This window comes from Notothenia rossii (assembly GCF_949606895.1).
Source record: "Notothenia rossii genome assembly, chromosome: 4".
In the NCBI taxonomy this organism is placed as follows: domain Eukaryota; kingdom Metazoa; phylum Chordata; class Actinopteri; order Perciformes; family Nototheniidae; genus Notothenia; species Notothenia rossii.
Window position 1 is genome coordinate 10,370,101 of NC_136902.1, and position 133,539 is coordinate 10,503,639.

The 133,539-nt window shown below is 40.1% G+C and overlaps 5 protein-coding genes across 5 annotated transcripts in view; 1 reads left to right on the forward strand and 4 right to left on the reverse strand.

Moving 5' to 3' along the window:
- The window catches only part of LOC307038149 (G-protein coupled receptor 182-like), a 16,641-nt gene extending 5,932 nt beyond the window's left edge, over positions 1–10,709 (reverse strand). The window contains exon 1 of the mRNA XM_079679449.1: positions 10,524–10,709. The gene's annotated coding sequence lies outside the window, so the exon portion shown is untranslated. The remainder of the gene's footprint in view (positions 1–10,523) is intronic.
- A 3,285-nt stretch (positions 10,710–13,994) lies between these two features.
- Positions 13,995–27,136, reverse strand: pip4k2ca (phosphatidylinositol-5-phosphate 4-kinase, type II, gamma a). The gene is made up of 10 exons (XM_079679447.1): positions 26,712–27,136; positions 25,564–25,661; positions 25,264–25,360; positions 24,839–24,988; positions 19,772–19,918; positions 19,271–19,309; positions 19,055–19,168; positions 17,994–18,255; positions 16,811–16,914; positions 13,995–15,943 (listed from the first exon to the last, which is right to left on the reverse strand). The coding sequence occupies exons 1-10, from the start codon at positions 26,868–26,870 to the stop codon at positions 15,863–15,865; spliced, it is 1,251 nt and encodes a 416-aa protein (XP_079535573.1). The 5' UTR covers positions 26,871–27,136; the 3' UTR covers positions 13,995–15,862.
- A 5,258-nt stretch (positions 27,137–32,394) lies between these two features.
- igfbp6b (insulin-like growth factor binding protein 6b) lies at positions 32,395–39,001 on the reverse strand. Its single transcript, XM_079679453.1, has 4 exons — positions 35,954–39,001; positions 35,116–35,150; positions 34,243–34,362; positions 32,395–33,941 (listed from the first exon to the last, which is right to left on the reverse strand). The coding sequence occupies exons 1-4, from the start codon at positions 36,288–36,290 to the stop codon at positions 33,828–33,830; spliced, it is 606 nt and encodes a 201-aa protein (XP_079535579.1). The 5' UTR covers positions 36,291–39,001; the 3' UTR covers positions 32,395–33,827.
- A 494-nt stretch (positions 39,002–39,495) lies between these two features.
- Positions 39,496–98,767, forward strand: spryd3 (SPRY domain containing 3). The gene is made up of 11 exons (XM_079679448.1): positions 39,496–39,633; positions 40,998–41,125; positions 42,580–42,655; positions 46,664–46,788; positions 47,391–47,526; positions 47,653–47,841; positions 65,511–65,660; positions 79,560–79,617; positions 88,264–88,383; positions 90,955–91,088; positions 94,702–98,767. Exons 2-11 carry the CDS (start codon positions 40,998–41,000, stop codon positions 94,834–94,836), a joined length of 1,251 nt encoding a protein of 416 aa, XP_079535574.1. The 5' UTR covers positions 39,496–39,633; the 3' UTR covers positions 94,837–98,767.
- On the reverse strand, positions 98,357–120,250 carry lima1a (LIM domain and actin binding 1a). The gene is made up of 11 exons (XM_079679444.1): positions 120,095–120,250; positions 117,875–118,067; positions 116,253–116,298; positions 112,879–113,292; positions 104,624–104,690; positions 102,774–102,868; positions 102,259–102,324; positions 102,063–102,114; positions 101,102–101,151; positions 100,759–100,892; positions 98,357–100,074 (listed from the first exon to the last, which is right to left on the reverse strand). Exons 2-11 carry the CDS (start codon positions 117,997–117,999, stop codon positions 99,012–99,014), a joined length of 2,112 nt encoding a protein of 703 aa, XP_079535570.1. The 5' UTR covers positions 118,000–118,067; positions 120,095–120,250; the 3' UTR covers positions 98,357–99,011.
- Between the last annotated feature and the right edge of the window lie 13,289 nt (positions 120,251–133,539).

Here is a 133,539-nt window from a genome sequence, read left to right on the forward strand (position 1 = left end):
AATGCTGTGATCACATACTGCAGCGAACTATACCCAGGATCAACAAGTGACAAAGAGATAGTACGGGATTCTGGTGTTCTTCAGCATTTCAAACCTGGAGATCTGATATTGGCTGACAAGGGATTCTTAATCCAGAACAGTCACTGACACACAGCGAAGCACAGGCTAAAAAGCTTATCGCACAAAATAGGATTCACGTCGAGAGAGCAAAGGCTCGTTTGAAAGAATTTAGGATCCTAAAGTTCATTCCATCTCACCTGAGGCCCTTCGCAGATAAACTGGTGCAGGTATGTTGCGCACTAGTGAACTTCCAACGTCCTCTCATAAAAGAGGAGGCAGAAAAATGGTGTCTTTTCACATGTAAACACATATGTTTCATACACATCTTTTCAACTCTGTAATCCCCCCTCCCCCCCTCTCAATCAACTTCCTCTTGACTGACTTTTCTGTTTATTTTACTATATTTATTTGTTTGCCTGTCCTTGTTTGTCTGCCCTCCCTCATATTGTAAAGCATCTTTGAGTTGTAGAAAAGCGCCATTTTGAGTTCATCATTACGTGTGTGTGTGTGTGTGTGTGTGTGTGTGTGTGTGTGTGTGTGTGTGTGTGTGTGTGTGTGTGTGTGTGTGTGTGTGTGTGTGTGTGTGTGTGTGTGTGTGTGTGTGTGTGTGTGTGTGTGTGTGTGTGTGTGTGTGTGTGTTTAAAATAGCCCAATTGCTTTTAAAATAAATAAACATTGAATGTGTTTAATTGAATAGAAAAGGGGTTTAACGTTAGTGGCAGGTTGTGTGTGAGAGAGAATAAACAAGACAGCCCAATATTTAAAAAAATTGTTATTCTTTTTTCCCGCATATTTAGCAACTTTCCGCATATTTCGCAACTTCCCGCAATTTCACCTCATAAAATCACATAAAAACCCCGCATGTTTAATCGCATAAAGGATTTTAGCCCGCGTTTTTCTGGAGGGTCTAGATAATATCTGCAAATATAAATCTTTAAACTGTCTTTTTACCTTGAAAAGTCTGGCCTCTCGGGGTATAGGCTCATGTTTGTTTTCTGTCTTTCTCTATGAAAAACGTTACTCCAAAGAATGGTTTGTGATTTGGGATTCAGAGGCAGGCTTGAATCAAGAAACCACAATAGTTTTCTGCATGGAATGCCTTTTTTTATTACGAAATATTATTTTGTAAATATGTTATTCTCTGTAGTCAGAAACCTAACACTCTAACAACCACAACAGTGCAAAGCTGAGTAAATGTAAATTCAAAACTATTCACAATTTCTTAAAATGACTATATTTGAAAATGATAGATTTATGATCTTTTTCTTCGAACATATGAATGACTCAAAGAAGGATCGCAGCAGCTACAAGAAAGATCTTCAAAGGGGAACCATAACATCCTGAAACTGAGTTTTCTCTAAAAAAATATATTTAATTTTAACAGCAGTGCTCTCTGAACTCAGAACAAGTAAATTAATATGCCTTTTTGTTTTTCTGTCTTTTTCAGAAAATAACCACAACAGTGACAAAGGTGATTATTCCGACAGTGCCAGCTTTGGAAGCATGTGGGCCTTGAAAAAGTCCTCAAGAGCCAACAGGTTAGGCTGCCAATTGTCATCTCGGGCTATCGGAATGATGACACTGTCTTTCGTAGTCCAGACCACAAAGTAGCAAGTCTCTCTTCTCTTGCAGTGAGGTGAAGCTGACCTTGCACTTGGTGCCAGTAAGGATGTTCCTCACGCAGGCTGAATGTTTCTCCTTCCTTACTGACACAGAAGCCCTTGATTTGCAATGCTTCACTAATTGTCATTTCCCTGGCTCCGTAGGGAGACTTTACCTCCAGCACAGCGGAAGACCCTACCAGACCATCTGGAGATGCCCCCAACAATCCTGATTGGGAGAGCCACAAATCCGACTCATGGACCTGCATCTGGGTTGCAGTGGTGAATGCCCTGACGTCCTCACATTCATTCATAGTCCCCCACTGTACAGACAAAACACCATCAAGGGCCTGTTGTTGCCCTAGCACCCTGGCAATAAGTCACACGCTTTGACCTCAGGACAGCTCCAAAGTTGCTGGCAGTCAACCTTCCTTCCCTGAACAAATGCCAGTTTGGGCTGGTTCGCTGACCAGTGGTAGCCACCTGAATTGCCCGCCGTTGCTCCTCAGACAATGCCATGCTTGCCACAATTGCCTCAGGTCCCTGTTGCCCAACAGATTTGAGAATTTCAGGAACAGTAAGTGTTTCCTCTTCTGGCTCGGGGGGAGAGAAGCCAAGAAATTCCTGAGAACCTGCCCCGAGTCTGTCCCTCAGCCAGTCACGATCTTCGGAGGTGGGCTATTATTGGTCGGAGGAAATAGCTCCTCCACTGAATGTGTATGTTTAGCTGCCTTTGACTTCTTCCACTGACAGGGGGTCTCAGTGCAGCTGAAATTGTGGATGGCAAAGATGGCTAATGCAGCCGCATGACTGCATTTCCAGTCTCCACGTGGGAAGTCACATTTTGTGGAGAGAATTCCCTCTTCTCCTGTAGATACCTGTGGTGGTGGGATTGTTTTATTATTTAAAATATATCTACATTTGTAATGGCTTCCCAATTATCCCTTTAATTGTTTATAGCCTACTGTATGTCTATTTCATGGATATTTGTGTTTTCTGGTGTGTAATAATTGTAATAAAGATTTCATGTGACACATAAAATAGATTTGTTGATGGGAATTAATGTCACTAATGTGAATAAATGAACTCTAGGTTAACGGTACTTTTGCTATCACTACTCACCGACACTCTATAAACCCTGTCCCTCATGCTAGCCCTGACAACACCGGTAAGCACACCTTCATCTAGGCTGCACTGTTTTACGTGTCCTGACTTGTAGTGGTTCTCTCCTCTATCTACACTCTTCTTGTCATCTTTGTAAAATGATATCAGACTGGTAATTGACACAGCCATGACTTCTAGTGAAATTCAGTGTGGCTCAAATGAAAAGCTTTGTTAAAATATGCAAGCGCGCGAAAGTCAGTTGAAACGATCTTAAGTTGGCGTGACGTTGAAGTCGTGTGACCCTGCTGCTGTGCTTTTTTGTAGTTCGTTTATAGCATAACGTTAGCATTTTGCTTCTGGCGACTGATTTATGATTCAAAAATTATAAAAGTAGGGTTGACATGTGGATATTATCCGGCTGAACAAAACGTGATCCGTCTCTTAAATATGTGTCAACCACAGACCTTATTTCGAGCTATTTTCCAAAATCCTATGGAGAAATTGCATTGCGTTTTTGACGAAGGAACCGGAAGGAGTTTACTTCCGGGTTTTACGACGCGTCACTGCGGTTCTCTATTTGTTGTTTGTTGTCTATTCTTCTTCTCTGTCTTCTGGTTGTTGCCTCTTTTGAATGACGAATACACACTACCGCCGCCTCCTGGTAAGGAGAGTTATTGCCACTCACGCATGCGCAGTTCCTACGTGCTCGGCTGAAGTCTTTGCGGTGTGTTCCAGTGCAACACATGGGCCCTTTCTCATTTCTCTAACTCCCCTCCTCGAGACTTAGTCCCGGCCACAGGAGATGAGAGCGGAGGAGCCGAGGAGGGGAACCGAGGAGAGAGGAGGGGAAGCAGCAGGCGGTTAGAGAAATGAGAACTCCTCTCCTCTGAGCGGTCATTTTAAAGAGACGTCCATTAATGATGACAGTAGGCACAGCAGCCCTCTGTCTGATGGACAGATGTGTCCATGACCACTTATATATTTACTTTGATTCATTCACAGTGAGACAGGCTACAGATGCGGACACACACACACACATATATATATATATATATATATATATATATATATATATATTTATATAAATATATATACAATTTCAGAATCAAACAGAGCACTCTCATAATAACGTAACACTATCAGAGACTGGATATATCCCCCCCCCCCCCTCCCTCTCTGGTCGCTACAATGTGGAAAATAAATTACGGGCCAAAAGTTTTATTTACAAGTATTAAAAGTAAGAAGAGGACACCAAGCCAACTGAAACCTGTCTGTCCGCTGCATCTACGCACACACTGTACCACACACACCCACACACTGTACCACACACACGCACCTTCAGCTAACAGCCGTTGTGTATTTTATTATGTGAAGCACTAAATGGTTTTAGAAAAATATCGACTCCTTGTTTGTAGATATCTACTAAACTAAAGCAAATAAAGAGAGTAGGCCTGTTATACTGAGTGATATATATTATACACACTGCTCTGCTTTCTGCACGGACCTCACAGCTGTTCTCACTGTAAACATCGCGTCGCGAGGAGAGCAGTTAATAAAATAATATCCAGGGGATGCATGTCATTGGCTGAGATAAGTCCGGCCTTGCGTCACGACTCTTTGAAACATCTCTGTTCCCGGAAATGCATCCACGAAGAAGCCGTGGAGGACCGTGGAGGACCCATCAGTGTATCCTCGGTTATAGCTCCTCCAGAGAGCCTCCTCGACGCTCGATCCTCGGTCCTCGAAGTGCATTTAGAGAAATGAGATGTACTTCAACATGGTGCGCTGAAATTCATTTTCCGGGTCACTACCGGAGGACCGAGGAGTCGAGGAGAGGGATTTGATGAAATGAGAAAGGGCCATGGCCAACACGCAGGAGAACACGCCGACGCAACAGTCGGCGTCGGCTTCGGCGAGTTCTCTGGTGACTGCTTGCTGTGTCAGGGCCAGGGCCGTTTCTAGCTTTTTGGGGGCCCTATGCAAGATGCTGTTTGGGGCCCCTAGTTTTTACAGTTTTTTTTTAACTACAATGGGGGGGATTCCGAAGCCTTTAAGATGATCTGTGGAGATGCATCAATCTGTTACACTTTAATAGGAAAACAGGCTAATTTCACGAAAACCAAGCAATTGAATATTACAAAAAATGATATTAAAAAGGTAAACAATAAGGCTCCTCTATGTCAATAAATGCAAGAGATGCAGCATTTTCTCAACATTGTTTAATTTACATTTTTCTTCTTCCTCAGACGTCACTCATTGGCTGACAGACCAACAATGATTTGGACTGTATTACCCCAAAAATGCAAGCCACAGCTTTGCTATCATTGCAGTTTAGTAGTGTTTATATCCTACATTGGATGTGTAAGCATATCATGCTTCACCGAACACAGGAGGGGGCTCGGCTGTCTACAAATAAAGACGGCTCATTTTAATTCTCCCCAAATATATTGAAGCTGAACCTGAACTTTGAATTCTCTGCACCCATCAGAATGTTGGCGATCTTATTAAAATTGTGAATGCAGAATTAGAAATACTATGTAACTGGTTTGCAGTTAATAAATTATCCCTTAATGTGGCCAAAACAAATGACATGTCATTCAATGCAAAGTCTGAGAGTAGAAATGAATGCATTATACAGATTTGCAATACCGAGACAGAAAAAGTTTGTGCATGTACATTTTTAGGACTGCTTGTTGACGAAAAACTCAATTGGAAGCAGCATATAAATTATGTACAGACTAAACTGTCAAAAACAATAGGTATTTTGTATCACACTAAGAACATTCTTGAAGAAAAATACTCTTTATAACAGTCTATTTCTCCCTTACCTTTACAACTGCTCCGAAATATGGGGAAACACATACTCAAAAAATCTACAAAAAATAATAACATCCCAAAATAAAGTATTACGAATAGTCTGTGGTGTTGGTGAATATGAACACACAACTCCCATATCTAAAAAAACACAATATATTAAAATGTGTTGACATAGTACAGCTTAAAACAGTACTGATTATGCACAACATTTTCCATAACAAAATGCCTAATAACATTCAAAAGCAGTTCCAAACCACAGCGTGAACATATGAATGTAAAAAAAGTCACTTGAAAATAAGTGTTCACAATGTTTATATGCAATTATGCATATATTATTATTAATTTGCCAAGTACATGTGTACATATGTATATATTTATATATAGTATTTTCATTTCCAAAAAAAGATAGTTGAAACTGCTATTGACATGTGCAGAAAATGACCCTATATCTAGTTTTCGTATATATATATATATATATATATATATATATATATATATATATATATTAGGGCTGTCAGTCGATTAAAATATTTAATCGCATGATTGTCCATAGTTAATTGCACATTTTTGATCTGTTCTAAATGTACCTTAGAGGAATATTTTTCAAGTTTTTAATACTCTTATCAACATAGGAGTGGATAAATATGCTTTATGCTAATGTTTATTATCATTTGAACAATGACAAATATTCTCATGAATATTAAACACAACAACCTCTGAACAATACAAATATTCGCCTCAATTCAACCTGGAACCTCTCTCATACAATAATACAACACAAATTGTGTGTGCGTGTGTGCGTGTGTGTGTGAGATGGATCGTTGGAGCTATGTGCAACTCAAGGCATATGCTCGAACGGGAGCTGCCTGGCGCTGCAATCATGTTGCGCGCACTATCCGTGCTGATGAGTGTGCTGACTTTTCGTACAATGTCCCGCTGTCTGGCTACCTGCATGAAGTGAAGTGCTCGGCGCAGTTGTCGGCAAAATGTCGCTCCTCTGTTTTCATTTAAACAGCTCCTTGTATCCGTTAGCGCAGCTAGCTAGCACCAGATGCTAACAACAACAATACACGTAAGGTCTCTCTCTCGCTCGCTCGCGCCACACATACACACACCCTCCCGGTCCTCCCGATGGCTAGTCAGGGCCTGCCGGTGAGCGTGGAAGTGTGGTCTGCCACAAGCGGGCGGCAGGAGCGGGGCTGTCATCATCAGCTTGTAGATGGTATTTTAAACTTGATGCGCTCGGAAACTACGGGGCGGCCGAGGACAAAAAATACACTTGTTAATCACGTTAAAATAATTAGTGGCGTTAATTTATTTTTGCGTTTACGCGTTATTAACGCGTTAACATGACAGCCCTAATATATATATATATATATATATATGCATTTATTGTTTTCCTGCCCTAACTTTTATTTAATTTTTTCTCCTGTTTTCTTTATTTCTTTGTACTCCTTCATTTCCATACATTTTTGACGCAATAATGCCGATGTTGTATTAGGATAATGCACGGGAGGGCTACTACTAGGGAGCTTCTACTAATTTTGTTCATATTTGTGTGTATGAATTATACTTTTTTTTTTTTTGGATGAAAAAAAAAAAGAAACAATTCTCTCAGCTTGGGGGCCCCCAAGTGGCCGCGGGGGCCTTATGCATCTGCATAGTCTATATGAAGAAACGGCCCTGGTCCGGGCCTTTAGAGTTTTACTCCCTACAGGGTGTACTTTGAGGGTTTTTGACTCTGTAGACCGTTTACATGCATGTACATGGCGGCTGGTGGAAAATATTTTTGGTGGGGCTATGGAAATGGGGACCAAACCATACTAGGGCGGTCCGGGGGGATTTCCTCCAAGGAAAAATTGAGGCTTAAAAATATGAGATAATCCATAATCTTCAGTGTGGTTAGCTATGAATCTTCCAAAACTGTGCAACAGTACAGTAGGCCCACACAAACTGCAGAACACTGGTGCTTTGGGAACACTCAAATGATTTCATTGTGTGTGTGTGATTTCTGGAAAGAGGTCAAAGTCATAAACAGCTGTAAGACTCCCTTACCGTCTTCCATTGAAGGAGTGTGTGGGTCAGACAACATTGCTGAACTGTGGCGACAACACTATCATGAGTTGTTCAACTGTGTTAAGAGTGATGCATTTGTGGTTGAAAAGGTTGACTCCCCTGAAAATGTTACAGTTAGATCAGAGGAAGTCTACAACACTATAATGAATCTAGGAAATAACAAAGCTTGTGGCCCTGATCTCATCTCAGCTGAACACTTGAAACATGCCAGTCTTAAGCTTGCTCCTCTTCTTGCTCTGTGTCTTACTGGTTTCCTTAATCATGGTGTCTTACCAGATTCCATGTTATCTGTGCTACTTGTGCTAGTCATCAAGGATAAAGCTGGGAAGATTAATGGCATTGATAATTACAGACCCATTGCTTTAGCTAGCATTCTCTCCAAAGTGTTGGAGAAAATTCTGTTGGATAGGCTGGAAAGGTATATTACCACAGCTGACAACCAGTTTGGTTTTAAAAGAAAACATGGCACAGATATGTGTATCTTTGCTTTGAAAGACATTATAGCAAAATATAGAAGCCATAATTCCACCATGTTTCTGTCTTTTATTGATGCTTCCAAGGCATTTGACAGACTGCATAATTTCAAATTATTTGACAACATGTGCCAGAGAGGGGTACCCAAGTACATAATAAGGATCTTAGCCTTTTGGTATGCACATCAGACTATGCAGGTGAAGTGGGGCAATACTGTGTCTGAACATGTTTATGTTGGTAATGGGGTCAAGCAAGGTGGGATTTTATCTCCTTTGTTGTTTAATCTGTACATGGATGATCTGTCTAGGAAACTGAACTTGTGTAAAACTGGATGTGTCATCGGTGCTACTGTTGTCAACCACCTTATGTATGCTGATGGTTTAATCATCTTCTCCCCATGCAGTGCTGGGTCACAACAGCTTCTGAGGACTTGTTCCCAGTATGGCATTGATTTTAATATTAAGTATAACGCCAAGAAGAGTAGCATCATGATTGTGCGAAGTAAAGAGGATAAAAAGGCTGTATTTCCTAATTTTATTCTCAGTAGCAACATTCTTCTTGTGTGCAGTGAGATGAAGTACCTTGGTCATTATATTTCTGATGATCTCACAGATGACAAAGAAATCCATAGACAACGCTGCAAACTGTATGCCCAGGCAAACATATTAAGGCGGAAATTTCACAAGTGCTCTGTAGATGTCAAGGTATTACTTTTTAAAGCTTTCTGTACACGACTCACCTGTGGAGTAACTACAAGACTAAAAGCATACACAAACTAAAAGTTGCATACAATGATGCTTTACGGTTGCTGCTGAGGGTACCAAGATGGCACAGTGCCAGCCAGCTGTTTGTTAACTTGGGGGTACCTACTTGTCAAGCCCTCAATGTAAAAATTCATGTGTCGCCTAGAAGACTCGGACAATCATGTCATCTCGATTTTAATTAACCCTGTGAAGAGTTCTACTCGGTTCTCTTCCATGATTTGGAGACATTGGCGCAATAGCCTATACAGACAGTGAGCATGTCTGGCTAGCTGTGATTGGTCTGATTTTATGTTTTTTATCTGTTTGTTTTTATCTTTTTTGTGTTTATCTTTTTATCTTATTTATTGATGTGTGTATTGTCTTTTCATATGTGATATGGACCTTGAGTCTGAAATAAAAATAAAGATTGAATGTGTGTGTGTGTGTGTGTGTGTGTGTGTGTGTGTCATAATTGCCAACCCTCCCGTTTTTTGACAAAATCAGATTTACTCACGACTGTTTCCACTCTGACTTTAATACAGCTACACCATTGTTTGGTTTCCATGGTAGCGCGTCTCTTTAGCAGCGCGCGCAACTCAACGTCTGAGAGGGTGAGGAAGATGAAAACTGAGCAACAATCGACAACTCACTCACTCCTTTCCTGTAAAATACAGGTCCAGCCCACACATATGCTCCATGGTGCTACAGGCATTGCCCTTACAACTAAAATAAGCTTGCAAATGTTAATCTACAGCTCCGGGGATCCACTAGCACCGGAGTCTACACCTGCAGTCGCAGCCATCCTCATCAACTATACTGTAGCGTCACCTTGGATACGAGTCTAAACAACTCACAGACACACAGGGCAGGGCTCTGACAGGGCGCCCTTTGAGCATCAGATCTGACGACGATGATTGGCTGAAATTATGTTTCGGCGGCATAGTATACAGATAGCAACAGTCAGCTTGTTGGCTGCTGCTGCTCTGGCTGAGGGCTCCTTTCTACCGCCCGCACGAGAGAGGGTAATGATACACGCTGCGGCCAGGCAGGAAACATGAGACTTATCAGTAACTTTAGACATCGTAAAACAATTTTAAACGAGATTTTATTGTAGATTATACATTTTACTGATACCAACTATATAATAATGACCTTGTTCATTAAAAATAAAAATATATATTTTTTTGAAATATATTTTTGTATTTATTTTTAAGGACAATCAAACATGTGGGAAGAGGGGGGCGGCGCCCCTAGCGCCCCTATGGGCCGGCCGCCACTGATGAAAACCTTCATAACACACAAGGGGACGGGTAATAACCGGAAAAGGATGACATGTCTCCTTTAAAGATTAGAATACTGCATATATTTAGCAACACTGTTGTACTCACAAAGGACATATCAAGAAATGTTTTATTACTGTAGTGTACATGCATTTTTTCTCTCTAAGAAAAACATGACGCCTACATTACCCATAATGCCACTAACAGTCTGATGTCTAGATGGTAACCCTCGACTTGCAAAACTCTTGCAAGATGTGTCTTGAATAGCTAAAGTTAGACTTTGACCTAGAGTGGATAGGCTTTCCCTTTTATTTAGAAATGTATGGTGGAAACAGGTTGTTACATCACAAAAATATATATTACTGTACCTTGTTGTGAAGAGGCGCGTTGTGTAGATGAAGAGGGTTAGGGTGAGGGTCCCTCCTGAGGCCTCGCTGTGTTTCTGAGTGAAGCCACCAGATGACTCATTCCAGCTCTGATGTTAACAGATATCTGAGCAATCAAGCAGCCAGGAGCTTCTACCATCCCATTTCTCATTAACATACTCACACACACGACAGGACATCCTCAGTTGGTAGTGGGGAGCGGTGTAGAAATCCAGGAACGCCCACACAGGTTTTATGCATTTCAAAATGTACATTCAACACTCAGCCAAATAGGACATAGAAACTTGGGTGTTGCCATTTTCTGCTGTTTCTCGTCACTATTTAATTGAAGTCCTTTATTTATTGTACAGGTACAACTGAATTCAAAAGTGATCCTGTCAGTGCATAACAAGAGTATTACTCAACCTTTTACTTCCCTACATTAATTTGAAAGCTTAAGCTATATTTAAAATCAGGATTTTCCATTCTAAACTGTTCAGATGGTTTGATTTAAATAACAATTTGAATCCCATAAGATCAAATTGGTATTACATGACACAGCCATCCTTGGATTAATAAACAAAGAAAGCAGTTTTGAAGAAGACTAGAACGTTAGGTCGGTGGTTATCCACAATGTACCCATAACTCAGGTCTGCTTCAATATGTACTTTGGTGTTCATATTGATAGTACTCTTAGCTGGAGATCCATGTTGAAAATCTCTGCTTTTATCTCAATAGTGGAGATATTTCTTCACGTAGAGCTTAAGGTCTGTGGAGTTGAGCAGAAGTAGAATGAAAATATTTATGATTACACATATACACAGTTTGCTCTGTGCAATGGCAAGCAATTGTTGTTCCCCTGTCATTCCTCAAATATTTGATGCAGCTATATGCTTAAATTTTCCCTCCAGTCATTATGGCTGTCATACATCCCTTTGTTTACTTCAGGAGCATAGTGACATCACTATGTAACACTTGCGTTTCTATTGGCTAGCGCTCCAACCCATTGTACGTGACAATGGGTTGGGGGGCAGGACATATTTCAGCAGTTGACAAATCCCAGCAGAGCCAGTCAGCTAACCAATAAGAGCAGAGCTTTTTGAACATTAAACCTGAAGACATGTCAAAGTAGAGGCACAAAATACAAATATGACTCCTGAAAATGAGCATTAGGGCCCCTGTAAAAGCCGTAGAAAAGGTTAATTTTACCGTGCATTTCAAAAGGCACATTGGTGAATCCGAGAAGTGTTTTTACTTTGGTCTATGCTATGATCCATTCTCATTGAATTGGTTCCAAAAGTTATCTAAAACGGAAACAGCTCATTTACTTCAGGGTAAGACAGCCGTGCCTATTTTGAGTTTTTTCGTATTTAATTTGCATTAACCTATTCAGATATTTCTCAATGTATTACCTTGCTTGATCCCGTTTGTGAATATGGGCGGCCGGGAGGGATGGCGCAGCAGACACGGTTAAAATAGACACCAGTAAGCAGAGAACAATACCAGGAAGCCCCCTCTTGAGCCGTGGACACGGTGAGTGAAGGCCAGAGTGTAGAATAGGTGGGAGGCCTGGGGCACATCTCTGAGGGAGGGAGGGAGGGAGGGAGGGAACACACACACACACACACACACACACACACACACACACACACACACACACACACACACACACACACACACACACACACACACACACACACACACACACACACACACACACACACACACACACACACACACACACACACACACACACACACACACACACACACACACTTTTCTACAACTCAAAGATGCTTTACAGTATGAGGGAGGGCAGACAAACAAATAAATATAGTATTTGTTTGAGAGTTAAACTCATCTTAAATTGCACAATTAACAATATAAATCTATCTAACTTCCTCTAATGAAATGTGGCATTAAGCAGAGGTCAGCAGCTGTCCTCGCCAAGGTCACGTCAGAGGTCAGCAGCGTTGTACGGAGCGAAAGCAGGAACATTTGTGTTGGCTGTGATTCAGGCTGTTTATCTGCTGCGCTCAGCAGTTTGCAGCTCGATGACCTCCTTCTGTCTCGCTGCTCGTCCTGCCTCGACCCTATTGTCTAAATGCGTTCCTTCTCTCCACTCTGATGAAACAGGAAGGAACCGGTCAGCGAAACCACATCTCAAAAGTGAGACTGAAGAAAGTCCCTGACCTCTAGCATGTTACCTAAGATTTCATTAAAACAACTTTAATTCAATATACGTTTAGTTAACATGATATTCTGACCGGCAAACTACACAAATAATACCTTACACTGCAGGGACAACATGTACAGTGATGCATGCAGCTGGGAGCCTGTTGACCTCTGACCCCACAGATACCAAGTGTATCCTAGTTCAGCATGATAGCGTAATATTTGCCTATAAGTACGAAAACACAAAGTAACACAGGCTAATGGGAACGTTTTTAGCAGTGGTGGATATAATGAAGTACATTTACTATTTTGTACTTTACCTGAGTATTTTAAGCTGACATCTTTGGTTACGGTACAGATTAAGATTATTTGTTAACACAAAACTCAAATGAATTTAGAAATAAACATTGTCATATTGGAAGTGCATTTATCTAGCTGCAGTATCCGAAGTAATTAAGGTTAGCTCCACATGTATGCATCATAATACTGTAATTTAATGTGATTCTGAAATGGGCCATTAAGCATATATTTTGATGCCAATACGTTAAGCAAGATTTTGAAGCAGGACTTTTACTTCTAAAATACTTTTTTTATAATTTAGTTATGCTACATTTGCTTGAGTATAAGATCTGCGTATTTCTTACATTACTGGTTATTAATTGTGCAGGTTTTAGGTGTAAAAATATATATAATATGATAAATTTAAATGTTTGACCTGTTGATAGCGATAAGCTGTAATTCAGTATTGTTGGGAAGGGATTTTTTTTGTGTAATAGGAAACATATTATAGTTACATAGTTAAAAATGTAATAATCACTATTTTTAATTCAACAAATGAATGTTAATATAATTAGATAACTTTTCTCAAGGTTTTAAACTGGGAATTAAAAGCTGTACAATCCTTAAAACATGATAAATTACATAAAGTACATACAGTTAAACCAGGCAGTTTAGCTCAGACTCAGCACGTTTTTCAATATAACTTGAAAAAGGATCAGAGCAGTGCCACAGAACAAATGTTATAATCTACTCATAAGCTTTTTATGGGATATATTTACTTATAACTCTTTGGTAATGAACATTTTGATTAGTAACTTATTTAATAACAATTATTTTACAATAGTTTAAACAGATAATTGCAGTTAAATAATATTTCTTTAAACTAGCTACTTCCCAAAAACGCAGTTCAGGCGAATACGCAATAGTTGTAGAGAAATGTCAAATAAAACCAGCACAAACATTGACCATCTGGTGGCGTAAAGGGGAACAAAGTGCAATGAGAGGAAATGAGTCAATACATTTCAGAAATTCCTTGTAAAATATATTTTGGTCCAAAACACGAATTTTTCAATACATGTGAAATCATCGAGGAGATGAGGCATCAGAGAGCTGCGCAGCCTGGCCAGTGATTCAGAAATAATCCATCATACCACCGTGCTAAGGCTAACTGCAGAAGCTATAATGTAGTGTTAATGTCCACAGTGTTTTACACAGTACTCTAGTTATCACTAAATGTCAAATGTTACAATACACAGAGTGGATCCTATTCCCATCTTTGTCTAAATCCATTACAATGATTCACATTTGCCACAACACCACGTTCATAAAGGAGTCCGTACAGAATGATGGGCTCATTTCAGGAAGTGTTTCGATGTCGACACATGAAAGTATTTTTATTTAAAAAAGGCTAATCCTAAACCCCCCGCAGGCCCTTAACAGGCTCCTGTAGCTAAGAGGCACTGTCCAACATGTTTACAAGTCAAATGATTTAATGTGCTCTCTATTAAATACCACACATTCAATTTACAAGGCTGTTCTGTACATTTTCTTTTAAATTGAGTAAATATGTTGAGGAAAATCATACATGATCCATTTTAATTGCGATTCTGCTCTGTCACAACAGAGTTAATTTAATTGTATTCAAGGTGCAAATCCTGTTAGGATAAAGCTTTGATCCCACACATTTGGCACTCTAAACATTCAAATGGCCCGCATCAATAGATAAATAATATTATGCTCCAACTGTAGAATATAGACTACCATTATGGTTTTAACACCGATCATCGTGTCATTATTATTCTAGGATTAAAAGGAATAGTTTCACTTTTTAGGCAAAGTTAGCCGGTTTGCTTCGCTTAGCATAAAGACAGGAAACAGCTAGCAGGGCTGTTTAAAGAAAACAAACCCTGACAAACAGCTCCTTGCACTTATAGACGTGTTGTTTCTAATTTGTTTGAACAAAATGACATGTTGTGCGCATGCATTGGCTTCTTTAGAGGTGCTGGATGGAGGATGTCGTTACCTTTCTACAGAGCCAGGCTAGCCTTTCCCTCCGTTTCCAGTCTTTATGCTAAGCTAAGCTAAACTAAGCTAAGCTAAGCTAAGCTAAGCTAAGCATAGCATCTGCTCATCCTTGAATAGCTTCACATTAAAAAGGTCCCTTGTGGAGTTTTCTTTCAAAACTTTTGTTTACGTCATGTGAAAAACACATTCCTAAATGCAAATGTGTAATACTTTTCCCTCCTCATAAAAATATTTGTAAAGTCTTTATGTATTTTGAATCCAGCATTGTTAAAATCCATGTTCCCTTTCTAGCAGTCTTTTTAACTGCGTGTTGTGTCACCTATAGGTCAGTGGAGCAGTGGGTTTCATTGGCACTGTGTACAGGGTGCACATTTGTCAAATTGTGACCAACTCATAGAGAAATGACGGTTTGACTGCTAATAGAGGTGAAAAACGACACAAGGAACCTTAAACATGAAAGCAGTTTCAATCTTTGCATTCAACTTTTGGCAAAAAAAGTAAATAGGCTATGATCTTCACATGTCAAACTCTTACTTTAAGTTTATATCAGGCCTGGGTACCCAGAGAGAAGTGACAAAGAAGAAAACTAAATATTTGATCTCGCACTGACGTGGTCTAACACTGATCAACAGCAGTTCATTTCCGTGTACCCTAATGCTCCAGAGTTAAACCGTTAAAGAGTGCTTAATATCTATAACTGCATCTTAAATCTTAAAAATAAATATATGCATCAGAAGTAGTACATTATGTTGCTACAAACGTAAGTAGTCCCGCCTCAGATCCTCAGAAACAACGATCTGTGTGTGCGTACTATTTTCTTTTGGTCGAAGGGTAAAATAGATGGCAGCGTTCGGAGCCGAGTGTTACGCAAAGATGTTGGAGATGAAGTCGCGAAATCTTTTGGCGTACTGCTCGGGGTGGACTGTGGAGATTTCAGCGCCGGCCTGCAAAAAAGAGAGGGAGGATGGAGAGAAAAGGGAAAGTTCATCAACATCATCTGTGAACAGAGTTGCAGTGTTTCCCATACATTGATTTATTTTTGGCCGGCTGCCACAATTAAATATCGTCCGCCACAAATGGATCTCATAAAAAAAAAATATATATTATTTCTTTTTTTGGTGGTACTCTAATGGATAGTGAGGTGGGCTGATGATCGGAAGGTTGCGAGTTCAAATCCTGCCTGGAACACCACTACTAGTGTGCCCTTGAGCAAGGCACTTAGCCCTCAGTTACTCCAGGGAGAATGTCCCTGTGATTGGTCATTGTGAGTCGCTTTGGAATAAGGCGTCTGCTAAATGCCTAAATTGCAAATTATATTTTTGGGAGAATAAACCCCACAGATCCTCAACTCCGGTGTGTTTCACTCATTAACAACGCAACACAGAGCAACAAGAACGTTGGGGGGGGGGGGGGGGGGGGGTTCCCCCACAAATAGAATCAAATTCTGTGGGAAACACTGGAGTTGTGAATAACCCGACAGCATCCCTCTTCCGCCTCACAAATATATGTATCCCTACAAGCAGTATTATTCCACTGTACAGTATTTCATTTCACATTATGTTCTTGTTTATCTGATTCTACCTTACATCCATATAGACTCCTACATGTACTTGGACACTTGCAACATTTAGCTTATTGTATTTTATCCTACATACATTTGACTTCTCCTGCACATTGGTCTTGCAACATAATCTTGCACTATTGTATTTATACTCTGTTTCTTCTTGCCATAACTACACTGTAGCTACAATGCATGTGACCGTAAAACTTTGAACCTTGAACCCTTCTTCCTCCTCTCCCGTGCCACTCACCCCGTGTTTGACAGTTTTTGCTGCATGAGCGGCTTTCTTCTTGGCGTCGTACTGAGTGAGGACGTCGATCAGGCCCATGAAGTACACTTCCCTCTGAGGGGCTCCTGAGATGAAAGGCAGAGAACAATCAGGGAGTTTACATTGGCTGTATCGACAGTACTGACAGAAAACACTCATCCAGATGAAAGCTCCCGGGTAAGAAATCAATATCAAAGCCTATAAAGATATATCCTTATTATTTTCCAGATAGGAGATGATTTTGGAATTACAGATTCAGGGTTTGGACACACTGCATCTAAGGAATTATTTGCTGGTTGTTTTCTTTATTCATCGTTTAAACTTCATGTCTCTACAATATTTGAAAATTGTGAAAAAAAGGCGACATCTTAAAATATACATATTCCTATGAAACTAAGAAAATATCTCTTTAACCGGCCAACATCTAAAATGTTTTCCATTTAAAGAGATGTCAAACAGAGAAAAGGCCGGAAAGCTGGAGGCAGAAAAATCTCTCCGACTAATATTTCTTATCTCTACAGCAGGGGTGTCAAACTCAATTTCATCGCGGGCCACATTAGCATTATGGTTGCACTCAAAGGGCCGGTTGTAACTATATAAATATAGATATATAAATACCTATATATATATAAAATAATTTATTATATTACATTATTGCCTCAGAATTGGATTATTATCGGATAGGGTAATAACTAACTACATTTGAAAGCAGAAGTCCAGGGCAAATCTCTTCGGTACGCATTTCAAAAAAACGAGATGCATTGTGGGACATGTAGTTTATGGGCAACTTGCTTCTGTAAAGTGGCATGTAACCATATAATAAACGTATTATATTCTTTGAAAGCTCTAGCGGGCCACATTAAATGAAGTCGCGGGCCGGATTTGGCCCCCGGGCCTTGAGTTTCACACCCCTGCTCTACAGCATGTTAACCTACATAAACATGAAAAAACAGTTTTTTAAAAAACAGATTTAAAATATGGGAAAAATAAAGCACTTTTATTGGACTAGTATTGAGTTTCAGGAGATACTTTGAGAAGAAATAATAAATAAATCAAATAATGATTTAGGAAAGAGGAAATGTCTAAACAGTGCATCCTACCTAAAACATTACAATGTAATCTCAGTCTTAAATAATGGTAGTGTGTGGCCTGAGCCTTTGTTCACCTGGGCAGTTCCCGATGGCGTACACGTCCACGTAGGGGTCGAACTCCCCGGGCCCCAGAGGTTTGTAGCAGGACATGTACCCAGCGATGCCCTCTGGAGAGGTGCCATAGGACCCCACCCCGGCCCCCGCCAGGCCGTTCTCTGCGTCTGGATCTTCCTCGTTGGACACCTCCTCGCCCTCCTCTTCATCACGTTCAGCTCGACCCACATCGTGGATCCCGAGCAGCAGGCTGTAGTCCATGATCTTCAGCCGCACCAGGAACTGAAGAGGGATATTTGTTAAGAAGCTTACAGAGAAAATGTATTTACTGTGAGGGAAAGACGCACGGTAAAATAGCGCTGAACTGTTAACCAGATCTAAATTAATCCACAGAAGACTCATTCAAAACATTTGGACCGGTTGTTTCTAGAGGGAAAATCCCCCTAACCCAACCTACCAAAACTGAAATGTCTTTAGTTTTTATATGTTGCTGAAACAAAAACAACAATTTGCAGGAACATTTGTATTTATATATCAACTTGCACGACAGGAACATCTGGGATATTGAATGAAATGCCTTGTACATGCACAACAGGAACATCTGGGATATTGAATGAAATGCCTTGTACATGCACTACAGGAACATCTGGGATATTGAATGAAATGCCTTGTACATGCACTACAGGAACATCTGGGATATTGAATGAAATGCCTTGTACATGCACAACCCTCCTCTGCTAGATCCTACTGCTCTTGATGTTTGTAAGTTTTCAGTTGATGTCGTTTTGATGCACAACAAAGACAAATTCCCAGTGCCCTGAGACTTAGATTTTCTTGTTTATATTCTGTGATGTTTACATTTGAGATGCGGCATCCAGTTACATTTTAGCATTTTGTCGAAGAAAATAAATACTTAAAGAATGATCAAAAAAGTAGCAATTTGAATGGCCTATGTTTATGTTTTGAGATCTAAATGAATCCCACACGCTGCCAAAATGGCATCACAGCCTTGACGTGCTGATGATGCCTCTGTGTGGCAGAGCGGTGCAACAACAGAGAGGTGTCTCATTGAATCACCTACCTCCACATCTCTGTTGAGTTTCTCCATGAACTTCTCCTTCTGCTCATCGGTCACATACACCTTCTGCATGTTGTTCCTGAAGTCCATGTCCTTGAAGGTCGGGAGCTCTTTTCCCTTTAGGAATAAAAAACATCTTTAGCAGGAGTTAGGGACGTAAGGAGGAGACAGCTGGCCCCATTAGGGTATACAAGTGAATTATTAGGATTGCTATTTTACCCTTTCTTTGTCACTTGCTTCACGAGCCACCAGAGAGCCCTGAAAAAACACGTTAAAAAAATATTGAGATTCAGAAACATTAAAAAAAGCAAAAAACGACATTACTTGCAGAAAGTAAAACAGATACTTAAGGGTAATCAGTGGAGCTGCTTTCAGTATAGTTATCATACAACACATTGCTTGTCTAATTATCAAAAATAAATGGATATGCACGTTCTTTTATTGAGAAATAAATAGAATTTTAAAATGAAAGAAACGATTGTAACATTTTAGAGTGCATTAATATACTGATACCCTTTTAGAAAAGTTACCTGAAGTCATTTTTCTTCTGTTTATCGTGCTAATGGCAAATTGAGGAGCAGTACAAAGCCACTTCTGTGCAAAAGGTCTAACTTAGCAAAACATGTGCATCTCAGGGCCATTTCAGAGAAAACCGTATTTATTGACTATAATGTATAACTTCATCATTTCTTTGAGCAGTGCTGAGTAGCTCCTCCTCACCTTCAGGTCGTACTTCCTGTGCACCAGCAGTCTGTGGCTGAACATGTTCCTCATGACGATCAGGTACGTCTCCTCGCTGTCCACGCTCACACGGTACATCCCGAGGAACTGAGGCAGCAGCGTGCTGCCGTGACACTTCACTATGTGCTGCAGGGAGGGAACAAAGGGTATTCGCATGGCAGCTCGAAAAGTGGAACACGTTTCTAATTTAGACATCAAAATAGCAGAAGAAACATTAACATATTAAAGGCTAAACAGCATGTGTATGAGAGCTTATGGACACCATTTACTGATCATGTTAAAGGGCACATGTCATGCTTGTCCGGTTATTACCCGTCCCCTTGTGTGTTATGAAGGTTTTTATGCATGTAAACGGTCTGCAGAGTCAAAACCCTCAAAGTACACCCTGTAGCGAGTAAAACTCTAACACAGAAAATACCTCCCCAAAACGCCTCGTTGGTGAAACGTCATTGTCCATTGTTTGCTTCCTGGGTGCCGTGTCGTAGGAACACCCAGTAGCCACGCCCAGAACTATGACGCGATACGGTCATGCGGTACCCGGAACCAAATGGGCCAATCCGTGGAGCCGTTACGTTAAGCCCCCGCTGATTGGTCCAAATTGACCAATCCACACACACACTCAGTGCAAGCAGCTATGCTGATTTCTCCTCCCTGGCTGAAGGCTGATAACTTTCCTTCACTGCAAACATCGCTGCAACAACCCGCTGCTGTAGATACACTCTTTACAACATCAGGAGGATACGTCCCCTCCTGTCCCAGAGAGCAACGCAGGTTCTGGTCCAGTCTCTCGTCATCTCACGCCTAGACTACTGCAACTCCCTCCTGGCTGGTCTACCTGCATGTGCCCTCCGACCTCTGCAGCTCATCCAGAATGCAGCGGCTCGTCTGGTCTTCAACCTTCCCAAATTCTCCCACACCACACCACTCCTCCGCTCCCTTCACTGGCTTCCAGTAACTGCTAGAATCCACTTCAAGACACTGGTACTTGCGTACCATGCTGTGAATGGATCTGGCCATTCCTACATCCAGGACATGGTTAAACCGTACACCCCAGCACGTGCACTCCGCTCTGCATCAGCCAAACAACTCGCTGCACCCGCACTGCGAGGGGGACCCAAGTTCCCATCAGCAGAAACACGTGGGTTTGCTATCCTGGCTCCAAAATGGTGGAATGAGCTCCCCATTGACATCAGGACAGCAGAAAGCTTACACATCTTCTGGCGCAGACTGAAAACTCATCTCTTTCGACTCCACTTCGAGCAATAGAACTATTAACAAAGCACTTATATACTAATAAAGGACTGGCTTATCTAAAGCCAGTTGAGTAGCACTTGAAACGTTTGGCTCTATGAAACCTGATGTACTTATATGATTCTGTTTTCTTCAAGTTTGTATTTTGTTGGTCGAACGCACTTATTGTAAGTTGCTTTGGATAAAGGCGTCAGCTAAATGCAATGTAATGTAATAACAGACAGTTGGGATCGCGGCAAAATTCTCTCTGCAGACCCATTCTCACAGCGTTTATCAACCTATAAACCTTTTTCTTACTCAATATCAAGCCACACGTATTGTTTTCTGCGACTTTGTGTGTGCTCAGGATGAGTTTGGCTGTGTTTCGCTAAACAAGGAAACCACACCTCCACGGAGCTCAGCGCGATTCACAATGTCCCGACCAATCGGAGCACACTGGGCTCACAGGGAGGGGGGGGGGGGGAGCTGCAGCGAGCCGTTTAGTGGAGAAAGTGAATACTGCTGAATACACACACTTTACAGAGATGCTGTTTGCGAAACCAATGTGAGTTTGGAAAATTGCACAGTATTTTTCTATTCTAGTAGACCTCAACAATGGAATTATGATCAGTGGAAATGGCCATGACATGTGACCTTTAACATTTTGATTTAACTGATGATCGAATGGGAAACGTATTGCAGTATCAATGCCGTTTCAGAGCTTGTAGACTTTTTTTTATAAACGTGTCCTATTTTGAGTCTTTAACAGTTATTATACTTCACTTTGTAATAGATTCCCATTTGTTGTAAAGATGAAACTTAAACTTTTAGCCTTTTTATTTTTTGGTTGTGTTTTTTTTTTCTGCGAGAGAATGCCGCAAACCTGTGTTTTCAAGTGTAACATATTACAGGGTGCAGGAATCCTGAAGTCAGATGGAATCCCTTTTAAGACCTTTTTGAAGACCCTTTCCATACATTTTAAGACCTCATCGCCACTTGGAGTTTTAACCGGTTACCTTGGCGACACACTTTACCTCACATTGACTATATACAGTATTGATTGTCCTTCCTCCTTAGTTTCCAACCATTTGGACGCTAACTTGCATTTTCCCATAACGATGTTGTTTAACAACCGGCGTAAACGGACCTTCGCGCGCTATCAAGCAGTGAGCGTGAGATGTCCTGTTCAGATGACGTCAGATCCAACGGGATGCCATAAATAAACTACACAGAATCACACTACACACCTACGCAATGATTACATTCAGGCAGACTGTAGAATACAACCTCTTTGGACCATTTATATACTTATTGGAAACAAGCTACAAAATGTAATACCTTGGAAAATACTGCTTAATACTTTTTAATAGCCTTCATTTTCGCTAAATTGATTGATTAACTTTTAATACTTTTTAAGACCCCGCGGACACCCTGTATTAATGTATAAGACTGCATTTTATGTTGTTTAGAATTCTAATACAAATATTGTAAAAAATGAAGACAGATTTGCAGCTGAAAGATTACCACAAAACAAGAGTCTTAAAAAGGCCTACAGTCTTACATGTTTCCATATTTAAAAGGTCACTTTAAAAGCAGAGCAATTACTGAGTGTATCCAGGTTAGACTTTGAGCCGTGCTCAGTCAGTTAAAATAGACTTTCTTCACAGTGACCTCATTCAGTGTCCCATGAAACACACTGGGCACTCAGGAGGTTAAAGAGCGAATCCTGGTTTCAGGGATGCAAACTCATCAGGTATGAAAAAGGTGACGAGGATCCGAACCCCCGGAAAATGCATCCAAATAATGACTGAAAGCAAAACATTGACAAAGCCTTTAACACGTCGTGCTTGCCCTAATGCTCGAGTACAATATGTCAATATTAGGTTATTTTGCAGCTGAAAAAACAAACATCTCGAAAAAGAATATTCATCATCTGAATCTACAGCTCTTTAAAACACACAAAACATGTTCCCTAAAAACTAAATGTTGAGTGGAAAAGTGACCCAATAAACAAACGGTCATGATGAAAGAGGGAAACTGTGAAATGCCTCGGATAACAATGAGTTCATTCAATTGCACTCAAAAAAACACTCTGAAAACAGAGCTGCCATTTTTCCTCATCTTCCTCCCCGTTCTATGTAGGCTGCGTAACCACAGGCTACACATTCCTATCAAACTCAAAGCAGCTAAAAGTTTACTCAGTGGTCCGAGTTCTGAAGTCCCCTCCCAACTCGGCCAAACAAGCATGAGCACTGATACCAGACTGGGCCGCAAATGTATAATAAGCCTTTATAGAAACAAACTAAATAGAGGGGAAAGGGTGTCACCTTCCTCGTATCTCTAGTACAAACGTACTCTACTATTTACATGAACATAGATGTGTTGATATGAACATTTGCATATCTTTAGTAAATCAACAACTATAGAACTGTTTGTTCCCCACGCTGCGCAGCGCTGTAACCTTGATGATGAGGGTTCTGTTTTTCCTGCGTTATCATTCAGTTTCCCCTAAGGGAGGTTTACATTTAGGGTCTTGATCAAGGGCAATTCAGCACGACAGATGTTTTCTCTTCTCAGTTTGAGTATGTAGCGGTCTGCCTGCTCACTGCACCACATTTGGGTCGACTTCCCTCACCATGAGGCAGAAAGAAAAAAAAAATCCCCCCAGGAAGTGCTAATTTTAGGAGCTCAAAAAAGGTCCAAACAAAGGTTAAAGAGAACATTCTGTAAGTAGGACGCAGTGTGGGAAGCTTAACACACAGTTCAGTACAGCAGACAGGATGCAAGTGATCCAGGATCTGTGTGTGAAGGTATCAAGTCTGGAAACTGACCCGATGCAAGTGATCCAGGATCTGTGTGTGAAGGTATCAAGTCTGGAAACTGACAGGATGCAAGTGATCCAGGATCTGTGTGTGAAGGTAGCAAGTCTGGAAACTGACAGGATGCAAGTGATCCAGGATCTGTGTGTGAAGGTATCAAGTCTGGAAACTGACAGGATGCAAGTGATCCAGGATCTGTGTGTGAAGGTATCAAGTCTGGAAACTGACAGGATGCAAGTGATCCAGGATCTGTGTGTGAAGGTATCAAGTCTGGAAACTGACAGGATGCAAGTGATCCAGGATCTGTGTGTGAAGGTATCAAGTCTGGAAACTGACAGGATGCAAGTGATCCAGGATCTGTGTGTGAAGGTAGCAAGTCTGGAAACTGACAGGATGCAAGTGATCCAGGATCTGTGTGTGAAGGTATCAAGTCTGGAAACTGACAGGAATAACCTTGAATGAATGAGTGAGGGGCAAACTGAATGAACAGGTAGATGGAAGGAATGATTCAGATTCAAGATGCAGAAGCAACTGAAACTGAAATGACCCAGTTCTTTGACAAATGTTGGTTTTCCAGAATAAAATACAATTATCAATAATAACACAATCTCCCATAACATAAACAATTTAAGAGATTATTCAGCATTTAGAGCCCGACTTGAAAAAGCTAGCAGAGTGCTATTTGAGGGTTTCCTGTAAAAACATTAAGCTGTGGAGAGACTTGTCTCAAATACTGACGAGCATTTACAGAAGTGACTAGCTTCTTGCTGAATACGGTGTAAAGTTCATCTTAACATTTTGCATGTTTTATCAAAACAAGATAATCAAATGAATTGTACACATTGACCTGGACCTACATTAAAACTGTATATTTGTAACACTCATGTTTTACAGTAAGTCCTCAGTAAGAACTAATAAGGCGGGGTACGGCAGTAAGAAAGTATTGAGAGGCACGTTAACAAAATGCTGGGTAGAACAACAACGACCAAGACCTTACCTGGTGGTACTCAGACAGGATGTTGTGCATGTCTGCCACATCCTCGCTGGAGATCTGCTTGATGACCAGCGTCCGGTCGTAGGAGTTGAGGAGCAGACCCTCTCCCTGATCGTCTACACTCCTCACCGGGGGGCTGCGTGTCAACGAAACCTAGAAAAGCACACAGTTAAGAGTAGAAATTAGCCTTTTAGTTTTAACTCAATTTTCTTTTATAATTTTTTTTAATATGTTAAAAAAAGGTTTGTTTGTATAGGATATTTTAGACAAACAAGGCATTTTAAAAGCACTTTACATCAACCATCTAAAAACGGGTGCTATAAAATAAATACATAATAAAGACCATTTAATTAAAAACAGTTAGTAGATACTGTACATCCCTATAGGACAAAGAAGTCTCATCAGATACTGAATATCACTTCACATACCTGATAATCCAGATCCTCAATACCAAACCGCTCCCTAAGATTTCGGAAGACCTGAGGACAGTACTCTTTGAATTTGAAATGTCCTGGGAGATTTTCTCTGCAAAATGAGAAGGCGTAAGAAAGTGAAAAGGGGTGGCTGAACACAAAGGAACAAAAACATTTTTTATAGCAGACAGCACACAGGATTCTTTCATATGTTTATGTTCCTCTGCAGGTTAGCCTATACACATTGTCAGGTACATTTTATTTTAGGTGCAAGTATTCACATTTCAACCAATTCATTATCTGCTTATTTCTTACTTGTTAAAGAGGTGGTTGTTGACTTTGATCTTAGTGTTTGCTTTAAAGTCGTCAGGCAGCAACATGACGGGAACAGGCACCTGGTTAAGATCATTGATCTGAAAGAAAGAAGGTAACAACAATGTTAGCATTTCTTTCATTTTAAACATGTTGCATTGACTGGGATTCATGTCACTAAATGTTAGGCTACAAAACCATCGCCATTCATATGCCTGAGAGGGTAACTATAAACTAGTTCAGATCTTTGAGTACTTGTACTTCAAGTAATAGGATATACATTACTGCACTGAATACTACATTTTTCCTTTAGTACACTAAATCTTTCAGTATGGCCATACAATGATTGTTGGTAGCTGCTACCAGAGTTCACCGTATTTCCATAACATTTTAATAGCTGTGTAGCTATGACCCAATACACTTTTGTTGATGTTTGCTGTGTAACATAAACAGCTGCAGTGCTGTAAAGTAACTAAGTACATTTACTATAGAACTGTACTTGAGTATTTAAATATTTTGTTACATTTGTACTTCGTTCTACCCCAGAACAATTCAGAGGTAAATCGTGTAATTTTACTCCACCACATTTGTTTAACACTTGTAGTTACTTTACAGATTTGGATTAATTATGTGAAATATAAAATCAACATTTAAATCAGACTTTAGTTCCAAATTCACAAGCTACCCTGCCGCATACAAAGTCATTCAAACCTTTACCGGCTCTGATAACACTTTAATGCATCAATAATTATAATCAAAACATATAATATATATTATTTTGAAATGGGCCAATCTGCATAATGAGTACTTTTACTTTTGGTACTTAAAGTTTATTTAGCTGCCAATACTTTTCTACTTTTCTTGAGTACAATTACTGGTAACAGAGAAGTCCTACACTCAGGTACTTCTACTTTTACCGAAGTACAAGAAAAGAGAACTTCTCCCATCCTGAACAGCTGTTTACGAGTCTGTCACTAGATCCTAATGAACCCACCTGTCAATAATTAGTCAAAGCATCTGAGTTTTTAACCACAGATGATCTTCTAGGGTCACAGAATCTCACAGATGTTGGTAAAGTTAGCTAACTGCTAACTAAGCTAAGCTACGTTTACATGGCAGAGATATGTTAGCATTAGCTTCCAGCGACTCACCGAGTGATTGACGCCCCACATGAAGACGCTCAGGACGGGGTCGCTGGCTCGAAAAACCTTCACCTTCTGCTGCACGAAATGTTTCTTTTTCGTTTTAGTCTTCGGAGCCAAGACCACCATGGGACTGGAAATAGCTCCGGAGTTACCGAGGGCAGCCATGACCGCAGACGGGCTCTTCTCGTTCGTCTTCCTGGAAGCTAAACGAGCTAACGGCTCTAGCTAACGGCTCTAGCTAACGTCTCCTCCCCACAAAAAAACCAAAGGTCACCTGTCGAGCTTCGGTTCTTTTACACTGTCTCTATTTTTCAAAACCTGGCGAGCTGAATCATTACTTAACTTCATTAATGGGTGACTATATTATTTCCCAAATCATTGCTGCTGCTGACAGTTCACCTCCGCCCTCTCGAGCCCACCCATGTTATTATCAACCACGTGGTGAGTTTGTGATTGACAGGTGGCAACGACCAGTAGAATCGATATAAGTGCGTCAGGTGACCTAAAGTGGGCGGTTCTGGCAAAGTTGTATGGTGCTTTCAAGTGAGAGAGGTCAGTCTCATTTATCACCTCTTTAATTCTGTTACCTCATCACTTCGTCTAACTTCAGTTGTACTAATCTTTTAATCAAATAAAATGTGTGAAATAACGACAAACATACTCTGTTGCAAGCTAAAGTAGGCTACATAAGTAATATTGGCAAACTGTAATTAAATTAAATGTATTCATTATCTAGAATGTCTAATTCTATAATCAATAAATCAGCCTATATCACACAATTATAATTAGACTAACTTTGGAGTTATTTGTACACTTCATTTTATGTTATTAGGTTGATAACATAAAACTACTTCATATACCGCAGGATAGTGTATTAGTAATACACAATAATATGTTGATTGATTTATAGTTTGTATTAATAAAATATGAATACACAAATAAAGCTCACATATATTATTAAGTATAATTACACAGCAAGTTTTTTCTTCAGATGCTTATTTCAGATGTCTACCACCTGCCCAGGAAAAAAGTTAATACAAACTAATGCTTCAATAAAAACGGAAAATAAATAGGCATATGATATGTCACTTCACTGTGAATACAAAGTTGTGTTGTATATATGAATATTCAAAAGCATAACAGTTTTGCAAAATGAGGGCAATGTGCAGAAATGTGAACACAACATAGTCATACCAATGCTCCAAACACTAATGGACAATGATTAAGTGATAGTGATACAGACATACAGCTTTGTTAGATCAAACCATGCATGGTGGTTATGTGTGTTCAGTGTCCTACTTAGTGGTCAAATTCAAGCAGATGCATTCAACTCTCATTATGGTTACCCAAAATATATTTGTTAACCTCTAGAGGGCAGTAAGATTCTAAAAACAAAGGACAACATCATGATTTGAGGTACCTGTAGACATCTGACAGAAACAGAGCTACTGTACACACTATTTATTATAACCCTGTTTTGTTTAAAATGGGGAATGTCATTCTTGCAATGTGGTTTTCCACTTCCATCAAGTTGTTGGACTTGTGAGAGACAGATATAATACAAAAAAAGCTGTGGCAGAATTTAAGATATCCAGGGCTTTAATCCCTAATATTGGAAAAGAAGAACATTCTTTTTATTCTTTCTTATATTTATAAAAAATAAATAAAACGTTATTTACATTACATGTAAATAATACGTCTTACATACTCAATACAGTGGACAATCACTGCAGGAGCAATTTGGGGTGAAGTGTCTTGCCCAGGGACACAACGACATGCTGACTGCAGTGGTTTGAACCTGTGACCCCCTGATCCGAACACCAACGCACAACTCACTGCGCCATAGGCCTCCATTTAAGTTAAACATTGATGATTAATTGACAATGTGACATAATATACATTTAACAAATACAATATGTGTTTAAACTACAACTGACATGCATAGAGAATAACAGAAGGACACAAAATCAGTAATATACAAAAAAAGGTATTGATTGATTTGATTTACTTTTAATATCAGAGGTGGTCCAAGTCAGATAATGTAATGTTTTCCTGCATACAAGAAAATAGCAAATGTACCTACTGTTATAACTGTCCACAACTAGTTAATACAAGTCAATATACACTTGTATACCGATTAGCTTATGATTTGCAAATCTACTTTCTCAACTTATTGTCTTTGACTTTATCACAAAATGCTGATCGTATATATTTAATATCATGTACCATTTTGAAATGAGCAACTAAGAGGTTAAATGAACCCCAGGTAAAGCAGTGTTTCATGTCTGTGTCATAGTTGGGTGTGTCCAGAAGTGTGCTTTGTTGCACCTGTAACCTCTTGCAACAGTTATGTCACAATTCGGCAGATTGCACTGTTACATAACTGCAGAGAGGTGAAGAGTTAAACCACTATTATGCAATAGTTTCCAGGGAACGGTAACTTACTAATTTTCTTCTTCTATATTCTAGTTTTCTATTTGAATGTATGACAGCATTACCTTGTTATTTTGTTTTCCAAATGTGAGGCCTGTCAGCATTCAATTGTAGTAAACAGTTCATTTTTCCAATATGCTTTGAATGCAGCACGGTTTCCAACATACACCTTCGTACACAAGCTCTATTTTTCCCTTTGGCTAAATCTGACACATTTAAATCTTAATGATGCTTTTCATATGTGTTGTGTCCAATAAATAACAAAATAATAGAAAAGTAAAATATAGGGAACATCCCCAAATGTATTTGATGTTGAAAAAGCAATTTACTCACTGGCATATATTCTGGGATTGTCCAGTCATAAAACATTTCTGGTTAGAGATACACAAAATATTGGAAAGTATATTTAATGTGAAAATACCTTTCCAGTTTTGCATTTTTATTTTAGGGAAAAATGATTTTCACCCAGGGCACTTCAACAATTATTTATTTAGTATTCTGATATCTGTTTGTAAAAAAACCATCACGAGGCACTGGCTGCATCCTGACTCCCCCACAATAGAGGAATGGAAGGATATAGTTAATGAAGTATACATAATGGAAAAAATTACCTTTTCACTTCGCCTACAAATGGACAGATTTATTAAGCTGTGGTCAGTATGGGTCTCCTATGTACAACAGTCACGGCCAGATTTCGTGGACTTAAGTAATTGCTAGATTTGTCTTTTTGTGATGGTGTTATTTACCTTTGTTAGTTTTATTTATTTAGGCTATTTTGATTCTTGAGATCTCACTGTTCTGTATATATGTATAATATGTTATTGCTGCTGTATCGAGAAACCCAGATGCTGATGTCCCAACATACCATGTACATCTATGTTACATCCCTTTGTTCTTTGTTCTTTTTACTTTAATAAAAAAAGAAAATGGAAAAAAAAAAAAAAAAAAAAAAAAAAAAAAGAAAAAGCAATTTACTTGGTGCGTGAGAACAAATGTGTTATAGAAATATTTTTGGATTGATTATCAGTTTTTACTTTTGATCTGTTTTAGCATGAAAACATTTTGTAATATTTGACCAAGAGAATGGAAGCACCCCAACTATCTGCTTGCAAGACATCTTCTTTCAATGTTTCATTTTGGATAAAAAACTGTACGTATCATTATTCACATCATACTTGTCATTTTTAAGTAAGTTATACAGAACGGTGGATGTATTGTGCTTGCATCTCATGCTTAATGCACAGAAAAGAAATCGCCAAAAATAGCTGAGCACCCTACATAGAGAAGTAGGACGTGTGGTGGTGTGATTCTACAAAGGATCATGCTTCCTCCTTCATTTTCTGCAAGGCCTTCATTTCATATCACGCATGGACAAATGGGATATTCTATGCTGTTACCTTGGAAACAGGCATGTATCTGGTCTCTGTGTTGCAGAGCAAGAGAAAATCATCCTTTATGTGCCTAGTAATGGCAGAAAAGCAGCATGACTCTAATGTGCTCTAATGTGTAATTTCAATTTCACTGCATAAGGAATGTGAGCATAAAGCCTCAAACTGAAATACACAGTAAGCTGTCCAAGTGCTTCAGAGGGACCCTTAGTAGTAAAGGCTTCAGAAGTCCCCATATTTGTTAAGACATGATTTAGTGTTGTCTGCCTTCATCATTTGTATCACTTTGTCACCATCCTGACAGAACATTTGATTGTGTTATTGCTTGGAATAATGGAAGGAAGTATTTGGGTTACTGGTGTTCCAAAAGGTCTGCTTCTCCGAGGCCTGGGCAGTGCATTACTGTTTTGATGTGTTGGTTTCATCAAGGTTATATATCTTTTTTTGTCTTTTTTATAATTAGCTGGCAGCTAGCAGTCAGTCAGTCAGTCAGTCAGTCAGTCAGTCAGTCAGTCGGCCCAAAGTGTCCTGTGGGATACATTTCCTGAAATTCAATGGTGATCCCCAGACTTTCCCTCTAATGCTATATCAATAGGCTTCATGTGTGGTTGTGATTGTCAGTGTCAAATATCTGGATAACTCTTGAATTGCAATTTGGTTGTGACTTTGTTGTCCCCCTCACGATCCTTGATTCTATATTAGTGCCAACTATGGGTCAAAATGTTGATTTGTCCAATTCAGAAAATGTCCCACTGACACAATTCAAGTTATTTGAAAATGTACTAAACCCGGCTAAAAGTTGTCAATGTTAAACGGGGCACATGAAAAAACAGCGGACTGATAACAATTCTATACTTTTACCACTCACATGTTAAAACTGACATGAACCCAGGCCAATATAATGCATTGTCAATTATACCAGAGTTAGCGGAGGGTCAACTGCAGTGTAGAAATCTGTTAAAATACCTACAAAACCTTTGAGTTTCCCATCAGCCTCAGCTGAGCTTTTTGTTTATTGCCAACTAGCAAATATAAACATGCTACAGTATAATGAACTTAGATGCTAAACATGTTAGCTTTAAACCTGCTAAACATCACACAGGCTGCATTGTTATTGTTAGCATGTTGCCATGCTGTCGTTTGCATTTACCTCAAAACACTAATGAGTACAGTACCTAAAAGCCATCGTTTATTGACTCTTTTTTGATGATTCTAATTGCTATTGAGGATCAAATCTTTTGTATGATAATAATTATAATATTTTATAATTGTGTTAAATATCCGATTTCCAAATGGAAATATTTCAATCGTTGTATAAAAGTAGCAATGAACAGCACAATACAACAGTGTAAAATACTATGAGGAATCAAATTCATGCGTTCAAACTCTTTCCTCAGTAAAACTACATACTGTAGGTATTCTATGCAAAATGCATCAAAAGTAGAAGTAGGCCTACTCATAATGCAGAGGGATTGCTTTTACAGTTTAAAATACACTGTATTATTACTGTTAGGTTACATTTACATGAACGGCTCAGTTGGATCTATATTTCTTGTTTAAATCATGTTTTGTATGCAAAAAGTTCATCTTTAGAGTTAATAGTAACTGTTAACTGTTGACTGAAATGTTGGGATGCAGACAATAGTAGCCTAAAGTTTAATCACAAGAACCTGACGTCATTGTACTTTCTCTTACTTTCATGACATATCTGGGGTATCCATGTTGTTTATGTTTTTGTGTAACTTAAAGCCAAAAACGTGATAGATATCTTCTTCGTCAACTTCTCATCATTATCAACAGCAGCATTATTCAAATTCATCACAAATACCTTCATCCGATAAAAAGAACACACCCAACAGCCATTGTTATATTAATATATGTTTAATTCTTCTCCATTTTTATTATCATTATGTTTTATTTTCATATTTGCAAATCTTACAGGTCCTTTGTGCATGGACCTTTCATCACGGCACACACATTGGCACAACAAGATTGTTCAGAAATAGATAAATTCTAATCACACTTTAATAGCACACCATTTCATGACTTTTGCAAGGACTTGGGAGAGACATAACAATAACAAATTCGATTTTTTTTTTTCTCTACTGAACTCAGAATTTGTGGTATGATGTGCCAGAAATAAAACATAATAGTAACATGGATATTCTCAACTCTCAAATAAACAAAGCATAAATAAAAGGAAAATTAAAAACATGAGATATAACCATAAGATGTGCAGCAGTTGAATAGAGCTCTGATGAATGATGAGTTTTGCCATAAAGGTGCCTTTCAAGCACAACACTTCCCCTAACATGAAATAAAATAATCTCTGTCTTTAAATAAGAAACTGCTGACAATATAAAAATACATGGCATTGTACTGTAGTTCATTAAATAAACCAACAATTCATATATAAAATATTATATTGACGTGTATAAAAATATGCCTTACAACTTTTTGAAAAGGGTAACAGCCGTAAGCTTTTTGTATGCCACTTCAGAACACACAGTCAACCACAAAAATCCAACATATGTACAAACAATCAACTAATAAGCAGTCAGAATGCCATTTTGACAAATAAAATGAACAAAAGCATCCAGGATCATATTTGTAAGATTATTTTTTCTGACTTGACATATATATACTGTAAGATTCAAGCAGTACTTGATGGAAACACATACTCAAAAATAAATTAATAGAAAAGAAATATTCTGTCAATTAGGTATGTTGATATCAGTGTATCTTTGGAGAGAGGGAGAGAGGACGGTGAGGGAGACACATTTTTCAAACATTTGTGTCGCATCACCTGCGTAACAGTATTTCAGCCCACTGAGATCAGAACAAACACAGGCAGTGTCAGCTATCCTAAACTAAAAAGTAAAATAAAGATCTACCAGAAAGCCAGGACAAGAGCCAGGGAATATAGAGATCATTCGGAGTAATACCGCTTGGATCACTGAGGCAGTTCACAGAGCATTAATGTAAGCATGCAGCATGTCACCAGACGACGCAGAGGACGCTGCTGCAACTGTTGAACATTCAGGCAGATGTTATTGTTGCTGCTGCTGCTGGACTGTGAGTGTGTGTGTCTTGCTTTAGAGAGGACATGAACGTTAACTGGTATGTATTTTCCATAGGAAGTGGTTTATCCCTGCTACCTCCTGTCCAGGCAGTGTCTAGCACATGCTAAAGCCACCCTCTCTCCCTGTGCTCCTGCTCCTCCACCACCTCCTCCTCCTCCTCCTCCTCCTCCACCTTCTCCTCTTCCTCCAGGCTAAGAGCAATTGGACAGACTCATGCCTCACTCCCCATCGCATGGTAAAGTGCCATCTTCGCTGGCACGTGAGGGCACAGGCGTACCGAGTTCATCCACGCACCAGCAGTGGCCACGCTGCATGCCCTTGGAGGAGCGGCACTGTGTGGGGTTAAAAGACAGAGGGATATTTTGAAAGGGGAAGGAGGGGAGTGGGAGAAAAGGTGGTGAGAGAGGAAGAGAGAGAAAATGATATGTCATCATAGCGCAGTACTGAGAGGCTCAGAGGATGAAGTGTCACACATTCACAGCTCCTGTGGTCACAGACAAATCTCTGGATGCACCGAAAAGAAAGCTGCAGTGGGGTGCAGCTCTCAGAAAGACACACAGTTACACAGCAGCAAAGACACATTTCCAGATCACATAAGAGCCAATAAAGTTACAGGTGTGTGTGACAGTCTACCTGCTTTTTCCTGTAGAAGCCACGGGTGTCACAGTTGGGTATATAGATGTCACGGTCAGACTGGAAGATTGTCAGCTCCAGACCCCTCAGGACAAGATTCAGCAGCTTGCGGCAGGGTGCCTGAAAACAGCAACGCAGAGTGTGACTAACATAACCAGAAGCAAAGACATGTTCATCTAAAGAGTGGCCGTGGCAAGCTGCTGTTTCCCCTCAGCTGATTGTGCTGTCAGAAATCCTCTTTGATCACAACAAATGTGGATATGAATCACAAAGGATTTGCCACAGTGTCGCAGCATTACAGCCAGAAGCAGAGAATATGTATATCAGATGTCACATATTGTGTAACATTATATAACCATATTGTTACACAATGCTTTGGCTTTTCAGGTCAGTGGATGGTTTGAAGTGCGTCTTGCTGTCACTTTCGGAAATGAATCTGTGTCCTCTTTATCAATTATGTGATTATTGTGATCCATATTATACATACTATGCATTAGTTCAAATGCTGGAGATCACCCAAATTGCAAAGTGTAAAATGTGAGGCGGCAGCGGCCGACTTGAAACTTTCCTGATTCACATCATGCTCAATTAGTTCTGCCGCATAGCAGCACACACATCATGCACCATAATGCATGGCTTCAGGGCAGTGTGTGTACATGCCACTGCAACACCCTAAACGACAGAGAATCCATGGTAATAACTCTTTATAACACAATGCAGCTCAATATACAGCCCTCTGTATCACATCTGATGTGTTTAACACAATAATGTTTGGTAAAAATGCTTTTGACATCTCAGATTTTTGACCATTTAGGTGAAGCTCCACTGTGAGCTTCACTCGTGAAAGACTGTAAATCAAAAGCAGGAACTTACTTTTTCAATGTCACCACCGTGTGAGGGATGGGGACCTGAGAGCAAACGACACACCGGCATGAGAATGTGACATTACAGCAACGTAGCCGATAACATCAAACCACAACCACATTTTACAATATAAGCTGCCCTTATTGGTGTATATCTTTGTATCACTGAGCAGTCACTGAGAAGGATCTATCTGGAGTGGCCATTCAATGAGAGACCTAATTTCCATCAGTATGCTTCCTTTTCAGATAGTTCATCGCAGTATCTCAGTTTGAACAGTAGATGGAGATCACTGCAATAAAAAGCAGCTTGATTAGGATGTAGGTGACACTGACAGTTTCACATTTGTTCTTAATTCTCTACAGAGAGGCTTACTTGTAGGGCAGATCGTTTCAAATGAATTGAAATGGATTAAATGTATAATATTTTTTATCAATGCAGGGATATTTTCACGTATACACTGTTGCAGCAATCTGAGATTACATTTGAGATCCTTGTTTTATGTGATTTGCCATCATTTCTGATCTTCTACAATCGGAATGACAAATTACATTTGTTCACAGTCTAACAGTAGTAGATGCTTGAGGTCTTCAAATTAATCTGTGGTGCATAAAATGCATCCAGGCTTAAATGTCACACACTATTTGGCCTTTCTTTTTGTTGGTAAGTGACACAGCATCACATGCAATTCACAGCAATACAGGAGACACTCTGTAAAAACATTACTCTGTGGTGGATGTGCACTTGTCCAGCCCACCTGCAGTGTCCACGCAGGTCTGAGTGCATCTCTAGGTGCATGCATGTACGTGTGCATACGTAATTTCATGCACGTGTGTATACAGTATCTTACCTGTGGGGTGGGGCCTCTCAGTGGGACTAGTCCTGCTGTGCTTGGCGCAAATGCCCCTTCCCTGCAACAGAGCCTGGAGGGGGCTGTGCTCCCTTGGTGGGGGAACACAGCGGAGCCCCTTGGCACAGCTCAGGGTGTACACACCACAGGGCTCTCCCTGGGCCAACACTGACGTGCTGCCGGCAACATTATGGTCTCTGGGGGGCCGACCTGCCCCCAGTGGATCCCTGCAGGAGGGACAGACCTTGAAGGGGCCCAAGCGGTTTGCCCCGGTCCATGATCCGCAGTGAGCAATCAGCAACAAAACAACGGTTGTTAAGTAAGAAAGAAAAGGCATTTTGTGTCCAGGTCTCAGGTTCTCCACTCTGTCACTCTCTGTCAGTTAAATGTGGCTGATGCTATTTCTGGATGTATATTTCTCCCTTAGTCTCTCTCCCTTTTCTCTCCCCTTTCCTCAGTCTTCCTCCCCGTTTCTATACAGTAGCTCTCCTTGGTGCTTTGCCGGTTGAGTCCCCTGCAGTGCCAGAGGAGACAAATGGAGATCGAGAGAGAGACAGCAAAGCACCAGCTTTTAAAGATCTGAAAGGCGGTGATAGAGAGTGAGTGAGTGAGAGAGAAAGAGAGGGAGAGAGAGAGAGAGAGAGAGAGAGAGAGAGCACAGTTATGACACCTTCAGGGGCTGGGACTCAGAGAGAGAGAGAGAAAAGGGGAGAGAGAGAGAGGGAGGTGGCAGGGAAGGAGAGAGAGAGAGAGCAAGTGGGGGGTGGATTATGTTCCTTTCAGAAATTATCAAAATCACTCCACCCTTTCCTGTTATACACTAACACATACATCCAACCCGTCTTCTTCCACTCATTCTGAACGTTACAGATGATGAATCAGAAGTAGTGATGTTCTGCTTTTTGCACTTTCTTCCCAGTGTCAGAGACCTTTCTGGAATCATATTTGCCATGGTAACAAATACAAATGTACACGTGCCTCCATCAGCCTCGCCACTGCAATGCCATTTGCTACAATACATGCACAGCTGCGTGGTTTCTCCCGATGTGATTATGTGGAGAATATTTCCTGGAAGAACATGACTGCTCCACCTGAGAAACTCTGTCTTTTTGTCAAATCTGAAACACATCTCAAAGTTCAGAGACTGTTGAAGTAATGAGTCATGTGCAAAATACATCTGTAAAGATTTAAAGTCTTGTAACAGAAAAGTATTTTAGTCACTAACTTTAATATTATCATTGTGTGATTTTTACTTTCCAATGTTAATTTCATGGCTTTCACGTCTTTTCTTAGCTTGGGAAAACTCCTCATTAAGAAGATTTGTTGCAATGTTGTTAGTTAGAATCTATTTGCACCGACAGTATGACCTTCGACTTCTGTGAACTGAGAACATCCTGATGCTGCCTCCATGACTTCCAGGAGGCTCCTTTCAGTATTGCCAAGCTTGTAATGTTCACTCGGATGCTCTCTGTACGACTGACTGGACCACAAAGACAGCTGAATGGTTTGATTCTTGATCCACATTTGATGGATGCAAATGCCACCACAGTCTGATCTCCTAAATGTGCTTCTTCCAAATGTTAGAATATTCCAAAACTGAAGTGTAAGATAAGACTTTATGTTTCATACACTAACTAAAACTGAGCCTCAGCATTATCAAATCCCTGCTGAGTCAGGTATGTAAAGCATTGCCTCTACAGCGCTTTTACATTTTTAAACAAACTTCTACTAACAACCATCAGATATTAACTAACTTCATGGACGATATTACATATTGAAGTTTGAGAACAGCGAAAGTACTTTGCTCAGCAAATGTTTGAATTGGAAGAGAAATCATCTGGATAATTAGGAGAAGGAGGAGGAGGGCTCACTTTTGCAGGAATGCACATTGACCAGCCGGAGTCAAACTCCTAATAATTCCTCCACTCAGTTAGGATTGGCTAACTATTATTTAACCAAAAGCAACTTTGTAGGAATTATTAATGCAAGATTTTGAATGATTTTGTTTAAAAGTCCTCTATATAACCTCTATAAAACGAGAAATTATATTAAAGCAACGCATTTTTGTAGTTGTTGCACTCGAGTACTTACGCTCTATTTATGAAACGGCACATTATGGCACTGCAAGAATGAGTTAAAAATGAAAGTGGTTCAAGGATCTGACCATGACAATCATTGGGTGTGTTCAGGATTCCTCTCTTATCTAAAGTCTCATTATCTCCTGTGTTATTTGACAACTGTATTGCTGCGAAAGGCGCTACGTAGACAGATGAACATCATGGACATTACACCAAATTAGTCATTCACTTGAAACATGAACATCATTTGGGTATTAATCTAAACTATGGGACTTGTTTTTTGTGCTGCGAGCAATTGCCTGCATGGCCCTAGATGATTTGCAGTAGTACAGTAAAGACATGGCAGGGCACACGCAGACATACCCACTGGTCCGTACTTCCCACTGGAATGCAGGGCTACATGAGGCCAATCATCTGCTCTGCCATCAGCAGCCTGTTGTTCTGATTAATCTTGGCAAGGAGGGCAGAAATCACCTGCCGTCTTGTGTTGCCATCAGCGTGCAAGTTAGCCCGTTTCCACATACCCGGAGAATGTTCCAAGACACACGCCAGACCAACGGGGGCTCTCTTTTCCACTCTGCCCTTGGGTGTATTCATTTTTGCTCCTACAACCACACAGTTGTGTCCTTCTCTCTGCCTCCATGGCTCAGGTCTTTCCCAGCCAGCTGCCTCAAAGTCTCTCTGCACCAATTTCAATACAACTACAAGAATCCACTCAAAACATTGTGGTTGAACGCTTCTCTGCCCTGAAGAGTAGTATCTCCATGACTTTCTGGTAATATTTCAGTTTAGGATAATGAAATTAGTACTTAATTGTAATGAAAATGAAATCCTGTGAAACCTGGGTTGAGGGCAAATGAGCTTCTTCCATTAGACAGAAGGTGAGGGTCCAATCCCTCCAAAGAACACAATCAACAATAACTGTATCCTGATATAGCCTACTAGTATTGTGATACAGTTACAAGTATTGTGATATACAGTTACATATATCATGATATATGACTTTGGCAATATCTCTCACCCCTTGGTAAAGGGCCATCTTGACCCTGAGAGGAGCAAACTCCTAGAAAACTGCAAGACTTCCATCTGATACCATAAAACACAATATGGATAAATTAAAACAGATATGAAATATGAAAGCTTTGACCACAGATCTAATCTTGATATTTTGAAAGAAACACTTTTGTACTTATACTTAGAACTTTAACGAGTCTTACCTGTAACAGAGTATTTTCACCCTACGGTATTGCTACTTTTTACCACCACTGCATGAAACAAACTGTAAACAGAAGGTGAAAAAACTCACGTTGCGACTAATTATTATTTTCACAATTGTTTAAGTTGGTTAAGTTTGTCAAATAAGACCCTAAAGTCAAAATATGACACACAAAAAAACAGACACACACGCAGAGAAACAGAGAGACAGGATTGGCTGAAAGATTGTCACCACTTCTCAATCCTCACTGTGATTGGCTGTTCCATTAACGATCGTGACGTCACAGGCAAGCGCCGAACTCCAGTTTCCAAAGTTTTTATGAGGAGCTAAGGATAGCTGATGGACAGAAAAGTGAGTTTCTGTCGTATTTGTCCCCAAGTTAACCGGTAAGTGACTGACATATCGATAATGACACCTATAATAAAGTATTGTTCTACGCTGCACTTTTAGGAACAGTCGTTCTCTTTGCTAAGCAACGAACCTGAGCTAAAGAGCAAAGAAGCTACACAACGTTAGCTGCTAACGCTGCGAATGCTTTTTTAGCTTTACAAGTATTTTAACCCCTTATAACCAACTGAGGAAAGGATTATTATCTTAAGCTATGTAATAAACACAAGACTATACACAGTTTTCATTATAAATGCCTGCCCAACGAGTCATGCTAAGCTAGCTTTATCGTTAGCATGGTTTCTAGCTTGGCAGCTTAGATGTAAACATTGGCACGCCCACCTCCCTCTCGTTGCTGTCAGTTTAAACGTCTTTTGTTTTACGATCGGAAAATCTCTGAACGTTGTTTTAAGTGACACTGGGTAATTGTGTGGACGTTTTTTACGTGTTTTACTGTGTCCTCAATGCATCCCAAAGCAAACTGAAAACTAAAATGTATTCGTATGTTTAATAGTTATTTTGTCTCGTAGTGTTTGGTCATTGTCAATATTTGAAAAAACGCATCTTAAAAAACATATTGATTATGGCAGTTCCGTGTGTGTGTGTTCACCTGGTTTTTCGTGCAAACTGATGTTACATTGGCACATGATTAGAAACTTAAACCACCCGTTCTAATTGTTTTAGTTAGTATTTAACGTTTTGTTTACATAATGGCACTTGCAACAGGTTAACCATTTCAACTACAAGAGCAAGGCAAGGTTTAATAACAACAACAAAAAAGGAAATACATTTGAATTAAATTCATTTGAACAGCTTTTACAGTTTATGCAGTGTTTTAACGTGTAACTCCATATGTAGCTGTATTTGTTTCACACCAGACATATTTAGTTGACTCTAGTACCTATGAGTTGTGTCTTATGAAATGACTTTCAGAGTTCTTTGGGTTACTACAGTATTACTGAACACCCTTAAGCTATAAGTGAAATGGAAACTTTACAACAAGAACGATCAGTGTCCAACTGTCCATGGTAAACCGAAACTCTGTATTTTTACATTGGAGAAAAAGATAAAAAGCCCAGTGTCAAGAGATTTTACATTTGTATCAATGTAAAATTAATACAATTACAACTGTTTATACAATCAATATCCTTCCAACTGTTGATAATTCACCTCTAAGCCCTCATCGGCGCCACATCTTGATACAAAAAGGAGCACATGCTTGGAGAAAATGTGTTAAATGGTACATTTTATTGGCACTGTGATTGCAGTTGAACTTTTAGTTGTATATTTCTCCCATTCTACACAGCCTGCTGAACTTGTGTTCATTTTACCTTATTTTACCCACCATTTTTTCACGATTCAGATGGATGACATCAACGTACTACACCACAGATGCCTCCTGAATCTGAGGCGTCGAATCAGAGGTATCGGGGATGGGCGCCCTGCACAGGAACGCTACATGAGGATACAGAAGGATGGAGAGACACTCAGGTCAGCCTGTTCTCAAACTGAAGTGATAATGACGCTCTGCTTAATCTGTTCCCTTATTGTATAATTGTACTTGTAGGTCATGTGTTTTCATTCATTTAAGAATAAAAAGGACTCAGAAGCTGGTGCTGAAAAGATAATCCTGAATGTTCAGCACGTTTCTAAGCTTCAACTTGTTGCCCTAAAATATTCTAGCTGTAGGGATTCCAAGATAAAAATATTATTTTTATAATATACACAATCCACCTAACAGTATTTGTGCTGCTATGACGGATCAGACCTAAGATCCAGAGCTATTTAGCCTGTGAGGAACTTACACATTAGCTTTGTACCCTTCTTAAAGCTTTTAATGTTTGTATTTAAGATATCAGTATGGTGTTTATTTAACTGACTTACAACTAGTAGAATAGAGAAAAGAGGGACATATATATACACATATATGTTAGCACTTGTTTTGCAATTTCGCATTAATAAACCCAAACAGGTCTACTGGTAACCTCAGAACCAATTTAAATGGTGGCCTGTCTCTAAGTCAGCATAACATAAAACACACAACATTTTCTCAAACATTTTAGTTTTTTTAGTGTAGCAACCACTATCCATAAATAGATCGAATAAGTAAGCTGCTAAATTTGAAGCTAATTTGATTCAAATCAAGTCTGAAGTCCCGTTGGCTATTATGCTGTTTTTAAAAACTTTAAAGTAAAACGTAAATGTATACAGAATAAATCGATGTCTGCTTACCCTCTATGTCTAAATTCCGTCATACAAGTGTTAGTTACCGGTAGTTATAGCACAGATGTTGAGCTGTCCAAACAATCCCATAATAAGCTCCACAGGCTTATCACAAACTTTGGCTCCTACATTCAGTTTGCATCAGGTTTGTCACATACCTACCATACAGTTCTATGGTTATAAAAGGTATTCCTTATTCTAAATATGTTAGCATTTCATTCAGCTGCTAAACACTGAATTGCCCTCGCACATCTCCAGTTTCCCCTTTCTTAACAAAACATCCCTTCAGTTATTATTTAATAGTGGAGGATATCATATCTTATCAAACAGTAGGCTGACTCCTTGGATGTAAGCAGACTCACTTTCATAATAATAATAATAATAATAATAATAATAATAATAATGAAGAGCATGAGATAGGTCTGGCTGTGTGAGACTAATACAACGGGAACAGCAAATAAAAATCATGCGCATGTGGTTTGATCTGTTTTCCTTTAATCCTCTGGCTGAGGAGCAGCCTTTAAAGTGTCTTTTCATTTTAAGTGTTGGGTTCATATTGTAGTCTGATATCTGTTGCTCGTCGTGTGCATCTTATTACTCTGATAGTGTCTCCACTGTATTTCCTTCCAAAGACGAGGTTGTACTTGTGTTTCTGATTATGCACACTGCAGTCGGAACTATGAGAAGTCACCTATTGTTAACCTGTCATTTCTTCTCTTTAGTTACCAAGGGAACTCTGAGGAGGTGGGTTGCTATGTGGCTGGCCATCCTTTATCAAAGGGAAATTGCTATTTTGAGGTAAGGCTCATTTATAGTGGGGCTGTAAGTTAATATCTGGCATTGTTATTGAAACTGAGCTCCGATCGAGTTGCAAGACCTCTCCCAAGATTCATTTGTCCAACTGCTATCTTTAACTTTGTATCTACTTTTTTTTCTTTCTTTATGGTAATCATTAGAACATAAGTTGAATGTTTATCCTTTGCACAATCATTCATTCTGAAATGTTTAGGTGGGGGGATCTGCTATGTGATATGATCTCATTACCACATACCGTCGTCCCTGTGTGTGCTTAAGATTGCTTTACCATCAAGCCAGCAATTGTATCTGCTGGAATCCCATCGCTGACAATTTTCTCAACTTCATATTAAATTCTGAGTGCCCCCCTACAGTCCACGTTCACCAGTGCAAAACCACTACCTCAAGAATGTCCGAGCTGCATTGGAATGAGGGATAGGGTGTGGGTTAGTAATCTTTGAGTGAGATTAGTCTAACACAGTGTTTTCAGCAGACAGGCAGTCTGGCAGCAGGAGAAACTATCGGACATGTATTAAGAAAATCTGGCTGTCGTAACAATTCTCACTCATTCAGGAGAGTAGGGTTGTACAATGTGGAAAAAGCAACTAATGTGACTGATACTGCAATATGAATCACAATGTTAGAGGGATCGATTGTTTTTGTGTCATTACCCTCATTATCATTGAAGGTTGTATTTATTATTTTAGCTTTTTTAAGAGGATCTGAAACAAACAAAGATATATATATATTTTTTGTTTCCCCTTTATTTACAACAGGTTTAAGCGGTTTCACAACAATTGCCATAAAAAACAATTGGTTGGGAGTAGGGCTGAACGATATATCGTGTCATGGCGATAACCGCGAAATGCGCAGGGACGTGCGATTTTATAAAAAAAAAAAAATTCATTTTCTTTTTTTTTTCATTTTCTTTTTTAGGACGTGCCATATTAAGTAGGTACATTAACTCAAACACGTCATGTTACGATTATTTTGCTGCTTGCTACAAAAGGAAAACTTGCGCGGCTCTCATGTCAGGGGTACTTGAGTGAGTGACATGCCGGCTCTGCATGCACAGCAAACCACCAATCAAAATCATTCTTGATCAGATCACAGCAGGTCCCGCCCCGCTAGTTTGCAGACCATCAAAACACCGGTAAAAAATGAGCGAGGCACAGGAGGACAATACCGGCGAGAATGAAGATTTACTTCCAAAAAGAAAAGCAACATCTGCCATCAGGAACTATTTTGGATACAAAAAGGTTCTTCTCTTCTTCTTCACAGATGAACCCCCTTATTTGAGGGTAAGCAACATGCATTATCATGACATGTTAGATCATGGCTTAAAGTATGATGAGTCAACCAGTTAAGATCCAGACGACCGTGACTAAAATCCTTCATCCGGTTAAATATAGTTAAAAAAACGCAATATATATCGCAGGGGAAAAATATATCGCAATATCGTGCAGTCCTAGTTGGGAGTATACAATTCATCAATGTCCTTTTCAGAAATCAGATTAAATATCTTTCTTTTCAAATGTTTGAAGGTTTTGCAGCTTTTGTTGTCCAATAAGGTGCCATATTGTTAAAGTTCAATCACAAAGTGATTAAAGCAGGGTTTAAAATGGGTAGGAGTAAGATGTGTAGCACAGGACTTCTCTGAAGCATCACATTGCTGAGTAATATTAACACATATTTTGAATGGAAGAAATATTGCACCTTCTGCGATTTGAGTATCGCACCTACCCTCATTGGGATCTTGATCACATTTCGATATATTCTGCAGCCCTACAGGAGTATATTTAAAGTGTTTGGGTGGTTTAGCTCAGGAAAGTTGCAAAAGTTTGGTCATAAATAACCTGCTAAAGGGCTGCAGTGTGTTATTTATGAGTTTGTTGATGATGCGCGTCATTGTGCGGACGCACTTCCTCGTCTGGGTTTTGAGGCTTCAGGAGAAACTTTAGAAAATATACATTATCCTGTGAACCTACGTCATTCTGCGGAGCTGCAAATAGAGCCAGACAGCAGCCTGCAGCCTCAGCAGAGATTATTTACTTCTTCCATTCTTCTTTTTTAGATTCTTAACCTTTTGAGACAAGTAGCACCACTTCCGGCATCCGTTGAAACATTTCAGATCTTCTTGAGTAAGGCAGGCTAACAATGTGCTTTGACATTGTTTATCTTCTGGCCTTCATGTTTCCCAGATATGTGCCAGATGTGACATCTCTATCAAATGCAATGCCAATCTCTCTGACCTGAGAATCACTTCGTCTCCTATCTAAAAAGGATATTTGAACGATAACAATATTTATATGGAAACGAGAATCCCATTTGCAACCTGATGGATCGCTCTGACATTTAAAGGATGGGATTTAAGCGTGGTCATCATTACCCTGAGTTTGATGCTATATTATTCTCCACGTTGTGACGCACACGCTGTCAGCTTCCCCGATATCTCGAAGATTTGGGAGCGTTCCTTCTGATAAAGGGCAGGCCTATGTGGAAGTATGCGTCACTGCAATCCTCGTGTTTCACCTCGTTCTGCTTTCACAAGGAATCCATCTTACCTCTGTCTCTTCTGCTGCTCTTTCTCCAGTTATCACAAGCTGTTTTCTCCAAGTTGAGCTGAACATCTGAAGCATTCCACTTGTTTTAATAGATTTATTGGAAAATGTATTTCGACATAACGGCTCATCAATGTGCAAACTCCTGCCCTGTAACATTTTCTCACGCCCTTCACAGACAAAAATGATATTTTAACAGTTTACATGTGGAAGTAATGACCTGCCGAGGCCAAGAATGTAGTATTAGTATTGTCCTTAAAAAGTGCCAGACTGAAAAGGAATTGGGCCTGGAATTGGTAGCCAGAGAAACCCAAGCCGTTTGGTTTAACATGTGCCGTCATGCAGGAGAAGCGATTTGGGGGTCTGAGCTGAAGAGGGAGGTAGAGAATGAGGGAGGCAGATATGTGGGGAAGGGGAGAAAAACATGCAAGGAATGATACAGAGGGGGGAGAAATGACTTGGAGAGGTCAGCGGGAAAAGGAAGGAAATGCAGCGCACTCCCCATGGGGCCGTTCTCCTGTATTCACCGGCATTACCTTTCACCTAATTCTGCTTAGGTATTGTGTGTCATTTTGTTCTGATTGGGTTTAACTAGCTGAGGGGCCGAAGCGGTTGTGAAATGTTCCCCTGCTGCCACAGGGGCTTTGGACTAACGATGGGCCGGTATAAAATGTTCATGCTACCAATTTTGTGGCCTGAAATATCACAGTAAACACACCATGATTGTATTGGAATGAATTAAACATTAAAAAAGGAACATTCAATTATATATTGCACTTTTTTTGGACCATAAATACACTAACAACACCAGAAACCGAAGCAGGTTGTGAAAATATAAAAATATATTGAGGGTGGAAGAGCAAAACTTTTTTTAACCACGGTAAAAATGTTGTTTTTTTAGGCTTAATGCCAACAAATATTGATAGAAGCTAAATATTTTGTTGGACTAAAACTATTGTCCTTAACTTTTCAATACATTTTTCACTTTTGAACTTCACAACACTAATTTGAATAGTTTGGATCACCTTAGTCGGAAAACAATGTTACGTAGCCACCACTCAAATCTAATGGTAAAAGTGGTATGAAACAAATGATGACATTGTTGCCTAATTTAAAGACTTTAAATTTCAAATAGAAGTGATAAATAAAGACAAAAATCAGTGTTGTAGTTTTAATTCAGGATCTAATTAAGGATTTGACTATCAAATGAAAAGTATTGGAGTTACAGTGTTGTCTTTGTGTTTGTGTGTGTGTGTGTGTGTGTGTGTGTGTGTGTGTGTGTGTGTGTGTGTGTGTGTGTGTGTGTGTGTGTGTGTGTGTGTGTGTGTGTGTGTGTGTGTGTGTGTGTGTGTGTGTGTGTGTGTGTGTGTGTGTGTGTGTGTGTGTGTGTGTGTGTGTGTGTGTGTGTGTGTGTGTGTGTGTGTGTGTGTGTGTGTGTGTTTATGTGTAGGTGACAATAGTGGACACAGGGGTGAGGGGGACCATCGCTGTGGGCCTGGTGCCTAAATTCTACAGACTGGACCACCAGCCTGGCTGGCTGCCATACTCTGTAGCTTACCACGCTGACAACGGCAAGTAAGTCAAACCACCAGCCCACAGCCATCCATTAGCTTCAGTTCAGCTTCGGTTTCCTGCATGGATGGAGAAAAGGGATTGTGGCTTTTGCAGGTTCTTCATCCACACATAACTACAGCATTCATCCCCTATATGATTCTCCATAGCTCTTTTCTTTGCATTATAAAAAAAATGAATCACTTAACTATTCGGTCACATATATCTAATCTTGTCCTAATGGCTCTTAACCTTGCTCACCTAATTATTGTTCATAGGGCTTCAACTAACAACTACTCTCATAATAAACTTACTTTGTCTGTAGATTTAGAGCTCAAGGTGACCTCTTTAAATGTTTTGCTTTGTCTGACCAATAGTTCAAAGACAAAGAAAGCAGCAAATCCTCATAATTGAGGAGCTGGAAGCAGTGAGTTTTTACATTGTTGCTTGATAAATGATAAACATTACTGGCATCATAAAGGTGCAGGAGACAACACACGCAGAAAGCTCATACATTAAAGTTATTGCTGTATATTTATACACATAATGATGATTGAATGGTTCTATATTTGCAGTAGCTAGCTTTTTTTATATTGTGAAGATTCATATATTTGTGTTCTTCCTAGGTTATACAATGGAAACCCCGTCGGTCAGCAGTTTGGGCCAAAGTGTGCTCGTGGTGACCGCGTCGGCTGTGGAATACACTCGGAGAACATTGAAGCAGGTTTTACAACAGTCTTTTTCACCAAAAACGGCAAAGAGGTAGGTGTTCTAAAACACGAGGACATTCTGTAATGTTCTGTTTCAAACAGGAACTGTCAGTATGTATTAGCGTCGTGTCTTTCTTTCTCTTCACCCACTGTTACCATGCATCCCTGCCCTCTGCAGGTGGGTTCAGTGGAGGTTCCCGTGTCTGCGGAGGGGCTGTTCCCCGCCGTAGGGATGCACTCCATGGGGGAGGAGGTGAAGGTTGACCTGCAGGCGGAGTGGTTCCTGGAGGTAGACGATAGTATGATGATGGTGGACAGCCATGAAGATGACTGGGGGCGGCTTTTCGATGTCAGGGTTAGCGGCACGGTAAGAAGTAGAAAAGGTCACTTTTGTTTTGTCCCTGTTAAAGCAATACATGTTGTCCGCTATCTCTTGCCTAGCTTAACTCGGAGATTGCAAGTATTACTAAGTATCATGAGTATAAGAGCATATAAGACAATGGCAGACTGTATTTGAATTCCTAATGTGAACTGGCCAAAGACTAGATGCATTTCCAAATAGCAGTGCAAGTACACATTAACATTATCCTTATTGAATCTGTTCATCAATCTTTAACAAAACAGACAATATTTTCAAGATACATTTGTGGTGGGATTGTGTGGCTCTTGTACTTCTGCGTGGTTGTTGCCAGTTCCCCGTGTTTGTTTTGTGCCTTTTTACAAGATCCTTCATCTGCCTATTCCCCAGTAAATCCCTCTTTGTTGACAACTGTACTTAATGCTTAGCAAGAAAGGCTCAGTGATATATATTTTCAGTAACCGTGGACACGTCTTGGGATCTATCAAAGCAGTTTTCAAACCATCTGTTTGCTGCTGTTGCGTCTCACAAGGTGAATAAAAGAATGTAAAGACTTTAGCGTATATAATTAAAGCGTTGCACGGCACTGGCTGAGCTAAACACTGAACTATAAATCCCTATGATTCCTACGAGGCAGTCAGTCCTGGATGGTTTTATCGCACTAGGCACACCCTGAATCAGGTATTGTTCAAGAATGCAATCAGTGCCAAATGTTCAAGTTAACATTTTATATGAGGAAGGTATAACAAATGATATATATTCTTGAAGAAGTGCGTTATTGAAAGTCATGTAGCAATAGGTAATAGCTTAAAAGGCAACAGTAACGCAGCGTACACATGGCGGCGTGCGTTGAAGCTTACCGGTGGGCGTGTCTGAAACTCGACCAACAACCAATCACATGAATCTCCCTCCCCGGACACACAAGCACTCGGTTTGATTGGCTAGACCTTGTACTGGCATATGATTTGATTGGCTGACGATTCCGTCGAAGCTTCAAAAGTTGAAAATTGCTCAACTTTTGAAGTGAGCAATACGAGCGAAGTGAAGGAACCACAATGCAGTTCGGCAAAGCGTGACGTCACCCCATTCAAAGTGAATGGGCTGAAGTGATGGAAGCTTCAACGCACGCCGCCGTGTGGACGGGCCGTGTTACAGAGCGATCAGTACTAGGGCTGCACGATTTTGGGAAAAAATCGAATTGCGATTTTTCTGACAAATATTGCGATTGCGATTCGAATTGCGATATTTGTTTTTAAGCGACCCAACGGAAGTTTATTGTAAAAAGCGGCCATATCTCCGGCTAGGAAGTTCGTATCAACGTACTCCCGTCTCTAGCACCCGCACAGCCCAAGCTACGAGTGAAATAACTAAACTTACATGAAACTTCCGTTGGGTTGCTTTAAAGTCCAGCTTGAGTTTAAGATTCACCCTGTAATAGAAACATGTGATGGAGCATTACTAACCTGACTCAGATGGTTTGTTTCACCAAACCATCTAGGAAAGCTCCATTGGAAGCCATTTGGAAAGGGCAGGCACTTTCAAAAATACTTGGCAGGTGATTGGATCAATCTGTCTATCACTTTCTATCATGGGCTACTTCTGATTGGTTAACAATGGCTGGTACATGTGGAGCACAGCACTTCTGATTGGCGTGGATGAATGACACACAAGAAGAACAAAATAAAAAAAAAGTTAAAAAAATATCGCAGGCTTTGCGATTTGATAATCGCATCATTTCAAATCGCAATTTCGATTTAAAATCGATTAAGCGTTCAGCCCTAATCAGCACTGACTGATGGTGTTCAAACAATACACAGTGAGTTTTACATTTAAATTCATACAGAGAATATTTAGCCCGGGAAAACTAAGAAATGGAACAATTATTTATTTTCACATTTAGGTTTTTATTTCTATTTGCCAAGAAACAATAGAAATGCTAACATATTGTATCGACAAGTAGCCTATTGTTACTTTATTTAAAAGACCAGAATCGTCTCTTAGCCAAAAGACTAGAAGGAAAGCCTATTGTGCATAACAGGCTTTGATAATACATGTGGACACATGATCAGAAAAAAGGAAACTAATTATCGGAGAATTGTTAGATCATGGATGAAATCCCTTACTATTAGCCTGCAGTTTATTTCAGGAACCTTTTAAAATAGAGGAAAATATGTTTTTTTGTACAGAACAAGAGCACAAAGTAATTGCTATCTGCCCGGACACCGTGTAACGCCACTAGATAAAAGTGCTTTAATATTAATACATCTTCAATAGACATCATTAATACATCAGCATTCACCAATATGTACTACGGTCATTTGTACAGTAAGACGACAGAGGATGGAATAAAGTATTTTGTTGTTTGTTCGTCATTGCTGTGAGCACCATATTTCGTCAAGAGATTTGTAAAAATTCATAAGCTGTAGCTGACTAATATCTGGCCTTGTTGGTGGGATAAGAGTGTTATAGTCCTGTGTTCTCAGACTCAGACTAAACTATGATTCAAGTCACCGACGTGAGCTACTCCAATGGAATTCATTGTTGGCAACAACCGTGTCATAAGTGATATCACAAGTGCTGTTTTCCCACCACTTTACAGTAGTGAAACTGTAGCACCTTTGTTCTGTGTGAAGGTGTGAGCTCTCATCAACCCCCCGTCCCACCCTCACCTCTTCCAACTTCAAAACCACAAGACTACAGGTTTCTCATTGACAGAGCAGCGATGAAGGCCAGGCTGTGTGTGGTTTTTAGTGATAAACATGTCTCTCCACGCCGGTACACAATCATCTGCCACACAGCAACATGTGCCATTATCTTTTCCAAAGGCAGATGGAGGTCATTAAGCAGAGGGCTGTCGGTGAGCAGGATGATTCAGCCAGCTGTCTCGCTCTCTTGTCTTTCTGTCTTTCTGTCTGTCTCTCGTGTTTCTCTGGACCGAGGAGTGGCAATGGCACGAAACGTGTCGGAGCAGCCAAGTGCCTGGCAGCCCACCAGGTTGTAAAAATTCAATAAGTGGAGTAACGGGACTCTTAGGAATCTTTTACTCATGTGGTTAGAGGTTTTCACAGCTGGGGTGTCGGCTGCATGGTCCGCTCAGCCGTCCAGCAGTGATTTCTTTCTTCTATTCTTCTACTGTAAGACTTTAAGATCCTTGATGTAGCCATCATTGAGAGAGTTTAAACGTAGAATATGTCACATTTCTGCATTAAGAATGTCTAAAAAAACAACTAAACCTAAGTTATATATTTTGTGAAGTATCCCAAATGCTTCCAACAACTATCAAACCTAGAGAGATACCAAATTCTAATCAAGGTCACAGCCAGTTTAATTTGGTTGTGTGAAATGGATAAAGTGTTGTAAGTGTGGCACAGTTTATTCCTATGAAAGTTTCTCAGTGGAACATAAAGGCAATATGGCTTCCGCGTATGAATTTATAATTGGATTTGTAGGATCTGTAATTTAAATAAGGGCTATTCAAAGTTTGTACTAGCTTCAAAGTCTTCAGCGCTTCCTGCGGTCTTGGGATGTTCCCTTTTTGTGCAAACTTTAGCGTTGTGCTTTATGCCAGTGGTTGTTATATATTGACTTTTTTTCCAGTTTTAAGGCACTTTTTTTTATTTTTTACTCTATATCAACCAGATGAAGGGTTTCAGTCATTGGATGATTGGGTTATCAGAGAACCAATCTGAGCATATTTTGGTGAAAGCGTCAGGCTGACTTTTTGTGCATCCGTTTCATAGTTTGTACTCGTTTTTATCCCCGGGTCCGGTTGGTTTGTAGAGGACAGGATCTAGGGGGATAATTTTGTTCCCTGGAAAAGAAATCCTGAACAATATCTGAGAGAAATATGCGGCATGCTATTTCACTCCCACCTCCATCTTTTGGTGTTGTTTTTTGGTGTTGTTTTGTGTTAAAGATCCCTACTAGACTACTGCAACTCCCTCCTGGCTGGTCTACCTGCATGTGCCATCCGACCTCTGCAGCTCATCCAGAATGCAGCGGCTCGTCTGGTCTTCAACCTTCCTACATTTTCCCACACCACACCGCTCCACCGCTCCCTTCACTGGCTTCCAGTAACTGCTAGAATCCACTTCAAGACACTGGTACTTGCTTACCATGCTGTGAATGGATCTGGCCCTTCCTACATCCAGGACATGGTTAAACCGTACACCCCAGCACGTGCACTCCGCTCTGCATCAGCCAAACAGCTCGCTGCACCCGCACTGCGAGGGGGACCCAAGTTCCCATCAGCAAAAACACGTGGGTTTGCTATCCTGGCTCCAAAATGGTGGAATGAGCTCCCCATTGACATCAGGACAGCAGAAAGCTTACACATCTTCCGGGGGAGACTGAAAAGTCATCGCTTTCGACTCCACTTCGAGCGATACATTACATTACATGTCACTTGTTAGACGCTTTCATCTAAAGCGACTAACATACATTCAGTACTGTGGACAATCCACCCAGGAGCAATTTTAGGTGAAGTGTCTTGCCCAGGGACACAACGACATACTGACTGCAGTGGGACTCAAACTTGCTACCCTCTGTTTTGAAGTCACAGCACACTATCCACTGAGCCACAGCCTCCCCAATAAAATTACTAACAAAGCACTTATATACTAATAAAGGACTGGCTTATCTAAAGCCAGTTGAGTAGCACTTGAAATGTTTTGGCTCTATGAAACCTGATGTACTATTGATTCTGTTTTCTTCAAGTTTGTATCTTCTTGGTCGAATGCACTTATTGTAATTCACTTTTCATTTCATTTAATTTCAAATCTTTATTTATCCAGATGAATCCCATTGAGATCATTGATCTCTTTTTCAAGGGAGAACTGCTCAAGTAGGTTCCACATGAAACATAAACAGAACAACAAAAAGGACATCTTACAGCATCATTACAGGGATTTACAATTTACATAACTATCCACATGAACAGGTACCAACAGCTTCCAATTGAGTAGCATCCAACCGAGCTTTAAAAACATTTAGTGGCCCCAGATTGCTCAGTTTCCATTTCAATTGCGGACTATTCCAAGACATTGGAGCAGCGCATCTAAATGCCATCTTCCCTAAGACAGTCCTAGCAGTTGGCACATTTAATAAAAACACAGCATGCGATCTCAGGCAGTAGCCACTTACTGTACAATTCGCCGTGAGATCAGGGAGCAGATAAGATGGAAGTTTCCCTAACATGGCTTTGTATATAAAAATGTACCAGTGACTGAGCCTCCGTACAGTTAGCGAAGGCAAACCTGCCCTTGCATACAGGGTACAGTGATGGGTTAATGCTTTACAGTTTGTCACAAATCTCAGTGCGCTGTGATACGCAGCATCCAACTTGTTCAGGCAATTGGCAGGTGCATTCATATACATCAGATCACCATAGTCCAGCACAGGTAAAAAGGTCACAGTGACTATCCTTTTCCTGGCCTCAAGCGAGAAACAGGACTTGTTCCTGAGGAAACCTAGCCTAACCCTCAGCTTTTTAAGCAGGTTATTGACATGACGTTTAAAAGTGAGACAATCATCAAGCCAGATACCAAGGTATTTGTAACGGGTAACCACTTCAAGTTTTATTCCTTGCGTAGTTACAATATCTACAACAGGCTCCGGTGTCTTTTTAGCTTTTGAAAAGAGCATTACCTTGGTTTTATCAACATTTAAAAGAAGCTTTAGTTCAGAGAGCTGAGTCTGAATAATGTTAAAAACAGCCTGTAATTTAACAACAGCCTCGTTAATGGAGGGACCTGCACAGTACATCACGGTATCGTCCGCATAAAAATGTAAGGTTGCTCCATCGACATTTTCACCTAAACTATTGATGTAGATGGAGAATATAAGTGGACCTGAAACAGAACCTTGAGGAACACTTTGGATAAAAGCGTCAGAAAATGACATATTATGCGTTTAAGCTGGTGAAAATACTGAAACTAAAATCGCTGTCAAGTTTTCACAAGTATTAAGTGCAGACGCTGATGAAGGGTGTGGGACAGCAGCAACAGTAGCTGCTTCCTGCAATGACAGAGAACCAGAGAACGTGTAGTTTATAGAGCAACAAGAGAAAGAAAAGGAAAGTGTGGCAGAGGAAAAAGAAACTAGAGGAGCAGGGGAAACAAGAGGTTTGTTTTGAAGGCTAGAAACCTTTGAGTAGGAGGATTATTATGAGGTAAGATTATGGTGAGAGCTTTATGTCAGATACAAGGTGGTCTCACTTAATCTTTGTTAGTTTTGACTCTTAATTCATTTCGTTGTGCGGTTTCACCCAGACCTTTCCAAGAGCCACTTTGAACACTCAACTCTGTCCTTGTTTCCTCTCTTTGCTTTTATGTTCGTCTTGTCTCCTCTATTCTCGTTCCCTCTCTTGCCTTGTGTCTTCTATCTGTACCCTTGACTCCTCACCACTACCCTTGACTTCTCTTCTCTGTCCTTGACCCTTTCTTATCTCTCCTTGCCTCCTCTCACCTTTTTACTTTCTTTTTTAAAAGTATTTCCCTAACATTTACACCTCTTTCCTTCTCCCTCCTTGACTTCTCTCCTCTCTGTTTGACCCTTATCCTCTCCTCTCTCCTGGGCTCCTGCCTCGTCTCCTTATCTCCTCTCTCATTTTGACTCCTTTTTCCTTACCTTGATTACTCTCCTCTTTTTTGTCTCCTTTCCTCACATGACTTCTCTACTCTTTTCTTGACTCTCCATGAGTCCTCTCTTTTGACTTTGACAACTCTCCTACATCCCAGACTCCTCTCTTCATGTATACTTGTCTCCTCCTTTACTCTCCTACCACCTTCACATCACCTTTATTTCCTCTCCTCACCACCTTCCTTGACTCATTTCCTCTCTCCTTTTGTCAACTCTATTTCCTCGAATCATCTCCACTTTTTTGGACTCCTCTCACCTTGACTTTTCTCCCCTTGATTACTCTCCTATATCCCTGACTCCTCTTCCCACCTATACTTCACTCCTCCTTAAATCTCCTATCACCTTGACTCATCTCCTATCACCTAAATTCCTCTGCTCACCTCTCTTCTCACCACTTTCCTTGATCCATCTCCTGGGCTGCAGTCGAATTGTCAGTTTCTAGGAACCTTCCTAACCGAGTGAAATGACCCGGAAGTCCCTCAGTGGCAGCCATGATAAGAGCCGTTCAAACTCTCTAAATAGGAAAGGAGCTTTCAAACTTCCTTTAAACCTCCTTTAGCCTAGGAAACATTGGACCTGGAAAGGTGAAAATGCTGCCCCACAATGCCTTGCAGCCGCAGCATTCGCTGTCACACAACAGTCGGCCGTTCACGGAAACAACCGATTATGACCGAGAAATTATATCATGAAAGTTACGGTGCTTATTAAGCTTTTTAAAATGGCAACTTGCCAAAGTGCTTTGTTTTGAACGTTCATCAGTATTATAATCAAAAAGAGAAATATGAACGTTACTTTTTTTACTGAAATGATCAAATAAAGTCAACATTTCACAGTCTTCACTGAGCTGTGTGGGGGTTATTCAACTTTTAAAAGATGTTTGAATGGTGATATACACAGTGATAGATGTTAAGGACTAATGTTTATAATAAATACATTTGTATTTATTTTTAAGATCTTTTCATACAATCATACGTATTGGGATTCATGTGGATTAATACGTGTGGACCGGAGGGAGAGGGTGACGAGCATTAGTTTCACTTTCCTTTTTTATTTAAATTCCAACCTTGGTCATGAAAAATATTTGTTTCTCTGTTGTCCACGTTCATAAAGCATAAAACAACACCATAAGAGCATAAGTGCAACGTATCTAGATGCGTCCGCCATTCTTATTAAACATCCATAGTCCGCTCAATCCGCTGTATAGAAAACTGTATTTTCCCAACAGCAAACGCACACTCATGACGTCCGCTGGCGCATCATAAACACGTCGGATAGTGAAAGTGCAGTCGGATTCTCAAAGCACAAGTCTTTTTGAATTCTCCTATCCACTATTCCTTAACCCCGTGACGTTTCACACAGAGGTCAAGGAATAGACCAGAGGACTAGACGATAGGGGACTTTGGACTATTCGACTGCAGCCCTGCTCTCCTTGTCTCACCTCTCCTCTGTCCTTGTTTCACCTCTACTCTCCTGATCCAAGCAGAGCTCCTATGGACTTCAGTACAAATTGTACTCTTCAAGCCCATAACTGCCAGCTATAATATTTGGCGTGCATGGAAATAGTTTCCCTCCTTCCTCACATGTGCGGCTATGTAACAGATATTTCGAGTCTTCGTGGTTTCCGATGATTTACGGATCTATCTCCCGGTTGCCACGGATAATTTCCACCTTGCTCTGGCTGCTCGCGGTTGCTTCACCTAACATCACCTCGCTAACATTTGGTCAAAACAGGGTAGTCGTTTACACACGTTTCTATGTACGCCGGATAATGATTGTTCCGGTTGATAGCTGTCCTCACTGATTGTTAAAGGGGGGGGGGGGGGGTGGGGTTGCAGAGAAGATGAAGACTTTTCCGACTGGTATGCTTTTGATGAGGCCTTCTAAGAAGTGCAAAGCCGCAGAATGCACAGTGCACAATGGTAAACGTAGCGACTTGTCTGCAGCCTTTGATTTTGGGAACTGCTTACGTTACAGCTGGTGGGGCGGGGGGGCTCTCCTGTTTAGATAGGTGGATATCTGATCCTACATTTCTTCCCTCTATCATCACACCTACTAAGCCAAATATTCCCCTCTCTTGCCTCCATTATACTCAAGTATTTATCTGTTTTATAACGCCCACTTTCTATTTTCTGCCATGACATGCTGCATTTGTTTCATTTCTCCTGGTTGTCCTTGAAACCACTTTTGGTGTTAAAGGAAACATTTTTCCTTTTCAGGGAGGTAACTGTTTTCACTTTGGCCTCCTTCATCCTTTTATTTTGATCATCCTTTATTTCGTTACACTCTTTGCTCCTTTTCAGCTTTTTAATCACTCATCTGAAGGCCATTTGTTCGGGCTAATGAATACTCCTCCCTCAAGGTAATACTTGGGTGGAAAACTGAAGTAAATGGAGTGGATTTTTATTTGATTGCTGTGCCATTGTTGGCTCAGTGTTGCCCATAAAGATTTTTACTGGCTGCTTGATATTTGATAAAAGCAGGTTTGTCATTATGCAAAAATGTAAAACTTAATAGCCTCAATGTATTAACTCTTCTAAATAGGAAAACCACCGACTAAAGGTTTATCTCTGCAATGCTGATATTCAGGGTGAATTTGGGCTCTTTTTAGTTATTGAATACCAATGTATTTTTTACATTTAAAACGTCTCTTTGTTTTCAAATAAGGCTCTAAATGTCCATCATTTCTGATTCCTTAAAATTGACGGCAGTGAATTGATGAACAAATATAATTTACAAATCATATCATTCTTAGTCTTCTTTATGGTTTCATGTATAGACACTTACCTCTTCCTAGCAACAATGGTTTCTGCCTTTATCAGCCTTTACAATGACAAAATTAAAGTGAAAGTCGTGGCTTTTATAACAGCTTTATTACACATGGAGCAGGGTTTCCGCTAGGATTTTTTCTCGCCGGTCAAATGTCCGGACATCATTTATTTTACCGTACAAATTTGAAACTTACCGGTCATGTTTCAATAATAATAATAATAAGAATTGTGTAGCAGAGTTTTCGTTAGCAGTACTATGACCGGATATGCTGTTTTAAACTCAGTTAATGGGGCTCGTTTTTATATTGCTTCAGTTTATAATCGTAACAGATCGAAAAATTCAGACTCATTTTTCAATATATGATTCCACAAACAACAAACAACAAAATTATTACATTCAAACATCAACTACTTGTAGTAGATAAAGTACATTATTCAAAAGTTTACATCAACTTTGAATAATAGCACGGGAGAAACGGATCCTCTCTTTTCCTCTCCCTCTCTCTCTCTCCTGACAGACCGTCAGTTTCTCATGCAGCGCGCTAAACAGTGGGCGGGGCTTCAGGTGATCATGCAGAGCTGCGTGTCTCCATCAGACTCCGCAGCTGATCAGATCTCTGATCTGATTCTCGCGTCCGGTTACACTTAACTCGCGTTTATGTCCATATCGATCAGATCCAGATCTCCTGATCGGCCTTTATAGAGAGCACTGATCAAACTATTAAGAGTGAATATTGGCCGATAATGACCGGCGGCCGATCGATCGGAGCATCCCTAATTATTACCAGATGTTTTGACCAGCAGGTTTTGAATTTAACGGTTTTAAATACATTTTACCAGCTAAAAACCTGTAATTACCGGCTAACGGAAACTCTGGCATGGAGATGTAAAACAGTCACTAGGATAGAGGACTCTGTTTTATTGACGCTGATATGACACCATATTGTCTCTATTTTTGTAATGGAGCGTGCTGTTCAAAGGAAATAAGGTGTGATTTCATAGAATTGTAACATTACAAGGTGTATGCAACAGGTGTGTTTAGGGGTTGGAATGAGTGATGATCTGTCACATCTTATAAAGAATATCATCACATGACTTTCTACTGTAAACGGCAGTTTGGGTCCTGAGCTCTTTTGACAGCTCGAACCAAAAACACTGAGATTTGATTGATCTGTTGGCTTTAGTTTTCAAGGCTATTGTGTAACATCGATAAATTAAATGTTCCTTTATAAGTGATCCTACTTCTTGATTTGTATAAGATTACCTCACAGGACATACATTAAGGGATTTAATACTTTCTCTATCTTTGTCATGACTGTCAGCTGGAGGTGTCTTAGGCAAACACAACATGTTTGATAAAATCCACATGCCACCATACTCCCGCTCAGCTGTTTTCTTGAGTGGAGACATTTGGCCGGCTTTCCACTGCATACGTGCGGCTAGGTGCGTCCAATCCTCTGCCTCCTGTTGTCACGGCAGTCGCTGTGCCCACCACCTTAATCCCCTCAGCTGCGGATGAGTAAGTGGACAGCACCCAAAACTGTGGTTATCAGTTTTCACAAGCGCTCCCACACGGCCCATATCTCACGTTCACTCTCCCCTCTAACATGTTTTTCATGCTGTTCAGGTGCACCACATTCTTTTAAACATGCCTCCACATTGCAGTTTCCTCCGCAGAGCCATTTCTTTAGATGACTTTGAACTGCACCAATCATCGTCAAGTCAAAATCAGCACCCCTCCGTTCCTTGTGTTACCTTTTCCAATTTTCAGAGAAAACTGTTATACCAACGCCCCTCTAATGTTGCCTGCTTCCTTACTTACTTCCTTCCTTCATTCCTTCCTTCCTTCCTCTGGGAACAATAGTCAAGAATCCTAACATGACACCATGACACTGCTCTTGGATAAAAGTTCACCACATTCCCATCAAGCTGTTATGGTTTCTACCTCCCATGCCTAGCCTGGCACCAGTAGTTGACTTTGTTTCTTGAAGCGAGTAGCGTGAGAAAAGAGGAAACTATGAATAACTTAATCCAAGGAAAGTCAATAGAGTAACTGAGTGGAGTCTTTCTGGCTGGTTGGGGTCGATGGACATGACGCACACAAGATGACTGGAGTCGAGCTTGATTTCTGGTCCACCCTACTACTACTATTTCAACACTGTAGGGGTAGACGCATGTTTTGTTCACCATTAGGGTGTATGCACACTCCTACCAATGGTGTCGCACTGTGACAAGACAAGATGCTTTTCAATGCAACCAATGAAGAGAGAGAAGTGCTAGCAAGTAAACCTGAATGTAATCAATGCTGATTATAAAAAAATACAGGAATAATAAATGCATTCAACATGTTAGTAAGAGCTCAGGGATTCGGAATGTGCTTTGGCAAGTGACATTGAATGCAATTATTACTTTTGTTTTTGTGTAAGAAAATACCTTTTTGTGGCACATTTTCCTTCTATTTTATCTTCACAAGGAAAAACTATTACTTTTTTGAACTTGGTGATGTCTCTTAAATCCCACCACTGATCCCTCTTAAATCCCACCACTGATCATTACTGACCTCACCTTAACTTGTGCACTTCCCTTGTTCCTAGAAAGCAGTAACAGACTGACGTACACTGTAAGCTGTTTAGTAAACCCGGTTGTAAATAATCACAGATTGCGAGTGCAGATTTGACCTGTGCCTTCATGTTGTTGGCAGATTGTAACTTTGGCTGAGGTGAACGTTTCTAGTAAGGTGTTTCAGGAAACACTTTCCTCATAGCCTTGAACAGTGCACTTGTTTCAACATACAGTACAAAGCATAATACCTGGACAATTCTATATATCTGTCAATGTTTTTATGCCATCTCATCTCTGGTAGCGTTTACCCCGAAGAGCAAACATTTTTTCCAAAGTTGGCAACCTTCCTGTAAAACAAACTTTTTACGACTTTGCCCAAGTGGCAATCCGCGCTGGCATTGGAGCCGCAAGTTAATTTGGGCAACATCTTCCCAGCAGTGGTAATGGGGATAATAAATGGAGTGTATTAAAAGGTGATGAAAAGCTCCACACGGCCAGTGAGTGATGAGGTGTCAGTGAAGGTCAACAACGTGGCTCCTTGGTTCTCACAGCTTTTGGAAATCTTAGAGGGGACGATTGATTGATTGATTAAACCTGCCTAGTGACTACGCGCATGTCTATTGTTTTAGTAATGTCCATTGTTTTAGCGCGTTGTCGCAGTTGTGTGGTTTTCAAAATGTTATTACCAGTGTGTCATACCAGATATCTGTCAGAACATAAAGTTGCTGTCTCGCACACGCTGATGTTGCTGCAGGTAGCTATGTGGCCGTAAGGCTTGTTGTATGCAGGCGAATTCCATCTTGTCTTCTAACAGTAAATCCTTGTTCACCTGACTCCACCTCACTCACAGTGCTATGGTAATTACAGGTTTGGCTTTGATTTTAGTGTAAGGTTTTGCTGCTAAGTGCGTCCTTGAGCTTCCTACCCATGTTAAACAAGGTCAGTCCCACAACAGAAGTAGTTCTGATAACGCACATCACACACTTGAACAAGAAAGTTGTTAAAACTCGGTAAATGGTGAGTGATTTTGTTTTGAACATTTTCATGTGAACAAAAACATTTTTTCACATTAAAATGAAATCGGTTTTGAGGCAAAGCTAAGGACCTGTCTAATTATTCTTACGGTTTTGATACAAAACTCATAAGAACAAGCTAAGGTTCTTTTCATAGTAATGTAAACAGTGTCACGACATGGTTTGGGTAGTTTGACACCGCTCCGCATCAGCACTATTTGATCCATTCAGTACAAGCCTAACCTGTTTACTGCTAGCCAAGAAAAAGAAGCCGCACTGACAGAATGGCTGTAACCAGCTGTAGTATTTAAATCCATCAGGATATTCATCTTAGTCACCTTATGCACAGAAAAGTGATCGATGGACAAGTCAGATTCAGCTACTGGAGGACATCCAGCAATGATTTAGATCCTCTGAACAAGGACAAGGCCTTTCTGATATATTTTCTTTATTAAAGTGGCACATGTGACCCAGATACTTAATGTCCAGATTTTTATTAAAAATTAAACATATATTTGAAGTATTTATTTTTGCAAAGAAGAAATAGTCAGGACCAAGGACACAAAAAACAATTAGAAATGCACAAAGAATCAAATCCAATGGAAAACATAGACAAAAACGTCAAAATACAAATTCCAATGAAGACAAGATTAAGTGGCGGAGTAATATTGACTCGTCAGCTGCTGCGTGATGTACAATCATATCACAGTTTGCTTGACAAGTGTAACCACATAATACAGAAGAGGTCTCCTAATTTCAGTTTCACCCTTCTTTAAGTTTCCCCATTAGTTGTGACAGGTAATTGGCAGGACCACTCTCTGGGCGTTGCATCTGTTTCCCAGGCAGCAGCTCAACAAAACACGGCTTTGCACACCACCATTACCATTCTCAACACTCTTATTGAATTATAGGAGTGAAGTTATGTCAGTGAGGCATGTTCTGCTCAAGGGTACGACGTCTCTTTTCTTCCCCTGCCCTCTCTCTCCTGCTTCTATTACTCGGCAGCAAGAAGCAAAAAAAAAGGTGGGATTGAATGCTTATTGCAAACGAACTCTTTCCCTCATCTCCCAAAAATAAATGTTGTTGTCCAGGCATTAAAGTGTGGCAGGTTAAGGAGACCCAAGAGTACACATCAAAGGGGAATTTGTAATACAAAAGGTGGACGCAATGTAACTGGCACCCATGTGAACAATTAACCAGCAGAGTACCATAAACACACTTTTGTTTCCAGAAGTGTGAAGATTTCTATTTGCAATAGGACTCGAGGTAGAAAGTAGAACTAGCTTTCTTTATGACCAAGAATCACCATAAGATTAGATGTGCTTCCAGCCTTTCTCAGGGTTTAAAAAAACAAAACGTTTTATCTAGAAAACTATGGAGGCAGGCTTTAGATCAGGGCTATTCAATTGTATTTCGAAGAGGTCCAGTTCATCGATGTATAATAAGAACTGGATACAGCGAGGGAGGCGGGGTCTCGTTCTTTCCTATGAGAGCTGCTCATTGGCACAGGAAGACAAAATGGCCGGACTTTTGAGAGAGCGAGCGAAACGTCACAGATTACCCTTCATGCCTGGCTGTCAGAGCAGAAGAACCCATATGTGCACTCACAGAGCATGCGCCCCTTAAGCCCCGCCCCCCGAGCTCCCACTCTCGGCTCAGTAGAATCAGCGGGCTTTGAGTAGAATGAATGGAGAGAGAAAATAAATCTAGATTCGGCTTTTAGTGCATTTTACAACTTTAAGGACCGAATGATTCTAATAAGGGCTATAAAATAGTTCATACTGGGTAGTTTATTTAGTTACAAAAACAATTATCCACCGATTTACAGACGTCTCTTTCCCCATGTTAGTCAATGGGAAAAGGTTGTTTTCGGCCCGGTGACGTCACGGACTGATACGGAAATTGCAGTACCGCCGTTTGGACACAACGAATATTGGCACAGAGTCCGGTGCACTTCCTGGGGGCTTGGTCCAGTTACTAACATTTCCTCCCTGCAAAGGTCCAAACCTCATCATTTCTAATTGCATCCAATAGCCCACCATTTTGTCCGTCAAATAAAATCAACACCGTATCACCGTATTTCCTTATCTTTTTAATGTTCCAAATATGATACTTTTAACATATAACATTGTGGCACTTGTATGGAAACCAAACAAAACAATAAATACAAATAAAAACAGGACCAAAAAGCGCAAACAGTTTTGAGCAGCCCCTTTTTTCTCTTCACAGCTTTTCTACTTCACCTCGTTTCTTTTTTTAACACAACAATTTAGTAAAATAGAACAGGCACAAAGATTTCCATTAAAATAGAACGGGCACAAATGTAAAAAAAAAAGCTATGGAGGCAGGCTTTAGATTATTGCTGCAGAGGTCTACCACCAATACATCTTTCACCATTTCTGTTGTCAAGGTCCATTTGTGACCATTTCATCAGCAGCCAGGCTGACACCTATAGCTGATGGAATGATGTAACTGTAGACACAGACTTTAGTTTAATAATCCTGAATGGCTAACTGGTCTTGGTGTAATCACCTCATTGTCTGATGGCCTGCACATTATTTTTCGAGGAATTTGGCACGAGTTCGCCGAAAGCAAGCTTCAGTTTAGTGGCTGTTTGATGTGTGTTTCTCTCAAAGGGAGCAAGTGGAGTTTTTGACCACCGGGAGTGTTTTTCTTGACTGAGTCCTCACCTTGTTTTTACAAGAAAAGAGGTACCAAAGTTATTTTAAGGAATTCCTAAAATACTTCTTATATTAGCAATGTTTATTGAAAACCTGGAATTAAGCTTAGGTCAAATATAGGCTGTGGATTTTTTACATGGTTTTGAGTTTAAAAAATGTTCATTACATATAAAACTACTGTAGCTCTTCTGGATAGTTAATAATAATAATAATAATAATAATAATAATAATAGATGTGATTTGTATAGCGCCTTTCCTTATGCTCAAAGACGCTTCACATACAATCATTATTAGTTCATTATGAACACAGTGTAACTTAACAGTGCATTAGTGTTGCCACTTATCCTATTACTATACAGCTACTCTTGAAATATAAATAACTTTTCTCAACAACCAGACTAACTCATTACAAACTCATGATATGAAGCTTTAGAGCGGCCTCAGCTTCATCTCCAAGTTATTTTCACTTTGATGCATCACTAAGCCACAGGGAGAAAAACTAAAAGGGAAATGTTAATAACTTAATTGAGACACTTGACTTTTATTACATTGATGTTGAATAGCTGCTTCCACCAGGTGTGTGCTTTCTGGCTAAAAACATTCTCCTATGCACACGCTTAAACATAAAGGCTTAATAGAGGAGGAATGTCCTCCACCCCCACCATGTCTGTCATAGCCTTTTATATTCGGGATGATCCTGCATTGCACACACAATGAAATGCATGCATTCATATGGCATGGAAACACGGCTCAGCCTAAAGGCTTTGTGGTTGCTTAGCTGCCCACCTATTCACCTGTACCATCCCATCTTCACCTGTTTAGATGCTTAAGATAAAAAAAAAACCTGAAAGTAATTGCATTATCATCAGGTTCTGTACATGCAATCTCTAGTGGCTGTTGGTACTTGCAGGAGAGTCACCGTGGGCGGTTCAGTTTGGGTTTGACTGGGTTTTGAAGTGTCAACCTGTCATGTTGCCCACTCACTTAGGACCCAGTTGCAAAAGCTGGTTGCGTGGTTAAGTCCCTCGTCACGAGAACAACAGTGGGCCAGGGATCCTGCCCAAGCTTGATCTGCTGTGTCTTCAATCTGTTGTCTCCATCTCAACTTTCCCACTTCCCAGAGACTGCCGGCACTTTGGGCCTGGTTGCCTGACTAATCAAATGAAGTAAATAAAGAAACAATTAAATAACAGAGGTACCTGAGGGTAAGAATTGTGACAAACTGTTTTGATTGGCCTGAAAAATTCCTTCAATTATGAAAAAAAAGAAGATGCTTAATAATATTTAGGTTTGTTTCGACTTTTCTTCAGTATCAAACAACTCCAGTGATAGGTGACTGCACATCCATGGGTACACAGCAAACAGAAAAAGCGAATGGCTAATTTAGCATACTTTGCATGGTGTCACTTTGCCAAGATGTTCTCAAATATTAGTTGGCAATAAAAATATTAACTGGGACCATGGCAGTTTTCATTGTCAGAGGATCCATTATGTCAGTAGGGTTTACCCTCTTGGCACCATGAAAATCTGAACCAAATTTTTTATGGCCATCCATCCAAGAGTTGTTGAACAATTTTATCTAGTGCTAGATAAAAAGTGGGGATAACCAGAGTCATAATTGGACCATGCATGTTTGTACAAACTTTAATAGCAATGCATCCCATAGTTCTTGAGATATTCAGTCTGGACCACAGTGGTGGACCAAGACACGCTTGAAAGAGCAGTTCTAATCCTGCCAATTTACTCACCTCCAAAACATCTGGCTGTGTGAAGTGGGAGGTCTACCAGAAGTGGATGCTTGTTGGTTTAATATTGGTCAGAGGCACTTTTTTAAACTTGGAAAGGTTTCATCCAACAATCACAACAACATGCACAACAGTATGTCTACGGTTAAACGAACGTTATGTCGGGAAACATCTTAACATGTTGGTGTTAAATGAGTCTATACAGTTTTATTTCCTGACCTATTAACCCCCATTCTTCTTTGTTTATCCCTCTGTTTATCCCCCCCTCAGCTCTTGGAGTATGTTGGCAAGGGAAAGAGCATCATGGACGTGGGTTTGGCTCAGGCCCGCCAGCCACTCACCACCCGCTGCCACTACTACGAAGTGGAGATTGTTGATGCTGGAGAGAAGTGTTACATTGCCCTGGGCCTGGCGAGAAAGGTGAGCTCTCTAAGAAAAGAACAACTTTATACTATTTCTCACACACACACACACACACACACACACACACACACACACACACACACACACACACACACACACACACACACACACACACACACACACACACACACACACACACACACACACACACACACACACACACACACACACACACACACACACACTCTTACACTCAACGAAGAAGAATGTTTTTTTTCTCTTTCTCAAACCTTTGGCCTATTCCTCCATTCTTTCACATCATTATTCATTAGAAAGTCTAGGACCAAGAACTCAAGTGATGTGGAGTGCAGGAATAATCAGCACATTCACTTTACTCCCCCTTTGGTCTCCATAGTTCAATAAGTCATTGAGCTAACCACATGCATATGACATAAACCTAAATTGAAGTAAGGAGGACCAATAGCTTTTGAAAAGTGTCCCATCAAGCCCTGTCTTGGGAAAGGCTTGGCCTCATGGAGGAGAGCTACTACAGTCGTGTTTGCAGCAAATCTCCAGTGTTTCTTTGTTTTTCAAAGGAAATGTCTGTCATGTCATTATGTATGTGTGCTGATGAGGCGGAAGAAGGTGCATATTGGAGAGTGTCACAAATGTCAATTTGGATTTTAAATTGGGCCTTAGACTGCTGCCATGGTTCGGGCTCAGGTTTATTTTTTGGTCTAAATTATGGCTCAAACACGGACACAGTATATAGAGAAAACAGTGTATGTCTAAATCATTGGAATTTTTTTGTTAAATGAATCCTACTATTCACCTTATGTAACACCGCCCCTCTCCTATTTCTGGTTCAAAACGGTTCAAACCCATAAAGTATATGTTAGTTATTCCGGTTTAGCAATAGCAACATTGTACACAATTCATTTTATTCGAGATCATTCACAGCTAACCTGTCAGTGTGCTATTAAGCTAGCTAAGAATCTATCTAATAATCTGGCTAGCAGATATTGTCTCTCATACAGCTAGCCTCACAGCTCCAAACATCACTGTAAATTCTCAAATATATGTTTTTTTGGGATAAAATAATCCCATATTAGTAATCAAAATAGTGAGTTGCTTGCCTGAAAAACTGATGTAACTTAATAAGGTTGTTCAAAAGCTTACTTACAGATACTTTGGCAAGTAAAGGTTGATAAAGCTCATGCATGCAAATTAGTCGCTTAAAGGGCCCATGTCATGCTTTTCCGGTTATTACCCGTCCCCTTGTGTGTTATGAAGGTTTTTATGCATGTAAACGGTCTGCAGAGTCAAAACCCCTCAAAGTACACCCTGTAGTGAGTAAAACTCTAACACAGAAAAGATCTGTCTGTGATGCCCCAGAACGCCTCGTTGGAGATTTCTCTTTTTCCATTGTTTGCTTCCTGGGTACTGTGACGTGTGAACACCCAAATCAACAACAAATGACTAATCGGCGGAGCACCTCACACACCAGGATCCCTTGGCTAACTAAAAGGGAGTCCCTATTGACTTATATAGAGCTCCCCGAATGCTGGTAATAGACGAGTTGGGAATTGCAGACCCATTCTCACAGCGTTCTAAACCTTTTTCTTACTCAATATCAAGCCACACTCATTGTTTTTACTTCGGCTGTGAGTGTTTGTGTGTGCTCAGGATGAGTTTGTTCTCGCTGTATCGCCGACCCGGAAACCGAGCAGCAACGAGCCTCGCAACTTCCCGACCAATCAGATCACACTGGGCTCAAAGGGAGGGGGGGAGGCAGGAGCTCCAACAAGCCATTTAGGACAGAGAGTCAACACAATTACTATACAGAGATGCTGTATGAGAAACCAATGTGTTTTTGGAAAATTGCACAATTTCAATCTATTCTAGTAGACATCAACAATGGAAATATGATCAGTAGAAATGGCCATGACATGGGACCTTTAAGAAATCTAGACCGCAAAACAAGCGAGTGCCTGTTTTTCCTGGCCAAGGACAGGTTCCTTGAACACAACACGAGCCTAACCTGTCATCACGTGGTGTAGAGCTGAAGGAGAGCATCGGAACACCGCTCCAGCACTTCAAATATTGCAGTACCCAGAAGGAGAAGATTTATCCATAGATCTCCTAATGTTGCTCTCAAAGTGCACCAGATTGATGCTTTTAACTTCAACATTTAAAAAAAAAAATCTTCCCAGGGGAGCACACCCCCGGACACCCCTAGAGAATGTGAGGTTCCCCCCCCTCCCCCCGCTTAAATGATGTCCACATGGATAGGATACTAAATACATCTTGTGTCCATATCTTTCAGTTTTGGTGGTCATGCCACAACCGTGCACGTGCATGCATGCGTGATCTCATGGTGAGATATCTGGATTAAGAGGTTGCTTTTTCTTTGCACAGCATGAAAGAAAGGCGAAATGAATGGGCTGTGATTTGAGCTTTTTTAAGCAGAGGTTGAGTTCAATCATAAGGAAGCGCCCGACAAGCACAAGGTGAATAAGTAAAAATAGCGGTTCTGTCGACAGCTTTATTTTCTTTCCCATAGTCCAGCAGCTCAGCCATTCTCTTTGGATGTAATGGCTCGCTCTCAAGTAGAGGAAACACCTCTAGGAGGAAAATACAATTAGACATTTTACCACCTCTCATTTGTGCCCTTATTTCTTTTTCCAAAGAATGCACATGAGGTTCCCATTTGAGCATCAGCACTGCAGCTCTGCAAGTGACTATTACTAACGGCTTTGAAGAATTTAACAGACAATCTTGAAGAACTGGGCTTGGGAACTGAGTGATTCATATTAAGACGTGCAGAGAGTGAATACAAGAAGAGTTAATATCTCAATATATTTCCATACAAAGCTTCAAGGGTGTTAAGTATAAGCAGCAATTGTTGAAGATTGTGCAAGGCTGTTTTGAAACCCCCTTACTAAGCTTATAAAGGGCAGTATTAAACTTGTACGTCTCTCTGGTGGAAAGGTTCCCTCAAAACCTTTTTTTCATTACATTTGTTAGCTAATATTATTTATTACTATTTCCTCGACAGTATGGTTTCATGATTTGTGAGTTTCTTACTCCCCTGCTTCCCTTCGAAAGTGTTATGGATGTGAAATATTAGCGACTGCCGAAGCCAAGGCCTGTGGAGAGCTGCCAGCGCTGTCTCTCCCAGGGTCAAAGCTCTGCTCTGTTATAATAACAAAAATAAAAGATAAAACTTGTTCAACATCTCTCAAGGTCTCAGAGGCCATTTATATAAAGCAGGAACAGAGGGATGCACAGCTCGCTGGATGACATTAAGATAAAGGACGCCATAGAGAAAGGAGACTCAGCTGGAGATATTTACTTACCCGGTGTTTGTGCTGTACTAACAGGTTTCCAACAGAGCCATGCCATTTTTTATTATTGGTCAAAATCTAAATCTAAGCATCCTTTTTGTGGATAGTCTCACGAGGGCTAACCGAGTGTGCCTGACATATATCATATATCAGTAATACTGGTAGTATAACCATCTTTATAGAGATGTTGTTTACCCAACCAGCTGGAGAAGGGAGTGTAACCCATACTTTACATTAAAAGCCACATTTAAGGTGCATTTTTTCCCTATGCTTTTAAAGAGGATTAAACTGTTTTTGAACATATTTGTGGAAACTTCTGGGTGGGCAATTCCCCTGTCAGCGAAGGAATGACATCTCAGAGCTGGAGTTGCCTGAAGACGAGAGCTTAATTTATATCTATTCCTTTTTCAATTCAACCCACATAACATGGGTTATATAACGTTAGTGATTGCCACATCAAACATATGGGAGACCCTTTATAATAAGCATTATTTGCATAGCACATTTCATACACTAGGTGCAGCTCAAAGTGCTTTCACCACATGGCACACGTCACAAATCAAAACAGAGAGCAAGAAATTCAAAAACAACTTTTTGCACACATGCAGCATAAAAACCATACAACCATTAAAGAAACACAAGGAGGTAAAAAAAGGTATGAAAACAACACATTTAAATAAAAATAATAATAATCAAAAGACATAGGAAACAATAAATAAATACAATGAAATATTAAAAACTATAAAATTAAATAAATTAAAAAAGAAAGTAAATAATAATACAAATACCAATGAAAGGGGATTTTGCTAATAAAAAAAAACAAAGTCTTCAGCTGTTGTTTGACCACTTAGTTTGCCTCTCTATTCTCTACTTTAGACACTTTTAAAAAACCTGCTGACATTAGGGCTCGTCCAGGGACATCAGACGACAGAGAATCAGTGAGATATGAGGGTGCCAAACCCTTCAGACCTTTAAACATGTAACATTGTCTGTGTTCATGAAGAAAGCAAAAGCTAGCTTAGGCAAGGCATGTGTATTTATATAGCACATTTCAACACAAGGCAATTCAAAGTGCTTTACAAAAATGATAGACATTAAAGGTGGGGTAGGTAAGTTTGAGAAACCGGCTCGAGTGCGCTAGAATTTGAAAATACACGACCGGAGAAAATCTGCCACTTCCTTACAGAGCCCCTCCTCCAACACACACGAACGCGCACATGACCAATGAGGGCATGAGATAAATGTGTGCACAGATGGAAGGCTGACAGGCAGGTAGGACATCCAGTTACTTTAGCCGGGCCGGCTCAGATGATTGGTCGTGCTTTTTACAGTACTCAGTTTCCACAGATGACATTTTTTTATGGATTTTGTGTCAAAGCACTGAAGATATTCATTGCTATCGGGATGTTAAGAGCATTCCATGGAATATAACAAAAAGTGTATCTCGAGCCGGTTTCTCAAACTTACCTACCCCACCTTTAATAGCATTAAGAAACATATTATGAAATGATATCTAAAACACTCATTTAAAAGCAAAGGTACATGAATTAAAGTCACAGTGCAGTGTGAGATACACACATCTGAAATGTTTAGCTCTGACTCTCAATCATTGCTAACTTTTTTAGCAGCAATAGTTTTCTATCACCTCCCTTTCTTTCTACTTTCTTTGTTAACTTGTCCTTTAGTTATTTCAAGTGTTTCATGCTAAACGAACCCTTTGGACAATTATAATCTGACCCCATGGTACCTTTTTAGTTCTCGCCGAAACTATTCCTCTTTTTTATTTTTAAATGCACATAGTTAAGTTGACCTTGTCTTTCTAGGCCTTTTTTTGTGTCCTCCGTGAACCAGGGTCTTGAAACCATAACGGATTCCTGTACCCCATGGTACCTTTTTAGTTTTCGCCCAAACTCTTCCTAAGCTTACTGAAATTAGAACAGTGACCTACGATCTTCATTGTCATAACTACACTAGGCACAAGTAACAATATCCATCTGTTATTCATCTCTTCATGGGTCCAGTTGCTTCCACAGTAAATTGACAGACTATTGAAATTCCCAGGAACTCTCCGCCCTCTGTGTCATGCTTTCAATTCAGAGCAACTCAAAGGCTGAGTCACAAAGACAAAGCACACATTCCAGGTAAAACTAGAACGGCACACAGTGAGCGCAGACATCCGCCAGGGCTAATGGTGCGTTCACTTGCTTCTTATATGGCCCCCTTTAGACAGTCATTCCTCGACATCTGTGTTTTGAATGGGCTTAACGTGGAACAAACATGGATGCTACATAGAAAATGTGTTTTTTAGTATTGCCTAAAAGCTTTTAAAGAACATGCTGATTTTCTGTTTGAAAAGATGGGGCGTTTCACTTTCTGATTATTCTGACCCAACATAAATGCAACACAAATCAAAGTCAAGTCAAAGTCAACTTTACTGTCAATCATCTGTGTGTGAGATACAGACAGGGAGATGCTGTTTCTCACAATCCTGATGAATAAAAGTAAAAAATATCAAAAAATACCTCCATGATCAAACATAGACCCATATTTACAAAGTCCCACATTAAGAGGCCACATATCTCTCCATTAATTAATGTAAATTATAATATTTAAAACATTTCTTAGCAAATTTGTCTTTTCCAATTTAAAGCATTTTAATCAAATTTCCTCCATATCCACTTTTGTTGCTTTTACTGGATTACTTACGAAATTAGATCACTACTTTTACAGTTTGCTCAATTTTTTTTCTCTCTCTGCATCTGTGTTTCATTATTAAGACATTAAGCTTGAGTCCAGGAGAGGTGATAAAGCAGCAAATTGAAGGGCTGGGGTAATGACTGTTTACGCAACAGCAGATGGAGGTTTTCATGCTGCTCTGTTTCACGTGGTAAGCCGATAAACCTTAATATAAACATAAATCTCGTCATAGAATGCCCCGCAGGCTGCCAGGTTCTGCCTGTGTGTCTCGTTCTGTTTGTTGTGGTCGCTGACTCAACCTTGTAACTCGCTTATCTTCACTTTATAAATCTTAATGTCACCCTTTGCCAACTCTCATCCGCTATAATCTGCATTTTCCAATAAATGTAACAGGTTTTAATTTGCTGCGTTGCTCCTGTGATGACAGTGTTGTTCCACCACCAGATTATCATAAGAAATAATGAATAGATTGACATGAACGTTGGTAAGTTCATTGTTCCCAGATGAAGTGGCTTTGCTTTCTTTGGTAATGCACGGATTAGCACCACCAGCAGTAAAGAGATTTCAATTATCCAGTAAAATATCTCAACTTAACTAAATGGATTGGCAACAAACTAACAAATACAGGTTATTACTGTACATACTTCATTTATGTGGAAATATCTGAATTCTTGCTTAGTACAGATCCTCTAAATCAAGGGTTCCCAAAGTGATTACAAAAATAATAACGTGTGCATAGACATGTTTCAGAGGCGGACTGGCCATCTGTAGAATTTCCCCACAGCGAGGCTTCCCCCGTTGACAATCCCACCCCCCCGTTGCTCTAAAGAAACATCACACCATGATAATTGTATTGTTAAATAATGTGAATAATGAATGAGAATTGTGCGAATAATATCGCAATTGCAATATCAGATAATTTAATCACAATAAGAATTTTTTTATGTGTGGGAAAGAAACTCCCTCTGGAGAGAAGGTTGGGATTTTAGCGTTTGCAGACCATTTACTTCCACACAAACCAATATAACACACTACAGGGAAGGACATCACCAATAGGACCTCCTTAATATAGAACACTGCAAACCCTCTGGCTTCTCTCTCATTCCTCTGAAGATAAGGGTCTCACTTAACGTAGAGCGTGCCTATGCTCTGTAGCTCGTTTCATCCGGTCCACAAAGCTGTTGCCAGGCTGCAGGACAAATACAGGTCTAGGCTTAGTTATGGAGTCAATGACGGGAAGATGGGAGTGTGCGGGGTTTACGGTAGAAAGTCGGGGGTGTAAACATCAAGGAAACTATTCAGAAAGGAAACTATGCAGAAAATGAAAAACACTGGAAAAAAAGCAGGAAAACCCTCATGTCCTGAAAAACAAACACAACCCTACAAAAAAAAGGAAAAAGATCATAGCCCTGTGGGATGAGAGGGAAGTGAAGAAGCAGCTAGGGAGACGTCTGAACATGGGATTATTCATGAGTAAAGTCAGTCTGAGTGTAACTAATGATTTTCTCAGATCACCCCTGACCCTCGGTCTGTACTGATTTACGCTCTGTGCATGTACATAAAAGGAATACACACACTTTTACACACAAACCAGATGCAAAGCTGCTCAGCAGACTGTAATGGCAGCGCTCCTCTGTCCTGGGATGCCCCTGGATCCAGTCCTGGAAACGGCTCTTCCTCCTCCTGCGAGGCAGCAGTTAAACTGACCTTTACTCAGAGTTGTTCCTGTGAACATGTTTATTGTAACAGGGTCAAGTGAGGATAAAACAAAGCACCTGACGTCAACGAATTATAATGTAGCATGTTCTCCCTGGTGTAACTTAATGTTTAGAAATGCAAATATTTAGTCCGTAAATAGTCGACAAACTGTTCATCTGCAAATATTTAAAAAAAATCTGATCATGTTGTTTATTTAAATTTCTTAAGCATAAATGCCAAACATTAGCTGTTTCTAGCCTCTCTAGCTTCAGAATATAGTAGGGTTATTTGTTATACATGACGACACCAACAAAATGCTTGAATTTCAACTATTGGTCGGTTAAAGGTAGGGTAGGTAATAATGGAGAAACCAGCTTGAGTGCGCTAGAATTTGAAAATACACAACCGGAAAAAATCTGCCCCTTCCTTCAGACTTCCTCACGATGCCCCTTCTCCAACACACACGAACGCACACATGACCAATGAGGGCACGAGATAAGTTTGTGCACAGATGGAAGTCTGACAGGCAGGTAGGCCATCCAGTTATTTTAGCCTCAGATAATAATAATAATAATAATAATAGCTTGGATTTATATAGCGCCTTTCAAGGGACCCAAGGTCGATTTACAAGTAATAGGGCAAAAAACAATCATAACAAAACAAAAAGTCAGACAGGCAGAACAACAGATCGATTTAGGGGCCGAAAGCCTTGGCAAACAGATGGGACTTGAGGGCCCCTTTTGAAGGCGTCGAGTGTGGTCGTGCTTTTTGCAGCGTCGCAGCTTCCACAGAGGACATTTTTTATGTATTTATTGTCAAAGCATTTAATATATTCATTCCTATCGGGATGTTAAGAGCATTCCATGGAATATAACAAAAAGTGTTTCTGAAGTGAATTACCTACCCCACCTTTAAAGCAAGATGGAAACAAATGGAGAAATGATTGCATGCGCTTTTCACTACTTTCGGATATTTTATACCAAACATTCAATCTGTTAATAAGAAAATAATCTGTACAGACACTCCAACTACAACAAACAAACAAACAAACAAACAAACAAACAGTAGTCCAACAAATACCACAGTATACTTGTTTGATATGACAAATGATCACAATGCAGCTTTCTAATTAGACGACAGGCTGAACATAGTTTGTCTAATCTATTTTTAAAATGTATAACTCAAGAACCCTGCACTACATCCTCTGGAAGCTCTTCAGATGTTTCTTTACAACACCAACATCAAGAAGTTTCTATCTTTTCTAGTTTTCCAGTGTCGTGTTTATATCAAGGAAACATTAAAACATGCGCTAGAATCCATATAACGTGATCAACATGCCCGAACACATGCCCAAGCTGTTGTTCACTCATTTCAGACCCGGCTGTCATCGTGTGAGGAGCTGGAGGTTTCAGCCTGATGACACAAGGTTATACAAACAGACCTGCATTAGCTCCTTACACACTCTTTACCCAACCCCTATAGGTGAGGGTGTGTGGGCACGTACAAACACACTACTTTCCATGCCTCTCAAACTGTACCTGCAACACACACACGCACACATACACTCATTCTGCGAAAACTCATATTTTTAGACAGCTCTGTGATATGCCAGAATGATAGCTGCTGAGGATGATGGGTATCTGCTTCCACTCGGTTACCCGCTCAACCCGCACCTTTCCGCTCATTCAGACTTGTTTACTCTGCCACCGTGTGGAAATGCAGGCTGCTCTGAAGACACCGGTGTAGCAGCTGTGGATCTGATACTGCAGGGCTTTTTCTCCCACAAGCTGTGGACACAACGCTAGTGTTTGTTGTTCTTAGAAGCAGCTTGCATTTCAATGTTGGCTTCTGCAGGCCAACGGGGGGTAGTGAACATGTTTCGAAAGTTTATAGCAGCAGATGGTTAACATGGCGTCTCAAGAAGGCATTCCATCAGATGTTGATAGAGGAGGAGTATAGGTGTAATTTAGTGGCGCCACCACTGATTGAAAAACAAAAATCACAGTATTAACTGTTGTAGTTTCCAAACCACAAAAAGTTGGAATGTTTCTTTTATCACAGAGCTGATCCAACTCCAACAAAACAATATGATCTGTGCTTCACAGAGTTTACGGCGGAAAAAAGATATATTGACTTTGAGAATAGTCTTAGATAAGAGTACAAGTCAGATTTTTACACCGTCATATTAATTTTCGGGTATCAATGTTTATGTTTGTTAAGGATCCCAATTTAATACAGTACATTTAGGACATAGGTCCTGACAACATTAACAACATCACTAATATCAACAACATGCGATCAAATTCAATTAGGGTTCACAGCTCACAAGGGTACATGGTCATTCGTAGATGGCCCTTCAATCTCTTCTTGAGGCTCTGGACTGTATTTCAGCGAGGTAGTTTGGCAATGAGTTCCATCCTTTATAGCTCTATAAGACACAGAAGATTTCAGAAGATGTGTCCTGGGTTTAGGTGCCAGTAGATGGCCTGATGTAGCTTGTCTAGTCTTATGGTCATGCTCGTCTCTTGTGTAAACTATTTGATCATAAAAATACAGTGGTTTTTTGTGAAATTTGAATTTTTTTAGAAAAGTGATAACACGAGATTGCAGACGTTTCTCAACTGGTGTTACAGACTTTGTACATTTTCTTGCCACAGCTATGCTCCTTCCCATTTTAGTTACGATACTGTCAATTTGCTTTGTCCACCGTAAACCAGAATCAAGAACAATGCCAAGCAACTTAGTCTCGTTTACCTGTTCCACTGGCTGAGCAGCCAGTGCCAGGCTTAATTGAGGATGGCTGCTTAACATAGGTCTGGATCCGAACACCATTGCTTTTGTTTTTGCAATGTTGAGTAGCAGTTTGTTAAGACATCGTCTAAGAGTTCATTTTGACCCGATGTACCACAACGAATGCATACTTCCTTGTTAAAAGAAAGGAGATAGAATGCACACTATTTGGTTTAAGAAAAGAGAAGATGTCATGGCAATATTTTTGATGGTGTTTCTGTTCAAAATGGTGTGAATGTTCAGAAAGCCCTGTAGTTACTGTAGTTACTGTAGTTGTATCTGTTGCCATTGATTGCAGGGGACAATATTGATGTTGAAATATTCCTGACTCAAAGCATTTGCTAATATTTTAAAGCAGCTGATTTCAAACATAGAATAAAATGTATTTCGATTTGTTTTCAGACAAAAAAATAATTGTTTTTTTTCGCTGCATAGCCTCTGAGAATATTTGTGTTTTCAAACTGTATGTTTTCACATTTAATATTAAGAGTGAAAAAGGCTGTTCGGAGGGAGATATTATTGATGTGAAACCTAAAGCTCTCTGGTAACATTGGGTGTAGCTTATGTATGAATTTCCCCAACAAGTCTTTGCTCATAAAGCAAAAGTATTGGACTATTTTGACGTGATAAAGAATCTTTCAACTGTTGTCTAGACATTTGACTCTGAATCAAAAATGCGGCCGACTTAAAGTTGTGGGATCAACAAAAGTCAGTCGGCTTCATCTCCTGGGGACCATGAATGTCAGTAAGTATTATTTCAACACATCATATAGTTGTCAAGGTATTTCAGGACCAAAGTTGCTGACAGAGCGACATAACTAAGTAAAACTGTTATGCCGTAAAATGCAAAAGCTTCTTTTAAAGTGTATTGAGAAGGGAGTTCTTCTTGAGGTTTCCCCCCCCCCCCAATCCGCTGTATTTATGTGATGTATAGAGCACACCGAGTGTACGTTTTAAATTAAAGATGATGAACAATTACCCGAGAGATCTGCTGTGAAAACACGCATTTAACCGTTGATCCATTCATCAGTCTGCGGTTTACATTAAAACACTATAAATCCACCCCTTATTTGTCTAGCCGTTCCCAATGTTGCCGTATCTCAGTGAGTTACTGCAAGTCGCTGATCAGATCAGAGTCTGTGGATCATCAATCAGGGAGCAAAAACAGCCAGACGTTCCTGCGCGGCTCGTGGAGATTCAGCCCACATGCCAGTCAGCCGGAGGAATCCTCAGGCTTGTGGTTTAGACGAGGGGGAAGAGGAGCAGACTTGGCGGATCAAGAGGGTTTCAGGCTTGGAGGAGTCGCTGCATTCCTCCATGTCTCCGTCTTCCTCTGCTGATGTCTCACTCTGTCCCTCTCTCTTTCTTTTCCCTCCATCCTTCTCCATTTCCTGTTCCTCCAGCCCCAATGGGTCGCTGATGTTTCCCTGATGTCCTGTCCTCAAATGCTGCACTCGTGTCTGCCTGGCCCGACCACGCTGTCTGTCTGCTCAGACCCTATTACTCATTTCTGCACACAGGTGCAAAGAGTAATCATTTCATCGGCCTTTTCATTTTATGAGAAGTTTAGACTTTGATAAGTCATCAGGGGATGCTCTTTTATTTGGATAAAAGCTCAATTCCCAGGCTGAACTATGATTTTTTTCTGGACGTCATCCTGGTCATACTTTGGATTCTTCAGACATATACAAATGAATAGTGGCCTTTCTTGTCTGTTAAAAGAAACGCAGCCTAGAGAACTCTTGGAGAAATAGCAAACAAGAAAGGATTTATAAGATGGAGCCCACTTAGAGATGAAAGAGTGTAATGTCATTGTCCTCCTCCTCCTCCTCCTCCTCCTCCTCCTTCCTCTCTTGTTCAGTAATGTGTTTCTAAAGTAATGTAGGTGCAGCCAAGAAGACAGATAAAAATCTCTTGTAATTACCCCTTGAGTCATGCTCTGATGTTATCCGAAAGTTTGCCCAGTAGTTATTTCTGTTGGCATGGTGAAACCTGGAGGAAGGCATACGTACTGTACATGCAGACAGACGGAGAGAGACAAACACATCCTAAGACACTGACCGGTATCCAAAACAGAGCGGCAGAGGAATCCTCACACCTGTTAGCATGTGAACGCTAGTTACATGATTTAAAACAGCACTGGTATTAACACATTCAAGAGGATATATGCTCTTTTTCATATTTATATCTTGTGTCTACATGTCTCCTTGCTTTAATGTTCAAAAAGGTCTTTATTGCCTCATACTGCCTGTGCTGCAGCACCTCTTTTCACCCTCTGTCTGAAACCAGAGCCCAGTCTGCTCTGATTGGTTAGCTGGCCGGCTCTGTTTGTGATTGGTCAGCCGCTTAGAGATGTCCCGACCCTTAGCCAATAGAAGCGCCGGTACACATAGTGATGTCACTATGTTAATGAAGTATGACATTTTTGCCTTTGCAGACCATTTACATGCACACAAACCTCTATAACACACTACAGGAAAGTACTGTATGGTAGGGTTTCTTTAAAAACAGCGGCTAGCTACTCTGTAATTAAGAGTTGATTGACAGTGTCATGACATCACCAGAACGGAAAGTAACGTTTATGTTAGGATGTTATCAACATGTGTTGAAGCAATGAAGCACCACAGACAAGGTGAAGATAGGCGATCACAGCACATTGTCAGGTTTTGAAAACAAATGACACAACTACAAAATCATCACCCACCTCCAACCCTCAGGGAATAAAAAAACATGATCTCATAGGAAACAAAGAAATCATTTAGAAAAACGATCAGCATCAATTACTGAATGGATGTGTGTTTACAAAGGGCTTGGTGAGTATAAGGCTTTTGTTTTGTGCCAATTAGATCACAAAGTCTGAATATAAAGGGTCTGCATCAAAGTTACATTTTTAATCTAACAGCGTTTAAAAACAGCCAGCCATCGTAACATACTGTAATAAACTTCAGATACTAACCAACTGATCTTCCATCCTAGTACAGCCCTGACGTTGACCGCTTTGAAAAAGCTCTTTGTTAATGCAGTCGATTTAACATTTAATGTTTTTTCCATGCCCTCACCAATACAACCAATGTTTTTATGATTACATTTTATACGAGATGTTCTTTATAGATCAAGCCCCTTCGAAGTGGACCATATTGATGTGTTTAACTTGTACACAATGTTCTTTCAAAATTCACGATGTTTCCAAAGTCAACGAGTAATTACGTAAAATAATCGTGTTCTCAATTCTTACCAAAAATAATAGTGATTATGATTTTTGCCATAATCCAGCAGCCCCATTATGTGGTTGGGTTTGGTTAGTTTTTCCTCTCTGTTTGTCATTTCAATTTGAATGAAACCTGCTCATTCTCATGGCACATTAGTAGAAACATGTGAAACCGTGTGAAGTGTGTATTTGTGACCCGTGGATCTGTTTCTGCAGGACTATCCCAGGAACAGGCACCCGGGATGGAGCCGAGGGTCGGTGGCGTACCATGCCGGTGAGATATCAAACCCTTTTCCTATCTTTCTTATTTTTTTACTAAGAAAGAAAGTTGTGTGGAATTCTCCCTGTAGCGTTGTTTAGCAGAAATACATACATCTGATCTACTTCCAATCCATCTGCTGCTTTTTAGATGCAAACATCACAGGGCTCCGTCTCCGCTGGATGTTAGAGGTGCCGAGCAAAAACAGAGATCAAGGCAGGCAGATTAAAAGCACAGCAAGCTGATAAAACACACGGTGACAGCATCAGAAAGACGAGAAGGATCTTATCACCATCTCTCTCTGTGGAAGTTTAGTCATGTAAATATCAGTAGCAATGAACCAGAAAAAACAAGACACAAAAACGTATCTTCCCGGGCTCCCATGTTAAGTCCTGGTTGTTTTTGATGAGCTGTGGAAGTTATCTGTACAGGCATCTGCATAAAACCCCCACAGATCCCATTTCTGTCCTCAGCACCCCCCACTATCACTGCTGAGAGATTAGCTGCTGCTGTGATGTGAGATTAGCAGCAACCAGGTAGGTGTTTGTTATTACATCATACGAGCTGCAGTAGGTAACCGGCGTCTTATCTCTCTACCCACTGACACAGTCACAATCTTGTTATTCCTTATCAGACCAGAGCTGGTTTTACCAGCATTGTTTTGGTCTGAAGCATCCCATTGTTGTTCTCCCTCACAGGGCACTCCAGGTGATTCACACGCCAATTATATCACTTTCTGTTATACGATTTTCTAGCAGGAAATGTGAACGATGTGTATCTTTAGAGAAAGCTTTGAATACGTTTCTAAAACACATTTTCTTATTCACTTTGCACATTGTATTCATGTTCCTAGTTCATTGTTAAAGTCCTAAATCACAATCAAAATCAGGTTTATTTGGCAAGTAGGTTCACACATACGAGGAATGTTCTGTAGTTTATGATTGTGCATACATAAACTCAGTAAAAAAAGGGGCCAGAATCCAAACTTTTCCCAAAACAATTAAAAAAAAAAATCTAAATCTAAAAAAAGAAACGTTTACAAGAAATATAAATATACACAAAAAACTATGCATAAGAATATGAGAAAGTAGTAGAATAAAGCTTAATATGTACTTTATATCAGAATGTAAAAGTGGAAAACCTATCCCGTTTTAAATGCATTATAAAATACAAAAAATTAAAGTTCAGAAGAAATATTAATATATGAAAAAAGTACAATGAGAACACGACAACTAACTCAGTAGTTTATCAGAAATGTACCAAAAAAGACTACAAGACTAATTAGTTGAAGAAAATGACGCATATCTAAATATGTGCAGTAGCCTGCTGTATATCAACATGTAAAAGTGGTTGAGCTATGCAGCTTTAAAGAGGCATTATACAGTCATGTGTAAACTATACACAGGAATGCTGGAGGTTTTACAGTATGAGGAATGGCTCTGAGATGTCACGAGATGAAATCCCCCGTATCCCTTTGCAGATTCCATTTATACTTAGGGTGTATTAATAATAATAACAGTTGATGCTGCGCGTGGTGCCGGGGTCTGCGGACGATATCTCATCGCTGAGTGACAGACGGGCGCTCGGTCCCACAGGTCCAGCTGCGGTCCGCCTGGTTTGGCTGCTGTGTGTCGGACGCCGCAGTAATGTGCACGCCCCAGCACAGCTCCCATTAATCTTATTTGTTAGAGACTAAAATGATGTATGTGGCTTTCCGCGCAGTGCGTCTGAGGTTTGCTTTCCCATGCTTGGGTTAAGGTGCAGGCCGTGATCCAGCTACTTAAAGTCAACAGCCAGGGCCTCTTCTTCACGTCTCCCCTCGCTCCTCCATGCGGATTTTCAGCTCAGGGACCTCAAGAATTGCACGCAGACGCTCTTTGGCAAATTGACAAAAACTGAATGTATACACAGTATTGTATGCACTGGCTCATATAACCGCAGGAGAAATTGCTTAAAGAGGGAATGACTTTCTTACCCTGGTTTTCATGCACTTTGCGAGCCAAGAATACAGTGAAGAGGTGTTTCTGTGACACTGTAACCCGTGTTTATTAACCATTATGAGGGGTTTTTGCATTTCACCTCGGTACCTAGTGGGGAAAAGGCCAGGATATTCTCTGCTGGACTTAGTTTGGACTCATTGTTTTATTTTATATCAAACCTCACGCTGTTCCTTACGGCACCGTTCGTGTTTGTAATGTTTTTACCGCCTGCTTTAAAGAAAAACAGAGGCTGTAGAAAGATGTATGTAAGTTATATCATGCAGCCTGGAGGGGAATACACACATTTTGTAATGATTCAATGTAACATTCCTTCTTTTCTTATTATACTCTGCATGTACAGTATGGCTACTTAGCTCTATTTCTGTCGTCCTGATTTATGGTGCGTTGTAATGGGCACGCGACCAGTGTTGACCTGGATCACATGTGATGTGTGTTATTGACTTTAAAGGTTGTGATTTTACTCCAGATATATTCCAGTTATATCCACAAATGCCTGCCAACCATAGCGCTGCTCCTTTGTATAGTTTGAGAGTTCTTTGGCCTGCGCTGGTGTTACCGCGTGTGTTTTTGTTGGGCTCTGGCCCGGCGTGGACCTCCATCCTGTGCGTTGGCTCCGCTTGTCTCCGCAAGTTAATGGGCCGTGGGGCTCTGCGGGCCCCTGTGGACCCTATCAGGAGCAACCAGCCATCCAACCAGTGAGTGCTCCTCAGCAAGCCTCATTAACCCTGTCACCCCCTCCAAACCCTGCCTCAGTGAGTCACACGTGCTGGGACTCAACACCCGCAAAGGAAGGCTGTGCTCCACCACCACCACAACAACCCTCCATCACTCAAGAGCAGGCCAACCTCACATAATGGGGCTCAGTCTAACTTCTGTGATGGGTCTAATCTGATTCCAGCTCAGGTTCTGCAAAAACACTTATTCCACACCAACATGTTGTGTTGGGTGGGTTGTATGACCTTCTTAACCAATGGGATGGAAATGGATTTGGATGATAAAGTGTCTTTCAACATTGAGGTACAAAAAGACAAGGTACATTAGGGATGAATATTAAAATCTAAAATGCACCCAGATCATGTGTCCATACTGTGGAGGTCACCGCACATCTAAGTAACAATATCAAGTCCCATTCTCTTGCACGGTTAACAAAAGTGGAAAAAGATATATGTTGGCGCCCACTGTCTATCAGCTATCGTCAAACCACCATAAAGCCTGGATCTAAAACAAAAGACTGAAGCCATACCATAGTTTTAGTGCCTCCTTACACTGCACTCTTTTCCCTGCGATGAAGATCCAACCAGAGTTTTTTCGCCCTTAAATAATGTATATACACGCTTGGGCCACTCTGGCAAATGGGGCAAAAAAGTATTTAGTCAGCCACTAATTGTGCAAGTTCTCCCACTTAAAAAGATGAGAGAGGCCTGTCATTTTCATCCTAGGTATACCTCAACTATGAGAGACAAAATGAGAAGAAAAAAATCCAGAAAATCACATTGTCTGATTTTTAAAGACTTTATTTGCAAATTATGGTGGAAAATAAGTATTTGGTCAATAACAAAAGTTCATCTCAATACTTTGTTATATACCCTTTGTTGGCAATGACAGAGGTCAAACGTTTTCTGTAAGTCTTCACAAGGTTTTCACACACTGTCATGCTGAAAGACCCAGCCACGTTTCATCTTCAATGCCCTTGCTGATGGAAGGAGGTAGTCACTCAAAATCTCACGATATATGGCCCCATTCATTCTTTCCTTTACACGGATCAGTCGTCCTGGTCCCTTTGCAGAAAAACAGCCCCAAAGCATGATGTTTCCACCCCCATGTTTCACAGTAGGTGTTCTTTGGATGCAACTCAGCATTCTTTCTCCTCCAAACACGTCTAGTTGAGTTTTTACCAAAAGTTCTATTTTGGTTTCATCTGACCATATGACATTCTCCCAATCCTCTTCTGGATCATCTAAATGCTCTCTAGCAAACTTCAGACGGGCCTGGACATGTACTGGCTTAAGCAGGGGGACACGTCTGGCACTGCAGGATTTGAGTCCCTGGCGGCGTAGTGTGTTACTGATGGTAGTCTTTGTTACTTTGGTCCCAGCTCTCTGCAGGTCATTGACTAGGTCCCCCCGTGTGGTTCTGGGATTTTTGCTCACAGTTCTTGTGATCATTTTGACCCCACGGGGTGAGATCTTGCGTGGAGCCCCAGATCGAGGTAGATTATCAGTGGTCTTGTATGTCTTCCATTTTCTAATAATTGCTCCCACAGTTGATTTCTTCACACCAAACTGCTTACCTATTGCAGATTCAGTCTTCCCAGCCTGGTGCAGGTCTACAATTTTGTTTCTGGTGTCCTTTGACAGCTCTTTGGTCTTAGCCATAGTGGAGTTTGGAGTGTGACTGTTTGAGGTTGTGGACAGGTGTCTTTTATACTGATAACGAGTTCAAACAGGTGCCATTAATACAGTTAACAAGTGGAGGACAGAGGAGGCTCTTAAAGAAGAAGTTACAGGTCTGTGAGAGCCAGAAATCTTGTTTGTTTGTAGGTGACCAAATTATATTTTCCACCATAATTTGCAAATAAATTCTTTAAAACTCAGACAATGTGATTTTCTGGATCTTTTTTTTCTCATTTTGTCTCTCATAGTTGAGGTCTACCTAGGATGAAAATAGGCCTCTCTCATCTTTTAAAGTGGGAGAACTTGCACAATTGGTGGCTGACTAAATACTTTTTTGCCCCACTGTATATTGTACAAAATCTATCACCAACTCAATGCTTTTTGATCAACTCCAATGGCAGCTGCAAAGGGAATTTATATTAAATTCTTAGGAACATGTGTGTGAAATCATGAAAGAATTTGAATATTTAGTTTTTTAATTTGTCATTGTTCCCTTGGCAAGGAAACCCGGTCTTTTCCAGACTCACAATAAATAGTCTGGTTTTACTTTTCTCAGCCGGTCTCAGGCTTGACTCCAGTCCCTGAACTCAGCTCCAGTCTTCACCTCCTGGTTGCTGCTGGGATCCGTCTCACATCCAGCACCTGTTGGCGGCCAGAGAGTAGCTCACGGTGTTAGCTTTACCAACAACTTCCTCAGCTTATGGTCCTGCCTTTAGCATTAACGCCATCACAGGTGTTCTGCTCCATCAACAGCCTCGGAGCCAAACCTTGGTCAACACCTCTGTGCTAATTTTAAACTCTCCGGTCTCCAACATAAATTTTGAACACAGCCAAGCGCTTATTTGAGCTGGCTTCCTGTGATTCAATTTCCGACCTCCTTAAGAACCAGAGCACACTTGAGAAAAGCAACAGAACATGTTATTGTCTGAAGACGGAGGCAGTAGCCAAGTTCTCAAGACTAATTTTGGGAAACATAGGATCGCTGTTTCAATAATGGACCATGTAAGAGTGTTGTCTGGTACTACGAGTTGCAGGTTCAGTTCTTGGGCACTGATAAGGTGCCCTTTGAGCGTGGCATCGGACCCCCGCATCGCTGTTTAATATCTGACAACAGCTCCTAATAGTACGATGGGTCATAGGGGAGAAAAACTCACCCTTTTAGTGGGTTAGCACGGTATGTAACTTACTCTAGAGCAGTGGTTCTCAAACTTTTTCTGTCAGGCCCCCCCTTTGGAGAAAAAAAATTCGGTCCCCCCCAACACAAATAGTCAGGCTCAGTGGCGGCGCCAGAGATTTCTTTTGGGGCTGCTGTGCGGTAGCTTGACGTTTCATAGAGGGTGCTCAAACATTTAGGGTTTCCAATTAATGTACCGGTCGCTACGGTGGAACTTTCTACTGCGACGTTCCCCACGCATATTCACAACGTACCCGCAACTGTTACAATGAAGGCTCGATAATCAACTCAAGGCATATAGGTGTAAGCAGGGGTCAAGTGCTATTTTTCTAGGTGGTGTGTGGACCTCACATAGGGGGGTCCGGGGGCAAGCTCCCCCGGGAAGATTTATTTTTAAATATTGAAATTAAAAGCATCAATCTGGTGCACTTTGAGAGCAAAATGAAGAGATCTATGGATACATCTCTCAACACCCATTTGAAACAGAACTGTAAACAGATTTACTTTTTCTTTATGGATATTTTACAAATCACCCTTTTAAACTTTTTTTTTTTTTTTACTGTCATATAGTATTTCATAGCTGTTTTTCATTTATTCTCTTATTTTTTTATAACTATAATGATCATATAAACGTGTGCCTCGGAAATAATTGTTTACATTAATGGTGACCAAAACGTTTGAGACCCACTGAGATAACACTGAGAGAGTCCTTTAGCTCACTGAGTCTCTCAGTCTGAAAGGAGAGGACTCTCCTCCACTTTGTTGTTGAAAAAACTCCTTATATCCGTTAGCGTAGCTCGCTAGCACCAGAAGCTAACAACAACGATCTCCGTACCGGTGCACTCTCTCGCTCTCTTGCTCGCTCGCGCACACAAAATGGCTCGTTCCACACACACAGCCGAGCTTTAATGAAACACAGAGACCCAGACGTAATAGTACTGTATCATATTATTTTTTTAATCAATAATTTTTCAAATTATGATTTTCTTTTTTTTTAATCTTTTTTTTTTTTTTTTTATGTAACATTTTTCTCTCCTGGTCTCTCGCCCCCCCCCCCCCCCCCTAAACTACATTTCTATTTTATATTGTTTGTCAAATGTTGGTTATTTGTATTCTTTTTTCCGACCCACTAATCGTTCCATCTCCTTGTCGTATCAGCCTTAATGATTTAGAAGTAATGAAACACACACACACACACACACTAAAAAGAAAACATGATTGTTGCAACAAACCTAACATTTTCCAGCTAGTTGAGTTGTGTCCTCAAATATAAAAGTGAGTCAGAAATGTTGACCTCCAGCGAACATCCCTTTGAACCACATGCCGCTCCGCCAGGCTTCTCCTGCCTTTCCTTTCCCAGTGAACTGAGTCCATCCTCAAACCCAAACCTGGACGTCTACCCCCCCCCAGAGCTCAGGTCCAGCTCCGGCCCCTCGTCACTCTCCAAAGACGCCCTGCTCGGCTATTTTTAGCAGAGCCTCGCTGTGCCGGCGTGGCTCCACGGTTAACCTGGAGCGTGGTGTTGTGACAAGGGCCCGCATGGGAGCCGTAATGATAGTGTCTCCGTCTCCCTGCCGGGGCTCAGATAGAGATTGTTTAAACAGTATCCTGAGCCGGGGACGGGTCCCATGACAACTCCATAAATATTTACAAGCAGCAGCCGCGGCGCTTCGCTTGGGCAGAGCTCGTCTGCAGGCTACCTCCACAATGTTTTTCTTTTGCCCGTTTTTTCCATTGTTGTCTCTCGCGAATGTAATATCTGTTGATTTTATGATTTCCTTTAGTTGTTTTTAAGTGTTTTTTTGTTTTTACGAGCGCTGCTTTCACCTTCTTTGCACATCATCATCATCTGTCAGAAATGTCAGGATGTCCTGTATGCTAGCACTGCATTGTATGTGACCATCTCGCACGCTGCGGTAAACGCATTACAAGATGGGCAAAGCCCACGTAGCGTTAGGTTCAGCATCGGGACACATGGACAGAGATGACCTTACACGTCTGATTTCAAGGCTTTTTAAGAGTTTTCAAGACTTCTGCCGTTTCCTAATAAGAAGGCATCTAAAGATAAGTCTTACATTTTATTTCAAATAGTCTTAAATACATTTAGCTTGCCAGCTGTAGGCAGTAATATTTGTTTTAAAGTGTGAAGGATCTAATTACAGTTTGTCAGGAGACATTAGTTATTTCACACGCCTACAAACTAAAGTTCAGTCGGGTGTTTCTCTTTAATCTTTCTTTGCAGAGTTTCAATCAGCACAATTAGACCTGTACTGTAGCATCAATACTTCTAGCTACAGCAGCTAGGCAGGTGTCGAGTTCAGCAAAAACTTAAATGTTATAATAATACAATATGATAAAACTGTCAGATTGAGTCTGACATTTTTCTTGCATCAGAGCAGCTTCATTTGCAACATCAACAAGAACAACAATAGTTACATCATTGCCTAATCCATTAATCCATCTGCTATAGGTTAGCTGGTTCAGGTTGCATTGATTTGATTCAATAAATCATCATAAACAGCAATATAAATGATACTTGCCGTTGAGTTTGAACTGTTTTTTTCCATTTGTCTTCATAATAGTAGTCTTAACATTATTGGGTTACTCTACCAGTGACTGTTGTTGTATTGTCTCCATTAATGTATTCATTGTTTGGTTTGTAAGAACTCAAATGTTAGTTTTGTCCAAAAAACAGTTATACCATATAAACTCATTTATCAAACAATTTAAAGAAATGCAGCACATTCTCACATGTGTGTGGCTGGAACCAGGAAATGTTGTAACTTGAAACCTTTCGAACAAGTATTTTCTTGAAATTTACAAAAACATTTCTGCTGTTCTCATCAATTCTTAGATATCTTGATTTAATGAAAGTCAAGCTGTCAGATGAAAGTAGTGTAGTATATATGTTACTTATTACTGCTTTTAACCTGCACCTTGCCCTTATTATTTCACGTCTTTTCTGTATGTCTTAAATATATTTACTGTTGTATTTTTCAAGGAGCCTGGAACTTAGACTTAGTTTTTCATTGCCAACATCTACACTGTAATGCATGACAATGAAGCCTTTGAATCCTTCTTTCTCCTCTAATAGACGACGGCAAGGTCTTCCACGGCAGCGGAGTCGGAGACGCTTTCGGTCCTCGCTGCTTGAAAGGCGACATTATGGGCTGCGGCATCATGTTCCCACGAGACTACATCCTGGACGAAGAAGGTGAGGGCAGAGGGTTCAGGCACTGCGATTAAACCGTCACTCGTTACAATCGGGCGTGGGAGGCTTCGCTCTTAAACGTACTTATTGTGGTTTAGAGTAATGCAACATTCGGTCTTAAAAGAGTCTTAATGGTGTTGCGCTTGGGAAAGAAACTGGAAGCAAACCAAGATCCCCCGCACAGAAAACAGAACAAGCACTCAAAGGGGAACGTCTCATACATCACCAATCCAGTTATTACAACTCAGAGAGAGCAACTAACTTTGTTAAGATTCATAAACAAAACATCTAATTCAGCTGATGCTTTTATCCAAAGCAACTTTCAAAATCAACCAGGAGCATAGAAAAAAAGAACAGCAAGAATCCTGCAAATACAGCTTCAAATACAGCCAATTACAAATTACAGCCGTTATGCATATTACAAAAAAGGGCTATAAGAGTTATCGTACCACTTTACAGTAAGGCTACGCTTATACAGGGTTTACGAATAGTTTTTAATTCATCTATTAATTAGGTTGTGAACACTTTATAAACCATTAATAAGCTTTTATAAGACATGTATAAACAGGGAAACTGTGACCGGTTGCTTGCCAAATAGTGAGCCCACATTGATCTGTACTGCTAAGCCCTATATTGGCTACTTAGCTTACTTCGTGTTCTTCATCAGCCAGCATCCTTGGTATCTGTTGTTCACCGAGGTGATTCTCGCTAAGTAAGGCTTAGTCATCTTGCCAAATAGTGAGCCTATGTTGATGTGTGAAAACTGTTAGAACTAAATGGTTCTTAATGATTAATAAAGTGTTTACAACCTAAGTATAAACCCTTTATGCATCCTTTATAAGAGTAGTCTTATTGTAAAGTGGTACCGAGTTATCAATAATGTTGGGTATCTTGAACCCACTAATGTATTATTTTTGAAGTCACACATATTGAAGTTCACTGGTCTGGTTAAATTTAAAACGGCACAAATCATGTACAGAGCCAGACATAATCTACTTCCTAGGAAATTAAAAACATTGTTCATAGACAGAGAGGGTGGGTATACTTTGAGAGGAACATTTTAAACAACTCAAGGTCAGAACAACTCTGAGAAGTATGAGTATAACAATCTGTGGGGTGATTTTATGGAATGGCTTGGAGCAGGAGTTCAAACAAAGCACAAGCTTAATTCAGTTTAAAAGGATGTACAGAAACACTTTTTGGGAAAACTATGAGAATGAAGAGAGGTGATTGAAGATAAGAAATTATTGTTATGTATAAATGTAAGTAGGAATAACTTGCATAATGATTTAAAGTGGACCTATCATGCTATATTTGAATAATATAGTGTAGGACCATACCTATATAAGGCACATTTATACTTTTTATTTTTCAAAATACCAAACAGATCATGCATTTTAGCCATTCCTCATTTCGCTCAATTTAACACTGTCTTTGCATGGGCTGATTCTGTGAGAACAGCACCACCTACAGGCCTGGCATATGTACTACAGCGTCTCCAGCGCTTTCCAACAGCAATGTCCGTGGCTGTCTCCTCCTGATTGGTGGAGTTGGCCCAATAGCCGTAGCGCCACTTCTGTGACGTCATAGAAGTGTTTAAATCTGGATCAGTCTGTATCAGATCCGTTGCAGCCCCTTTTTAAGAGATTTGGGTATGGAGGAAAATAGAGAAGGTTGTGTTTTCTGACACTTGGTGAGTTCCCTGGAACACCGGGGACACATCTGCATGTATAAAAGACGTACAAAAGTGCATTTTGCATGATAGGTCCCCTTTAAAGGACAATCATTGATCAAGTAAGGGGTGGGAATTAATAAGCATTTGCTTCCTCCTGCTCCCTTTCGGACACACATGATTTATTATTATTTTTAATATGAAGACTTTTTTTGTTGAATAATATAAATATTATCATGAATGTGGATAAATACTGTATTTTAACAATACGGTATTCTGTTTTTCACATTTTTTTAAAATTTTTTTATCTGTTCGAAATAAAGATTGAACTGAAATAAGTCAAACTTTTTCAAGTGGATGGGTATACAGAGTTGTATATATTTTGTTGGCTAAGGTGCAGTTAAACAGGTACAGTCAGCTATGGGAGGTATGCAGACTTAATGGCTGCACTATCAATTGAAATTGGATCAAAATCCCAAATGGACTAGTGCAAGAAATCGCAGTAAGCGCAATATCTTGTAAGAGAAAAATATGTAAATTAAGTAATGAGGAGCCAGAGAGAAGTCCCGACCGGCAAAGGGTATTCTTCTGACTTAATAAAAACCATTGTTTGGGACATTTGTATATGTTTTTGAATGCTAATGCTTAATAATGTTTCAAAAACGATAATTCCCTCAACTACACGAAGCATATCCCAATTGCATTAACAGTTCAAATAATTGCAAGTGGGTATGTGTTCCCAATTGTGCAGCCCTACTAGAATTTCTGCTTTTCCTTTTTTGAAAATAAAAAAATGTTTGAACTTGTTTAGCCTTCTTACTTTTCCTTTCTATGTTTTCGTTCCTGTTTTTCTAGCTATAAAAATAAGCCTTTCTTCCCACGGTGCTCTGTGCTGTCCTCAGGTGACGTGGACGACTGGGATCGACTGGAGGTCCGTCAGGGTCGGGCAGGAGTCCAGAACGTTCTGTACCTCGACGACGAAGAGGAGGAAGAGGAAGACGGGGAAGAGGGCGAGCATGAGGCCAGGAAGGTCACGGTGAGGGGAAAAAAACAGCACACAGCTGTGCTAACCATTGTTGCACAAACATAAACTGTGAATGTTAGAGATTCCTTAGCATTTTACGATTTAAACAGGAAGTAATATAAACCTGCATTCAGGTATGTTCATGCGGCCACTAGGGGACAGCATAACAAGCTGTAAATCTGGAACAGGAAGCGGTTTATTGCCCAGTAGGTTTTCAAGTACAAGGATTTCTGTCTGGGGTGTTGGTGCATAACACTTAGTAAGTACACAAATATGTACTGTATACCTGCTAGTTGAAATACAAATAAATATAAAAAGTTGCTTTAAGAATATATAATACAGTATACATCTGAATTTAAATTGAAGAGCTTAGCGCAATTGATAACACTAACAAATCAATGTTTCATTTTATTTTGTAAACTTGATAAACAGTTATTCACACCTTCAGCCGGACAGAGTAAAGTCACTTTGAATCAAGAATCAACCTCCCTCCAAAATATGACACGTTGTCCATCATAAAAACTCACACAAAGAAAAACTACTCGTTAATTATGAAAACCACTTTGGGCTATTTTACTATGATATCATTTCTGCTCCAACTCTTAAAATGCACCCTTATTTTCCTAGAAAACAAAGACAAGACTCTTTTAATTAGAATTGGGAGGGATGAAACCCTCTTTATTGGTCACACATGCAGAGCACAGTGAAATGTGTTCTCTGCTTTTAACCCATCCTAGTACCAGGAGTCTAGTACTAGGAGCAGTGGGTAGCTATTGCACAGCGCCCGGGAGCAATGCGAGGGGGGTGTCCGGTGCCTTGCTCAAGGGCACCACGGCAGGGCAGGAGGTGAACTGGGACCTCTCCAAGTAGCAGTCCACACTCCGTATTTAGGTCTGGTCGGGGACTTGAACCGGCGACCCTACAGCTCCCAGCCCAAGCCCCTACTGACTGAGCCACTGCCGGACAACCTCATCTAATTTCTCTAAATCATCGCTTACCAGCATTGAAATAAACGTTATATTTATGAATCATTACAACATTCGAGTTGTTGCATGACGCATTTTATTTAGTAAAAACTCAGATGAATCTGTCACATAGGCCTATTGTCGATTCACGTGCCGATTTACCTAATTTAGTTAAAACCTTAAGTTCATTTGAAAGTAAGGAATCTCTAAGAAAGATAATTTGTGGACATCTAAACGTTGTTCATTACATTATATTAATATCATTCATGTTTTGTTTATTAACTGGTACATGGCGTCCTGTCAGTTTGCAACAGAGTCAAATCCCTGATATAGATCATCTACAGCCTAAATAGATCAGAACTCTTGGTCAATATATTGTATATTATTGCTGATATTTCAAATGTTTTTCACAACATAAGTTCAGCAGTTTGCGTCAATATCAAAACCTTCATATTCTGGTGCAACTCCACTGGTGACTGTTTGTTAATATTCGTATCCAACCCCAACTGTTACGACCTTCCAGGAAATCTCTGCTCTCTAATCGCTGACCGCTTTCAAGCTCCAGCTGTTGTTTGTTTGTTATTTTTTTAAATTCTGCGGTTTCCACTTTGTCTCGACTCACCCACACAGTTGTGCAAGTCAAAGCCAGAGGGGAGCGGGTGAGTGAGTGCACGCTGTAATAAAACTATGACAGGGTGAGGATGAAATAAAATAGAGGATTGGTCCATAATAATTCAGGGGGTTAGATGACCCAAAATGCACTGCTGCGCGGGGGAGGGGGAGTTTGATCAAAGTAATGAAGCATGTTGCAGTTCACCCTTCATCTGAGAGTCAATAGCAGTTAAGCCTTTTCTTTTCTTGAGTGGGTGGCACAGTAAATGTTTGATAAGTGACTCTGCGATGTTTCAGTGTGTCGCTGTTTGCGCTCCGTGTCAGCGCTGAAAAGCTTGTTGATGTTCTTTTGTACCGCTGGAAAATGTTTGATCACTCTCATTTAGTAGGGACATGTTCAGTCAACATTGACTTTCTTCCCCCCCACTTCAACAACGCAGACATTACACTATCACTTATTTGTTTAAAGATATTTCCTCATTGCACATAATTCCCGCTTACACCCGGAACACCGTGTGCTCTCGAGAGAAGTCTGTCTCATCAGTCATCCTCAGAAGGCATTGAGTGATTACTCCAGTGCTCCTTCAGCGGATTCATGGATTTCATTTTCTTTTTCGTCAACGACATAGAAGCTTTGCAATTCGTTAATTGAAAAAGCAAATGTGCAAAAAACGGTGTTACTACACGGTGTCCGCGGGGTCTTAAAAAGTATTAAAAGTTGATCAATCAAATTAGCGAAAATGAAGGCTATTAAAAAGTATTAAACAGTATTTCCCAAGGTATTACATTTTGTAGCTTGTTTCCAATAAGTATATCAATTGTCCAAAGAGGTTGTATTCTACAGTCTGCCTGAATGTAATCATTGCGTAGTTGTGTAGTGTGATTCTGTGTAGTTTATTTATGCCATCCCGTTGGATTTGACGTCATCTGAACAGGACATCGCACGCTCACTGCTTGATAGCGTGAAGGTCCGTTTACGCCGGTTGTTAAACAACATCGTTATGGGGAAATGCAAGTCTGCGTCCAAATGGTTGGAAGATAAGGAGGAAGGACAATCAATACATGGTCAATGTGAGGTAAAGTGTGTCGCCAAGGTAACCGGTTAGAACTCGAAGTGGCGATGAGGTCTTAAAATGTATGGAGAGGGTCTTAAGAAAGGTCTTAAAAGGGATTACATCTGACTTCAGGATTCCTGCATATACCCTGTAGTACTAATGGAGTAAATATCACATCAAAAATATTAATAATAATATAAATAAGGTAATAACAGTACAGACAAAATAATGATTCAATCATTAACTGATTCATATGTTCGGTGCAAAATACAAAGTACAGAAGTGTACGTGTTTTCCATTTTTTGTATACCCTGCCCCCAGAAAACACATTTTTCTTACAAAACAAACGTATTAGTTCTGCTGAAATTAAAAGTAAAACAAAGAGTAGAATTATCTCATAAAAAGTCTTAACAAATAATAACAAATAATGTTTAAATGATATGTACTCGTAGGTTAGACTACTTAAACATTTTCTAACTTATTCTGTAAGTCTTTATATTGTGAACTTTATACTCTATGGATATTTCTCTTTCTATCTTTCTATTGTTTGTACGTGTGTATTTACTGTTGGTTCATTTTAACATATGCAATGTTTTTGACATGCTACATGCTACTGGAACAAAAAACTAAAGCAATTTGGCATCAATAAAGTATATCTACTCTAATATAATATAATTAATAACAAATAAATAAATAACAGTTCCATCAAAATAGCGTTTTTTTTTCTTTTAATACTTTATTTTGAATTTTTCTTTTAATTACAATAAAGCAAAGACATACATAATATACAGTAAGTAGGTACCTGAAACCTTTACATGCCGTACAAGAGAAAAAAAGAAACTGGGTATTACATTGACAATTCCTGAGAATAGTCTAAAGCTGCCAGCATCGTAAACAGCATCAACATAACTTCAAACAAACAATAATAAAAGATATATAGTTTTTTTTATCAGTGTGTTTTTAACTGGTTGTCGCCCCCTTGTGGTACTACAGGTGTTCTTCACTCGGAACGGGAAGCTGATGGGCCGCAGGGAGATGAGGGTCCCTCCCGGGGGTCTGTTCCCCACCGTGGGGATGCTGAGCAGCGGGGAGAAGGTGAAGGTGGACCTGCACCCCCTCAGCGGCTGAGCGGACCCCCACTGTGGCGCTCTGCTAACAGCTGGCTGCCCTGCAGAGCTCACACCTAGCCTAGCATGCTGCGAACACTTCAAACACACCGGCGCTGTCTCTGCTTTTATTTATAAGACCTGTACATTGTCTCATCAAAGAATCACAACCGGATCACACACCTGGTTGTACAGTAGCAGAGAAGTCAAACATAAGCTGTGTAGGTTACAGCATGCTGCACCTAAAAGAAAATATATATATTTAATGGTTTATTCTATGCAATCTGTACGGCTATCACCTTCACATCTAACCTCCCTCTGCATGCAGTGTGTCCAACACTGAGCTGTTAACCCCCTCTCATGAGCTCTGTTCATTTCATCTGTCACGACCCAAAGCTAAGCAGAGCCAACTGTTGTGTCGAGTCAGAGCTCAGTTTCAGGGAATACACTCTCCCCTCTCTGTCTCTCCCCCTTCTCTCTCTCTCCTCCTCCCTCTCTCTGGGTGAGGCTGCCCTCCTGTGAGCGTTCAGGGACCTGCTGCCTCCCGGAGCTTCGCTGGAAGTGAAACCGAGGATCTTTTGCAATATTTCACAAATGCATCCACGCTCATTGTATACGAGCTGATCATTACAGGTTTGGCAATCACAACCTCACATTCAGATGCTGTTAACTGTTTCTAATCGGAGAAGGACTAAACTTAAACAAACATGTCAGGTATGTTTTCTACAGGGGCATCTGCAGAATACACATTTAAAATCTTTTACATAAAAAAAGTTCAGGGAATGTGTTTTGTTGTTGCACTTCGGGGAGGCTGAGGACACATTTAAGAATACAGTGAGTGGACAAAACTGAAACGACCCTTGCAGTCTGATGCAACCCCTCAATCATCAGCCATACTATATATCCATATGTAGCTTAATTTATAATCATTACATATAATCAGCTCTGGCTGCTGTGTTGGATTGCATCAAACTGTAATGTGTTACTTTGGGTTATCACATAGTCCTCAGTGCATACAAAGGATTATTTCCGGTCTCACTTTTCCTTTTCTGTTTTTCTAACCATAAAGTTATGCTAATATTTTACCGTTAAGTTTACAAGAAGAGATCCTCCCAAATGAATTCCTTACTTTAGTAGTCAGAGGATGATTTCTGTGATAACATTATGTGATGAAGAGTTAACTTAAGGATGAAGATGATTTGTGGTTGCTGCATGTTTGTGTTTGTGTGTCTGCACATCATCATCATCATCATCATCATCATCATCATCATCAACAGCACCAGAGGTTTGCATCACAAAGACGGATCAGATCAGAGACTCTGGTTTTATGCTGACTCACTTCATGCTGTGTTGGATCACTATGGTAACCATGCAAAAGCATAGGACTGCAACAATCGTTTTTCGTTATTAAATATTCAGTGCCAACATTTTCTTGATTGTTTAGTCTTTAAGATGTCATGTGGAACATTTAGAAATCATAATTATAGATTTGAAAATAAATAAATATTCTAAATTCTTCTTCCCTAAAACCTTCAGCCTACATTTCCCACAATGCAACTCGACAAACACCAAAGCCTCAAGCTTTTTTTTCTTCTGCGTCACACGGCTGTATCGGTGTCTTCCAACCTACCGTTTAACGACAATTCTTCATGGCAGATATAAACCAGTGTTAACTGTGAATGTATTATTTTAAGGTTTTATTTTTAATGATTAAATACTTTAAATTAAATCTGTTTACCACACCATGTTCTATATGTGAGCTCCCGCGTTTCTCCTCTTAGTATATAATAGTTACAATAATTGTATACAACGATTAATTCTTAAACGGTCTGCCATTAAACAGTCTGGGGAGCAGCAATGCATTCTGGGGCGGTCAATTATGTACAGTTAACTTCCATCTTAAACTAAAATGTTTTCTAATAAAGTCAACATCAGGAATGTCTCATGTACACAAAATCCACGTTAGCACGCCACACTTGGTATAAAAAAAAGTACATTAGTTGCAGTTTTGAACACAGCCACAGATTTATTTCATGTCCAAACGTAAAGCTAGTCCCAAAACAACCCATTACTAGCAAGGGGGGTACATTCCAACCTTTTATTGAACATACTAGTCCTCTCAAATACCTGAAAGCAGACTTGGATGTTTTACTCTTGTTGAATCACTCATAACTGGATTAGTAAAAAAAAAAAACGGTTATTCTTCTGTTAGGCTGAACTGGATTTGTGATACAGACTTCAGCAATCTGTGCACGTGAATGAGAAATACTTTGTTGTATTGTGTCAGTGGGAGCTGGTTTCCACACAAATTATAAACATTATATTGTATATAACCTTCCCCACATCTGTGTTTGTCCATCACAACATCAGCAGCCCTGCAACATAAACTACATTCCTATAAAGGTGCAAACTGCAGGTTTCAGCTTTCATTCTGCAGACAGTCGTGCTATGTAAAATTACTTCAAAGGGTTACGTTTTAAATCACATATCTGCTGGAGACCATGTTTGTGATCAGCTGTTATGCATCTTGTTTTAGAGCCATTCATGATGTAAATACAAATGTAAATCACTAGGTTGTCCTCCTCCTGCAGGACTGGATAGAGACTTATGTTAATTATGCTCGACAGTGCGACACTTCAGGGTATTAAAGTCACTTATTGTAACATTTACTCAGAATCTCAGTTTACAAAGTTTCACGGTTAAATCTGGTTTTAAATGTTTGTAGCGTCTCTTTATTCGTGTGATAACTCCTCGCCTCGTTGACTTGCACTTTGAAGACCTTGTTCAGTTCATGTTTGATCATCAATAAAGGTTTCAGTAATGTAATTTGTTTTATTTGAAATGTACTTTTTAATCAAGCATGTGTCCTTGTGACTAGGGATTGGTAAACTTTAACAACAAAACACTGCCGTTCAGTAAATCATGTTAACTTTTTTCTCAGGATAGGGACTTCAGTACATCTGTAATTGAACGCCTCAGCACTGAGTCTTCAGTTCAGCTGAATACAACATTTAATTTACTCGGGTCATCTCAGTAAAGATGGCTTGCAAGAAATAAGTGGTACTGTAAGTTCAGTGTGTTCCTGCTTCATAGAGTTAAATGTCTCAAGTATTTGTCATGATGGTTCATTCAGTTCTCAGATGATGAAACAATTTGTCCCCGACACACTCCAGCGCCCAAAGCAAGTCACATTTTTTTTATTTATCCAATGCAGTTTACGACCCAATAAAATCCTGCATAACAAATCCCCTGACCATCAATCTTTTTTTCGCTAATTAGTAAATGTTAGCAAGCTGCCGGCTAAAGTAAGACTTTGAACATGTTAAGCATTAAACCTGCGTGTGTGAGAGAGAAACTCTGGGATCTTAGCCTTTGCAGACCATTTACATGCAACAACTAAACTATATAAAACACTACAGGACAAAGGAACGAAAACCAAGGAACTCACGATAGAGCCTGATTTTAAAACTGATTTAAGTCACAATAGCTTTATAAAAGTCCTCCTCTCCTTCCCGGGTTGAATAACAACTCAAGACGAAACATTTTGTATATAACAATTTATTTAAACAGTAGTAATCTAGGATATTTGGTCCCCTGGTTTTTAAAAAAAACAGTACAACATCATTCAAATCCAGTTATAACTCTTGAATTGTAAAACAAAAAGTAACAAAGGTGTTTTTTGAGTTTAACATGTACATAAAGAATAGAAAGTGACGAAATGGTAACAGATCAAAGTGCGGGGCTGGCTTTTCTAAAACACAGTGGCTTCTTTTGGATTTATTATTAAAAGTGACTCCGTTTAGAAGCTACGTTAGCTGTAACAATCCCACATCACGGTATGATAACAGGCTCACGTCATTGGTACTTCAACAGCAGTTTCAATCCAGATTAAGAGGCATCTAATGAGAATAGAAAATTACACAAAAATAGTTCTGTGTGATAACTATCGGACATTCTGGGATAAAAATATTCATTACATGGGGCGTAAGTTTAAATATTTGACATTTAAAAACAAACGATGTCCGAGCGACAGTGTTGTAAAAACATTCTTGTAGGAATGGCTTTGAAGGTTTCAGAAAGAGGCACAAAGAGTTCAGTAGAGTTCACACAGCAACGCTCTTTTAGGAAGAGAAGAAGAAAACGTCTAGAAGAAGAAGAAGAAGCAGGAAAGTCCTCCGAGTGTCCACTGTTGCCATTTTATACATCCTCCGCGTCCTCTTCCTCCTCGTAGCATCGGTTTCTCTTGATCATATCCTCCACCGTCAGCCCCTCCTCTTCCTCCTGCTCCTGCACCTCCTCCTTATGCTCCGCCTCCTCCTTATGCTCCGCCTCCTCCTTATGCTCCTCCTCCTCCTCCTCCTCGTTGTCCCAGAACCCAACATCCTGAGAGGAGCGACTGGCCACCACCTCGCATTCAGGAGACGAGATCATCTCCTCCCGTTTCTGAGGCGGCATCTCCTCCTCCTCTTCCTCCTCCATCACATCCTCCTCCTCTTCCTCCATCTCCTCCTCTTTCTCAGGTTCTTCTTCCGGGGTGTCCTCCTCCTCTCTGGTGAGATTCTGCTCCGGCATGTTTTCAGCCTCTTCCTCTTCTCCTCCTCCTGAGCTGATGAGGCCCTCTTCAGCGGGGGGGTGACCTCCATCATGCAGCTCCATGCTTGCAGGTTCAGGACTCAGATCTCCGTCGTCTCCAAGAGGAAGAGGAGGAGGAGGACTCGTCTTCCTCACCTCTGGAGTTTGTCCTGCCAGGGTGAAGGGCATGCTGCGCTCCTTCAGGGAGGAGGTGCGGCGCAGACAAGGGGCCTCTTTGGGCTGCTCAGGAACTGAACCCTCCTCTGGGGGCCACTTTGCTTTGACAGACTTCCCTGGGGACCCCTCCTCTGTGGCGGCTCCACTGCGGCCGCTCGACTCCTCCTGCTCCGTGCGAGGAGGCCAGGAGATCTTCAGCCGGCGGGCCTCCGGGGGTCTGTCGGACTTCTCGCCCGCCCCCTGCCCCAGAGCCTCCATGGTGGCCGTCAGCACGTTGACTTTAGCCAGCGGGGAGTCCTCCACGCTGGGGCGCTCCTCCTCCTCCTCCTCCGGGCTCAGAGTCTTGGCTTTGGGCTGAGAGGAGGTCTCGGCGCTCTCCACTTTGCTCTCCCACAGCTCCTTGTGGGGCCGGTGGCCGAAGCCCTCGTCGTAGTTTCCTTTGGCCTTGAAGAGCTGGGAGAAGTGCGGCTTGCAGTAGACGTTGTTGTGCAGCGAGGCGTAGTTCAACAAACTAACCAGGAGGGGGAGATAGAAAAGAAGCCGTGATTAGAGGATACAAAAAACTGCTATGACCTCCATCAAACAATACATTTGTGTAGTTCTGTGGTCTTTGTGAATCTGAGACAAGTCTTTAAAACATCAGACAAACTGATTCAGGCAGCAGCGAATCAGCAACAATCAGTGTCCCGATTTAACATTTACTTTCTAGGAAGTGCAAACGAAAATGACAGCAAATCTGTTTCACTTACAACTAAGCCAAAAGTCAAGGAGAAACATTATTTTCAAGCAGCAAAGACACTCTTAGCAGGGCAGACATATTGCAGACTGGGATGCATGCAATGAAAGTACCCAATGTTTTGGGCTGATAAGTGGACATTGTATATTTTACAGTTATATTCAATATAATATTGAATAATCATTTTCTTGCACAATTAATCAATATCCTGCATTATATTTTGTTACTGGAAATTCTTATTCCGACATGTATATTTTGTAACTTTTGCCAAAGCCAAATAATTTTTATTTCAGAAATATTTCAGATTGTTTATTTCTAGTGTCTTAATTTCTCTTATTGCCTTGTTTTTCATGATGATGCCATTCAGTGTGTGTGTGTGTGTGTGTGTGTGTGTGTGTGTGTGTGTGTGTGTGTGTGTGTGTGTGTGTGTGTGTGTGTGTGTGTGTGTGTGGTCCTAACCTGAGTTTGGTGCTGCAGTGTGAGCAGCGGAAGCAGGAGCTGTGGTAAACGTGCTGATTGGCCACGAGTCTCTCCAGAGGATACACCGTCTTCAGGCACGTCACACACGTCTCCCTCACAGGCAGCCGGAAGTTCTACACACACACACACACACACACATAAACAGTCAATTTAATTCATTCACACATTTGATTGAGCTGACTTACAAAAAGTGTTCTCAATCATCAGGACACTCATTCAGAATGGCCAAAATCCTGCAGGTATGTCAGCTTTAAATCAGCCAAACCATTTAACATTCAAATACATTTTTCAGTCACAAAGGTAGTTTCCTGTGAGGACTCACTTTGGGGGTCTTGGGCTGAGCGGAGGATACAGGAGTGCCGTTGGTGGAGCCTGTTGGGTTATTTAAAAAAAACTAGTATGAAGAAAAGGAGTTGACAAGTTGTAACCACTAGATGGAGCTGAATTCATGTTTCATACAATTATAGATTACACATACAATGACATGTGTATTACACTTAGATACTCAGAGCCCCCTTTGAAACAGCTTTTCGGCCATTGCAAAACATGTTTGGTAGAAAGAACGATCCTATATTAAAAGAGGTACGATGCAGTGCTGCAAACGCCTGATGCTACATTTCTTATGTTAGAATACATGAATAAATTATCTGCAAACCAATTTTTTTTACCAACATAACATTGATGTTTCGGGCTTACAACTCGTCGCTCATTTCTGCCTACAAAACATGCCAACTAACTGGGAGGATTGCAGCTTTCCAGGTCAATCTTATTTAGAAAAAACCCGAATGGACGGTTTATTTTTTTTGCTCGGTTTCTTTGCTTTATAATTTCTTTTCATTTAATATTTAAACTGGCTTCCCTGGAAGTGGACAGTTTACCTCTGTTAACAATTACATTGAAAAAAGTACGATTTAATGAGTTTTATCTAATTTAAATGTTTTTAATTAAACTTAATATAGTAGAATTATTTTAGCAATTGAGCATGACCATTATATTTTAAATTATAAAATGTTTTAACATCTCACATACCCACTGCAGTACTCCAGAGTACTCATGACCTCATTTCAGAAACACTGTAGTTGTTAAATTAATTATAAATAACTCCGATTTCTGGCATTTTTGAAACACGCTGACAGACTGGATTCTTTGTATTAATCTACTTAAGACGCTTAAAATCCATTAACTCCACAAACATCTGCTGTAATGACTGAGCGATTGCCAAGTTCTCATTAGGGGAGAATTCCTATGATCTGAGGTCAGATCAAGACAGGAAAGTGAATTACCGTTGCTCTCGGAGGTAAAAGCTTTCCTGCCGTTTGCCTCGCACTCCAAACTCTGTAACAAGGGAAAGAAAGGAAGATTATAAAAGAGGGCAAAGCAATCACATGTTACAGGAATTACAGACATGCACTGAAACATCCACCATGTCTGAAATATTAAGTTTTTAATAATCAAATTATTTTTAATAAGTCTCCTCACCAAGTCCAGAGAGCACGGAGGAACGTTCTCCTTCTGCTTTCCAGAGAAACTGTCCTGCTGATCACCCTGAGAGAATCACAAAGAAAACATTTTAACTTTGAAAGATCACAAACCCATCCTTTAAGCTGTATTTTAAAAAAAAAGAAAGAAGTAAAATTTAACAAACAAGAAAATTGCCTAAAATGACTGAATACAAATAAAATATAAAACTAATACATTTCAATAAGGCTGTAAATAACTAAATAAAAAAGATACACTTAAAAAAGTTACTACATATCAAAATAAGGCTATGAAGATCAATGAGTGTCCCTTTAATAAATCAGTTGGCATTGGTGAACAGACACTCAAGTACATATCTTTTTTACTGCACAATGTAAGCTTTTATTCGTTGTACTTTAAGTTAATTTGGATGCTGATACTTTTACATAACTAGAAGTACCGAGTATGAAACATTTCTCCAGTAAAGATAACTAATGAAATGCATTTTGTTTTGTCTGATTGACAGGAGTACTCACACTGACAGAGGAGGGCGTGACTTCCTGTTTGGAGATGGCCGCCTGATAAAGAGCCATCCTGTCCCGGAGAGGCGCGGACTCTGCAAGACTTCCATCTGATACAAAAACACAAAACTGACGAGGTAAAACTGATGCCAACGTTTCAAACTTTATCAACACATAATCACACCGAAGCAAAACAAAATGTGATGTTTTATAAATCACGGTTGACCTCGTTTGAAGCCGATTTTTTCAAACTGGTTAGAAAATGTCAGGAACACATTTAGTTAAAACAGCATCTTAACTTTAACGTGATTTTTTGATGGATTCTGAGGCCCAATCAGATAGCGGATACAGGGTCCCATGTTTATGCTTAGACCAGTGCTACTCAACGTGTGGTCCGCGGACCACTGGTGGTCCGTGAGCTCCCCTTAGTGGTCCGTGAGTGTATTGGTAAAATGTCACATTTGAAATAAATAAATGAATTTAAGTTTTCCGCACTCTCGCGGGAATATCTCTGCAATGGAGCGAGCTTAAGTTTAATTTCCAATTGCATGATATAGCCCAGCGCAACACCTTCATCACACATGTTGCCACTTGTTTGTATCATTTTCAGGCGATTTGTTAGTTAGGTGGTCCGCGAGTGTTTTTTTATTGGTTAAGTGGTCCTTGGTATGAAAAAGTTTGAGAAACACTGGCTTAGACTAAAGCCCTCTTTGTGCATCAGGCACTCCAATTAAATGGAGAGTTAAATCCCAGATCAAATGTGAGTCAAAGTATCTAAACATATCGTCTTCAGTGATTTAGATGCTCCATTAAATGCTTGTTTCCTTGTCTTAATTATGCAACATCCTTATTCATGTTTAAAATAGAGCTTGTATGATGCAGTAAAAATGTCAGACTTGATCCGACACTAAAGTATTCTCTTAGTGAAGAAAATATGTTTCTGTTCAGGATCTACACTTCCACCCATCCCGGTTCAGATGGTTAGTCATGCAGGCTGTGGACAGGAACATGAGGTCAGGAGTGGGGAGTGGGGTGCAGTGTGCAGCAGGGGGGGGGGGTCTGCCTCACTTCCTGTGCTCTCTGGAGCTGACCAGAGTTTGTGCAGCGCTCACTTCTGGGAAGGATGTAATCCATCCCGAGGAAGGCGGGACGACGGCGTGTTTTGTTGAAGAAACTGAGAGGCCTAACAATGTGTGTGCAGATGAAGGCTTGGGAATGTGAGAGCATTCAGGGATGTTTATGCCTTTGACGGAAAGAGTATCCATTCGTCTTTATATTTGTTTTTTTAAAAGCAGCTATAAATCAATATTGCCATATTAACAATGGGTCACTAGAGCATTATCACAGAAAGAGCTTTTTATTTAAAATGTCAGTTTCTTTTTTTATTTTCAGGCCAATTCCATGTTTTTGTTTCCATCTTGTTTCCAGGTAGCCATTTTGAGCTCTATTCAATGTTTTAGAATCTTTTAGCTCATTATTTTAGTTTTAAAGCTAAATCTTTACAGGTTTAGTTCACTCTCATGACCCTCTGTTGTTTTTGGCCAAAGCAGGAAAGTGAAAATGCACTTTAAAAAAACACACTGTAAACAACCTACTCAGACTGACAGTTAGCATACATCTGGTGAACATAAGGGCATTTAGCAGCTTAACAAATAGGAAAAAACAAATAAAATAAGATTTATTTGTATTTGTTAAAGTGCTACATGTTTGCGGTTTGAAGCTGGAAAGGGAAATTTTTCGCATGTTTCCCCATTTAGCTTTCTCTACATTTAATTCCTTCTTACCTAAAAAAAATTAAAATATATACACACACACACACGTACAAAATGCCCAAAGAACTACTAAAGAAAAGTCAGAATGTGTACCTCCTAGTAGCTGGTCCATGTTGGCGGTGTTACCGATGCTTCCTCTTCTCGGCTGCTCTCTGGACCCCTGCAGAACGAAACAAACAAGAAGCAAACATACACACACTGTCAGACAAAACTCGTTTAAAAATAAGTCAAAGGGACAAAAAAGCAGCTCCAATGCGTCCTGCATGACCTCCAAAAACACACATCCACATAAGTTTGCTGACACACTCTCTGAGCCAGCTCACATGTTTCAGCCAGTGGAGCCAACCGGCTGATAAACACCGCTCATCAGGAAGATCAGAGTGTAGAGGAAGAACGTGTGTGTGTGTGTGTGTGTGTGTCACCAAACCACTTTAATCCCCTTATGAGCTCAAAGAGACGGAGCCTCAGACAGACACCGTCTGTCAACAACAGCAAGAAACAAACTAACTCATCTGTTGTAGTTCAGACCCTCCATTAATACACCTGAAGTCTATAAAAGGCAGATTAAAGCAGAATATTCTTCTTCAAACTCATGGGTGTGTCCTGTCAATCTCTGAAGATGCATCATTCAAAATGTAAGGTCGCAACCATGTGAATCCTTTACAAAAATAATAGGAGCTTTATTATATCAAATGAAAGGAATGCATTTTTTGTTGTTATATTCAAGTCTCAACATCTCAGAAGTGTAACTCCTCCTCCCGACAGCCGTGCCAACATGAGGGCACACATCCTAGAGATTACACGATAAATCAGATGACGCTTCAACTCATTTAGCCTTCAGGCTGTGAGAAACATCTCAGATCCTTCACCTGCTCAACAGATTCACCACGGAAATGTACAAAAGGTTCAAACAGTTTTCACCCTTTTGTGAAAACTGGTTGAATACACAATGTGCAAGTACTCCTTCACGGGTAAAGGTTATACTTTTTAAAATCTTACTTTAGTAAAAGAGTTATACTGAAGACAAATACTAAAAGTATCAAAAGTGGTTTACTGCAAACTCATACACTCCAATACTTAGTAAAGGTATACATTAGAGTTGCATATAGAGCTCTTCGAGTCATTTTAAAAGCACTTTTCTGAATGAACATATTTTACAACTACATAAAAGTAGTTTTCCAAATTATTACTGCTTATTGATTGGAGACTGTTGACAATTATAGTCTTCCTTTATTACAAACAACTCAATTAATTCTCCCAAACTAACAATATCTGCTATTTTAACTTGAGGTAACAATTGCATTTATGTTTTAGTGAATTTGTATTGGTAAGTTTAAGTGCATTACTTTATTTTCCACCACTGTTCAGTGTTTTGTTATTTCCAGGTCCTTACGCCTGAGCTGCCCTCTGCGTCCTGACAGGCTCAGAGTCTGCAGGCTGCAGCAGGTCAGAGTTGTGAAAGATTTGACGATAGAAAAGAAAAACAGATGTTGAGGTGAAGACTGAAAACAGCACGTAAGATTCAGACAAGTTTATGCGCATCACTTATGTGAGGTAAAAACACTTTTGATAAGTTTCCCAAGAAATGATCAACAGAGAAATGTGAAAATCCCTCTAGTGACAGACCTTGCTCAGAAACACGTCAGTATAATCAAGGTCAGACTCATTTGGGAAATTAACAAAAACAAATATTTTGATTCTTTAGGTAGGAACCAATGAGCTTAATGCTTCACTATGTTCACCAGCTAATCATTCTCAATGTCGAGGAGGCTTGCTTGGTAGCACATGTACCTCCGAGTCACTTGCTTCAGAAGCGAGGCAAGAATCCTTCTTGGCCTCGGAAAACGAAGAATGGTGGAACAGGCTAACAGGTGTGCGTCATATGCGAGGCCTCGCCTTAAATGGAGCGCGATTTCCACCAAAGATTTGGAAATTGGTCCGTGCGCAAAGCATTGTGGGGATTTTAAGACCGGAGGATACACATGTGCAGCCTCGAAATTTCCCACAACAAAGTACGCCGGCCTCAGTAGAATTACGAGGAGCCTGGACATTGGAACAGTCCTTTGGCGGGACTCGATGACGTAGCATCCTTGAAATAGTGGCTCTGGAGCATCCTTCCTCGACATTGAGAAACACCCTGTGTCTCCAGTTTAGTGCTGAGAAGGTATTGAGGCTTATCTTTCTAGAACTGACCACAAACATGTAGTCAATTCATCCAATATTAAATGGGCCCTATTATTTTCATTATCAGGTTCATTCTTGTATTTAGTGTCTCTACTGGGACATGTCTCCATTCTGTAATGTTCAAAAAGCTCTATTTTCCTCATACTGCCTTTGCTGCAGCAGCTCTTTTCACCCTCTGTCTGAAACCAGAGCCCAGTCTGCTCTGATTGGTTAGCTGGTCGGCTGTGTTGTGATTGGTCGACCGCTTAGAGATGTCCCGCCCCTTAGCCTATCAAGTACAATGTGTTTGAGCGCTAGCCAATAAAATAGTGAGTGTAACATAGTGAGGTCACTATGTTACGGAAACAATCAAAGCCTTTTCAGACCATTTACATGCACACAAACCTAAACACATTATAGGAAAGGGAAAACTGTAAAATGTACAACAAGAAAGGCTGCTTTAAAATACAAACATTGATTATCGCAGCTTTAACCCGAAACTAAACTTTGATCCTTTTATCAGTAGAAGATAATAAACTAGACTATAACAAATGAAGTAATCTGAGACTCAGGAATGCAATAGACATGCAAGCATAAATAATAAATATTAGTATGAACACACTCAGAGTTTCTGGCTCCAGTGAACATAGTCACATCCTGACAAAAGAAACGTCGTCATCATAAGACTAGATCAATCCCCGAGGGTGGATCATCTTCCACAGACCGGAGGTGCAGTTTTTAAGAAGAGGGGTGCTGGTTTGCATGCATGTGTGTGTACATGAGGAGGGGGTGTAAACATATGAGTAAGGGGGGGGGGGGCAGATGTAAACAAGCAGCCGGGCCATGCAGGTCCCAGGAGGCTGGATCAGCGGCTAGACAAAGAATCTCCTGCTAATCCTGATACCATTAAAGCTCCCTTACAGACTGACTTGCAGTAATAACCCCACCCGTCCCTGAACCCACCCCCGGAAACACACCATTCACAGACAATAAGGTGTTCTTACATTAAGCAAAACAAAGACAGAAGAGTGAAGTACCCAAATAATAAAATGAAACCCTTTAAAACAATAATAATATTGATCAAAGTTAGCGCACACAGTTCAAAAGCAGCCATTGATTAGGCTTTCAATGCAGGCACTTCTGCAGCCGCGGCACTAAAAGGCCTCTTTCAGCTGCAGGGAAAACATACTAATCTAAGTCAACAAAAAACAGAGAGGAAAAGTCAAAGTAGACGGTGTGTCTCAGCGCAAGGAAGCCAGGCGCCAGTGCAGAAGCTAAACAAAGAGAAAAAATCAACCCCGTATTTAAAGTGAATGGAAACACCATAGCTACCTCTGGTGAAGGCGAGCGGAGAGATGAAGGGGACGAAAGAGTCGGCAGAAAGATGGGAGGGGAAGCCGGTCCGGACGGATCGTATGACTGAAGCCCGCAGCAGAGAGGAGGCACAGACAGGCTTACAGCGGGGGAGACGGAGATGGTTTTAGGGGAGGAGGGGACGGAGACTGGGTGGGAACAGGAGAGGCGACAGGGAGCAGGTGTTCCAGGGGGGGGGGGGGGAGGCTGCTCACAGAGGGGGTGTGTCCTGATAAAAAAGGTGGGGACGGTGACAGAAGGGGGGGGGGGGGGGTAAAGTGTGCCATACAGGGTGGGTGTGTGCAGTTATTGTCCCCCAGCTTCACAATAAAGCGGCAGGCGGTCTGGGTGGAGTCACTTTTGGAGGAGCAGCTGGTGCAGGAAGGGGGGGGGGGGGGTGACAGTGGGAGGAAAGAGGGAGGGGAATTTGGGGGAGCCGTGTGTCGGCGGGAGAGAGGGAGGGGTTTTCTAGGAAAGCAGGCTGAGGGGTCAATTAATTTCAGAGCGCCTCATGACTTCATGCTTTGCTCGGCCCGAGGAGGGGAGTTAGAGGGGAGGGGGTCTACGGAGATACTGGTTGGGGGAGAGATAATTAAAATAGTTTACAGCCATGCTAGCAGCTCTGTGAGGCTGTAGCTAAATGCTAACACTACAATGTTCTTTTGTTTATGTATCCCAATATCAAAATGTGCATCACAGGGGCTTTAGAGAATACGACACTCTGTTAACACGGCACCTTGCAGCAGGGAATGATAACAATTGAAATGCTAATAAAGATAAGAGGTACTTTAATAAACAAGGGTTTTGCAGTTTTATTGTGTAACTGTTCACCGTTTTAAATTTAAGTTGTTAGCATTTGCTTTATAGCATTAAGCTCAAAAGTACAGCTGATGGGAATTGGGGCCATTTGACAGACCAGTAGGGGCGCTCAATTAATCGTATTTTAATCGAAATAACGATTATTTTTTTCTCAAATATCTTTTTTTTTGTATTGATTTTTCAGTTGAATTATATTTAAAGTTCAGGGTAATCAACTGTTAAAAACATATTGTGCACATCTTTTTTCTCCCATAAATTGATGTTTTCAAAGTAAATGGATAATCGTTTTTAATAATCGTGATATCAATTATGACCCAAATAATCGAGATTATGATTTTTGCCATAATTGAGCAGCCCTAATAACCAGCACGTTTTGGCAATATTTCCATTTGCTAGGTTGTACTGTATGTAGATGATTTCGAAATAAATTGGCGTTTAAATTGACAAGAGCAATGTTTAACCACATTGAGTCAAGGCTTGTGGATGTTAACCCGCAAGAAGAGCAGGCCAAACCCATAGGACGTGTGTAAAAGCCACAACAGGAATACATTGTGATCCTGCTGGTTTCAAAACATGTTGGCTGTCCAAGTTTAAAAACACATTTCATAGGGAAATTAGTCACAAGAACGTCCCCGATGTGAATGGCATAAGCTAATCAAGTATTTGGTCATATATCAAAGCATTGGGCGGATACAAATTCAGCCTTAAGATGGATCACCAAAATTGTTGCCATTAATCCAGAGGGGATTGTTAGAGTTCACCGATCTTGACCATTATCCAGTTGTTGAGATATTTTACTCAGAACAACAGACGTAGACCAAATGGTGCTACAAGAAAGGTCAACAAAATCAATAGTATTCATCCTCAGGGGGACATGAATAGATGGTTTCCACAAATGGAGATTTTTGCCTACAATAAGCAGCAGCGTTGTTATAAAGTTAATGAAAAAGGAATATCAGGAGATCACGGCGAAGGAGGAGAAGGGAGGGGTGGGAGAAACAAAAAGGGAATGGAAGTAGGACCAATGAGTGGAAAAGTGGACACTATGGATGATTAATGAGGTGGGTGCGGGGGGAAGGGGGAGAGCTTTGATGGCCAGAGGGGGAGACGGTCTGAAGATCAGCTGCAGTCATGAGCCGCAACATTACATCATCTGCCGCGAGAATAAGAGTTCAACAAAGAGGAAGAAGGCCGAGCCCCAGCCACAGTGGACGCCATTGTAAAAGAACTGTAAAGATCTTGTATTACTGCTCGAGGATTCCCCTAAAACAATCCCTCCTTTGGAAAGACAAATATGCAGTTAAAGTCTCTCCAACTCCCTCGAGCGCCCCTTGATCTCACTTTTTAGAATTCCCACATACTGTAGGAGGTCAGTGTTTCAGTGAAAGAAGTGGAAAAACAATGTCTTTGTTAGAACAGCACTTTGTATTTTTTAGATTCTGACTACACATCTCTTTTTTCACCAATAACCACGCCTTTGTTGGTACTGGGTCCCAGGGGAGCTTTTAAAGTTATCTGAAGTTTATAGTCTTGTGATTTGGAGCTAAAGCGATGTCCAGACATTAATCAGTTCAAGAGGAAATAGAGAAATTATTTTCTCAAGGTACAGGGATGGGGAAGGTGTATGTATATGTTAATCAACAGGTAAAGCAGATTAATAATAATTATTGCAGATTGTAAATAAATCACTTAGGGACAAGGGGGTGAGACTAAATAAATTATACTTCTTCTCACTCCTTTTCTAACACTAGATATTGACTGTTTATGTTGCTAATGTTGTTGTTGTGAATGTCCTTTTTTGTTTTGATTTCTATGACTATGCACTGCAATATTTGTTTTGTAATTATTTATAAGAAATAAATGTATTAATACAAAAATAAATGTATTAATCAATCAATTTGCCATCTTATTGCTGGAGTAATCACTTGAACATCCAAAATGTGTGTTAATTTGTAGCTGCAAGCACAATTTATTCAAGTTTGAAAACCATTGCCAGCCAGTAGCCAGTTAGCTTAGCACAAGACTTGAAAACAGAGGAAAAGGCTAGCCTAGCTCCCATAACTGTATTTAAATTATGTGCGGGCATGTATGCATGTTGGTATGGATGTGTGAGCATATGTTTATATAGATATATATTTATTCGTTTTATGTGGAAATGCACTGCAAGGATTGCTTTTTTAAATTTCGTTGTACCTGGTGCGATGACGATAAAGGAATTATATTCTATTAAAACTATGACTAATCACTTTTACACTTAGGTATTAGTACGGGTTAAACAAACTTGATGCTAGGCTATATGTTCATTAATGAGTTTCATGTAGATTGTGTTAGTTCTGAAAGCCTATTGGGCCATTTTAGGTACAGATGTTTACAACCTGTGTGCTAAGCTAAGCTAACCAGGTGTGGTTAAGCTAACCAGATGTGGCTGTAGCTTTGCTGTACATGAGGTGTATTGATTTTCGAACTAGGAACCAATGGGGTTTGGGGCTGAGAGCTACGGACTATTTGTTGGTCTTTGTCAAAAATATAAATCATCCTTTTAAAAAAAAAAAAAAAAAATGGTTTATGCATGATTGGTGATGGGTGAGGTTTGAGCCCGTTTGTCTGGCAGACAATACTGGAAAAATAAGACAAATATTTGACGGGAGTGTTTGTTAGCCCGGGGAGTTGGCTCCGAGTTGTAGGAGGAGATGTCTGCTCTGCTGCTTGTGTGCATCCAGTCAGGCGAAGTCAAAGAGTCACATGTGTGCTTCTCCTATGTCTTTTGACCTTATCCTTCAGAGGAGTAACATCTGAAGGATATCAGTTTTAATCTATAAAAAGGTTGGAAAGGAACCAAAACAGTCGTAGAAAAACCAAATAAATGATCTGATTGTTGCAAAAACACCCAAGAGCTACGAGAAGTTCAGTGATCATTGTGTGGATTCGTGACTGGCGATCATGTGACCCTAGTCAAAAGCTTGACCTTAGCAGCCTTAATAACTGTCGTCATATTTCCTGATCAATAAAGAACAGTAGAGTTCAGAGGACACAACACAACGTCCTCAGTTAAACACACTGAACACTCAAACGGCCTCTTAACGCCTCATAAGGGCCTGTAATGTTCTCTTCCTGTCGTAAATGGACGCTCTGTGTTGCGGAAACACAGCGTGGCCTTTGTTAACGTGTCACACCTCCAGCACTTTACATGTTACACGCCTCCAGCCAATGCATGACTGGACGTTAAATACCTCAACTTTTATGCTCCACAATTAGCTGCCCCGCAGTACATGAAGCTCCGGCCACTGATGCTTGCTGAGAAGATGTAAAAAGTCAGCTGAGTGTGTGTGTGTGTGTGTGTGTGTGTGTGTGTGTGTGTGTGTGTGTGTGTGTGTGTGTGTGTGTGTGTGTGTGTGTGTGTGTGTGGAGATGATGCTGAAGTGAGGCTGCACCATGTGACTATCAGCATGACAGCACTGGAGGGTTCTGACTTCTTTGTGCGAAGACCGCCAGACTTTTATTTAAACTATAGTTATTATGATTCAAGATTAAACTAATATATTGCCAGGTATATGAATCCATAAGTTGAGTTCTGTGTTGTATTAATAATGTAAACCTGCAAAGTAACTTAAATGTTGTCAAATAAATGTAGGAAAGGAAAATAGGACAATATTTTCTTTAAATGAATTCATTAGATGTATAAACATAAAAGGGAAATGCTCAAACAGCACTTTGGTAAATGTACTCGATTACTTTCCAAAACTGCAGGTGAAGAACCCCCCCCCCCAATCATATTTGAGATGAGTGGCAGTTAGTAAGTCTGTATGGCTTGGAAACCGGAGGGTCGCCGGTTCAAGTCCCCGAATGGACCAAGTACTGACTTTGAAAGGTGCCCTAAAGCAAGGCATCAGACCCCCCCCATGCTCCCTAGGCTCTGTATAGTTGCCCACTATCCCCAATTACTAGGATGGATTAAATATCCATTTCTTAAATTCACTGTGTGTGAGGTGCGACGACTAAATCTGAACCCTCACCTTGTCGCTCAGGTTCTCTCCCTTCTCAAACATCATCTTGAGGCTGTTGAGGGGGACGCTGGGCTTCTCACATTCGGGGACTTCAGCCGGCGCTCCCTGATACTCCTCCGACTCTCTGCTGGGCTTCTCCTCCATGATCAGATCCTCAGGAAGAGCCGACAGCAGCTGGTGGGAGCTGGATTCACAGTGAAGCTGCGTCTCCGGGTCGATGTCCTGGTCCTGAGAGGGCGGGGCGGTCTTTAGGGTCTCTGCGTGGTTCTGGGTGTGTGATGTGGGCGCAGGTTTGAGGGTCTGAGGGTTGCAGGCCTGAGGTTGGGCTCTGAGGCTGGATGGCTGCTGCTGCTGCTGTTCCCAGCGTTTCTTTAAAAGACTGAGATTCCCGCTGCGCAGTGTGGAGGGAAGAGGTTCTGTGACCTGCAGATGAAAGAAACACTCAGCTGTTGTTTACACTCTGAGAAAATTCAATCCATTACCCTAAATGCATTTTAATCCTGGGTCAAAATAAAAAAGCTGGCTTCGTCTCCAAATCAATGAACATTGCATTAGTTTATCCTTTCTGTCTCTAGTCTGTGGTTCTCAGCTCCTATCGCACCGAGTACTACTTAAAAACATACATCTTTGAAAAATGGCTCACAAATATAACGTTTCAAGACTTGGCTAGTTTCAGTAGGAAAAATAAAACGCTAAGAGGAGGAAATATTGCATTGGTCCATTTTCAGCGGCGAATGAATCCTTGTGGTAATTCGATTAAAATGAACTACAGTATGCGTTTGTTCCTGATAAGGACGGATCAGAGGAATCGTATTGATCAGGCTTTAGATATACGAAAAATAGTTAAAAAGGCAAAATTGTTTATCAAAAAACTTCGCAATATACTGGAAACACAAGGAAATAGTTTAAATATACTTCGCTTACTACCACTAAGAAACATATCGAATATTCATATTTGATGGAAAAATTACAATTGATTTTCAAAATAGTTGCAAATTAGTTTTGAAAACAAACTTTAAACAAGGCAAACAATGTTGCATCTTATTGTGTCAGTCAATAAAAAAGCATTATTCCAAGCATAGTAGATGAACAATGTTGCCAACAATATCCCTGACACTCAGGGCGAGGTCTTTGAAATTGCTCAGCTTGTCTGACCCACAATCCTAAACCACAGATATGTTCAATTCACTTTTATCTATGATATATGAAAATTGCTTAACAGCAGTAGTCTGATGCAGATGTGCAGTATATGAGCATGTGAGAAGTTTGGATAAATGATTTCAACAGAGCAGTGAGAAGATAAACCTCCAGCAACACAAACAGTCACATACCAACAAGTTAAATTGGATGACTCACTATTTCTGGTAATGCTTTGTCAGAGCAGACAAACCCACAGAGGAGCTGCTCTCTGAAAAGTCGTTTTTAGTTGCTTCAATGATTTCTATCAAAGTCAACCTGATCCTCCCACTTCTAAATTAAGCTAAAAACACACAACTCTGTCAGCAAATCATGCAAGCCAACACTTTCACCTTTGAAAGAAGGGAGAAACAAAAAGACAAAGGGCTGCTCAGCATGCGAGTCTATAAATCTGAATCTGCTGGATACAGAACAAAAAGCTGGGAAAGTTTAGGAAAAACCACAGAAGAAAGTAAAAACCTGAGCGAGACGCTGAAGACACGGCTGTCCGGTGTGGGTTGTCTGTTTAAAATCAATGTGTGTGTGGGTGTGTGTGTGTGTGTGCTGCCCGGCTACAAGCTGTCCCAGATGTGAGCGCCTTGAGAAGTGATCAGAGCAGCATGAAGTAACCGGCCCACCCCCCCTGCAACACGGGGAAAGGAAACAGAGAGGGAGTGAAGGGGGCGAGGGGCGGAGGGAGGAGAGAAAATCAGAACCAGAGACAGTGGGTGAGGGAGGGAGGGAAAATAAGTTCAGGAAATGAGAGAAAGGGTAAAAGGGGAGTGTGAGCCAGACCAAAAAACAAAGCTCAAAAAGAAGCTAAACCTGGATAAATAATCTCCTGATAAGACTTGGATGTTTGTTTTAGGAAATGGATTTGATAGCAACACCTACCCCGACTTATATACTTTTATAGTTTGATTTTCCTTATTTTCTGAATGCCAGGAAAATGCTACAAAACAGTCATTCGTTTACAGGAGCAACAAACCTAAAAGCCTTTTTTTTTTAAATAAAAATGTCCACATGATGAGATGCATTAAACCTTCAAAAAAGATGTTATGTCTCCCCCCTCTGGCAGAAGGTGGAATTACACACGCCGTCATCACGTTTACCTGCAGGTGACCTCACTCTACATCAAAGCCTTATAAGGCAAAAAAGCAACAGTATGAAGGACCAGTGGTGAAAAGAAACCAAGTACATTTACTCAAGTACAATTTTGAAGTACTTTACTTTTTATACTCATTACATTGAGAAGTTTGTACTTTTAACTCCACTACAACTGTTTGTAAGTAACCAATTGCTTCAAGTTTTCATAAAAAAAAAAAAAGTATGATCTAATAAAATATGACGCATTACTATAAAACTTCAGCCTGTCCATGCAGGTGTTTTGTAGCCGATTAGACGTTCTGAGGCTGGATTGTGATGTGATTACAGAACTGCATGCCATAATAATAATAAAGTTGGGATTTATATTGCCATAACAGCAACAGGAGAGTGTGTGAGGATGTGTGTGAGCCTGAATGCGCACACACCCCTACAATCATGAGGAATACAAACTTCATACCAGGTGCAACATTTTGAATACAGATGGAGGGTGTACAATGTCTTTGAACTACACAACTGTTGATAAAGAAGCTGAAATTATGTCCAAATACGCCAGCCACAAATACACCACATTGCTTCAATCGCCATTACAGTTCGATTAACCTTTCCAAGAGTGACCTTATGAAAGTCTAGTAAAACTAAAAGCTAATTTTCTATGAGTCATTTTTTGCTTCCTTATACCAGTTCTTGATTTAAAAAAAAAAAAAAAGACAGTTTTTGTTCTCAATAACCTTCATTTCCTCTACAAACCTGCATGACTACGGGAGAAGGACCACAAGAAGCTAGAACACTACTTGCCTTTAGAAAATATATTTATATAGAGTCTTAAAATTCAGAACCCTTTAATATATCCTCAAACCACATATTGTTCTTCAGGATATTGGGAGCTCCATTATATTGTATCCTTTGAGTACTTTTATACTGCATTTACTCCAAATCCTGAGTACATTTAGCTGATACTGTACCAATTTACTCAGTCGAACGCAGGACTTTTAGATTTGTTGGAATATCAATACTTTTACTCGTCAAAAATTTGAATATGTCCTTAACCACTGTGAATTAGTATAGTCAGACATATGTAATATTAAATTAAAGTTACGTACCGCTTTCTTCTTCTCTGCATTTCCCTCCTCTGCTGCTATCTGGTACCTGAGAAAGAGGAAGAGGAAGAGGGTTTCGAGAATATTTAGTGTCAAATCATCACCACATTCTGCTGCTCAACCCACACACCCAGAAAGATAACATGAAGTATCCTTGCTCCGAAAACATTAGATCATTTCATGCATTACAAACGGAAAACATGTGACCCACTTTGAGATACAGAGCAGGAACAGGAAGTGAGAAGTGGTTTCAATGTTTACGTTTCACTTCTGCTTCAAAGCGATATCAAAGTTACAATCAAATGTTCTGTAATCGTTTAATTTGAAAAGTGAGATCTGAAGTGAAAAACCTTTAGTATTTGACAAGAAAGTTGCAATTATTACCAAAATATCTAAAACGTTTTTTCTCTTTCCTATCAAGCCTTTCATCAGGTGACTTGAGTTTCATCGCATTGGATTAGGTGAGACTACAACACATCTTAAACGTAAAAGTATATTTTGAGAATATGTTACAAGATTATGCATTTACAGGATGTGGATCAGTGACAAATGTCCTGCCGTTTCTAAATAGTATTCAATATTATAATATACATCTGAACACAATAACTTGACCATTTCTTACACACATTGAGAAAGAAAAGAACTATTAGGCTTTAACAAGCTGTCCTCAAAGTTATTGGATGTGGGCCGCCATTTCATTGTTGTTTGATAAGGTTTAGAATTTTTTATTTTGTAATAAAATGCGTCTGAAAATATACTTTAAGACAAATCAGGAAATGTGTAATTGTTAAAAAAAACAAAAAACATTTTAATATGTACTCGACTTTGATGATGCGTTCATGACTTCCTGTTCCTGTGACGCCGTGTCCCAGCGGCTACACAAGCTTTTATTGCACAATTTTACTTAAAAAAAATATTTTATTCTAAAATGGTGCAACTGTCACAAAACCTAATTCCCACACAGAATAAAAAAAGTGTTCTTATTCTCAATAAAATCTTTGTGCAATCATGTGAGCTAGTTTCCCTTTGCTGAATCACTGTCCAGCACCTATACAACACGGCTGACCAGTTATCCAACACTGCCCATTTTTATTTTATAGCTTGTACAATGTACAAGTATGTTTACACATGGCCCTAAAGGCTGCCCTACATGTTATTGTAGGCCCAGTTTAACATGCAAGTCAAGTGTACGAGTAGGTCGCAGAGGGTCTTCCAGCTGAATGTTGTTCACCTGCCTGAAAACATTGAAGACCCCTGCTGTAAGATGTATAGCCCTGAAGACAGAGCAGTACTAACTCCTAGTGGTCGGAGGGTGAAAGTGGAGAGGACCTATGTAACCTTCTCAATTGACAAATAAGTAACTTGATCTGTTTAACAAGTGAAAGAGAAAAAGCTTTGGATGACGGTGCTTGTATACAATCATCAGTATAACTCTGCAAAGTCTGAGAGCCAGAACTGACTGAGCTGATGGTGTAACTTTTTAACAGAAAAGGGGAAACTTAAAAACAGCTGATTAGCAATAAAGTGATTCGAGGAAGCCCGGTGACCTCATTTCCAAAGTGGCTGCTGGTGAATTATTAATGACCCTCGTGGTCTAAGCCAGAGAGAGCTAAAGTTAGACTTACTTTGAGAAGCGTTCTGCGATGGCGTTCTTTTTCCCCCGGGCGGAGATGATGGACAGCTCCTTGGCGGTGACCCTCAGTGACTGGGACGCCCACGGTCTGCGGCTGAATGGAGCGGCGGAGGCCATCTTTGTTGTACGTCTAGTCTGAGATATCAATCTGTCTCTGCAGTTTCCCAGGAACACACGTCGTAACTCTGAAAAGGACACAAAAAACAAAAGTGATTAAACACATGCAGTAGATGATTTCACTTCCTCCTCTGCACTTTTGAAGAGTTAAGACTAGAGTTTAAGCTGAAAGAAACACCCTTTATGTGCACATAACGCTTCATAATAAAACAAATAATACATTTTAATTAGAGCCACCTTTCAGGACACCTTACAATGCTTAAAAGGAATACTTAAACACAAGCATAAAAATAGCCTTACCACTTTTTTCATCACTTTTGTCTGTAGTTGAACATGCTTTGAATCAGATGTCCCAGTTAGACTGCTACCTCAGTACAAATCCTCACTCAGAAATCAATATTTTTGCCACATGACTGTCAGTGCAGCCTGCACCCGGTTTCTGAGTTAGAAAGTCAATAGAGCGCGTCACGCAGACATCGACCATCTGTTCCCTGTGCTCTAACTGAGCCTGCAGGGCGACTAGCAGCGAGACAACTGACACCTTCCCTGCAGAAAAAAACATAGACCCTCCTGTACACACACACACACACACACACACGTCTCTACCTGCTTTTGCAACTTCAGAGGCTTGAGGCCGAGGGCTTGCAGACACACGCGGCAGACCATTCAGCTTGTAATAAATAAGTAACTGTCATCTGTGAGTTATACACGCTCCGGATGAATTAAACAATGAGGCCGACGAGCGGCTCGGTGAGGGCACAGCCTCCGGCCTCCACGTCACCCAGCAGGTGGACTATTGTGCCTTTTCCTGCCTCGTTAGTTGCTACAACACTGTTTCCTTTGTGTAAGAGTACTCCTCAACAACTGTTTTTTTTTAAAAATTAACTGCACAATAAACATTTATGACAGAATGTGACATTTCTGCATGAAACAAAAAACCTAGCTATTCAGGCAGGCAGGATTATTTTTATTGGATTTATTTTGTAATATTATCATCCAATTTGAAAAATGTTGATGTTTTTTGTGATTTTATTTATCGAGTGTAAATGTCACAATTTGTTTTATTATTCATCTTTTTCACTTTTAAATTAATTTAATACACTTTCATAGTTTTTAGTATCTCGATTGCATTTTTGGCGATTTATATTTTCAGTCTCAATTTATTCCGTCTTATTTCCAGTTTGTCAGTCATCTGTAAAGCTCTATAATCTGCACTAACTAACCAACTAACTAGGAAGGTACTTTCTATTTGATTAATTAATGATAAAGCTATTTTCCGTATCAATACATTTACTTTTCAACATGTTCTACAATTTAAAAGACAAGAGATGAGCAGATTGTGTCATGTGGAAAGCCAAACCCATTAAATGTTTGTCACTTTTGCTTGAGATGTTGGCCCCTCCCACAGCGTGTCATATGTGATTAGTTAAATTACAACCCACCGTGGGAGTTCCCCAATTAGGATCTGCTGCTTCATTTTCTACAAGCACAAGAATTTGGCAACTTTTGCTCTCAATCTTTGCCTCTCAATATTCAGGCTGGAACTATTTCCTTTAATTCATTTCTTAATCACTTTCTTCCAGTAAGATATACATTTAAATGCCCTGAACCAAATTTGAAAAATAGTTAGGCTCGTCGAATTCATTTTTAAATGACAAAAGGAGGAACATCCTCACATTGAAAGAATGGCAACAGCGATGTTTGAGAGTCACTTCAGTAATCTCTATTTTACGCTGTCACACTTAGCATCACGACTTGTCTCGGAGACAAAAATGAAGCATGATAGTGACTCTGTCCAGAGTGCGATTCAGGTTTCCTCTGTCACAAGGTTTAGATTAAAACAAAGCAGCATGTAAAACTGACCAAGCAAAGTTTTAAAAGTCATGTGTCAAAGGAAACAAAAGGTCCTCAGTATCACCATAAAATTACGCCTGAGGTTAAAAGAAGACAACAGTTTCCTGATTTCAAAGAGGTGATAAGATATCATGTATGATTACAAACTTCAAAGAAACACATGGTAAAATACATCAAAAGAAACCTGACATTTATCCACTTTAAGTAAAAAAGGAAGATGTCATAATTAAAAAATGCCTACCTGTGACTTTCTCAGCTGTTCTTCCTTCCTGATGTGTCTGTCAGTCGTCCGCTACTTGTATATTTCCTTCTCCTTTTCACTCCTCAGCAGCTGCCACCTTTTCTTTTGAGTAGACAGGGAAATAGGAGGAGTTCCCCACCGCTCCTATTTAACTCCTGCCGGCCAATGAAAGGAGCAGCATTCACCTCCACCTGGCAGGTAGGAGCTCGTCCAATCAGCAACGTGAGCTCTCAGCAGCTGGAGGCATGTGAGACGAGCAGCCAACATGGCAGACAGGCAGCAGGGAGGAGGGGGAGGACAGAGAGGGGGAGGGGGATCCCACTCTGGATTCCTGGAAGTTGAGTAAACTACAGAGTGACTGACTGACTGCCTACTTTCTCACAAGGTCAGGACTTCAGAGGATGTGACTCATGCGCAATGCTGGATGACTGCACTAAACCAAAGGAAGGGGGAGTTAGCGAAATAAATTGAGATGCTACTTGAGGGTAAAATGTGTCTGCATTAACACGTCTAAAACAACTCCACATGCTATATATATTGTGGAGTTGTGAACTGAGATTATCCCAAATATTTCCATACATTTACAAACTTGTGATTTTTATCAGGTGCACATTTGTTTGTCTCAGGCTGTCAAAAATGTTGCATTTATCCAGTTTAAAGTCATGTTTTTATAATACACCTTTTAGATTTGGGTTGTTTCTTTAACTTGACTTTAACAGGGTGGAGGATTTAGGTCATATGACATGTGGGTCATAGGGTGTCAGAAAATCAAGCTGAGCAAACGTCATTACAGTCAGACATCTTTTGAGAAAAACAGATGTTTCATTGTTTTGTTTGAGACACACTGACAGTTACACATGGTGGTTGTTTAGTGTATACCAGTTTGGTTAAACATACCATCAAGCCAGCGTAAAAAATAGATTCAAAGGAAATATAAGATGACTTTGTTGTTATCGTACAACCCAGGTTTGTGCAACAAGATTCAGTCATAGTCCAATACTGCAACATAAGAAGAGAAAAAAGTAACAACTATTATTTTGTTGTGGACTATGTAGAACAAGTTAATTATTTCCTTGATGAATTTATTTAAATAATTGATTTTGGTCTGTAAAACTTCATAAAACATTGAAAAAGCCAAATTACAACATCCAAAGTGATGTCTTCATTAACCTAACAGTCCAAATATTCAATGGTATGTAATTTAAGATTACGGATTCAGCAAAGTCACACATATGGGAAGCCAACAATTATCAAAAAGAGACATTTTTGCTTGACTTTAATCAGTTATGAAATAGTTGCAGGCTATTTGCTGTAAACTAATAATCACCTAATAGGTCTATACACATTTGCCTTTTATTACTTTTAAACTAACTCCTCCCCTCTTCTCTCTTTTACATTTGTGTTTCAGGTGGCTCTTCGGCTCTGTTTGGCCCGTGAGACTTCCTGCTGCCTCAGTGTCACGTTAACAGTGGGTCGGTCTAATCCCAAACACATGACGGCTGTGGAGGGGCTCCATCTCACCTTAGAGATTCCTAACAACACAACTCAGGATGACTTTCAAGGTAAAAGTAAAAGTCTGAGTCATAAATTCCACACACTTTAGGTTTGTTTGCATCTGGCTTTCCCTTATCATTACCTCTCCTGTCACATGTCACATCCCCCCTTAGCACTTATCCCCCTCACCTGGTTTCCCTATAGCACCAACAGTGTTGGTTTCTTTAAGGTTATGGGTGTAAAAGTGTCAAACCTTTTGAGTTGTGATACTTAAGATACACTTTACTAATCCCCAAAGGGAAATTCAGGTGTCAGAACGGCAACAGGAACATTCATTATATATTCTTGCAATTTATGTCGATTGCACTGTTTCATGTCTTCTTTCTTTTTATTCCAAAAATTAAGCTGTAGCTATTTTGCTTTTTCAAAATAAAGCCTCTCAATCCTTTATTTAACCTATGGTAATGTATAGATGGGAGGCGTAGATAGGTAAAATAGTGAGGACTCTGGCTTGACGTCTAGTTTTCTTTATCAGACGTTAGAACTTAACAGGGGGGGTGAACGTATGGTTTAGAGATCTATAGATTTGAAATCCACTCCATGGACCAGCAGATCACCCTAAACCCAGATTTCATGGCAATCAGAACAACACTTATCTTGTCTGTCATATAAAAATAGGTTTTGGGGTGACAGACTGGCATGCTCTCTGTGAGGCCTGTGAAATGGAAATGAATTGGGTTACTGAGTGCATCGTCCACTGCATAAAGTGTGTGTAGACGGCACTGCCCCAGCAAAGACTCTGCATTGTCATTCAAATAACAAACCATGTGTAACCAAAGACATCAAGGCCATCCTGAATGCAAAGAAGAGGGCTTTTAGAGATGGTAATAGGGAGGAGGTAAGAACAAAACAGAGTGTCCTGAAAGTTAATATCAGGGAGGCTACACACCAAACCGACATCAAAGAACTAGCAGCAAAGGAGACGAATGTTGCCTCATGTTTCCTGCGTCTTGACCAAAAATGTTGCAATTGAACACATCGCAAAGTTTACAGCCAAGTAACCATCGTATGTTGAAGTGAGAAATAGGCCTATTGATGCTTCTCTCTCTCAAATAGAGGATATAAACTCAATACTTGACATTTTGGAATGTTGGTAAGACAGAATAGAACAATTGAAGGTCTCAACTTGGGCTTTTTGAAATTGTGGCTGACAAATTTCACAATTTTCTCACAAAAAAGATTCTAATGATGAATCAAACATGAAAGTAACCATCAGTTGCATCTTTGTTACAGACAATGGTAGAAGAAGTACTCAGATATTTTAATTAGACATAGAAATCTGTTACAGCTTCGGTTGCAAATGCCGAAAACATTCTACAGTGAGTGATTGATAATTTATGCAAATGAATGGGAAATGACAGGAATAAATTGGTAATATAGGGATTATCTGCACAGGCGGTATTCCCCAGGTCACATTCAGACATAATGCATTAAATAGCCAATAAAACACATTCATTTGTCAAGCAGGCTACATACAGTGAGACATGTGCCATGTGGTCAGATAGCTCAAATTTGATTCTATTTGCAGACTTAAGGTTTTGAGGGAACAACTCATTCTTACAAAAAGGGTTTAAGGTGGAGAAAAATGTGAATACATTTAGTAAAACCTTTGTTAGCAGGCACAATTAAGCTACATCCAGCTACATCCCACATGGTAACAGCTAAGGTTAGCTAGCAAAAACTAGAAGAAAGTGTTAACACATTATTAACTATACCTTGCTTTATGAACTACCTGCTGTTTCACTGAAATATCATCAAAATACATCCAATATATTCACTGCAGTTGTATAATAATAACTTACATTGAAAGCATGCAGTCCTTGGCTCAGACAGAGCAGGGGTGTTGGCAGCATTGTGGCTGCACATGTGATCAGAGAATGCACTGTGCATGCAGAGGACGGTCATCCTCTGGAATTCCTATTTAATTGAATTAAAATGATCTGTAGATGTTAGAGAAGAATGTGCTGCTGAATGCGCATGGTTACAATTAATATGGCACATTTGAACTAAACCATGGCGTAAGACTTTTTGTGTTCTGTGTCCCTGGAACAATTTCTATTTAAAGGCACATTCATTACAGGACTGTCTCAGAAAATTAGAATATTGTGATAAAGTTCTTTATTTTCTGTAATGCAATTAAAAAAACAAAAATGTCATACATTCTGGATTCATTACAAATCAACTGAAATATTGCAAGCCTTTTATTATTTTAATATTGCTGATTATGGCATACAGCTTAAGAAAACTCAAATATCCTATCTCTAAATATTAGAATATCATGAAAAAGTATACTAGTAGGGTGTTCAACGAATCACTTGAATCGTCTAATTAACTCGAAACACCTGCAAGGGTTTCCTGAGCCTTGAAAAACACTCAGCTTGGTTCAGTAAACTAAATCACAAGTATGGGGAAGACTGCTGATCTGACTGCTGTCCAGAGGACCGTCATTGACACCCTCCATCAGGAGGGTAAGACACAAAAAGAAATTTCTCAAAGAGCAAGCTGTTCACAGAGTGCAGTTTCAAAGCACATCCACAAAAGGTCTGTTGGAAGGGGGAAATGTGGCAGGAAACGCTGCACAACCAAGAGAGATGACCGCAGCCTTAACAGCATTGTGAAGAAGAGTCGCTTCCAGAATTTGGGGGAGCTTCAAAGACAGTGGACTGAAGCTGGAGTCCAGGTATCAAAAGTCACTGTTCACAGACGTGTCCGGGAAATGGGCTACAATAGCCGTATTCCCATGGTCAAGCCACTTCTGAACTCAAGACAACGGAAGAGGCGTCTGACTTGGGCTAAGGAAAAGAAGCACTGGACAGTTGCACAGTGGTCCAAAGTCCTCTTTTCAGACGAAAGCAAGTTTTGTATTTCATTTGGAAGTCAAGGCGCCAGAGTCTGGAGAAAGGCTGGAGAGGAGCAAAATCCAAGTTGCTTGAAATCCAGTGTGAAGTTCCCACAGTCAGCGATGGTTTGGGGAGCCATGTCAGCTGCTGGTGTTGGTCCACTGTGTTTCATCAAGCCCAGAGTAAATGCAGCTGTGTACCAAGAGATTTTAGAGCACTACATGCTTCCGTCTGCTGAAAAGCTCTATGGAGATGAGGAATTCATTTTCCAGCATGATCTGGCACCTGCCCACAGTGCCAAAACCACCAGTAACTGGTGTACTGACCATGGCATTACTGTCCTCGATTGGCCTGCAAATTCCCCTGACCTGAACCCCATAGAGAATATGTGGGGTATTGTGAAGAAGAAGCTGAAAGACACCAGACCCAACAATGCTAATGAGCTAAAGGCCGCTATTGAAGCATCCTGGGCATCCATAACACCTCAGCAATGCCACAGGCTGATTGCCTCCATGCCACGCCGCATTGATGCAGTAATCCGTGCAAAAGGATTCCCAACCAAGTACTGAGTGCATTAATGGACATTTTCAAATGTTTGATTGTGTTTTGCTGTTATAAATCTTTTTTTTTTACTTGGTCTGAGGAACTATTCTAATTTTTTGAGATAGGATTTTTGAGTTTTCTTAAGCTGTATGCCATAATCAGCAATATTAAAATAATAAAAGGCTTGCAATATTTCAGTTGATTTGTAATGAATCCAGAATGTATGACATTTTTGTTTTTTTAATTGCATTACAGAAAATAAAGAACTTTATCACAATATTCTAATTTTCTGAGACAGTCCTGTATATTGGAATAGAAATTCCAAAAAACCCAAGCTTAACTTCCCTTTGGTATTTTCCAACACCTTGCAAAACCAGTTACATATCATAGTTCTCTATTCAAAACAATAATTAAAAGTAATTGCATTAAAAGTACTCAAAATGCAGATGGGCATATTTTAGAATAGTTCACAGTATATAATTGGATAGGAATTATTAATGCAATATTGTTTATATCATTTTCATGTTGCATCTGGTAGAAGTGGAGCTAATTCCATCAACAAATGTTTTAACTGACTTCAAAATAAATGTAGTGAATTAAAAAGTACAGTATATGGCAAGTACGCCTACCTCCAAAATGTGTCTTAAGCACCCTACAGTACTAGAGAAAATAATATTCCCACCAAAGACTACAGAGGGCATGTGACTGCACGTCTGTACACAATGACACACAATACCTCAAGCCTATGACCGAATGATGCTTTAATATGACCCAGTTACATGTTAGACAATGAGCTACACAAACACCACAGTGCAAGCAGGGACACGCTCATCAGATATGAAATCTTCACTCCCTGCGTCGTGACTCAAAGGATCAGTCCTCCGTCACCTTCACAGTCATCTGTCCAAGCAGACACCTGTTGCGATGCACAGATAATCTGCAGATGGGTGTAAAACAAAACAAAAGTGAATCAGATGACTGGTCTGCCTATAAACAAAACAAATTGTGTCAACATTTTTCCAAAGTTGCTCTTCTTTGTTGTTTGTTCTGACAATTATTATCAAACAGCCATACGCAATTATTTAGTAGAGTGCAATTTATCGTTAAAGTTCAACAAAAATAAATGTTCAACACAATCATGACTTTGGCAAATACCCAGTCCATGTTGCATTATCTACAGTTTGTGAATGTCTCAGAGGGGAATTCAGACGTTACACATCAGATTATCCTTAACCAACCTTGACACCACTTATTCACTGGAGTGCCACATCTAGAACCGAGTTTATTGCCATGTCAGCAGCTATGTGAGGTTCCAGCTCATCGCCAAGAAAACTAAACTGTTCGAGCTGAGGTTCAATATATTTATGAACTAGACAGTACGTAAGAATAACTGTCTTGGTTATACATCTTAGGTCGTAGAGTATACAATGGAAATGGATACTTGAGTTGATGTACTTTACAGGCTGATTATTACATGAGCTCGCAGACAGGTTGTTCTCCAGACTGTGAGACAGGTACTGCTCAGGTGAACTCTGACTCACCATCTTGACTCGACAGGAAGGAGCTGAACTATGATCGATCTTGTTAACACATGTTTTCCTCATTTTTGCACAATTTTATGACATCATTGTTAATACTCACCTGAACTGCGACAGGTGGTCTATCAGAACTCACTCACCTCAGACAGTTCGTATTCAGCTGTGATTAACTGCAATAATGTATCCTTTTCAATTGAGAGTTGAACTGTATCCCTCTGGCAGGTGGTTTTCCGTTAGCGCACCAATACCTGAACCTGCAATTTGCTCATATTTTCTTGATGTTTCATTTTTTAAAATACAATTCTTGAAGAAATGCATCTAATACTACATTAAAACGTTTCTCCATTCACAGATTCTGCATTAATTTGTAGAATACGTAGGAAACAAGACTAGATTTTATGTGCAAATAATCGAGACACATTTTGAAGAGGGCTTTGGTTGAGTGCAGGTAAACACTGTCCATGTGCTAAAGGGGCAGAGAAGGCAGAAATGCATTGGTGAAATGCAATCTCTGAATCGGCTTTTGTCTGATTGGCTATTGTCTGACGAGGATTTTGCTAAATTAGCATATCAGAGAAAAACTATGTTTATATTGTCGTTATTCAGAGTAGACGCTACTTGTTCAACGAACATGGCTTTCAGGACATAAACCATCTTTCTGAGAGCAATACCGAGCATGGAACACCAGGACAACAAGATACTTAACCTAGCTAACTGGCTAACCAACTGACAGCCATACCGATGGGGCAGTGACGTCAACGGCAGGTCCAGAAACCAGGTAAGTGTCCAGTCACATTATCACCTGTGATTAAATGTTTGGGAAATGTGAAATAAATGCATTATGTAAAATTATAGAAGCCTATACATTTTTTTTCAAATTATCATAATTTATTATACAGCAAAAGACATACATTCATTTACAAATGGCATACAGTACCAGCTAGCTCTTAATGCATTATGTTCACTTTTCTAAAATAAATATTAACCTTTTTTACCATGGTGTACTTTTATGCTATTTAGTTTTTTACTTATTGTGTTGTTAATAACGTGTGCACACTTAATAATGTTTATTTCCCCGTTGCGGGACAAATAAAAGATTTCTGATCTGATCTGAATTTGCATATTCATGTAACTAGAAGGCTTTGTGGCAACAAGATAAAGTTCATATGACGTTGATAATGTAATGTTAGTTCAATGCCACTAGATGGCAGACAAGAGCTTCCTTTTTTTTTGTGTTATCCATCTATCTATTACAATAGGAAAATAAACAACATTTATTTATTTATTTCACAAATAACATATAATATTATTTATTTATTATATGTTTAAATGGATAAACAAATCTCTCAATGATTAAATAAATAAAATAGTAAAAATATACATAAAAACTGAAATGTATTTATTTGATAAATAAGCCACTGTATTAAGTTAGTAAATCAGAAATCCATATCCGAAATCCTTTATTACTTATTTTAACAGCAGCTCTCATGGGCACTGTTACACACTACGTAGTGCAGTCTGAATAAGCCTGCGTGAGATAACATTAGCAAATCTGTATTCAAATATGGAATTCATATGTGTGCTGTTATGTGCACGTGCAGAGTATACATTTGAAAGCGCACTTACAAATGACCTTGGCATTAAAGAGCAGTCTTGTAATGTCCACATATAGACAGGAAAGACATGCGACCGACTCACATGCACACACACGGCCCACACGGTGCAGTCGCTTTTCACACTGACGTCCTAGTTAGGAAAGGGAGGGGAGTTACAGCTCCACCTCTCCTGTGATTTAAGGAATCAGCACATGTTTTTAGTATGGAGTTTGGGGGTCTCTCTTTTTCAGGGTGCAGGAATCATACTCAGTCAGTGAAGCTGAGGGTTAAAGGAAATAGAAAGACAGTTTGTACCCTGTGTTAATTCACAGCAGCCCGAGTTGATTGCTACACCCTCCTATGAATTGTGTGGCCTGATGTGCACAACATCGGCAAACCACGTTCTCATCTGGTTGTGGTTAAGCTTGAAGTTTTTTCACTTCCGGCTTTCTCCAGCATAACAAGCGTTGACACAATTTCTGCTGCTTATCTTCATTCATTATAAATGAATGAAGGATAAAGGATAAAGTAGTGAAATAAATGATCCTTTAAGGTACTAATACCACACAAAGTATTGCATTCAAAACCTTACTTAGTATTTAAGTATTTATAGCAGGCGTGTCAAACTCAATTTAATCGCGGGCCACATTATGGTTGCACTCAAAGGGTCAGTTGTAACTTTAAGACGATATAAATATATAATATATGTAAAATAATGTATTATATTACATTATTGCCTCTGCATTGGATTATTATCGGATAGGGTAATAACTTCATAATTAACTACGTCTGAAGGCAAAAGTCTAGGGCAAATAATTGCAAGTCTCTTCAGTGCGCATGTCACAAAATGAGATGGTTTGACACCCCTGATTTATAGCAATATAAGGATTGCTCAAGTTGCTAAAAAAAAGTGTTGATTTGTGCTGTACAATGTTAACTGTTACCAGGGCCGTGGGAAGTAAGGGTGCTGAGGGTGCTGCAGCACCCCCTGATGGAGGACAGGGAATCTGCACGTCCACATGATTAAATGGAAATATAATACAAAAAAATGAATTTTCAGCCCTGATGTAACAACATTCATAATTAAGTAAAGATAACACCCTTTTCACCCCGTTACAGTTTCCATTTGCCCTGTACGATGAAAGTGGGGGATGTTGGCTTATCAGGCGCCCACAGCTCACACACAGGACAGATATCAGCTGTCTGGACAGGACTGATAGCCAGACAGACTGAGAGGCTCAGTGAGGTAAAGGACTGAGTGTTTAGATAGTTCACTTTAGTCTAAGTTATCTCAGGGGTCTCAAACGGTTTGTTAACAATTTATGTAAACAAATATTTCCAAGGCCACCTTTATAATTATTGGGATAAATAAAAACAGGTTTGAAATCATTCCAGTGCATACTATAGGAGAGTAAACCAGAAATATTGTTTAAATCTGGAGAGATTAAAGAATATGCATAAATAAATAAATGTTAACTGGTAAAATAAGAAATAAACGAACAACAAAAATAAAAGAAGTTACATTTACTTGTTATTGGCTATGTTAGGTTATTGGTTATGTCCACATACTTATTTGATTATTAAAATGTAAACTGATCTTTTCGATATGGGTGTTTAGAGTTGTACCCCTTAGATCTAGTCTCTGGCAATTCAGCTCAAAGTGCACCAGATTGAAGCATTTTACTTTATAATGTTGAAAAAAAATCTTCCCCCCTAGAGGATGTGATCCCCACAGCACCCCCTATTTGAAACATGTTCCCACGGCTATGACTGTTACTATGTGTTGTGTTTGGGTTAATATTACAGCGGCTTTAATGGGTATTTTGCTGTAGATGGTTAAGGTGTGCTTCCATACAGCTACATATCTAATTCTGTATACTTTTTTCGAGAAACATGTATCTCTAAAAACTCATCGCTTTTTTTTGTTACGAGTTTATTCGAAAAACAGCCCTGTCTTCAGCTTTGTGACTCGGTTTTCTTTTTTGGTGATCCAAGAGGGATTAAAAAAAATGTATTCAGGTTAAGATGAAGGAGAAATGTTCTAACTGAGAAAGGAACACTCAAGTTTATCATAAATGTTCAATATACACACATGTGGAGGTACATTGGTTTTACTGGACAGCAAAGCAAGTATATTGGAATACAAGTCAAATGTTCACACCTGCATTGTATTGGAGCATGAAGTATCAAACACATGTAAATACTCAAGTACTTTTGTTTGTACTCAAAACCAGAACTTGACTAAATGTGCTTTCGTGCATTGCACCACTGCTTGAAATAAACATGTTTGATAGAGACAGGAAAAGAGAACGTATAGGTCAAAGAGATTGGGTTTAAAAAACACCCTGAGCTCTTTCTGGACTCTGTACATTCAGGCATGAAAGCACACTGTCGTCACTGTACCAAACAAAGCAGTGAACTAAACAAAACAACACACTTAGCACTACATTCCTGTTTTTCTCTCTTTTTTTCCCTTTCTGTATCTGCCCTCCTGAAAAGAGTCCCAAAAATCTGCAGCCTGCTCATCACACTTACACTCAAAATACCTATACTGGAAGTTTGACAGTTCGTCATATTTTAATACATTTGTCCAGATATTAATTTATTTGAAGTAATCATTAGGAATCTGACTTTAATTTAACCAGTAAGGACGAGGTAGACGTGTACAGGAAAAAGGGAGAGTGGAAAAGAACGCTGAATTAAAAAAAAGTGGAGATAGGGTCTCTGGAGTCTGCTGTTTGACACATGGCATTTATGTGTGTTGGTTGCACATGCATAGATAGATTGGGATGTGGTGATCAATAATTGAATGGCTAAGTGATCCCGAGTGAACACATGTTCTTCTGCCGTAATGTTAGGAGCTTGTGTTCTTAATGAGAAATCTGAGGCAATGCGTTCCTTAAGTATATTTTATGTTATATGTTATACTTCTACTCTACTGCATCCAAGAGGGAAATGTTGTACATTTTACTACATTTGTCTGACATGTTTGGGTTCTATTTTTGTATGTCTTTCCCATCAACTGTTGATTATAATGCTGTCAAAATTATCGCGTTAACGGCGGTAATTAATTTTTTGAATTAATTGCGTTAAAATATTTAGCGCATTTAACGCATGCGCAGAATGGCCCGCCCCATACATCCCACCAGAGGCCACGCCAGGGTATGGCTGGGGTAAGCTACAGCCATACCAAGAAATGGCTTAGCCCCACCATGAAAAATGATGTTAAAGTAACCAAAATAAACTCTGCCAACTCGCGCGGAGTAAATTGCACAGACTGCAGTTAGTAAGATTGATTTCAGTAGCTACTTGTCTGGAAATACCGAAGACTAGAAACGGTTTTGAAAACTTTTGTCACGTAGTGATCGTCTTCTCAATAGAACATCTTTGATAATGTCTTCTGGCCAATCAGAATCAAGATAACGGGGTGGTGTTGTTACAGGAAGTCCCGAGGGAGAATACTTTTGCTGTAGTACATTTCTCTTTATACATCGATACAATATTACGTGTTTATAGAAATCAACACGTAATGAAATAAGACCCCACGGTTTGATGATTGATAGGTGTGTGGGCTGTCTTTCATTTTGACACACAGAACAATGTTATAATAAACATACATACATACTGTGTTAAATGGATATATCCGCCTTCTTTCATTTATAGTTCAATTCCCACAACAATACATAAAGAAATGGCATATTTTAGACATAGTTCGAATGGTGATTAATCATGATTAATTCATTTTTAAGCTGTGATTAATCTGATTAAAATTTGTAATCGTTTGACAGCCCTAGTTAATTATAAACTGAATTTGCTGAGAAAATATTCCTACCACTTAAGCTAAATCAACTCCCTCTTGGATGGAAAAGACATTGTCTCAAATCGAAAATAAAAATAAGTAAGGTTGTTTTTCTGAGCTCATGAATAGTGCGCTTTTGCATGGTTCACGGCAAAAACACTGACAACTTTTAGGACTTTTACTGGTAATGGAATATGTTCAAAGTGTGCTATTGATACTTACCTTGCAGAAAGTTGCTGGTCTACCGCTGCCTCGATCAGTAAGTTTGTTTGTTTCGTTGTGTGACTTTAGTGTTTAAATTAACTTATTTTAGTGTTCGGATTCACCAAAGCCACACAATAACACAAACTAAGTGATTGAGGCAGCAAAATGCCAGCAAGTCCGGTTTCCTGAAAGGTAAACTGATGAGTTTTGTCAAAGAAGTCTAGAGGTTGAAGAAAGCATATATAACAGCTTCAGTTCCCCATTGGAAACGGCTGTCTGACAGTGAGATAAAGCGGTGAACATTTCTAAATATAGCGTTCCGGTACTTCTGTCTGCTTCTACAAACTGGAGGCGTGCCGATTCCAATCTACTGTAGGTAAAACATTGACTATCTCCAAAAACCTCATACAGCCCAATTCAAACACTCGATGTCCTTTATGGAGTTGGATTTATACACAGTGTACAGGGGGAGAGTGACAGACTTTGTACAATGCAAAGGGGGACAAAGGTAAGAGGACAGAGACAAAGGTTAGGGGAGTCAAAGGGTTCAGCAGAGACACACAGATCAATAATGGGAGTTTAACCAGTTTTTATCTCTAACCTATCAGACCTCCCTAATCTCTCTCACTGTGGACGACACAACTTTTTGGATCCAAATTGTACACACCAAAACCAACATTACAGTGAGTTTACAGTTAAACGCAAAACTGACTGCATTTTGTCCACTTAAAAAGGAATTGTTCAAGATTTGTATGTATGCTTTTAAGGAAATGTATATTGTGTAAAGCTTTAACTTCATTCAGTTATGGAAAAAGTGCTTTTACATGAAAAGAAAATAGCAATATTACCTTTTAAAAGTCTTGTATTCAAGATGTATGTGCACCTGTAAAGGGTGTGGACTACAGTACTTATGCACTGGGATAATGCAAAAGACCTGAAAAGACAAACATCAGCAAAAGGCAAACGTCAGGAATGACATGCATGACAGTGAGAGGGGGATCTTATCTGAGTGTGTCCTACACAGTGGACTCTGCACATCGGCAGGTTTTATGGTCTCAAAGTTTTTCACTTACAATGCGGGTATTGTACTCAGTGTGCCTAGATGACTGTAGCAGGAACGGACACACAAGTACTGTTATCGCTCACAGCAAGCATCCATTACACCCCAGAAATCTCCTGCTGAACCCTCCCAAAAATCTGTTTCTCATTCTCAGTTTTTGCTGCTCCCATCCCCCCCCCCCCTCACCCTTACTGTTTTTCACCCTAAGCCCTCCCCCTCATTTCTTTTGTTTTTCTCTCCCCCCTCTGGGATGAAACAACACAACCGGAGTGTGAGTGTGCAGCTCCCTTTAACGGCTCGTTGTTTTAGTGA

Excerpts from the sequence above, each read along its gene's own strand:
- pip4k2ca (XM_079679447.1), bottom strand. The coding sequence starts at position 26,870 with ATGGCTGCCCTCGGTAACTCCGGAGCTATTTCCAGTCCCATGGTGGTC. Across the intron at positions 19,310-19,771 it reads ACAGGAAGTACGACCTGAAG|GGCTCTCTGGTGGCTCGTGA; the intron begins GTGAGGAGGAGC and ends GTGTTTTTTCAG. Across the intron at positions 15,944-16,810 it reads CAAAAACTGTCAAACACGGG|GCCGGCGCTGAAATCTCCAC; the intron begins GTGAGTGGCACG and ends TCTTTTTTGCAG.
- igfbp6b (XM_079679453.1), bottom strand. The coding sequence starts at position 36,290 with ATGCCTTTTCTTTCTTACTTAACAACCGTTGTTTTGTTGCTGATTGCT. Across the intron at positions 35,151-35,953 it reads TGAGAGGCCCCACCCCACAG|GTCCCCATCCCTCACACGGT; the intron begins GTAAGATACTGT and ends GTTTGCTCTCAG. Across the intron at positions 33,942-34,242 it reads GCTTCTACAGGAAAAAGCAG|TGCCGCTCCTCCAAGGGCAT; the intron begins GTAGACTGTCAC and ends AACCCCACACAG.
- lima1a (XM_079679444.1), bottom strand. The coding sequence starts at position 117,999 with ATGGCCTCCGCCGCTCCATTCAGCCGCAGACCGTGGGCGTCCCAGTCA. Across the intron at positions 102,325-102,773 it reads TCACGCCCTCCTCTGTCAGT|GGTGATCAGCAGGACAGTTT; the intron begins GTGAGTACTCCT and ends TGATTCTCTCAG. Across the intron at positions 102,115-102,258 it reads CTCCGTGCTCTCTGGACTTG|AGTTTGGAGTGCGAGGCAAA; the intron begins GTGAGGAGACTT and ends CCCTTGTTACAG.
- spryd3 (XM_079679448.1), top strand. The coding sequence starts at position 40,998 with ATGGATGACATCAACGTACTACACCACAGATGCCTCCTGAATCTGAGG. Across the intron at positions 79,618-88,263 it reads GTCGGTGGCGTACCATGCCG|ACGACGGCAAGGTCTTCCAC; the intron begins GTGAGATATCAA and ends CTCCTCTAATAG. Across the intron at positions 91,089-94,701 it reads ATGAGGCCAGGAAGGTCACG|GTGTTCTTCACTCGGAACGG; the intron begins GTGAGGGGAAAA and ends GTGGTACTACAG.